This window comes from Elgaria multicarinata, chromosome 2 (genome assembly GCF_023053635.1).
Source record: "Elgaria multicarinata webbii isolate HBS135686 ecotype San Diego chromosome 2, rElgMul1.1.pri, whole genome shotgun sequence".
Taxonomy (NCBI): Eukaryota; Metazoa; Chordata; class Lepidosauria; order Squamata; family Anguidae; genus Elgaria; species Elgaria multicarinata.
In genome coordinates, this window is record NC_086172.1 from 60,017,945 (window position 1) to 60,162,123 (window position 144,179).

Here is a 144,179-nt window from a genome sequence, read left to right on the forward strand (position 1 = left end):
GTGAAATAACGTAAACACAGGTACCTTTCCACAACAGTGGTCAGAACAGACACATCCATTCTAAACAAAGACAAAGTTATATCGGCGGATCTGTTTAATACAAGATTTAAGGCACACTCTTACACACGCTTAGGCAGAAAAAGGCCTACAACTTCCAGCATTCATGGGAGTTGTAGGCCTTTTCTCTGTCTAAACATGCAAAGGATTGTGCCCTTAGAAATACTATCTCTAGGTAAGCAGGCTTAATCTTAAATTCTGTTGCTAGCACAATGCAGTCAAACTTTTTCTAGGTCCTCTAGAGGCTTTCCCATAGTAAAAGAGACTGAATCCTAGAATTGCAAGGTCTCAAAACAAACCAGTTTTCATTAAATGCAGTCAGTTGTAACACTGATTGAAGTGAGAGAGCCAAGCATTGGAAGGTCTTCTTCCTCTATGCAATGGATATCATATGGTGACACAAATGGAAGGGCTCTGATTTTTAGCAACATGCACACTTGACAGATGTGAAAATGTAGGAAAGGCTCTTGAGTAAGAAAGCTGATTTAACAATCTAATCAGGCTTCTACAACTTTCTGTTTGGCTGGCAAAAATGTCAAGCCTCTGGTATATTCATTCTGATGTTTCATTTTTCAAGCAGGGCATGTCTAACTGGTTTAAATATTTTTAATTTATTTTTATTTAAATATATTTATATTCTTCCTTTCTTCCTTTGTGGAACTTAAGTCCAACACATCTGGAGGACACTAGGTTGATGAAGCTGTTTTAAGCTGCTCAGATTCAGATCTGTTTAGCTTCAGCAAGATGTGTTAAAGTAATTTTCCCCACAAGACAAAGCTATTGTCTTACCTTTTTCCTGAGCACATCAGTTGGTTAAAATGTTCCCAAAAAATATTTGTTGAAATCTGATGGTGTCCATCTATCATCCACTCTGCCTCCGTTAGCTCTGTTGCGCTTTCAGGAGAGACCACTTGCACAAGTGGGCTTCCCCGCTTATAAAAATAAAAAATAATCATGTAAATGCTAGTTTCTGGATTGGGACAGGTCTGTATTTCCACTCACTTTGGGTTGGTTTTAGAAATGTAAAAGCCCCATTGCGTGAGCATATGGGCACAATAGGATACTACCCTAGATTTTTCCTGCAGCCCAATTTTCACCCCCCAAAAATTGCCCTGGAGGTTGAGATTTGGTGGTGTGCAGAGAGGAAGAAAAGGAGAGGAAATCCATTGTGCAAGGGAAATTCTGTTCTCACAATGTTGGATGTTACTGCAAATAAGTATTTCACTTCTGTGAAGCAAAACAAAAAGCTTAGGCATCTTTAAAACATTCTAAATGTTACCAAAAGTTGAACAAATACATTAAAGAAATCAAATAAAATCATAGAGGAATATAACCTATGACAATATTTTGATAAAATATTGCCCAAGAAATCACATTTTTAATCGCTAATCTCTAACAAGTTTATCAGCAGAGATGGTAGTTACCCACTGTTGCAGCAAGAGTGATAATGGGTTATTTCCCACTGTGACTGTTTGAAACCACCAGCAGCTATGTCTGGAGTTCCAAAGGGGCTCTGTGCATAAGGGTAGGGAGGTGGGTTATCCCCCCCCCCACTTCTATTTCAATTCACAGGCATTCAATAAGCTACGTTTCCTTTTATCTTCAGTTATAAGAACATAAGAAGAGCCACACTGGATCAGACCAAAGGTTCATCTAGTCCAGCAATCTGTTCACATAGGGGCTCTTCACATGAGCGAAATAAGGCATGTTCATGACTGGCTGCTCACACAAGTTTGTTGGTTCTTTTGACATCGTCGTCGTCAACCTTCTGCACGTTCCCCTGGTTATTCAATTCTAAAAATACCCAGATTTCCCAAATTTTCTGAAATATCCCGGGATTTCCTACTGTGTACAGCCAAAGCTGCACTACTAAGCACCCACTAGAGGGCGCTGTCCCAGTTAAGGCTATGAGCACCAACAGGAGGGGAAGTTTTCAATTGTAGACTATGTAGTAGCTCCTCTCCACCTGTGTTATGCAGCCCATTACAATTGAACAAGAGAAGCAGGAAGCAAAGCCCCAGTAAGGCAACGCGATTTCCCCTTAATCTAAAGAAGCCCACAGTGGCCAACCAGCTGCCCACTGGAAGCCCACAAGCAGAGCAGGAGTGCAATAGCACCCACCCATGATCCCAAGTCCCTTGCCTTTACAATGCATATTCACAAAAAGAATGGTAAAATGACAGCATTTTGCCAACAACATATATATGGGCCACCAGAATAGAGCCTCCTACATCCACTAGAGTAAAAAAATATGCAATATGTCCCTGTACCAGAGGACTGGAAGATGGCCAATGTAACACCAATTTTGAAAAAGGGATCCCAACTTCAAATATAACCTAATGGGATCTGAGCTGGCAGTGACCGAACAAGAAAGAGTTCTTGGAATTGTGGTGGACAGTTCGATGAAAATGTCCACCCAGTGTGTGGCCGCTGTAAAGAAGGAAAACTCCATGTTAGGCATTATAAGAAAAGGAATTGAGAATAAAATGGCCAGCATCATACTGCCTTTAAACAAATCTATGGTGCAACCACACTTAGAATATTGTGTACAGTTCTGGTCACCACACCTAAAAAAGGATATAGAGCTGTAAAAAGTGCAGAAAAGGGCAACTAAAATGATTAAGGCTCTGGAGCATCTCCCCTCTGAGGGAAGGTTACATCAATTGGGATTGTTTAGCCTGGAAAAAAAGGAGGCTAAAGGGAGACATGATAGAGGTGTACAAAATTATGCATGGTATGGAGAATGTGGATAGGGAGACATTTTTCTCCCTATCTCAAAATACTAGAACCCGGGGTTATCCCATGAAACTGGTGGGAGATCCAGGACAAATAAAAAGGAACTACTTCTTCACACAGCACATCATTAAATTATGGAACTCACTACCACAAGATGTAGTGATGGCCACCAATCTGGATGGCTTTGAAAGGGGGTTGGATAAATTCCTGGAGGCGTAGGCTATCAATGGCTACTAGCCCTGATGGTGTGCTTTCTCCAGTATTCGAGGCAGTAAGCCTGTGTGCCACCAGTTGCTGGGGAACATGGGTAGGAGGGTGTTGTTGCACCATGTCCTGCTTTGTTGATCCCTGGTCGACAGCTGACTGGCCACTGTGTGAACAGAGTGCTGGACTAGATGGACCCTTGGTCTGATCCAGCATCAGGGCACTTCTTATATTCTTAAATCTGTTCTTACTAGATTTCGGATCTTTCATAAGGAATGTTAAGAATCCTAGGCCTGAAAAAAATACTGCTTTCCCAAGAAGCAATACCCAGCTGTTCTGTACAATGAACTGACGAGGTAGATATTAGATCATTAAAACTAGATTTTTTTATTTGTTTTTATCACAGCCACATCTAAGAAGGGACAGATTGAGATGCTAGTCTGACAGAGAGGAACGACTCTACTCCCATCACCCCACATTAGTAGCAATAGTAGATACCTCTCCTTCTGCATGTCTGTGTCACAATCAGTCTACCTCCTGTCCAGAATGTAATCTGATCTGGTGGTGTTGGTAGTGATGAACCCTGCAGCTGTATTGCCTACTTTTCAAGATCTCCAGTGAAGAGGAGTTCCAGTTCAGATTAAATAATGGGCACTGGACTTGAACCAGCTGGCATGTACCAGCATTACCCAGCCATCTGTATGTCTAGTCAACTCCTTGGTCCAAAGCATATTGCTCTGTGTATTCTCTTCCCTTCCTCTGCAGTAATATCTCCACACACACACCCAAAAAAATCCTTTCATTAAAGAAAATAAATTGTCTTAGAAGTTAGCAGTTTAGAAATGTGATTTTTATTTGACAACTGGTCATAAACCTGAGCATTTTCTACTCGTTTTTTTTGCTGGGGTCGAAAACAGTTTCCCTGCATTAACTTCCTTTCAGTTATCCCTTTCTGCCAAGATGATAAACCACTAAAATTCTAGTTCACATTTGTGTCATGTGTCCTAGATTTAGCTGTATATAAGCTAGGATTTATTGCTAAAATTTATGAGTTCAATATTGGGTGCTTTTGTAATTTAGTCGTAAGCTGTTATTTTTGGACATGTATTTTTACCCAACTCTATAGCCAGTTTAAAATACAGCTAAAAGTTATTTATTGTAGAGTATGTGGAAATTATAAATGTATATATACTTTAAAATGTATGTGTACAAGTACAGAATATACGTGTACACATATTTCTATGTAAATAAAGAAAGTTTGTTAAATCTGTCATTTGTTTAGGCCAGATTTCCTTTCGAAAGTATTTTTTCTCAGTGTAACAGTATGAATAGGTTTACATTAAATATCGGGCTTTATTATGACATTTTATCAGTATTTAGGCTAGTGTGCTAACCCATAAAGATTTTTGGCTGCAGGCCTGTACTCAACTGGAAATAAATTCCATTGAACTTAATAGGATTACACTAGTCCATTTCATTGTATTCATGTCTACTCTGAAGTAAGCCCTATTAAATTTGAAGTGACTTGCTTCCAGCTAAGTGAGTACTGGATTGCAGCCTTACAACACAACACTTTGCATAATTATTCAGAAATAAGCACCATTCATTTCAGTGAGACTTACTCTCGGGTAAGTGGTTATAGGATTGCGGCCTGTCATGTTTTTTCTGCTATTAAACAATAAATTGCTTTTTCTCCAAGACACTTACTTCTCCACATGGAAGTGGAAAAGTATAATAATTCCCAACTTGGAGCAGAAGTTTCTATGGATACAAGAAAGGAACGTATTTACACAGCAACATCTTCAATATTACCACATTCCTGCACAGAAAGCATTCCAATGTAAGGACTTGTGGGACACACAGAGAAAATACAATGTACAGCAATTCCTATTTGCAGGTTTTCGCTTCATTAAGTGTGCATAATCAGGATCGCAGCTTCCAGCACATTCATGGCCTGTGTGTAGACATACTTTATAATCTGTGCATGTAGCTTACTTTCAAGAATGGGGATTCACTCCATTAAATGTTTGTGTATGCATATTGTATACTAATTATACATGGTCTTATTTGTTCAAAGAATCCAGAAGCCCTATCCTTCTGGGGTGGGGGAAAGTGTTAGGTATGTTGATAATGGCCCAGTTTGCATATCACAACAACTCAGGGTTGTCTCCCCCAACAATCCAGAGTTCCTGGTTTGCACACAATACTAAAGAATCCAGGATGGAGCATTCCTCAGAGTGGGAGTGGTCAGGTAGTGGGAGCCACCATGCTCATCCTTGTTCAATTCACAATTACCCTGTTTTAAACGTGCAAACTGGGTTTCTCTGGATATGAGATGTTTTAATTTGGGGTGGGGGGTGGGGAATCTATTATCGGCAACATACTTTGTCTGCAACATTCCCAGTTCTCTACCAAGTAATGAATACTACTATTTTATATTTAGGAGCCACAGGGAACTACAGGGGGAAATTTGCAAAGAATACATCCCCTCCATTCTGCCAGCAGGACTATCTTGTGAGCAGAGTTTTAGGCCAGCTCTACACCAAGCAGGATATAGCACTATGAAAGAGGTATGAAAACAATATATAAGAGGCAGGAACCACACTACTGCTTTATACACTGACAACTGTTGGGGGCCATTGACACATACCATAAACCACTTTCATAGTGCTATATCCTGCTTGGTATAGATTTGACCTTAGTCCTGGGATCTTTGGACCCAAGTCTCTGTGAAGAGAGGAAGGGGAGCACCCTAATTCCTGACAGTGTAGGCAAAGACAAAAGGTTGATCAGATTAAACAACCCAGCAAGGTAAGCTGCCACCACCTCTTACATTCAATTCAGCCTTAGCCAGGGGACTCTGAGACCGTTCAGGACACCTCTAAGGCTTATGAAACAAGGGCCCAAGCTGGCATCCTTTATTTCAAAGCCACAGGCCTGAAACTTTAAACAGTAGCAATAACCAAGAGGAAAGCTCTGGACTTCATACCAAGGCAGCATACATTTAGTTATGATAGGTGGTATGTTTAATGTTTAAAAACAGAAAATATGTTGTGAAAAAGAAAAGGAATATATATAGGAATATCATTTTTTCATCATGTGTACCGTTCACTAAAAAAAAGGTGGGGGGAGTTAAACATAGATTTCAAGAAAAGCAGAACAAATATTTGTGTATTTATCCACTCGCAAGTTGTGTTCTATATAATACTTGTTCAAAAGTTGATAGTGTTATTAGGTCTTCAATCCATTGCATTATGGGAGGTGAGCATTTGGCCTTCCAACATGTTAATATAAGTCTTTTGGCTGTCACAAGGGCTCTGAAGATCCATCTGCACTGACCATATGTTAACTTCCAAGAAGCTGGTAGGTAATTTAGGAGGACATGCACATTGTTCCATATTATAGATTGTTTCAGCATGAGGTTTATATACAGCTAGGATGGGTAGAGAAAATCACCATAGAAATACTCTGTGGAAACCCAATGCTGATTTTGTACTAGCTTTTGAGAGTAATTGAGGGATAAAATAAAAGGAGGGATGTACAAACCATTTCTTTCACCATCATAAAGTTAATTTAAAACAGGCAATGTACATTACTATGTAGAGGGAAGCTCATCCCTTGGCTGATCCTTCCATCTTAGATTCTCTATCAAAGGACAAGTATATACTCTCCAATACACCCCAACAGGGCTGAATTGGTTACTTTCAGGCATGTGGAATATTCCCAGTTCAAAATAAATTGCTAGATGACCATTTATAAAAGAGGCATTGTTTTATGCTCCCTTCTGGAAGTTCCAGAATGAGCCTTATGAGATCAGGCTATTATGCAGGAAAAGAAAGCAGAAATGGAACCTTTTGTAATCTATCTATCAGTTGAGCATATGAGAAAAAAGCACATAGGCAGCCAATACCAGTACAAAAGCAACAAATGAGCAGTCCATTATTCTAGAAGCTACTTTGTGGAACCAGGAACACTTAGCAACTTTTTTTCTGCATGCATTCATACAACAAAAATGCTTTCTTTAGCCACCACATTTTATTTGTGTGTGTGTGTTTAAAATATTTTAGACCAGATTTTAGGGTTCCATCTATAAATATATAGTTACAACTTTAACTAACCATCATAAAACAATGGAAAACAATATTAAAGTCACATAAAAGACAAAAATAATAATCAATGGGTTAGATCCCATCTTAATCATACCAACCCAATAAAATCAATGGGCCTTAAGTTAGCAGCAAATAGTGTCAGTGTGAACGTTTGCAATGACGGAGCAATGGCCATATGAAATTCCACCGGAATGGAGTTCCGTAAATAGGAAGCCACGGCCAAAAGCACCCTTTCCTTCATGCCCACTAACCTAACTGCACTTGTGGACTCATGGGTAGAGTCTCTGAAGATTATCTTAAAGCATGAGTATATTGATTCAGGTATAAGAGGTTGATATGTGTTGTAGGTGTAACCTGGTTCAAAACTGTTTAGGGCTAACAAAACACACAGAGAGAAAACAACTTTGAACTGGGCCCAGAAACCAGTGCATATTCTGATTGACTTACCTCCACCAACATCAGGGTGGCTGCATTCCGCACCAGTTGGGAGTTTCTGAATCTTTTTCAAGGGCAGCCCCACACAGAGCACATTACAGAGCACATTAAATACTACAAGCAGTATTTCCAGTGGCTCAGAATATGCATTGGCTATCAAAGCCCATTAGATCAGGACCTCTAAGTGCCACAATATAAAAAGATTTAGAGATGGAGGGTCATTTTGCATGTTGAAACAGCTTGCTTTCACAAGCATGAGAAGGATTAGACTAGCACGGTGCCTTCCAGATCTTTTGACTTCAACAGCCATCTGTCCTAGCCAGCATGGCCAATGGTCAGAAAACTTGGAAGAAGTAGTCCAAAACATTATTTCTTTGTTTATTTATTGCATTTTTATACCGCCCAATAGCCGAAGCTCTCTGGGTAGTTCACAAAAATAAAACATATAGAGGACACCAAGTTAGAGAAGACTGGGTGAAGTATTAACATGTGTATTTGAACAATTATACTAATCAGTTTCGAAATACAATACACATTGTATTCCAGTATTTCTGGAATCACTTCAGACATGAGATGTGGACTATCTATCCAAGCTGCTTTTTTTTTCTTCGTTCCACATTCGTGAAAGTAAACATAAGACATAAATAGATCTTACGCCATTACTATGTCTTGGAGAAGTCCAACAATTCCAACTAAAATACACAGAGCTTGGAAAGGAAATAATAAGTTCTGCATGCATCACCCCGCATCACCAAGTGAGCGGTTCCTTTGCTTTCTGCATCGCCATGCCAGTCATCACAGGAGAGGCAGAAGCCTTCCGGGACGGCTGTGCTAGCCACAGTAATTACTGCGCTGCCACAGTAATTAGAACCTGAGTGGTGTAATGGCGCTTCAACAAGGTAGGAGAAACGGATGCTTTGTTTGCAAGCGGGGATTTAAAAAGCTCTACTGTAAGCATGCTCTGCTAAAAAGAGCAAAAATCACTCCAAAAAAACTAATGCGAAACATGAAATGGCAGCCACAGCAAGTGTAGCAAACAGCAGTCCAGAGCAGCCATAGAGCCTGCTGGCTAGAGTAGCCCTGCCAAGTTAGGCAACTCTGTACTGGAAGCTCTATGACTTAACCCCTTAACCATGGTCCCTTAACCACAGACATGTGTCAGACAACACTTTTAGCCACGGTTAGTGCTGCTAACCACGCTGCAGAATGTGGTTAACGGAGCAGATGGTTAGGGAAAATGTGTGTCAGATGACACCATAAACCATGGTTAAGCATTCTGTTAAGCATTTTGTGGTTAAGCAGCATGGTTTAGTGTGTCATCTCAACGGGGCCACTATTTCATAGTCTAGTGTGAAAGCTCACTAGAGGCCAGACGCCTAGCTGCTGCTGCTGCTGCTGCTGTTGTTACTATTATAAAGAACCATCAATAAGAATGACATTAAAAGGACAGATCCCTACTCCCATCCTACAATCTAAAATTTGACCCAGGGGAAATAGGAATGTATTTTGTCCCCTCTGGCCCCTAAGAATAATGTTCCAAGGGCAATTTATCCTATCATCCCATGCAAGTGAAGCAGCTGCTAATTAACTCCTGTAGGGGGAAAGGAACGGGCAGAGTAATCCTAAAATGTGTTTGGTTAGTTGTAAGCCCCATTGAGTTAAATTCCGTCTAAGTCTATTTAAGACTGCAGGTAGAGTACAAAGGGACATCAGTAGGGCTCACCTGCTGATAATCCTGGTTTGTTGGAGCCAGGTTTAGAGATTTGTTGCAGGTTGTATTTGGAGCAGGTCCTCTTCAGTTGAGATACATATTGAAAAAAGCATTCCTAGAGCTAGATTGGAACCAGGCCATTGCAGGGTTTGATATACTATGACTGAGTGCATTCAGAAAAAATGAAATACATAAGAGCCATGCTGAATCTATCCAGACTAGTATGATATTTAGTCGGACTCTTTCAAAGGCTGAGGAACAACATGCGGTGTTAACACCAAATTCTAGTCCTTGACAGCTTCTAGATCAGGAATGAACCTCAGGTCCAAGAGCCGAATCAAAATATCCTAGGGGCCGAATCCAGCCTATGGCATCCCCTACATGGTCCCACCTCTTTCGCCTGCATCCATCCCTTTCCCCTACCCACCAATCATTTGGTGGTTACTGGCTTTTGTGCACAATTCCCCCATTTTAAAAGGTTGAATTGCCTTTTAGTTACTGGCAGTAAGAGCTATAAACTACAGTATGCTGGTGTTTTGTGTGTGTGTGTGTTTGCGTTGCTCCATTGCTTATGCCGACCCATTGCCTTTGGTCCCACCTACCACTGGAATGCAGGCCTGAGAGCTTCCCTGAAACTGAATTCATTTCCTCTGTTCTAAATGTTTAAAATATTAGAAAATATTACAAAAATATCTAACAAAATACCAATTAATTTTCCCGTTGTCTAATCTGTTTCAAGTGTGCATGTGTGTGTATGTGCTTAACTTGCCTGTACTGTTGGCCATTACTGCTTGATAAGAGTTTTCCACTTTTAGAGGCACTGTAATCTCTCAAAGATGGTTGATGCCGAATACAAAACATGGACTAGATGAACCTTGGAGGCTGTCTTCATGGTGGTGAGTTGGCACCGCATTTCCCGAAAACCCTGCGCTTTCACTCCTGCGGGATTGCGCCAGATAAACCCCACGCCAAGGAGCAAGTGTGGGGTTTACGGTAGTCATCCACCCCCCTCCCCCCTCAGAAAAGAGACAAGAAAAAAACGTAAGGTGAGGTGGTGGCAGCAGCTTGGGGGAAGAAAATAATTTGAGGAGGAGGCAGCTCGGGAGAAGAAAATAATTTATTTTCCTAGACTCTTCTCCCCATAGCAAGGCAGCGTGAGGCATTCTGGCAGCCTTTCCACTCACCAGCCTTGGTGGAGAGTGTCCAATCAGGGGTTGTCATCTGTTGGGAACATCCCCAGAGCAGCTATGGAGTGGCACCTGAGGAAGGAGAGACCAGCGGAAGAGCTGGCTGCCCTCGCTCTGGCTGGAAAAGACGGGCATCTTTGGCTCTTTGCCCTGGGGTGGCTTTGAATCTGCAGCTGCATCAACCGATGCCACACAGATTTGGAGCCACCCTGGGGCAAAGGCAACATCAAGACAGCCGCTTGGTCTGAATCAGCAAGGGAGTTCTATTCATAAATGAATTGTTTGGCCCTCCGAAATCTTTCAAACTCCCTTATGAATACCTTTCCTTTTATGTCAGTAGTCTTTCGTAGGGCAAAACATTTGCCGGATTGCTGTCCTGAACTTGGTTAACAGCACCAGCACTTTCAATTTAATTTACAACAGTGTACTCAGTTCTAGTTTCATAGTTTGTCCTTGCAGCTTTTGCTCACACTTTGATAACCTTTGATGCAATTCCAATTTATACTTCTGTAATATTCTCTTGCTTCGTTCCTCGCAGCGAAACCGTGCTCCATCTTTCATCAGAACTAAAGGCAATTAAGCTTTGGTTACCTTATCTTAGCAATTCCATATAAGCTGGTGATCTCCCTGAAAGGTGATATGTCGTAATTGGTTTCAAATTGGAAATTGAGTATTTAGAACGTGAGGGGCTATTTGTACTTCCTCTAGGGATTTATTTATTTATTTAAGGTAAAAGGTGGCAGTGGGGAAAGAGGCATGTAACGAAACAATGGGTAGTCTGTCACGCTGAGCGGTATATCACTCATTTAGGGAACACTCAATGGAGGGCACTGTATGTTCTAGCACACAACTTAAGGTCCTTGGAGGATCATCTGCTGCGACTGCCTAATGTGAAGTTGGCAGTCACACGCCAGAGGACCTTTTCCTTTGCCGTCCCTCAGCTGTGGAATGACCTGCTGGCTGAAATGCGCCTGCTGCCGTTTTTGAATGTTTTTAAACAGGCATTAAATCGTCTATTATTCCGGAAGGCTTTCCCTTTTTAGAATCTTATTGCTGATCGTTATAGATTGGTTTTTATGCTGGTTTTATTGATTGCTTTATCTTTTTATTTTTTAAAAAAATGATGCTACCAACGGTATTTCATTGATTGTTTTTATCTTGTTTAAACTGATTTAACTTTGTATGCCACCCAGGCTGTTTTGTAGGTTGGTGGGGTATAAATTGAATAAATAATAAATCTTCATCATCGAGATTTTGTTATATGAAGCACTTTTCAAAGATTGCAATCTATAGAAGCTGTTTGCACAACCAGCACTTTCTTCATCGTTTTCACTGCTAAGTATACAAATGCCAAAGCAATGATATCCCTGGTTCATCCCTACCTAGAATTGCATAGATATGTTAGACTACAACTCCCAGCATTCCCCAGTCCAGCTGCTCCTCCCTCCCTCTCTTCTGCCCTGCTGGCATGAATCCAGCAGGGCTTTGGATAAGATGGTTCCTCCACCTTTGTGTCCCCCCACCCCACCCGGTCCCACAAGGAGAATTGTTCTGTAAAACACACTTGCAACAATGCTTGATATTTAAAACAACGCTCATCATAACATGTTGCTATATTTGATTAACATTTCTAGTTTAAGGAACAGCCCAGCATCCCAGGTCCCATTCCCCATCGCATTAAGTTTCTTATTTTAAACACCCAATTCCATTTACATTTCCTGATTTGGATTTGCATAGTTATCATTTACGAAGGCACTATCTTTAATTATATAACACATACACTCTCCACTGCATTATTAACAAAAGTGGCTTAATTAAATGGCTTTTCGAATATTATTCAGTCATTAATTCCACATGCTCTTGCCCCTGGATGTTCAGATCTCATCCTTGTAGTTTGGGGGAAGCTTTATACGTTAGGGATGGCCGGATTCCAAAGTTAGAGCATTGAAAGTGAAGAGTGAAAATGCCATTATGAGCACTGAAATTGCCCTCGAAACAGCTGGCCCTCAAGTTTCTTTTTACTTTTCATCATTACCCTTCAATTGATTTACCTTAATTTTTAGGATCATTAAATCTTTTGGAGAGGGCCTCAGAGGTTTGTCTTCCATGAGGCAAGAAGAATCCCAAACTGATCATTAAACTTACTCACCCCTTCCATGTTGAGAATTTAACAACTGTTGGAAATATTCTGTAGTGTCATTAAAAAAAAAAGATTCTGCCTATCTTTCTGAAACTAGTGTATCATACCTTCTCTTATATAAATCTCATAGTTTACATTTTGAAGATGAACCTATAAACTATTTACACATAAAAATGAATGGGATAAAAGAGTGTTTACAAACATTCACATATTCAAGTTCACATATTCGAAGCTCTGTAGGTGAAGCATTCAATAAATATATTCAAATAAATTTAAATGTAAAAAAATATCTGCTGGCCACATTTTGTTTCCAACTCCAGCCAATCAGACTATTGCTGATTTTGCTTCAGAGCAAATTGGCCTCATTTTTTTCCCAAGGAAAAAGGCTTAGCTAGGCCAGAAGTAAACCAATTAGCTGTAGACTAATAACTTATCAGGATTTACTACCCGAGTTGGTCAATTTATTGGTCTGAATCCAATGGTGGCTTTGCACTGTGTCTCTTTCCTTCTCTCGGTGAATAGAATGAGCTCCCATGACAGCTTCACTAAAAAAAAATTGATTTTATACAAGAATCTAGTGATCTGTGGCAGGCAAAACGGTTCTGATGTACACCTGAAATTAATACGAACCCAAGAGTTCTTCCATCCATTTCAACGGAGGATTCAGCTCAAAGTGTATATCCGTTTCCCACTGAAATGAATAGGTCTGGTTGCATGTGCAGAAGCTATGCATTCATCAGAGCGTTCACAGGACTCTAGATGGGGAGCATTACAGAGAGGGAAGCAGAGAGAAACAAACACAGGCACTAGTCCTTAGTTACCAAGTTCTTATAACAATCAGCTAGAATGGGAGAGGAGGCAAACTTCTGGGATCTCTCAGCAAAGCTGCTGGAGTGAGCTTCCCTAACCTTCTTGTCTCTGTTACATCCTGACATAATGGTGGCGACTGCCAGGTGACAGAGGAGCCTGGCTTCTCAACACTGCTGTTGGTGGCCCTGCTTCGCTTCTCTGACTTCAGCCGGGGAAAATGGCTACTGCCAGGTGACCGTATGAATGATTTAGTATGAATTGGATAGGAATCCAGCCACCTTGGGCAGGGTGGGCAGAAGCAATTTCAAAGAGCCATTTTTTCATAATGGGATTTCATGTGGCAAATGTTTGGGAACAAATGTCCTACTTGTTTATCACTATTATGTCTGCAATCTGCTTCTCCTTCACCAGCTATTTAAAATTGGGGTCTCTCCAGGAATACCTATCACAATCTATCAGGAATCATGTGCTGACTGAATTTGATGATATCGCTATACTATGTAGAAAAAGAAAATCACTGAAGGGAACATAAGCTTTTGGTCCATGCTGACATTTTTAGAAAATAGAGCCTCTTCCTTGCTTTTAGCTCAGCCCTAGTTTCTTCCCAGAAGAAAAATACCTTGTATTTTTGTACCACACAACTAATTACAATATGTGCTTCTTACTCCAAGCCTTGATGTCTACATAAAACATCAGGCCATGATGAAGATAATTGAAAGTATGACTTCCATCAATATTTAATTAGCATTTGGCGCTAACTCATTTTTTTCGGTACAAATTTGACATCTTGCTGCTTTACACATATTTCATTCCACGCAGCTCTTTTTATTGGTGGGACCGACGCAAATTGAGACATGCGTGCACCTTCCCCGAGGCTTAGAGGACACAGTATATGAACTATGGGAAAGATGATTGACATTTTAATCTACTGCAGAATATGAAAGCATAAAGTACAAAAAGCTAGGAAAACGCATTCGGCCTCACAACAGAAGAAATATACCTCACTAAACAAATATTCCCCAAACACATTTGTATCTTTGCGATTATCATGCTTGATTAGCTATTGAAACTTCTGATTATTTATACATCTTGAGATAGCTCAGGAAATTGTGAGATAAATACAGCTGATAGACTTTGCAATCAATAAAAAATAAATATTTCTGGTCATCGACAATTTTGAAGATGGCTGACAGAACGACACCAGAAAAGATGCAACACACAATGAGAAATATTTTTTTATTTAAATACAGTTCATGGAAGAGATGAGGGAGGGGAAAGAAATGAGAAGTTTATTACATACATATATTCTCATGCATACACACATACACACACAACCAAATTGTATGTCAAGACATATTTGTATAAATTGGAAACCTGGGCCTTTCTGAAGAACATTCAGTTTTTAGATCTGGGTATGAACCCACTTCTGATTGTTTCACATTAGCCCACTTTATTCGTAGGTGTATAAATGTGAAGAAGATGGGAGTCTATGGGCATCTTTACATTAAGGAGAAATTGCATTGCCAGAGTGTTTGTGCTTGCTTTTTGTGATTCTTACGGGCTTAATTACATGGATGGAGAGGGGTCACCATGTGGTTTGAATTAGGGTTGTGCTCTGCTCCATTACGGATCCCTGAATCGGTCCATGCGGTGGTGGACAGCGGAGCCAGGTAAGGGGGGCTTATTCGGCCCCCATTTTGTTCCCCCTTCCCCACTTACCTGCCTCCACTGTCTGCCGTGGAGGCAGGTAAGTGGGGGAGGGGGGACAAAATGGCATCCGAATATCGATCTGGACCTCCAGATCTTGCTCCGGATCGGATCGGGAGAGGTCCGGATCAACCCAAACCAGTTCGGGTTCAATCCGGAAGGGTCTGGATCGGGATCTGAAGCAGTTCGGGGAGGTCATGCACAGCCCTAGTTTGAGTTGAATACCTCCCCTCCATGTTCAGTTCTATTGAGACAATGCCATCTAGAAGATCCCACTTTTTTTCAGAAGTTAACACTTTAAAAGTTTTTCTTTTCATGATGGAATTTCCAATGGATGCCGCAGAAGATGTCCTGGTCATTAACAACATTATTTAAAAGACCCACAAACTTTTGTGAGTGTCCAATCACAAGCATGCAATAAATCATGTGTTTAGAGGAACCTTATGGAGCTCTTGTGAATCTTAAGGCAACATATAAACAGAAAGTTATTATGAGGAAAATGTTCCAAAACTAATCTAGATCATGGACTACAACTGTTACTGTACGATAGTTTTGTACGTTATACTTCCAATATTTTATTTTATTTTTTGTGAGCCACTCAAACAACATATGTTATTAGGTGAAATATAGAAATATAATAAAGAATGAAGGAAGATGCAATCCTATGCATTTTTAGACCAAAAAAGTCCTACAGTTTCCAGCAGCTGGGAGTTGCAGGACTTTTTTCTGTCTAAACATGCATAGGATTGCACCCTAAGTAAAATAAACAAACAAACAAACAAGTAAGTAAGTAAAATACTTATTCTGGTTAAAATTTACCAGATTTGTTCTACTCCTTAACAAACTTTGTTCTTCTCCTTTAACTTCTCTTTCTGCTTAAAGAAGGAGATAAAACAAGGATACATTTAGTTCCTTTTCCATTTATAAATATTATTTTGTGCTTAAAGGTGCTCATTTTCATGCACCTGTAGTCGTCGGAAAATCTCTTTTCTCTTATAAGCACATAATGGCCCTGTTCAGAAGACATGTTAAACCACAGAGGTTAAGGTTTTTTTGTTAACAAAAACTGTTGTGGTTTAAGGTGTCTTCTGAACAGGGCCAATGTGGTGCTCGGTTCGTTTTGTTCAATATAGCTGACAAAACTATCATCTCAGTTAGGAGATTATAGTAAAGAACATTTTCTTTCCATTAATTACATGAAAACTAAAGTGATAATCTTTAGTCAAAGCCCTAGCAGTACAAATGGAAAATTGGTTCTCACAGAATTGAACAGGTCAAGTCTTTTAGATATCTAGGAATCTTGTTTTCCAATTCTGGTAAGCTAGAGGAAACATCTGGACCATGTTAAATTATCCATTGTCCACCAACATTTTAGAGAACAAATCTAAGAAAAGAGGTATCCCGAGTTAAAAGAAAGAAAGAAAGATCTAGAATCTAAACTTCATACACAGATCCTTTTTGAGCCCAGGCTTGGAGATGTAAAGGAAATGTACAGGGATTGAAAGATAAGGAAGAGCCTGCTCACAACTTCACAATCTTAAAAAAATGATACAAAAGGAAAAAGGAACAGTGAGGGAAGAGGCCCAAGTTCAGTTTAAAGATAAAGAACCATAAGAGAGGAGAGCAAGGGGGCCTTGAAGTTGCCTACCAACCGTTAGTATGTGGACAGTACCTGGTCACGGCCTACCCACGATGGTGAGATGTATCATATTTCTATTTCAATTGTAGTAATTATTTCTAAATTTGTTCCTATACATATAAACAAGGATATGCACATTTTATGCAAAACAGTGTCATCTCCTGTCCTTTCTTTTTTTTAGCAATGCATCAACAAACACCCTAATTAGACCTTATTTCTAATAGCTATCCAGTTTTCTCAGCATTTAGTTCACCAGTTTTTTTTACCAAGCATCTGTAAAATAAGTAGGAACCAGTACATAACTCATATACTAGGAACAGAAATTGACACAAATTAAGTCTGGGATGCAAAATTGTGTGTATGCGCGTCTGCATGCCGCCTCTTACAGCCGCACCCCACCACCAGTCAGGGTGGGCCCAAGACATTTTGCCGCCTAAAGCAAAGAACAAGATGGCAACCCCACCCGTTCTGTGTTCAAAAGCTGACTGGATTGGCAGTTGAGTCTATCCTCAATACTGATGATGGGAGCCCATCCTTCAATGCAGATGAAGGCAGCAGGATAACTTAGGGGGTGCAGAGCCAGCTGTATGTTCTTGCTACTTCTTAACATCTGCCGTCTGAGGCAACTGCTTCACTCTGCCTAAAGAGAGGGCCGGCCCTCCACCGGTGGTTGCATTTTGATGATCCTGTTGTTTGAAAGCTATGGGTCTCATAGGCCCATAGAAAGTTAGTCACCTTACATCCCACTGAAATCAATGGGAGATTTTGTCCCATTATTTTCAATAGGACTTCAGCACGACTAACTCTTGGCACCAGAGCTATCAGGCAAAACGGACTTTCATATTGGTCTTTTCTCCCTGTTAACCCTTCCCTTGCATTTCTCCACTAATTTTTAGTCTGGTCACAGATTATACTACACCTTATTTTACACTCGCAGCAAAATTCAGGGGTGGTGGAGAGATTTTATTTATTTATGGGGGAAGCGTGATTTTTAAAAAAAGAATTACTGTGCAAAAGTGATTTCATGCTCTATTTACAGTTCACAAGTGTTCAGTGGAGTGTTCCATTTGCATTCTCTGCAACACACATCACAAATAAATTTGATTATTGCGCTGTTTAGAAGCATGAAGTCAGGTAGCATTAGCAAAATTGCTCACATTGGCTCTCATAATTGCTCCCTTTGTAAGGTAATGGCAAAGTCTGTCCATATAAAGCTGATAGTGCTCCTATTGTTGGCATAGGTTCCTGACTCAGAGGCCAGGTCAGGCAGATGGAAGTTATTGCTTTCCCGGCTCACTCACCAGCCAAATCCTCTCCCCACCACTCCAATTTTCAAGTAAAATATAAAATGCAACAATCTTTTAAAATCAAATAGGATGTTGTAAAGCACTACAAGAATATAAAGAAGCTCTCTCCAAAATCTTTCTGGAATAAGCTTTTTTAAAAACAACTTCAGTCCAACATCTGGCATGTTGGACTGCCAGATGTTGCACTCTTCAAATACTTAAAAGGTTGTCACACAGAGGAGGGCCAGGATCTCTTCTCGATTCTCCCAGAGTGCAGGACACGGAATAACGGGCTCAAGTTAAAGGAAGCCAGATTCCGGCTGGACATCAGGAAAAACTTCCTGACTGTTAGAGCAGTGCGACAGTGGAATCAGCTACCTAGGAAGGTTGTGGGCTCTCCCACACTAGAGGCCTTCAAGAGGCAGCTGGACAACCATCTGTCAGGGATGCTTTAGGGTGGATTCCTGCATTGAGCAGGGGGTTGGACTCGATGGCCTTGTAGGCCCCTTCCAACTCTGCTATTCTATGATTCTATGATTCTATGGAAAGCAGCATCTATCCATTTCTTCAAAGCAGGACCCAAAGGAATCACTGTGGGGTTCTCCAGACATACTGCCCAATCAGATATCTGTGGAAAGAAGGGACTCTCCCAAAATCTATTTCAAGGGCCTGAAGACGAAGGAGCTAGAAGGTCATGCAACCTGCCTCTCTCAGATTCCCTCCCCCCCATCCCTACTTTTCGGGAAGCACAACAGGCTTCAGAGGAAACCAGGCCAGCCCAAGACATCTTGCTGCCTACAATGCAACGCAAGTGGCCTCCTGTCCCACTCCAAAGTGCACAGTACCTAAGCCAAGATATTTTGGTACATGTGGCAGAAAATCCCATAAGCACTTGTCAGCACCATCCCTGGCAGTAAAATACAATGAGCCTGTTCAGACAACATGCTAAGCCATGGTTAGGCCACTAATCCTTTTGTAGCAAATGGTTAGTGAGCATGTTTAAACCATGGTTATGTAGCCACCATGGTTTGGAATAGTTCACATGACATGCTAAGTCATGGTTCACACAACATACTAAGCCATAATGTTTAGCTCAAAGTGTTTAACCACCATGGTTTAGCATGTTGTATGAACAGGGTCAACAACAATGTAAACAACAAACAAATTACACAGGGCATGGTTGAGTCCAAACATTTGTTTCTCCAGGGGCTCAAAGAGTGACACCACACAAGAATAAAGAAAATTGAGCTATGTTAGGGGAATTCACCATAGGAACAAGCCCTCATTTACCTACATAGAGAAATGGGCTCATGTTTGAATCGATTCAGTCCTAAGTAAGCTGCTAACCAAGGGGGTATGCTCTTAGTTGGGTTGTATTTCAAAATTTAGTGGGCTTATCAATAATGAACATCAGAGAAATGTGCATTGAAACCTTTTTTTAATCTCCTAAGAAAAAAATTGACTTGCCCTGACAACAAATCTACATGGTTTAGACATGCTAGAGCTTGAATATGCAAATTTAAAAGAATGTATTAATTATCATTAGATGTTCCTTCACAAAAGACTAGAACTAATTGGAGAAATAATTTGGGAAAATTGAGCTACATGACAGAAAACATTATGATTCATCAAGTTTCAATTCTCTAATTCTGTCAGCTTGTCAAAAGTAGGACTCTGCTATTAATGCCTAAAAGGCTGGAAAGAATTTCATCTTCCCCTTCCTTTGCCCCTCATCCATGTAGTACAATTTAAATCCTATTAAATATTTACTTTCAAATTAGATCTGGCAGGATATGTCCCCCACCTCCTTAGTTGAGGGTTGTTATTGCAACGAAGTTTTAAAAAATCTCTGTATAAGTTTCCTAAAAATATAAACTGGATGCATCTCTTGATTGGCAACTTGGGGAAAATAAATGAATAATCACTGGAAATCCAGAAGATGGCATCACACCAGTATACATTTTCTAAGAGGTTCATTGGATGAGTGTTTTATTGCACGCTCGCTACTAACTTACGGATGTGCGTGCGTCCTTTAGACAACGTTATCTGCTTCCTGCGCACCTCCTGCTCCTTCCACTTGTTTTTCCGTAGAAAATCCGACCCCTTTCAATCCATTTTAAAGAAAACACAATGAAATATGATTAGATCTCCTGCCATGTGCAGGAAAAGCAGTGAGGAAGTAATGAGGGACAAAAGCAGGGGCGGAGAAGTGATGACAAGGAAACAGAATCCCCCCCCCCATGTGATGAAAGTCTAAAGATCACTTCAGGGCCTCACCACAAGACGACTTCATGGAAGGGAAGTTTCCTGTCCTCTCATTTGCAGCTTCTTGCATGCCCCACCTGGTGGATCACAGGACTGTCCTGAATAATGTGGGATGACTCAGTGCTGGGAAAGGGAAAAATACCCCACCCTCTATCTCACATTTGCTCAGGTGGGCCCCCAGTCCTCCAGGGGACTACAGGAGTGAGGGGGGGGCAACAACAACAGGAAAATTTCTTGGTGTGTGATGTGAACTGTGAAGTGGATGTAGGGTGTGGGGAATATGGCCCTAAAAGTTTCCTGGACCGACCAGGATCTTTTGATACCATTAACTATGGTAATCTTCTGGACCGCCTGGTATGTTGGGCCTTGGGGGACACTGCAGTGTTGCAGTCCTATTGGGTTTGGTCCAGAAGGCTGTGCTGGGGGACTACAGTTCGGTACCATGGTCTTTGGCCTATGCTGTTCCAGAAAGTCCTATTTTGTTCCCCTATTTTGTTTGATATCAGTAAGAAGCAACTAGAAGAGATCATCCAGAGCTTTGGAGTGAGGTGTCAACAGTATGTAGATGACACCCAGCTCTACTGCACTTGTCACCTAACAGCAAGGAAGCGTCCATTTACCCCTGAACTTTTCTAACACGTGATGATAGACTGGGTGAGGGTAGGGATGTTGGAGAAATCCACGGAGGATTCAAGTGAGTTCAGCTTTCTATCCAACCTGCGTATTCTGCAACAGACTGGGTTTTTCCAAGTCACTCAGATTCCACAGACCCCCCAGACCAGTTTTTCACCCGGGGGGTGGGTGGAGGCGGTCATACTATTATGCATTTGCAGAAACGCATGCTAACATTAATGCGAATAAGCTAGAAAAACATTCTGGTAAAGCAATAACAATGATTCGGTCAATGAGTGGCAGCCAAAATTAAAGACATCTGACAATCCACGCAACAAAGAAGGAACTTTTTTTTTTTTTACTGCACCCTAAGATGAATTAAATCCAGGTAAGATGGAGATGCTGCTAGTAAGCTGAAAGTCAGGCTTGGTGATTGGGATTCAACTTTTTCTTGAAGGGGTTCTACTTTCCCAGGAAGACCAGGCTTGGGGCTTGGCAGTGCTCCTTAATCACGCACTGTCTCTGGATTTCCAGGTGGCAGAAGTGGCAAGAAGTGTATTTGTAGAGTTACATGCACTGTGCTAGCTGTAACTTTTCCTCCATCAGTCTGATGTGGCAATTGGTTTCCACATCCAGGTCATATCCTAGTTAGACTACTGCAATACACTCTATATAGTGCAATCTTTGAAGAGTAGCCAGCGGCTTCAAAGGGGTGCAAAATATGGCAGTGAGGCTGCTAACTGGTGCATGCTATCAAGATGGTATTTCTCCAGTGCTGATCTGCACTGGTTACCAACCGTAAGCCTATGCGGCAGGGTCTTGCTATTTACTGTTTTACTCTGTACAGTACCATGTACATTGATGGTGCTATATAAATAAATAAATAATAATAATAATAATAATTTTCTAGACTCAATCGAAAATGTTGGTTTTAACTTCTTCAGCCTAAACAGCTTACAGCCTGGCTATCTAAGGGAGCGCCTGACTTGCTGCAAACCTGTTTGGTTATTATGATCTGCAAGGGAGGCCCTCTTGAGAACACCGTTGCTCATGAAGGCCCACCTGACAGGCAGACGTGAGAGGGCTTTTCTTGCGTTGCTCCCAAATTGTGAAATGCACTCCCCAGTTGGTCCCTTTTTTACTTTTAAATAAAGTGGCCTTTTAAACATCCTTTAAAACTGGTTTTAGTGGTTTCATTGTTTTTAATGTTTTAATGATGGCATTTCTGCTGGCTTTAATTTTGTTATTCTTTTGAACTATTGTACACTGCTGCGGGTGTTTTGACAGAAAGGTGGTATTAAGATAATATAGATAGATGGTTGGATAGATAGCGAGCAATCTTATGGTCCCTGGGCTAGCATCCCAGAGACTATAGGATGGCTTGTAAAATCCCTCCCGAGGTCAGAGACAGAGCTCCAACCTCAGAAGGGGAAGCCGGAGATCCGACTTCCCTCCCCCGCCCCCTCACAGCCGGTGTGGAAGGAACTGCACCAGCTGTCCTCTGAGGTTGGAAAATTGACAGAGAGGGGGAAAGGGGGGCATTCCAGTGGGCAGGGAGGGAGAGGAGACTAGGGAAGCTAGGATATGATTTATCCTGAGACTCCTCCAGCCTCGTTCCCTTGCCCTCTGAAGAGCTCTCGTTAGACGGGCTGAAAAGCCCATCTAGCTAAATTAAAGGAGGCCAGAGGATGGGGATGCAAGGATTGCTTCCACTGCTCTTCCTGTCCTGCCAGCTTCAGCCCACCAGAGCATAGGAAGCATCTCTGCCAGTGGACATGTCAGAATCCAAGGCCAACCTTTTGGAAAGATCTACTAGCCCCATGCATCAACATCGTGCCATGTTCAGTTGAAATGCATCTGAAACTGGTCACCCCCTAAACCGTCATAAACAGCTTCTGCTTTCTTTCTAGAAACAAAGCTAGCTTGGAAAAATAAGTAAAGCAACATGAAGCTCTGGTTTATAAAGAATGGCTATCTAAAATGGGGGATAACCTAACAAGCTGGCATGTTAGGTTCCAAAGGCTAAAATGCAGGAGACCCTCTCCTCTGGAGAAGCAGAGGTTCCTCAACACTACACATGCATTTCCTGGTACCAATGAGTGAAAACTGACGTTTTCCTAAGGCCCTTTGTTTGCAAATGCATTCTTCACCCTCACTGCCCCACTTCTCTGTTTGTCATCTCTACCTTATGTGGTTTATCTTAAGTCAAATGTTTTGTGAATCAGTTTTTGTTTTTTGTATTTACTTTGTTGTTCCTATTTGTTGTTTTTCTGCTGAAAATTTCAATAAAGATAACCTTAATAAAATTACAACTGGACAAGTTTCCGTGGAGGTGGTTCTACTGACTATAAGTAGGACTTCTCTGTATGGGACGAAGTGTGAATAATACATCCAGATCCAGAGGCGATTTCTCTTTAAGAATAGGGGAGCTTTGCCCCGTCACCATTTCTTTCCCTATAAAGCAGGTCATTCACTTACTGTACAGGCTCTTCTTGACCGCCATTATTGTGGCTGGCAGTGGCCACTGGGCTGGGGCAAACGTGGCTGGCTTTTGTTTCATCTTCTCTTCTTCTGGGCCGGCTAAAGTATTCTAAGACACAAATGAATTTCTCTACAAAGGCAGCAGGCCAGCAGGTCCTTCCTCTCAAATACTCTGCCAGAGTTCCCCCAGAGCCAATCAGGACCCAGGTATTTGTTTGTGAACAGAGCAGCCCTTCAGGATGCCCACAATCAGTGCATTTGGGTAGGGTCTTCTTTATTGATCTTTCTGCGCCCGCAGGGCTCTAGAGAAACACTGGAGGAAAGGGAGCAAGAGCCAGATGGTAGACTGCCTTCTTTGTGAGTTTAAATCGTATGTGGGTGTGCAGGACCCTGGCAACCCGTTGCTATTTCTCTATTTTGTGTAGGTTTTAACCTGGCATTGTAGGAGTATGGGAGTGGGCAGACTGTCCCAGACTCTTCTGACTCCTTGTCCCTCTCCTCCAATCTTTTTCTAATCTGCTTCCACTATTCGGTCTCTTGGCAGGCGTTGATTTGTTTCATTTTCCATTTTCAGTGCAATGGTTACAGCTGCTCTGGATTTAAAAGATTGCTTTTATGTGTTGCTGTGCAGCTCTCCCCCAATTCCAACCCTCTGTATTGCAGGCATGATCTCAAAGTCAATTTGCCTCAATTTTCTTTCCAATGGGTTGCTACTTTGGCTCTGCCTTCTGCAACCCCTCCAGCTGCAACTGCCACTGACCAGATCTAGTTAATGTGTTATAGGCTGCTGGTGAGGGAATCTCATGTTTTAATGCCCCCTTCCCTCGCCTCAGAATACATGCTGTGGAAAGCTAGTCCCAAATTCTAGTCCCAATTCCTCCGGTTGTGACATGCTGGTTTCCTATAAAGTCCGAAGAGCATTCAGCACCAACCTTTGATGCAATAAGGTGAAAGCAATAGAAAACTTACACGAATGTTTAAATCACTATTCCCTCTAGTGCGTAACAAAAATGGTTTGTAAAAATTGAGCAAATGCATTTAAATTTATAGTAGTTTTTAAATATTAGTATTATTTTTACACACACACACAGACTCAAGACCTGAAAGAAAACAGCCTCATACTCAATAACTGAAACATTTTAAATATTTTCCAGAACAGTTTAGCATTTTAAATAGATTTCCATTCATATTAATGCTTGATCTGGGAGATAACATCTCCTTGAATATAAATGAAATTATGGAATATGTATGTGCTGCAAATGCACAGAAAAAAACAAACTGAAGTTACTCAAGTAGACAATCACATGGACTCTTACTTCCTGCATATGTTATGGGACTTCAATTTGCTCATATTATTCAGTGTTTTCCAAGTCTTCTTTTCCACTGTTTCTTTCTCAATGTCTTGAGATTAAAAGTCACATGTTCTCAAACTTTGGTCCATGAGTTCCACTCAGGTTGACAACCACCATCAATTCAAATACAAACCAGAATGAGTGCTGAACCTGACCCAAGGGTAAAAATGACAAACATTTAACACCTGACATCACAAAACTTTACTCACAAAAGTCACATCTTTTACAATGGATAGGCACAACTACATCTATTAAAATATATGCTTTGATTTGTATAACACCAGGGCACAGTCCTATGCATGTTTAGATTTTTTTAAAAAGTCTTACAACCCTCCTGGCCAATATGGCTGGTTTGGGAATGCTGGGAGTTGTAGGGCTTTTTTCTGTCTAAACATGCATGGAATCGAAGCATAGGTGGCCCACAGGTCCCCAACCATTTTGGGCCAGTGAATATATTTTAAATTATCCCACATGGGATGAACAAATCTCCAATATGGAAACAATTTTTAAGAGCTGAAAGAGATGTTGCTATTTATGCTTTTCAAGCTACAATTTCAAAATTCCTTTGCCAACGCTTAGTGAGAAACTATCTTCCACTCCAGGCTGAATGTTGCTGAAAGAATTGTGTTACAATGCTGGTTGGAATTCAAATTCACAAGCATCAGCTCCAAATCCATGGAATTTTACGTATGTCTATTCAGAAGTAAGACCCTTGGAGTTCCAAAGGGCTCTGTTTGAAAAAAGTGCATAAAACACTTATTTACTGAAAATATGTATAAATGCTGTAGATTAACTGACTTGTCAAGATTTTCTCTCTGCCCACCTCAAATCCAACAAGTATAGAATAAATAAAAACAGAAAAGTGAACAAAAATAACTTTATAATTTCCAAATCCCTGGCAAAATATGTACGTCTTAACATGTATGTGCAAAAATGTCAGGAAAGAAGGTAAAACAAGATTCAGTAGAGATCTTGTTCTGTTGCCATAACAGAGGAAGCGCTTTTACAGATCAGTAGTAGTAACCTGAAATGGGTCCAGAATGGTAACCAATGCAGTTGTTTCAAAACACATTATGTTCTTACCTGCACATATCCATCAATAGACTTGCAGTAGTATTCTGTAGCAATTGAAGTTCCTGAGCCATCTTCAAGGGTATGCCGTATAGGACACATTATACTAGCCTAACTGGGAAATCACCACGGCATGAATTAATAAGTAGCTCAGGGACTAAAGAGACATTACTTTTAATGTGTGTCTAGCTGGCCACACCCCACTTCATTTTTACTTTACAGTTCATGCAAGGCCCCCAGTCTAGATCTCAAAAGCTTCCTTTTTCCCCAACTAGAATTCTGACTAAGACTCTTGTGCCTACTCTACAGTAAAAAGAAAAGTGTAGTTGCTAGATACACATTTAAAGTAATGTCTGTTTTGGCCCAAATTCCCTATTCTCAAAGAAGAGTAACATGTTAACAAGGCCATCCAGTTTATCCCAGGTGGCTACCAAGCTAGATAAGTTGTGGCTTGGACTTTTCAAGTACCTTCTCTATATCCTTGGATAAAATTAACTGTAACACGTCTAAAAAAAATGTGACAAGCAAAAGCCAATTTGGTTTGCTTCAAAATATTTTTCTTTGCTTTTAATGGGATTCTTCATGCTACAAAGAAATAATAAAGAGTTGATTTTGTGATGATATCCCATTTTCTCTTCAAACTCTGCATAAATGTAACATATTGGGGAAAAGATGAGCTTGGGTACCAGATGTCTACCAAGTGATCACATCCAACTACATGCAGTTTTCTATTAGTCCATGAATAAATAAAATAGCAAAACACACAATGAAAAATGTTATAATCATGTTTGCTTGAAGTGGCTATATCTCAAGGGAAATTACTCTGCAGCAAAAACTACAAGATCAGTGTCCAAAAAACAAGGTGCACAAAAGAGTTCTGAATAAGTAACAACTTTATTGTAACTTGATGTCCTGAAATGCAAAAATATTTTCAGCAACAAGGTACAAAAAGTATTTCACTGTTAACATCAGGCGGATATAAAAGGCTGGATGGTTTGATGCAAGTGTTTTTAACATGACAGGTAATGTGAATAACTTCCAACTAAGACCAGGTTGAAGTTCTTCCAATGCTTGGATTCTAAAACAGGACTCAAAAATAAACCTTCATTCTGACATATCAAAAATCCAGGATTAACTAGATTACAGAGTATGATTAACGCAAACCACAGCAAACACTGACAAAAATAATGTGTGTCCATTTCAGAGAAAGTCCATTTGCTGCAAGCAGAAAGCAAGTAAATCAATGCAGTTGTGTTGTATAACAAAACAACTAATAGTTCATAGGAAGTGTAAGGAAAATGCGATCAACCCAGCCAACAAAAATTAAACTTGGGCTAAACATACATTATTTTAACTCATACCTTATAACCTAAAACAAAGCATCTGCAAATGGTCACCCTAGCATTTTCTATAGGAACTTTACTAAGCACAATTAGTCTTGAGCTTAAGGAACTTCCCCCTTGATAAGGGGACAATCATGCAGACTGCACCTTGAATCACTCGTTGAAGCCAGAAGCCACCAAGAACTCATTGCCATTCCACACTTATAGAAACATAAAGAACACAAAACCTGAAGTCTGCTTCATGTTAATAACTTAAATTTTAGGGCTCACAGGAATGCTTGCAATGGTTTTGGAGAAAAAATATTCCTCTGAAAAATATTTTGCCTCTCTAGCTTCTGAAAAAGAAAAAAGTTGACAAACATATACCACTCTACTCTGCACTCATGACTTCCTTATGTATCAGTCCCTCTATCTAGTTTCCTTAGGAATTTTCAGTTTTTTCCCATTCTATTATCTTGCATTTCAAAAAGGCACTATGCATTCATACTCCAGCATGCAGTAAATGGACTGTCAAAATTTGGGTGGGTTACTGAAGTGTCCTTCAATGAAAAACACAATCACATAAGTTATTTAAGTGGAACATCTGTCAACTTTAACAGCAAACTGAGTCCTATTTTTTGGAAGATAAATCTTGGTTAAAAACCACATATTTCATTACACCACACATGCAGGTTGCTCCCTTAGGAGGAAAGTTTGATAGTGATGGTTGATGGGTATTGAAGGGACAGAGTTGGCAAGCCAAGTATGGCACTTTGATAATTGTGCTGAAAATCCTGTTCAGTGGGCTGTTGCCTACGCCCACAAAATTTATAGTTTTCAGCACCAAAATACATCTGTAAATAGTTTTTCTCCTGCACTACTTTTAATTTTACAATATATTTTATGGAAATGTGGAAAATAGAAGCAAGTTGAAGTGACTTAGTGGAAGTTGTTCATGCCAGCTCTTTTGGAAGTGTGAGAACACCATGTGGTTCAACTAAGGAAACAAGTGGATTAGTGCACCCACTGAATATAACATTTGTTTTACTCTTTTGGGGTCTTTTTAAAATATCCAACAGGTAAAATAATATAGTAGATCCAACTGTCATGACTGGCTGTTAATGCAATGTATGGTATACATCTTGTTCATTTTGGCAAGTGGACTTTTTATAGAGAAGTAGATATTCGTACAGCACAGTGTTTGATATTTTTGGTAAAAAATGTGCTATTAAGCTTTTTTAAAAACCTTTACACAAAATGCTTAAGATGTTCCATCTGATTGCTGTATCTAGTAATATCAGAACAAGCTGAAATGGACAATTACAGTATTAAATATTCAAGTTACTTTGTAGATTATAGCTGCAACTTTCAAGATGCGAGGTTGCTCATTATGATTATTTGTTACACTGCAGCAGAAGTTTCTCTATCATGGAAGGACACACATTCTTATACTTTATGTGATAACACCTGCAAGACCTTAAATTAAAGAGAAACTTCCAATACATGTTAAAAGCTATAATGTATCTCTGGACAGAATGCCTCTGTCACACTTCGGTTCACTGAATAATATTTAGGCCTACTGAAACCACCAGGAGTGCAACTAAAATGGCTCTTTTAAGTATACCTCAAGGATGCCAATACAAATTCTGTAAAGACCACACCCCAAAGAATGAGTTCAGCCACAATGTGGACATCTTTCAAGTTTTTGCACTGTGTTGACTTGTGAGTATTTCTCTTGCTCCTAATTGCTCTTTAAGCAGTTTTTAGTCAAAATAATACTTCAGAATAAATATGCTCCAGATCTTTGAATATCTCAGAGCTTCCTTGCTAAAAACAGAAAAGATACATCTTTTGAGAGGTAAAGATACCTTTATGAACTTTTATGTGAAACCAATGGGACAACTGAAATATTTAGTTCTAAAATTCAGAGCAATTCCCTTTCCTTGTGACTAAATGAATTTTTCTCACGCAACAGATATAGCACATCACCATTTTTAAAATAAAATTCAAACGTAATAAGTCAAGAAACGTTTACAATGTGCACTGCTGCAGACAAATCCTCCCAATTGTAAACAACGCTAGCAAACACACTGGAAGTGGTGGCATTAAAGCTAAGGTTCATATAATAAAAGAACTGGCCCATTACAAGCAGTTTACAGGTTGTTATATCCTTTTCACATTATGCAGAATTTCAATACCATCCACAATGCTAGTACAATAACAAATGCTAAAAACAGCAAGTCAGTGCTTACAAATACTGACATTTCAGACTTCTATTCTTCCTGCTAAGTGTGTGTCTGTGCAACTTCCACTAGTGTGAACAGGCTTGTGCGTACACACACTAAGGGAACATAGTTAAGCCTGTTCAAAGTGTGAAAATAGAATGGATTCTAACATGAACACTTGAGATATTCACTTTGAATCAACATCTCCAAAGTCATGCTTTCCTTGTTTGCAGTAACAAAACTAAATCCCATGTGGCTGTGGGCATCTTAATGTATTTCAAAAGTTAGGCCACAATTACTGTACCATATTTATCAAAACCAAAATATATATGTACCACACAACATACAAAAGTTACACATTAAAAGTGCATACTGAGAATCCATAATTTGGCCCATTTCTGAAATTTACATTTGGTCATTCTTATGCGTCCTTGATCTTCCATGTATACCACTTGAGAAATAACCATTTCTTCCCCAACACATATCGCTTAATTCTCTCTCCATACGAACTTTCACTCTGGTTCAATACAATGTAAAATAGCAATGCATCATAAAGCAACACAGGCCAAAAGGGTTGCTGTGTGTTTCTTTTCATGCTTGATGGACACACTCTCACAGTAAGCATTTACAAATTCTACTAAAATACATTTCTGGGCCAAGACATTGCATATTCCCTCGCTCACCTGAACCAATGAAAAATAAATTATATTCAGAGTAGTATATTGCCACAGCATGTCTGACTTCACCCTCTGAAGGTAGGCAGATGCACTCTTAATACAGTACTTGGACTGGAGTGCTTGTTGGCCTCTCAATTCAATTAAGGAGAGGCTACTTGAAACCTTCCAGTTACCACAAGACCAAATGATAATCTTCATTTTGGGATTTTTTTTAAAAAAAGGACAGGAAAAGAGGAAGATCCCTTTCAAGAAGCGTCTTCATTTTATCAGCATTACTGCATTATGGAGCTAGTGCAATCCTACATAGCCGAGTCAAAAAGACGAGGCACCATTTTAAAAACAAAAACAAGAAAATCACGAATGAACTAGAGTAGTTGACGTTAAGGCCTTTCAGTGAACTGGAGAGTTATCAGTCTAATTTAAAGCTGATTATTACATCATATATTATCCATTCTTAAAAGCTTTCAGGTTCTGTTCTGTGGACAGGGGTAGCAAATTCTGGCGGATGGTTTGTAAAAACCCCTCTGAACATGAATGAGGAGTCACTAATTCTCTATAGTTCATGGAAGGTTTCATGACTGTTTTAGCCGTTTGCGTGGAATGCCAAACTGGGGACACTGCGCTGATGCTAGTGCACGAAAGGCCTCAGCTACTAAGTGGGGATGGGAGTGGATCATCGACTTCCAGCCTGCTGTTTCCATTATGTCGGTTGCTTGGCTGTGAATAAAATAAATTTACAAGAATCAGTTTCGAGTTCAGGAGCCTAATAATACAACCGTATGTATGTCCACTCAGAAGACAAGGCCTTTTCAGTTCAGTGGGGTATACTCCAGGTGAAGATGAAGAGATAGGCCGAAACTGTTTGCGACTGTGCATGCTTACCTGGGAGTAAGTGTCGATGAACATAAGGAAATGTGCTTAGATTTGTACCTTAAAGGAACCATTTTCCAACTGTTTCACAAAAGGAATGCTTTGCTGCAAAGGACAATCTAACTGACACAGTTCTTTGAATAGTCAATTTTAAGTCAGTGACCACCAAAGCAGAATTTAGGAACAAACTGCTAAATGTTTATATCCAACCACCTGCCTTGATGTGACAGGATTAAGTGAAATCATGACTACAAAAGCTGCCTTTCAGATCTTGGAGAGCTGGGAATCTTGTTTAAGGTTTCCACAAATATTTCTTACTGTTCTGAATGAACATTAGAGAAATAACCTATATGATTATAAGGCACTACGTTTGTCATGTGGAAATTACGGAAGAGATTCCTGATAATTTCAATGCACTATCCATAAGGCAATAATTGTCTCAGTTTATTCTCAATTTGGTCTCTGGGGGTCTACAAAAATGGATAGATAGGGAGAAATCAGTAACAGTAACAACATGTTAGTCAACGGTGGTTTTAGAACTCTACAGTGAAGTTTTGACATCACTGTTGAAAAACATGTTGTCTGCTGGGAAAACTCCACACAACGATGGAAGTTTTTTTTGGAAAACACTCCACACAGAATATCCACATTGTGCAGAGGAGAGTTCCTGAACAACCGCTGTGTTGCGTGTTGTGTGGCGGGCTCCGTGGAGTTATCCGTTGATTTTTCCCACTGGCTACAGAGTTCCCTGGCAAGAGCAATAAAAGGAGCGAGTGCCACTCTAGGAGAGCCGCTGGGATTGTTTTTTGCAGCAATGGCTGATGAAATACCATTGGGAGGACCAAGGGAGGAGAGAAGGAAGAGGAACTGTCAATCAAATATTGTGATGGATTGTACTCAATTCCACGGTAGCCAACAGTCACACAACGGTGGAGTTAGAACATGTTGTGTGGGAGTACCTCCTAAAAACTCAGCCATTGAGTGGAGTTTTCACACTGTGTTGACTAATATGTTGTCCAAACGGAGCCATTGTCTTCACTTCCCTTGCAGCAGAAAAATGGGAGATAAATCTTTATGGATATGGACACTTATGTGCTAGACTGTTTTAATCATTGGTATTTTGTACTGTTTATTCTGTGTGTGTTTTATAACTCAAAGCCAAGACAACAAACACCTTATTATAGACAGCTTTGATGTGAGACCAGTGTACGTACTTGCTGTTCCAGTTTTTCCCATCTTTACAACCAAGTTGCCTAAGAACACTGCACCTGTAGCATGAGAAAGTATCCAGATATTAAGTTTTGGGAGATTTCATTTTAAAGGATAAGGCATTGTAAAAGAAAAAGGAAAAAACTAAATCCATTACACACCTGTTAATGAAGTCTATTGCTTGTGCTTTCAACTGTTCTGCACTGTGCAAATCTGCGAGAATCAGGATATCTGCAACATTTTCTACTGAGAGGTTACTACACAGAGCTTCTTCGCACATGATCTTCAGCCGTTCCAGTGCATACTAACAAGAGGAAAGAAATGCTCATTCTTCCCATTCTCCCCTACTGCAGTCTGAAAAATAGACATCTCTAATATATATACACCTGCCGAGAACTATGAAGATGATAGTTCTCCAGAAAGAACTGTCAACTACTTTAAAGAAATGGACTATACAAAATACACACACACGTTCAATGAATGTACAAGAATGGATTGGGACAAGTCCAGTTGGTCCTGTCTTTCAGTGGTCACGTATCTGGTGAGACCCTATGTGCTTAAGGCTATTTTGCCCATTATTAGTTATAAATGTATGCAGCTCTTGTGCTAAGCTTTAAACAACAACTGTTAAGGATTCACTAAAAACATTCGAACCTCATCTCTGTACCCAGCCACTGTTCTAAGTCTTATAACAGGGTAACCAGTAATAGGTTTAAGTGTAAATATACTTCTAATCAATTCACAGGGGTTGTATCCAATACTGGCAGTCCGCCAACACTTACCACGTGCGCTAGCAGGAACAACTGCTGACACAAAGGGAAGCTAGCACTTCACAGCACAAACAGGAAACTAGCTGAAACTCCTGCTTCTGGAACTGCACAAGTCAGCGGAACTTCCTTCTGTGATCTCTGCTGACTTGTTCCATTCCTGAGGCAGGGTTTGGGGCTAGTTTCTAGCTGTGCTAGACAGTGTTACTTTCCCATTGTGCTAGCGGTCATTCCCACTAGCACAGCAGCTGCGGGTCAGCACAGGGAGGTGGCTGTTCATAAAATTCTCCACAAAGACATCCAGAACACTTGAAAGCAGCCATTTGGCTCACTACATGAGCAATTTCTGTAGAATTCCTAAATTCATGTTCTGCAACACGTTTCTAGTGCTTCTAATGATGTTGTAAAAACACCAAAATAAGCACTTTTAAAGGTTTTGTTTACATGATCTGTAAGGTCCTTGTATGGCAATTACTTACTTTGTCTGCTGCTGCCAACAAGCTGTCAGCCATTTTGTCAAGGTTTGGCGCTTTCCCTGTATAAATGAATCTCATCATCTCTTTAAAAACGTCAGGGTCTACATCATTTATGTCTACACGATTCTGTTACACACAATAGAAAAATCTTGTCATGATGCTGGATTAAAATATTAAGATTCACTTGCACTGCATAATTGCTAACATTTCTTAACTTTTTAAACACCAAGATATATTTGGCTCCATTATAGATACTAAAGATCCTTAACTAAATCTAAGGTTGGTACATTCAAAACCTATTTAAATGTTAAGGAATGTGAGCCCCAACTCTAACTCCGTGATACCTAACTGGTTTGTTTCCTATCTCCCCACACATATTTCAGACAGGTTTCTAGAGCATGCTGAACAATAAAAACTGCATTTACTGGGATGCATGCATTTAAGGCTGCAGTCTAGGCACACGTACTTGGGAGTAATTCCCAGTGAATACAATGGGACTCAATTCTGAGTAAACATGCTTAGGGTTGTACTGTAACAGTGATATGTTCAGACCTTCCAAATGTAAAGATTAGACATATTGCTCTTAATTCCATGTACTCAGTAAGAGAGTTCCCTCCTTCATTTCCACTTCAGAGGGCAGCATTTGTCTGAATGCAATACCAGCTATATTTAAATGCTTCTAGAAAGCTTTTCAAGACTAAATCCTAACAAGAGAAACTATATTCTCTGTCTCTCGATTTGTATGGCATCATAGAGTGATATTTTCCCCATAATAATAAATCTTTGCTATGGGCCAGGAGAAGCAGCCATGATATCCCTATAGAGCTGCTTTTTGACTCAATTGAAGAAGCTCCCCTGCTGCTCCTCAAATGCCATAGCCTTTTTGCAGCTGCTTCTTCATACAGCTGTTCATGGCCTCATCATTTCCAAATGGATTACTGTAATATGCTCTACATGTTACTGCCCTTGAAGACAGTTTGGAAACTTCATTTGGTCCAGACCACAGCTGCCAGATTGGAGCACATAATTACAATATTGTATCTTCTAAACTGGTTTCAAATTTGTTTTAGGCTCAAGCAGCAGTGCTGAGTTTAATCTTTAAAGTCCTAAAGAGCCTCGGACCAGAATATTGCTTCCACTCACATAAATCTGTCCAACCCTTGAGAATGTCCAATAACGATTTTCTCTGTATTCCTCTACCATTTTATGTACAACAGACACATATGATACAGTGTCTTCTTTGTGGTGGTATCAAGGCACTAGTTTTGTTTTGTCTTTAAATCACTCTATGAATGTTGAATTTTGACTGCTGCCTGTTTTCTGCATTGATATTGTCCATTTAATTATAGTTAGTGTTGTTGTGATTTTGGTACTTTGTCAGCTATGTTGAGTATCTTTTAGAACGAAATATTGGAAATAAACAAACAACCTAGAAGAGGTAGTGACTCAATTCCTAAAACAGAAAGTTGGAAACAAGATGCAGACTCACACAATCCTTCCTCTCTCTTGTGTATGGCTTCTCTATAAATTACCAGTTTAATACGATGCATAATTTGACATGACTACCAGACACTCAAGTTGGTTTCTAGTTCTGGTTTAGAGTTAACTATTTGCTGATCTAGACATCACAGCAAACAATGGATAGCACGAAACAGAGAAGCAACATATGAAGGTGAAGAGGGAGGATCCACTCTAAACCATAGGTTGGAGGATCATCTGAACTAGCCAGTGACACATAAACATCTTGCACTATGGCTGTCACTAAAGTGTACTATGATTATCATCCAATTAAAGGAAGCTTAGTCAATTCTACTTATTATATTACTAATATTTTTAATCAGATCTTCAACCATTGCTTTCAAGCAGCTTATGAATAAAAACACATAATACAATCAAAATTAAACACTTATGGATCCACAGTAGGCAGTTAAAATTCCGCTAAAAGAAAAACCATCAAGGGCTCTAAAAGGCCTGGCCTGGCTGGGGAATACTGGGAGTTGTAGAACTTTTTTTCTGTCTAAACATGGATAGGGTTGTAGCTTTAATTGGTTAAATCTGCATACCTTTGCATATGAATAAGAATAGTTTTGAAGAATAAGTCATACTATCCCAATTTTTATGGATGCACAGACAGTGCAGCAGGTGCCATCTTAGAACAGCTGTTCCCTCTTGTGAGGGAGAGAGCATAATGAAATGTATGCTACAGCAGCCATATTGTGACCCATACTAGTCCTGTTGCAAATGCAGGCCCTCCTGGGAGAGCATGAAGACAAAATTCAGTTTTAATATTTTTAATAAGGCACCCACTAGCTACACTTATATTATAAATAATTAATTTTAAAAAATCCATCTGCTGTTGAATTAAAATTTGGGGCACTTTTTTTTAGGTAATCATAAGATTTGAGATCAGTTAACGTAACCAATTAATTGACTAGCTGTTGCAGTCCTAATCTACAGAAGGACTTCCGTAAACAACTCATTAATTGATTTCAAGTCAGATGACAACAAAATGGACTCACCTTTTTGCTTTCCTCCATTTCATGTTCAAACATTGCATTAAAAACCGGTGAGCGAGCTGTAGCAAAGGGACATAAGCATTAATACCATACCAAGACTGTAATAAATTAAAGAAATTATAAAACAGAAGTAAAAGGTACCTGCTAGAATTGACTTATGAGCTTTGAACTCTTGTCCTCCTACATAAAAACTGCAATCTGTAAATCTTGCAGTTTCCCAGAGATTTCCTAGATCTTCTGCTAGTCGGCATTCAGGTACCTTTAATGTGTTTGTACTGGACTGCCCCGATATATTCACTGAGTCTTGGACCACACTCACCTAGCAGAAACAGCAAGATAATGTGCTAATAATCAAATGTTATAGTTTGAATACCATCTAGGACAATAATACATAGAATAGAGTGTATTTGTCAGTTGTCAAGCAATGAAGCACAGGTGAAGGTCATCTCACAAGCGCCCATTTGACTGACACAAGCCAAACAGTTTCTAGTACAATGAACATAAAGCAGGAGATGAAACTCAGAGATGGGACTTTTCTTTGAAATCCACCCATGATGAAACACAAAAGCAACATACATGACAACCACTTTTGCGGCTTGAGTGGTTCTCACCCTAGTCAGCAAATTAAAAAATGCAGAAGACTGTTAGTTAAATGGTACATTAGAAACTAGGTTGGTAGAAGTCTAGAACTGATGCTGTTGTAGGTAACCAAAGTGTTCTGCTAGCTATCATCTTGTAGTATCATAGGCAGGTGAACCAGAGTTTTTTTTTAACGAAGTTCAAAAGGAAGTGGTTTTGGAAATGACAAAGCACAAAAGAAGAGGCAGTTTCAAAGTTATTTCATCAGATGTATTCAAAGGGCCTCTCTCTTCTGGAGTCCACATTGGAAGGGATGGGACTGCTCAGTGGTAGAGCGCATGCTTGAAAAGACCAGGTAGCATATGTGGAAGAGTTCTGCCTGAGAACCTGCTGAGCCGCTGCCAATCAGATCAGACTTGACCGAGCCAGATGGACAAAGGATTTTTGCTTTGACAACAGAAGAATAGTTTTACGCAGGGAAAATAGTAAATAACACTCTATGTTCTATGATGATGCTCTTGACCACCAAGTGTAATCAACTTCCCCAAATCCATGGCTAACCAGTGCTCTAAGCCAAGAGGCAAAGGTAGTGCTTCATACTTGGTCTGCAGCTTTTGAACACAGTATTTTGAGATAGTACATCATAACTGAGCAACTCCAAAGAGAAATGTCAAAACAAAGGCCAAGGATTAATTTTCCAGAGTCAAGCCATCTAATGTTGCATATGTTTCAATGCAAAATATGCAACATAAAGCATATGTTTCAATGAAACATATGCTTTAGGGTGGATTCCTGCATTGCGCAGGGGGTTGGACTCGATGGCCTTGTAGGACCCTTCCAACTCTGCTATTCTATGATTCTATGATCTTTTACAAACACCCCTCACCCCAATCCTCATTAACTATTCCCTTATAATACTAGTCTATAGCACAAGCTATTTGAATCAGGAATATTTTATAGAGTAAGAATCCTTTCAGACCTAGACATGTGTTACATCCACTTACCAACTGGATAATTGTATTCATAACAAATTCATCACACAGCTAATTTAGCCTGTCTATCTAACTAAAATAAGATGCAGTATATTTGCACCATTTAGTCTCAGGGGCCACATTTCAATTATTCTTCCTACACAGCATAATGACACATAATTAAGTTGTAATCTTGCCAAGAAATTTTTGTACACATTTCTTGTAAATACAAAGATCAAAGCAAACTTATTAGCAGTTAGAGCATCTATCATCCTCCTAAGCCACTAATCAGTCCATGGCAGCAGTGATAACCTGCCAATGTATATTTAACACTCACTGTACTGGGATCACAACCTTCTTCACTAGATTCCATTTTTTAAGTATCATAAGTAGTCTTACTGGATTTTACTAAGACAGTTTAGGGTACTAGCATAATTTATAGCGATTTACATATATTCTTCCCTTAGGCTAAAGATCTATTCCTCCACAGAATCTATATTCATTGGCTTTTTCAATTAATCTAAGTAACCTGCACGTGCTCAAACACTCATGAGTAGTAAGGGTTGCTACCATTTTATTAACAGGCTTAAGTCTGAAGCATGCCATAATGATTTACTTCTAAACATCTAATACCATCAAGGGATAGTTGCCATAGAAACCTTATCAATATATGGAAAGTTACAATGGCTTTCAAGAAAATAATTATGTCCACATTACTGAAAGTTGACTAACTCTCTAGCATGTCAAATTCAGCACTATTTTTGGTAACAGCACCGAGACTGCCCTTGCCGCAGTCTGTGACGATCTTTTAGCGATGGACAAAGGTCATCTGTCCATCCTGCTGTTATTGGACCTTTCAGCGGCCTTCAACACAGTGGATCATGAATTGTTGATTAGACGGTTGAAGGCCCAGGTGGGACTGCAGGGCCTGGCTCTTGCCTGGTTCCAGTCCTACTTGGATGGAAGGGCTCAGGTGGTTACCATGGGCACCTGTACATCTACCCCCACAGCTCTCCCCTGTGGACTTCCACAGGGTTCCATCCTCTCACCTTTCATGTTCAATGTATATGTGAGGCCGCTGGCAGAGTTAGAGCCCATGGGCTGAGGTACCATATGTATGCTGATGGTACCCAGCTTTACATCTCGGTGGGGTCTGACCTCGGAGAGGCAGTTGCTACTCTGTCTTGGTGCCTGGCTGAGATCTGTAACTGGATGTCTAGGAGTAAACTAAAGCTTAACCCGGAGAAGACTGAGCTGATGGTGACTGGCCGAGGTCAGTGGCTGGCAGATTTGAAGCAGGAGCTCGTAGATCTGCCTTTTTCAGGAATCTGACCAAGGATTGTGACTGAGGCGCAGGACCTGGGTGTTATTCTTGACCAGTCTCTAACTATGTCATCACAGGTGGGGGCCGTGGTTCAGAGCTGCTTTTATCAACTCCATGTGCTCTGCCAAGTTCGCCCCTTTCTGTCAGAGGCTGATCTTACCACCGCAGTCCAGGCCCTGGTTCTTTCCAGGCTGGACTATTGCAACCTGTTGTATACAGGGCTTCCCTTGAAGCAAATCCAACGCCTACAGGCTGTACAAAATGCAGCAGCCAGGTTGGTCAAGGGGCTCCCAAAGTGGTCTTCTATTACTTTGGTGCTTCAAGAGCTCCATTGGCTGCCGGTGGCTGCTAGGGTGCGCTACAAGGTCTTGTTGACCATGTATAAAGCCCTGCATTGCTTGGGTCCTGGATACCTGAGCACTCACCTTTCTCCTATGCCTCACCATTGGCAGACTCGCTCTCAGGAGCAGGGTGCCCTGATGGTCCCCCGTAACAAATTGGAATGTGCAGGGGCCAGGGCTTCTTCAGTGGCTGGCCCCCGGTTATGGAATAATGTGCCACTGGAGATTAGCCAGGCTCCCACTCTCAATTGCTTCAAACACCTTTGTAAGGCGTTTTTATTTTCACAAGAGTTTGGGGAGGGGAGTGGTTTAAATTGGGCTAAGGGCTTTTAATGGTTTGAGGGTGAGGGTTTTAATGGAATTGTCTTAATGTGGGTTGAGGGTTTTAATGGAGTTGTTTTATATGTTATTGTAAAGCGCCTCGATGCCAGAAATGGTGAGGCGGCGCTATAAAAATGCTTTAAATAATAATAAAATAATAATAAAAAGTAACCAGGGTCATAAAAAATCAATACTTCCATTGACACTGGTGAGCCTAGCAAACAAAGCAGAATTTGAATAGGTCCCACTTTATATCTCCCTTCCTACCTGGCTTCCTTGTAAGCAAGTTGGCCAGGAAAAGCAGGTGGCCAGTGCCTCAGTGATCATCATAGAGTACTAACCTAAGAAATGGCACAATTACCTTGTCTTAAACCATTTTACATCAAACGCTCTGATCTGCTATTTTATTCCTGCTCTTTCCAAACAGAGGTGCATTTGAAACAGAAAGAAATAACCAAAAGCTGCCAGTAAATGGATGTACATGGCAGAGCTATGTGCTTCAATGGGGCAGGGGCAGCTCTGCTAATGTGAACTCCAAATCAAAAGCTAGACTTATATACAACTAGTGCTCAGACTGGATATGAATAATCTAAACCTGTACATATCACATGGGTGACAAATCATATGCTTTGTAGGCATTAAATCACACATTCAGACCCTGGTATGTCCAGCTGAGAGATCTCAAAACTTCGAATAGTGAACGCCACTCAAAATAGACAGTATTGGCCCACACAGGCTGATGGTCTGAATCAATCTATGACAGCTACTAATCTCACTACATAATTGTCTCAAACCATGTGTGATAGAAATCCAAAGTTACAATTCAAGCACATGGCTCTCTGGAGATGCAATCAGGATGCCCCACATTCCAACACCCCATTCTGGTTGAATAACCCTGAAATAGCTCAGGGAGCATAATTATTAAATCCAACCAAGCTTTAAAGCCACCTTAATGGACTTCATTTAGACATGCCCTGCTGTAGATCCCAATGCTGGTGAAGAAATGGACCAAAAGAATCATACAAGCATTCTATGGCAGCCCTGGAGGGCCAAATGCATCCATTATGAGCCAACACAATGAAAGCTCTTGTCATTTATAGAACTTTCAAAGAAAACATTACTTTGTTCCAACCCTTACCTCATCCCTGTAAGACTACTGAAGTTTTTATCCCAGGACCATTTCCCAATTTGCCTCTCACTTCATGTTAAGCAGCAATAACTGATCTATTTATAGAAAATGGATCTTGTATCAACTTAAGAAAACCATTAAACCTTTGATCAGGGTGTTTCTTTAACACAAAGGGGATAAACATAACATTTAAAGCATTCCTCATTCCTCATTCATAGCCATGGAAACCAATATTCTATTTTTAAAAGCACTGATTGATTACTTACCTCACAAAATAATGTAAGCTTATCATCTGGTAAAAGACCATTAGCTTCATCAAGTAAAAAGTCTCTTCGAATGAATTTTTTAAAACCCCAGTCTTTGCCTTGAACAAATCGATATGCTCTTTGGCTTTCTAGTAGCAAATAAATAAAATAGAATATATTCAATTAAAACAGATTCAAAGTTTTAAAATAGTTGGATATGAGAAATGAAACACAAGAGTCAAATCAAACCTAGTTTTAAGTCAATACATTACTATTAATAATGTATGTCTACAAATATTGTTTGCTTTAAAGGACTATTTAAGATAATACTTTTTCCAGTTATTATGGAGCAAACACAACTTAGCAGAAGTTGCTCAGTGAAGGAAAAATGTATTAGTAACTTGATACAACTACAATAGCACCAGAGAAAATAGAGGTGGCCCGAAGGCAAACTATTAGTTGGTTGGATCCAATGGTGTCATTCCACCACTGGCAGAACCGATTTTCCCCGTCCCACCCCTACAATCCCTGCATACACACCCAAATTTGCTCCTGAGAATTAGTGGAGCTTCCAGAGCAGATTTGGGGGTGCAGGGCATTGCAGAGGAGAGGAAAGGAAACGTACGTCTTATTTCACCAGCAACCTCTGCTTGCACAATCTTAGACCTAAGCCAATATTTTTAAATTAAGCTAGAAAAAAAGTTTGTACATTATCTTCACATTCAGGATCCTAAACACTATACCGTGTAACTTTCTGATGGGTTTTCAAGAGCTCTCTTCTAATCGCAGATCTTGTTGCCACTGAAAATAGCTGCTTCAGAAATTCAACAAACTAATTTGGTCTTAGTGGAAGGTTTCCACTCACTGATTCACCCCACCCCATCTTCTGCAGCTCTCCATGTTATTTCCCATTCTGTTCTGGAGAGTCCCCCAACCCCCAGAAACAGCTTTGGGGGTAGGGTGGTGGGCAACAGGTGGTATATGTGTGGAAGGGTGGGGAATCAGTGAAAATTGGGTGACCCAACTCATGGAAGTGTCTTCTCTTAAGGCAAAGCCTTCATTGGTTTCAACCCCATGGATTCATTTTGGTAATTAGCTGCCGAGGTTACATTTTGGGTACTAAATGCTTCATAATTCTCATCCCAATAATTACAGAAGAAGCTTTTTCATAACTGAATGATACAGAAACTGATCTAAGCAACAGTTGATTTCCTGAGCCGACCCCAAAGAATGGAGGCCAAGGCTAGCTCTCGCTCATTTATAAGGCTATCTCAACGGTCACCTGACAGCAGCCCTTCTGTCAGGCTACAACAGAGAGAGAGAGAGGCAGACGGGAAGCAGGGTCACTCCATCAGCTCTGCTTAGAAACAACCTGGCTACTCCTCTCCCTGAACTGTTTCCAATCTGGCTGATCATAATAAGAGCTACATTTACTTGAAGAATTTATACCGGAGTTTGATTTTTTCCTCTTCCTTCCTCATACCTTCTTTTCTTTTTGTGTCATGTCATTTAAACTGCCCAGAGAGCTTCAGCTATGGGGTGGTATATTATTATTATTATTATTATTATTATTATTATTATTATTATTATTATTATTATTTAGCTTATTAAGTCGGAGGGCAGGAACCATCTTGTTTTTATTAATTGTATGTAAACTGCCATGGGAGCCTTTTGGGATAAAAATGCTTTACAAAAATAATAATGTGACTTCATAAATTATTTAGATAAGTGGGATTCTAGAAATCAAACACATTTCTATGTGCCTTTTCAGAACAGGATATGTAGAACAGTTTTTTAAACAAAACTTTATTCTCATTGTTGACCAATATTCTTATAATTTGCAAAACAGTGAATGGGCGCTCTTTGTCAAATATTTCACCTGGCGATATCTGAGTATTTGTCATGCTGCCCTGATTCACATCTAAATTAACTGAAATGCCTCTACTACCCAACTACATCATTATCCGTGTAAACCTAGACTCAACTATTATGACATAACTAAAATTGTGCAAAGAAAATGTATAATGTATGAAATGCTAAGAATAAAATTTGAATATAACCTTTCTTGAAAGGTCTGATTTAGCATATATGACATGGGATGCTTCTAGAGATGTAAAACAGGGAGAAAATTTGATTATGATATTATATATATTTATATCTACCGATCTATCTTTGGCAAATAGAAAGGCCCAAGTATTTATTCGTATAATGGCAGATTAGCTATCAATGTTGAAGCATTTTTAAATACACTTACCCATTGCTTTAGTTTCTTCTCTTTTTGCATTTAAAAGAGAAAATTTAAATTTTGCTCTCACTTCACTTTTTGGACAACTAACTAGAAGTAAATACAATGAAAGGTAATCTTTGCTTTCATCATCTAACCCTTTAGGGTTTACTCTCAGGCACCTGAAATGAAGAATATAAGAAGCAAGTCTTAGAAACACTGATTAGACATCAATGGTCTATAAAGTCCTTCTTGCTTTATAAGATTCAGAAGGTAATTCCGCATGGGTACACAAAAAGGTAGAAACAGTGGCTCCTCTCCCACTTTGGATCTCCATTTGATAAAGGTCAGATGAGAGAATACTTTTCTTCTTAAACAGTAACTACCATTTGTTATATTTGCATCTCGCCAAAAAAGTTCAGGATAGTACACTTGTCATCTTATTTTATTGTCTGTATTATATTCCTCCACTCAAGCTTTGAGAAGGAATCCCACCATCAAAACAACAACGAAAAGCAGCTTACAATTAAGACAAGATTAAGTACAATTCCACAAAATTACAAAAACAGAATTGCACCAACACATTCAAAGAGAATACTAGCAAAACCTATTAAGATATAAAGAAGTGAAACAGTTACAATTGTAGCAGTATACTAAAGTCAACCTGCAGCCCCCAAAGCTTTCTGAAAGAAAAGCCGAGGGTTTGCACATCATGGTAAGCCACATTGGGTTGTTATTGTGGGTAGTTGCAGGGTGGCACAGCATGCCGTGTGAACCGGCAGCGTTTTTTCTGCTGTGGGTTGTGGTTTTTTGTTTGGGTTTTTTTTTTGCAATCAAGACATCTTGGAAACCCTTGGCTTGTGGTAGGTGTTCAATATGTTCTCAGCGTGGCTTGTTGTGATGTCCAAACCCAGCAGGGCAATTTTATCGTGGGTTGACGGGAACAACTAGAGAGCTGCCTAGCAAGAGCGGCAAAACCCCCGCAGCTCCTCATGATCTTACTAGTGTCGCTGCCATCCTCCCTGCTCTTTTCTCAGCATCCTCTGCCTCAGGGTGGATCTTTATTTTTATTTCCATAGAAATCTTGATGAAAGAACCCAAGATAGTGTTCACAGTTTTAAAATTTGTTTTATTTTTAGTCCAGCGCAAGTTTGCAGAACTGAATATCCAGTGTTAGTTTTGTGCATTTTTCCCTAAGTTGTACTGCTCTGCCTTGAAATTTGCACTATTTCCCCCTCCGCTTAACAGCTCCGCCATGAAATGTGTGCTTTTTAAGCAATCTGCCATACTTGTCTCCTTTTAAATTTGCGTGTTCACCAATCCACCTCACTTGTCTGCCTTAAAATTTGCTTATCTTTACCAACCCAGTCCCCAAACTGCCTTGCAATTTGCATATATTTAGCAATCCAGCTCACTGCTCCATAACCCCCATATACATCTGACAGCTAGCAACAGAGACCACTGGAGGGAAGCGACAAGTATGAAGTGTGTCGGTGGATGGGAAGGAGCCAAAACTGGCTGGTGACTGTGGGAGAGAAAGAGTTTAGGGGTCGGTGTTATTACTTCAGTAAAACCTGAAGCAGTCTTTTTTTCTTCTTTTTTTAAAAGGTGCTCACTAGCAAAAGAAACACTGAAGTGGAGGATGAAATTGACAAGGACATTGGCAAGAGGGGGAATATCAGTATGCATGGTTAAATAACAGTCTTGCAGTAGACCACCCCCCTAAAAAAAAAAATTGTGAGCGCGTTCCTGTATTTATAAGGGCTCAGAAAATTATTTCTTTTTTGAGGTCTGATGCAGGAGAGGGGGAGAGTTTCACTTGGGAAGCACCAAAGTGGAGGATAAAATTGAGAAGGACATTGATTGACAAGAGGGGGGATATGGCTATGCTGGGCTCAATAGTGGACAGGCGGTCCTGTGCACTTGCACAAATTATATTTTAAACATTAAGCTATTCAGCTCTCTGAATTGTAGCCAATAATACCTGGCAGTTTTTCATAGCTAAAACAGTAAAAATTGTTTTAATACTGGAGCAGAAATATAATACCATAAACTTGACTTGATTTATGATATATTCATAGAATCTCAAGATTGTATACTTAAAGCAAAAATGAAATGACTAATACCATCTTACCATTTCATTTTGTCATTCGGCCCTGATGAAAAGGTAGAACTCTTTAAAACTTCACCCATTTCTTCTCGGCAGAAACTGAAGTTATTAATGGTCCACATATAAGAAAACTTTACAACTTTAACCTGAATAAGAGATGCAGATAATCACATAAACTTGCCAGGTTCATTTTTCTCCAACTTATTTTTTTTTAAAGAGCAGTTTTTGAAGAAGCAGGCTCAGCTGCACAGTTCAAACTGCTTAAGAAAAAGCAATTTTCTTGTAGAATTAAGGAATCACTTTAAATTATTTTGTAGGAAGTGTTTTAAAATCAATGTTTAACAATGAGATTGCATTAGTTCAGTCTTCCCAAACCTGGGTAACCAAAGATACTTTGGATTACAATTTCCATTGTCCCTGCCCATTGGCCATGTTGGACAGGGTCTGATGGGAGCTGTAGTCCAAAATACCTGGAGGGAGACAGGTTGGAAAAGGCTGAATTAGATACTGGTTTGCTTTGTGACATTGAGCAAGTTACTTAATTCCTTAGAGGGCCTTTCTCTGCATTAGGGACTGCATTGCTGGTGATTGTGACAGACCACAGGGATACTCCAAAATCTACTGTTACTGTTCCAGGTTTAACAAATGAGGACTATAACAAAGAAAGAAGGAAAACCTGAAAACAATTTACTAACAGTTTTACATTGAAAAGACTAAAGTGATTGTTCACAACGTATGAAGAGAATTTGTTGAAGGAATGAAGTGTGTATTTAAATTTGTGCTTATATATTTAGGCTTACATGACTTATTATACTACAGAACATACCTTTTGTGAATTTTATATTTTGGTACATTATTGCCAGAACTATAAGATTGTCACTGCACTTGTCCAAACATACAGATGTACCTGAGTTGTGCAACATGGATTCCTGAAGTTTCACTGAAATGGCTAAATAACCGGTCACAATATGTCTTTTCAGGCCCAGTTTAAATACTTGTAGACTATAGGTGCTTCATTTCAGTTCTTATACCTCCCCAAAGGGCACAATCCTATTGATATCACCCTTAATGAATGGAAGTCCCTGAACTCAGAGGCTTCCAATCATCCAACGCAGGGCGGGAGGAGCAGCGAAGGCGATCTGCACCTCCCCATCCTCCTGCCCTGAATTTTTCGCTAGGCAGGCTTTTTTTGCCAGTCTAACTGGAGAGTTTCAAAGGGGGAGGGAACGAGGCTCAGGATAGCTTATATCCCTGCCTCTTTAGTCTCCTCCTCTCCCCTCCCACCAAAACGCCCCCTTTCCCCCCTCTCTGAAGTCAGTTTCCCAAGCTCAGAAGGCAGCTGGTGCAGCTCTTCCTGCAGCAGCTGCAAGGGGGCAGTGCACTGGGGAGGGGGGTCAGATCCTTGACTCCCCCCTCTGTATCCAACCTTAGAAGGGAGAATCCGAACAATCTTAAGGCCCTGTAGATTATGTCTAGTAGCCATAGGATTGCTCCATTAGTCATTTTAATGTAAATCTGGGACTATATTTTGAACTTTATTTTGGTACACTGTGTACTTCTTCTAATTTGTCAACATTACTTCAATTTTTGTCTTCTGGTTCTTCTTTCTTGGAACCAGAATGGCTGGTCCTTTCTTTGGATGGCCCTTCCAGACTTGGTACCACCAAATTTCTTATGAGGTATATCTATAATATTTCTACTTCTTAAAACTAATGTGAAAGCATTAATTATTGCAGTAACAGTAAACAGAACCCAGACACTTATATCAGATATGTGGTTCACCTGTGTGTAACACCAGCTTTCAGCTATAGGCCCACTGGACATCTCTCCAGGTGGTGGAGGAGTGGAGACTCTTGACATCCCCACTTTATTGCAGAATTTTACAGTATAAAGGCAGCAATTCAACCGTCAGTATTCTTCCTACACACAATAAGATGAAAGCAAGCAAAACATTAGTATTATTTGAAAATACTTATTATTTAAGTACTAATCAGTGAAACTGTACTATACTTGAGGTCACCTGAAGACAAGTCAGTGGTAAACTGAAGAGAGTCATTTTTTATCTTTAATTAGACAATGGGACCAAACTTTCTGGGGCCTGTGGGTACATCTGGAATTTTGAGAAAGAATTGTGGGCACTGTCACAAAGTAGATGCCATGGGGGTGCTCATTCACAAAATGGCTGCTGGTGGTGGGCATGGCCAGTCACAAACCAGCCATTTCACAAAAGGCAAACTGGTAAGGCTGAGAGACAAATAACATGCCCAAGAACCTAAGTAGAGGGGGAGGGATCTGAGTCCCAAAACAGAAAACCACCACTTTGAACCCATAGCTTTCTATTCTAAGAGAGCACAGAGACCCTTTTCATGGAAGAGAAGTCAATTATTTTTCCCAAGTCACGTCTACATAAATTACTCTAAAATAAATGTATTCTCCTAACTACATTTCCCCAATAGAAATATCATGTTCATGTAAAATTTCCCAAACTCATTAGTCAAGATGCTTGACCATGCTCAACCAACTACTTGTATACTTGACTTTTGCCCCTCTTGGCTTATTACATCCGGTAAGGAGGGGATGTCTGGCTGGGTCCGAGACATTGTAAATTCCACTCTGATAGAATGTGTGGTAATCAGGCCGCTCCTCTTTAAAAGAGACAGCAAACAGGCTGCTCCAGATGAAACCTAACCTGGCCCCAGAAGACAAAAACAACTATAGGCTGGTTGCTAATATCCTCTTCCTAGGCAAGGTATTTGAGCAAGAGACTGTTCAGCTCCAGGGTCTCTTGGATGAAATTGATTTTCAAGATCCATTTCAATCCAGTTTCAGGCCAAGTTTGGAATGGAAATTGCCTTGGTTGCCTTGTGGGACTACCTGTGCTATGAGAAGAACAGTGGGAGTATGACTGTGTTGGTTCTCTTGGACTTCTTAGCAGCTTTCAATCCCATCAACCATGATATCCTTCTCAGTTGGGATGTAGGAATTAGGAGGTACTGTATTGCATTGATTCTAGTCCCACTTGGATGACTAATTTCAGAAGGTTGTGCTAGGGGATTACTGCTGCCAATTGTGCTGTGGGGTTCCACAGGTCTATTTTATCCCACATTCTTTTAACATCTATATCAGGGGTGTACAACCATTTTGGCCCTGAGGGCCACATAAGGTGTCTGCACATACCCCTACACACAGATGCATACCTCACTCAAATACACACATCCTGCAACAGATCTTATCTTGCAGCAACAGCATCTGTTCGAACTGACTGCAACTAGGTGAAGCCCCCTCCTCTCCCCGTTAACTGCTCATTAATCAATCAATCAATAAATTGCTCAAGAAACAGGCTCTATGAAGCCTTATTCCTAGAGCATCTACAGAGTGTCCTAGCAGGAATCTGGCAGGAATCTATAAGCACCACTTCCTGGAATATTCCAGGAATACCCTAGGAACAAGGCTTCTATGGTAGGAATCATAGAACCTGTTTCTAAAGTGCACCCCCTTTCTTGGCAACAGCAGATGCTGTGGGGGGGTGGGGTGCGGACCACCAGGAAAGCTTGGGATGCTACCTGCGGCCTGAATGTTTTGCACCCGATCTACACGAAACCACTGGAAGAAGTGCCACCAATATGCGGATTACACTAGCTATACCTTTTCAGGCCGCTGATATTCTGAATCGGTGCTTGGGCAAGGTGACTGGGTGAGAGGCAATAAACCGAGATGAAATCCAGAATAAGATAGAGATACTTGATATGGGGTGGTTCAACTCTCCACTTAAGTGCCATTCAACCTATTCTGAAGTGGGTTGCACTTCCCCTAAAGGAGGTTTGTAGTTTGGGAGTACTCTTAGAGCCACCATTGTCACCTGAGACTCAGGTAGTTTCATTGGCTCAGAATGCCTTTCATCAGCTTAGGCTAATATACCAACTGTAAGCCTACCTGGACAGAAATAGCTTGCAACAGTTATTCATGTTCTGGTAACCTACCATTTGGATTTTGCAATCTGTTATATGTTGGGCTGCCTTTGAAAACAGTCTAGAAAGTTCTTTAGTCCAAAAAAGGCCAGCTGGACTGCTAACCAGGATTGGCCGATGTGACCATATTAAAATGGCTCTGGGACTTCTTAGAATTACATTTCTCAACAGCCCTTGCTGTGAACAGTTCTGTGAGGGCTGGAGAGCACTAGTAGCCTGTGTCTCTGAGAAGATGATGATCCTTTTTGACAGTTTGCAACAAACTGAACTCTAGGACTGTTGGGGAAAAGACCTGGAACAGGAAGGCCTAACGTACTGTTAAAATCTATGGTAGGCCTAAGGTTTAACTGGCAAACGGTTACACTGTGAGTATACCACCCTCTAACCTTCCCTGTATTACCTACCCCATAATATCACCTGTTGTTTCTATGTCACAGTGATTGCTGGAACCCACTAGGATTAGTACAGAGTTTACAGTCAAGTGTATTCAGCAGTTGCCTTCAGTCCGATTCATAAATCAGGCATGCTACTGATTTATAAATTCATTACAATATTATGCCAGTACTTCATTATCTGCACTGGCTGCCAGTCAGCTTCCAGGCCCAATTCAAAGTGCTGGTTTTAACAGTTAAAGCACAAACAGCTTGGGCTAGATTACTTGAAGGAGCATCTCTTCCCATATTTACCTCCTTGAATACGAAGTTCATCATCTGAGAGATGCTCCTTCAGGCAACCTAGTCTCAAGTTGTTTAGGGCTATAAAGGTTAAAACCAACACTTTGAATGTGTGGCACACCTAAAAGGAATGGATCCACAGGGAAACAGTTTATCACATCAACCGTAAACCTGCCATAGGCTTTAACTGTACATTAGGCCTTCCTGTTCCAGCACTTTCCCCCAATAGTTCCAGAATTCAGTTTATTCCAAACTGCCAAATAGAAGGAGGATCATCATCATCATCATCATCATCGCCGCCACCACCTCCTGCTCCTCAGAGATACAGCCTTGTGTAAACAGAAGGATTCCTTTCATCCTCAGAAAGCTTCTGATCCATAGAAGGATCCTACTGGTAGAAAGGGGCATTTTTTCCCAATTGCCCCTCCCAGTATAGATTTTGGAAAGGCACAAAGGATGGAAGGGGGAGTTAGCAAAAGCCATTTCTCCCCACCCCTTCTGCTGGCAGGTATGTCTCCAAGTGGAGCTTCATTAGGGGATGTTCCTGCCAGCAAAAGTGAAGACTGGATTCAAGACCCAGCTTCTGCTACCATATTAGAATATACACAGCCATGTGTGGTGGTTTTCCATTGTACTATTCAATAAAATATTCAGATACAGCATGTAGACACACAAAAATAACATTTTTGTCTGGTGTTAACAGTATTTGTCATGCCACTTTTTTAAAGTTGCTCATGCTGGCTTATTAACCAGACAATTAGCACAATGCTTAATCATTGACTACCACAAATCTGCATTAAAATGGCAAATACAAAAACAATGAAGTACAAAGACAGCTTTGGCTATCGGGCGGTAAAGAAATGTAATAATTGAAAAGAATATGGATTAAATGGAGAAAGCAAGTGATTAACAACTAAACTCACCCATATTGACAATTTCTCTAAACTAGAAAACTGTTTATTCAATTCATTCTACAATTCCCATCTTAATACATATTTTCTTATATTCCAGCTTTCCAGATTATTTAAACTCTTGAACAACCAAGAAAATAGGAAAATGTCTAAGCTATTATACTTTGCTGTGGGCAGGGACAGGTGACAGAGAGGCTCATGGATCCAGTAGATCCATGTCTCTCCTTCTATCTTCCCCCTCCCACTGTCCTGTCCCATTTCCTCCCTCCATATCAGCGACTTCAGAAGAGGAGCTGCTGCTGAGTTTTCCATAGCAGTTGGGAAGGAAGGAGAGCAGAGATCCCCCATTCAGATTCCCCTACCCCCCAAATCAACCATGAGTAAGGAATGACAAGCACACTATAAATGCCTCATATAGGAAAAGCCCTAGTCAAGGTTAGAACACATACATCTCATTGATTTCTATGAAACATTTAAATACATGCGTAGATGTCTTCTATTAATATAAATAGGTTTTTACAAGCGTTTAACTCTGGATGAATTGTGCCCAATGTCTATTTTGACAGAATTACCCAGAAGTTTAAGAAAGCAAAACTTTAAATGGTAGTTCGGACAATACTTGACTGAACATATGAAATCACTATTGAACTTCCATTGGTAGATTGTAGCCTATGCTTGCAGCAGCTATCAAAACATAGTTCTGTATGTGCAATCAACGGCCTTCCAAAAACACAGTCTCAGTATGGGTTACAAATTCTTCAGGAGACTGGCAGCTTCGGTTTATGGAAAATAACTCAAAACCTCAAGGAGGTGAATTAGCCTCAGGTGATGTTTTACTTTTATTCTTAAAAATTGTGCTAGCATTATTAATACTTAGTAGTCCCCCTTTGCTATGTATTGTAAAAGATTGATGTCTCCCCACTCAAGATCAAAGCCAGCATGTACCAGGAGCTCAGAAAAGTACAAGCTAAGAGTGAAATTAAGATGAATAGCTGTCAAAGTACTGCACAATTGTCAGCTACTGTCAAGCAGATTTCTTTCATGGTTCACAGGATAGCACAGTGAGGCTTTTAAAGAGGGATCTGTTCTGAGGAGGTATGCAACAGCTGCTTTTCAGATGTTTGCAGTGAACTACTTCAATGCACCTAGTGTCCTGGGAAGAGGAAGAAGCTTGTGAAGTTTGATCAAATGGACACCTGTAGAAGAGCACATGTTTAAACGTCTCCATAAAATTGCTCTAATAATGAATGCTGTCCTCCTTGAAAATAAATCCTACTAAGATCTTTAGCACAATATTTATCTGCAATACTCCAGTTCCAGGTAACTCAAGCCTACTAGGATCAATCTGAGGATTCCAGGAGAAACAAAAGCAGTGACAAAATCCTGAAACAGGTTTATAATCCAAATGTCAACATAAGACAAATCTAAATTTTGCCTATATATTTCTGCATCCTGGGAGACAAATCAACTTGTCCTAGCAACTATATATATATAAAAAACAAGAGGACTGTAGCAGAAGTTCAAGTATGAATGGCAAAAATTAGGAGAAATCACTGGTTATAGAGCCATTTTGTGTATCCATTCAGCTAAACCACACAACTGAGATCTTGGACTGAAATAAGACTAATATGTGGAGTACTGAAAAGAGAAGAGAAGCATTAGTGGAGGCTAAAGGTATTTTCTGATTATGTCATTTTACTTATTACCTTTTGCATATAATTGTGCCTTCCAAGTTCTGTGAAAGATAAAATGTGAAGCTATCTACTTTAATTTACTCTAAGGGAACTGTTTGTGATATGGGTTCCTTGAAGGGCTTGTGAAATATAGATATTTGTAAGGGGATAATGTGATCAGTTTGTGCAATTTAAATACTTGCACAGGGATAGTGTAATGAGGTGTTGCTGCTTTAACACATCTAGAAATAACACACTTAAGTTCACCATGTTAAAATTTTATAATACAATATACTTATCTGAATTGGAGAACAGATTGAGAAAAAAGAGATAATTAAATTAGTGATGACTAATACTGTCAATTAGTGAAGTGTGATTATATGGGAAGTATAACTATTGGAGCTAAATGTAGGAAGCAAATCATTCTAGGTTGAGCTGATTAGTCTGGAGATAGTTATCACCACAGGGAAAATATATCCCATACAATTGTCTGGATTCTGGTACATATAGGCAAGTATAAAACACAACAGACTTCACTGGACACATCTGTCCAATTGACCCCGGAGAAAGGAGGCAAGATAGTAAAACAGTAGATGTAACATTACCTTCAATTTATTTGGCAAAGAATTAAAATACTCAGGAGAGGATGAATCAAAGACTGCAAGATAGAGAAGTTGGAAAACAGAAGAAGTTTGAGAAGATATTAAAGGAAGGATAGAAACCTGGATGTGAAAATTACATCATTAATTACATGTTATAACATTTATCATCCCACCTTTCCTCTAGTGAACTCAGGGTGACTCATAGAAACCCTGTTGAAGTAGATAAGAATGAAAAAGATTCACTGGCCCAAGGTCATCCAGGGAGCTTCATGGCTGAGTGGAAATCTGAAACCTGGTCTTCCCAGTCTTAGTCTAATGCTCTAGATTACTACACTGTAAGTTTCATGCTCTTGTTGAGAATAAAGTTGATTGGCTATAGCAAAAAATTAAAGAAAAGGGATTAAGAGAAATATGCACCATGTGTGCAAGAAGTTTCATTATGTGCTAATGATATAGCATTAATATTGATGGAGCCATAAAGATCTAATAATACTGTTGAGAAATTTGCAAATGTTACAGGATAATCTCACCAAATTGGAATTGATAACAATTTGTCAAGAGATTTATTGGGTTTGGACAACATGTTAAATGGTCAACATTGGGTTAAATAGTCAACAGTGGGTTATTGTGTCATCTGTCAGGACTTTTTGGTTATTTAGCCGAAATAACCAACGCAACGCTGAGCAGAGTTGATTATTTGAACATTATCATGTTGTGTGTCAGGCACCATTGACTATTTCGTCACACACAGTTGGTCATTTTCAGTGACCAGAGAGTCCCATGGCAAAAACGACAAAAGAGGCAGCTGTCTCCAGCCGGCAGAAGTTGCAATTTATTTATTTATTGCATTTTTATACCGCCCAATAGCTGAAGCTCTCTGATGAGATACCAGCAGGAGGACTGGGGTGGGGGGAGGGGGTGGGGGATGTATCAATCAAACATGCTGTTAACTAATAGTCAACTCGACACCGGCCTTAATCTAGGGTGACCGTATGGAAAGGAGGACAGGGCTCCTGTACCTTTAAAAGTGGTATTGAAAAGGGACTTTCAGCAGGTGTCATTTGTAGGCATGCAGCACCTGGTGACATCCCCTCTTCATCACAACAGTTAAAGCTGCAGGAGCCCTGCCCTCTTGACTAGATACAATAGAGGGCAGGTTTAATTGCTGTGAAGAGGGGATGTCACCAGGTACTGCATGCCTACAAATGACACCTGCTGAAATTCCCTTTTCAATACCACTATTAAAGATGCAGGAACCCTGTCCTCCTTTCCATATGGTCACCCTACTTAATCCACACCATAGTTGATTATAATCATGTCGTGTGGGGAGTACCCCCTCAACGGAGTTGACTATTAACCCACCATTGACTATTGTGATGTCCGAATGCAGCCATTGTAACATCCAAAGAAAATAGTCAGAAATTAAATACCTGGGATAGCATACCACCAAACTGTCCATCCTGCAGAATTGACATTGCTGGTGGATGGATCGGAAGGGGGATGTCTCAAATGGCATTGGCTGTCATTCTTGGGTAGTTGGCTGTCTGAACAATTTGATCTGTACTACGTTTTCAATCATAAAAGTCTGCCAAATAATTAGTGTGAACCTCAAGCACTGAGCAAAGTTGAAATTTAACCTGGATGGGTAGTGTGATATTAGTAGGAATTAATGTTCTTTCCAGGACACTTTTTTATTGAACACAGTTCCACTTGTGCTTAAAAGGTTTATTTGAAGACATGGCAATATCTCTGTACTAACTTTATATGGGAAGGAAAAAGCCCAGAGAATGCTCTCACACCTGGGAACACCCCGCGAATATGAAGAGAAGCAGATTTTCCAAAACGTTCACCTGGAAGTAGATCTTCAACATAAGGAGAAGTAGATTTTCCAAAAAATTTAATATATCAATAAATCTTGTCGATTTGCTAGTATTAAACAGTGGACAGATCCTATAAGACTGGAACAAGAAGGTAAATAAATATCCTTTTTGTGTGGTTCCACACTAAGGACGACTTGAGTAGATCTTTAAATGACCCTTCTGTTCAAGCAATTTATCCAACACGAACCAATTATAGGGAAAACCAAGTCTGGATATATTTCCATACACTGTCTGCAATTATGAGAAGATTCACAGCAAAGAAATTCTTGGTAATGTATCCGCTTCCAAAAAAAGCAACAACTAAGACTTCAAGAGCAATACTCAAAACTTCTTGCATATTTTAAGCATTTTGTTGCACAATGTTTGGTCAAGGTATGCTCATGCAGTCATAATATCACACTAAATAAATTTAAAAGATTTTTCCACACTGAAAAAGCTTGCATAATCACTTTACTTACAGATGTCTAGCCACAATGCACACTGGGCAACAACTTAAATAATTTCAAGCTTTTCCTCTCCACTTCTACTCCCCCACCCCCACCCCCAATTTATTCAGTTTTGTCTTGGAAGCAGAAGTGCTTTGCTTTCCTAAGGGTTTTGTTTTGTTTTGGGGTGATGATGTACAACTGTTCTTATTTTTGGTGTTGCTCTCTGGCCAGGCTTGTTAATCTGCACCTATTGCCACTTTCCCATATTTAATCTTCTTTAACAGATTTAAAGATGCCCTAACACTGAACTGAGATGCACCCAATAATCCAGATGCTTAACAGAGCACTAGAACTGAAGTGATCTAAAATACTCTAAACTTTCAGTTTTGTTCTAAAATTAGGGCAATAGAGCATAAACAAGTTTTCTATAATATTTATTTAGTTACTTATGATGCTGCAGTCAAAGACAGAATTCTCAGATAAATCTAAAAGCAATTATACAGCAATTCAAATGATAATGTAACTAAGGCAGAAGTCGCCGGTTCTGTCCAAGGCAGGTTGGATAAAAATCATTTAAAAAATCATAAACAAATTTAAAAAATGTTTTTTTTAAAAAAATTAAATTGGATTTTTTTGATTTAAATTGGATTTTTTCAATAAAATGCTTTTTGAGGAAAAATCTATCTAAAGAGTTTTCTATTTAAGATACATTATAGTCCAAAGGTTATTCATCATGAAATAAGGATTAGTTTTTAATTATGTAGCATGAGGCTGTTTAAACTTGAATTCCATTAATGAATTCCATTAATCCATTCACAATTGCAATGCTCTTCCAGAGATTTCTGTAGGATTATTTTTCTCCTTCCAATAAAGTACCGCAGAAAAGTTGTCCAAATATTAACCTATTAAACTGGAGATAGTTCACCTTGCAATAATGTCATAATTATCTATCTATGATGTTTCTAATAGTATAACCAAATCAGTATTTTTTTGATATAACCTTAAAACTAATCTGCAAAGTTGCTATTCTAAAAATGAAACCTTTATCTGGTTGTAAATGTTAAGATTATACCAGCAAGAATGAGTCTTTGGCAACTGAGTTGTGTAAATTACAGTGAGGAAGAGTGCACTTTTTTTAAAGGGGGGGGGAGAGTCACATGATTAAATCGAGTCTTTCTGAGTAGTGATTTAAATCGTGATTTAAATCAAATTGATTTAAATCAAATCCACCCTGGTCAAAGGAAAGTCCCAACTCTGACTGTAGTGAAGCTGTTCTTTCTTTTCTTCAAAAAAGACGAGCACATTTCTTCTGAAACAGGTTTCAAGGCTAGTTCACAAATAACTGACCTTAAACTCATTAGGATATGCTTGATTTTAATTGACAACTGCTCACCAGATTCAGTTGAGAAACAGAAGGTTATTCAACACTACACATGCTTGGGACTATTATGTTAAGTCTGTATCCATCTGTGGTTGCAACAGAACAAAGCAGTTTATTTAAAATGCCTTGATTTAAATTCAACGATTTGGAGCGCAATCCTAAAGGTTTGCTGCTAGATGGACAGGGAGTTTTGCGATCAGAGCCCTCTATGTATCCTGTGTCCTGCTGGCAGGAGCCAACGTCGGGTGGGAGGCGGAGAGCTTGTCTATCTAAACTACCTTGTTCTGTTGTGGGCAGGACAGGTGGAGAGGCTTTAGGATCCTGGCCTCTATTCCTCCTTCCCCTGCCGATTCTCCCATCTCCTTTTAGCTTTCTCAAAATTCTTCTGAAAACTTCGCATCTGCTGAGGCGCTTTCTGCAGCAGCTGCGAGGGGATTGGAGATTATGTGATCTCTGATTCCTCCTCCCGAGGTCACAGCAGTGTCTAGGGCCTCTGAAGGAGGGATAAGCTATATCCTGTGGTCCCTCAGATGCTCTCCTGGGAACCATAGGATTGCTTTTCACAAGCATAATTTAATTCAGCAAGAATGTTTCCTGAACAATGGTGAACATTACACTACTAAAGCATGTTAATTAACTGAATAGAGTTATATTTATATTTATTCTTACAACCAAGTCTAGCATTTATTCCTTATGACCAGCAATTATGACTGAGAGCTTTTCTCCAAAACATATTTATTGTGCACTCATCACTCCCTATTCATGGTTGTTTCTGGATTATTTAGACAATGATGTGACCCTTCAGAGTTGCGCGTGTGAGCTGACTGGCTGAGAGAGTGAGAAGAAGGGGATGAAGTGTGTGGGTGCTATCTTGTAGGCAAGATGGGAGTGGGTTTAGATCAGAGTTAGGATTTCAGGAATGAGAGTGAGAGAGCTCTGTGGTGATTGCACAAGGATTGTTTGAGAGATTGATCTTGGAGCACTGTGGATGAAAGAATCTATATCGATAGAGCCATTTAACTTACTTGTTTATTATTCAACAACTTATTATTTTAATTAATAACACTTTGTTTACAAAAATCCTATGCCTCCTGCTTGTGGCTGTGTAAGGGGGAGGTAACAAAGGGAGAATATAAGGTTATAGAGTAAAGTCTGTGTGTCCTCGCAGAGAGAGGACTGAGTAAAGGGTTGGGCATAAGCCTTAAAGGTCCTGGTGGCAGCAAAAACCAGTGTATGAGAGAATGTGGTTCCTGATTGTGGGTGGAAAAGACCTTAGAGGAAGGAAATTATTCACTAGGAGATGGTGGGAACACAACAGATACCACCCATTTTTTTATTTTGTAAAATCCTAATGTGTTTGTTTGTTTTAAATCATCACTTTGTATCTATCTTGCAATGAAGGATTATTGTGCCGTTTCCATGTCTACTTTCCAAATAGTTTGATGAGCACAATGTGTTTGTCATTGCACTTGTTGCATTCCGTCCTAGGCACCTGCGCTGGCCTAGAACTTCTTAAGCTAAGCACAGTGAAAGTGGTTCAACAGGTTTAATACAAGTAAGGGAGCTAGAATTCTGCTGTGATATTCTTAATTCTGAACAACATAAATTCCAAATGTTTCCAATTTATAATTTGAATTGTATTATTGCATAATACAGAATTGTGTTCAGTTGTGGCCAGGAGGTAGCACAGAGACATTTTCACAACTATTATTATGAGTGTGTGTTGAGTGTGTGTGTGTACGTAAGACCTGTATCCAATAAGCCTAGTGTGCTCTGAATTCTACATTTAACTAAAGGAGAAGAGCTTATGCCTCTATATTAAGATGAGAACATAATTTAATACAGGGGGCAAGAACAAAGGTCCCTTTACCGCTGTCACATTACAAAAAAAACACAAGAGTATAGCTGACAAAGTAACCCTTTAAAGAAGCCCACAAGTTTATCATGACATTGCATCCTAAATATTGATCATTCATCTCAACCTGCACTCTTTTATGTGTATACCTGAGAAATATGATAGAGCAGCTAATTATTAGAAGCACAGATCAAACAGGTTAACTGAAGTTTATACATGCAAACTGTAGGCATGTTTATTTTAAATAAAAGAGTGTACAGGGCAATCCTCTGAACCTTGTTTATCTCCTATTTTAGTAAATCAATCTTTGAAATGCAGATAAAAAGATAAGGCCAAGAGTGCAGGCCAGATTTATGCATTATACCGTTATCTCTATGAAGCCTAAAGCAAAATTTCAGACACTGAACTCCAATTTAAGGTCCCTATGAACTGCCTATCAAACTAAAATGTGTAGGGTTGGATCCAGAGAAATATGTTGCCAAAGATCCTGGTGGAAGGTGAGTTTTCTGCAACCTCCCCTTCCACTCCACTCTGCAGCAGTCCACCCATCTAGCAAAGTCCTCCAACCTTCAAGAAAGGCGCTTTAGGGCTAACTAGAATGAAGAGGGTTCATGAAAATCACTTTCCACCAATCCGCTTCTCCATGAGTTTCTCTGGATTCTACCCATAGTCTGTTGTTGTTGTTGTTTTTAACAATGAGTAAAAAGTATGTTTATCACATATAGATCTACACTCTTAAGTTTGGTGCATTTGTTTTAGCAGAGAAAGCAACAGGCTACATTGTATGGTTGCCAAGCTTGGGTCCACAAATGTTGGACTAGTACTCTCCTGACCCCCTGACCACTGGTCCTGCTGACAGGGGTTGATGGGAGTTGTAGTGCAACACCAGGGCCTCAAGGTTTGGAACCACCATCCTAAAGGGATAATTTTCAAAATCTGAACATATGTAAGCAAGCTGTCAAAGCATGGCTTTATGAGCACTTTTTAAATTATACTTCCTTGGGATCTTTTGTTAGCTACACCTTGTGCTGAAGTAGCACACAACAAATTGAAGTTCAGAGGTAATCCCTTTCTGAAACCATTTTTTTCAGTAAGCAAAGTTTATTGCCAATCACCATTATACTAGTTTCTGTAGTTGTAGTTTCTGAATACTAAAACCTAACAGCATTGGAACTAGTCTTCCACATTTTCAATTGCCATGGCGAAGGTGTGACTACTTTTGCTAAGTGTGATGAGCCCCAGCTCTCTTCTCAACTTTGGAGCTACAGAGGTGATTGGGGATTAGCCTAACAGTTGCACAGTACATCCCTGCCCCTTTCCCAGCTCCAAGGCTGGAGGAAGGCTGGGGGCTGTTGGGCCACTCCCCTGCAGGGGTGGTAAGAGCATCTTGGCCCCACAGGGCTAAACCAGTAAGCTGCCACATAATGCAAAATAGAATGTTATCTAAGCAGAAAATAATTCTTTTACCAACAATTCCGAATCCACAAGACAAGGTAATTCAGGCTGGTGTAGCAGCTCAGAGGACCCAATGTTGCAGTATGCTACCTTAACGAAACAGTAAATCACAAAGTCTGGATTCATATGCAATGCCAATCCAGGGTATTTTTAAACCCTGGGTTGTCATGAACAAACCAGCACGGTAGACATGATGGTTTGAGTGCTCCCTGCTAGCAGGAGCAGCTAAACATCCCTGGGTGGTTTAGCATTACATGCAGAGTTTCAGGTTTGGATGCTATGCTAAACAACCCAGGGGGATTGAGCATCCCTAACTACTCCCACTGGTAGGAGGAGCCAAACAGGAACACTTGAGCCACATTGACTAGCACCCGTTCAGGACAACTCAGGGTTTTTAAAAAATCTGGGCTGTCATTGTGTGAACTGGGTCAAAGTGGCCTCTTGGTATCCCTTCCCATAGAATCAGGTACAAGAGTAACAGTGACCGGACAGCAGAAAAGCTTGTGGCAACAACAAAGAACTACTCAATTGTCTCTTGCTCAACCATGGTTTCAGAAGTAACTAAAAAGTACTATTCCACTTACCAACCTCCTCAATTATATATGCTTAAATTTTAAAACTTACTCAGGTCCTTCCACACTGAAGTCAGTACCCTTCTTGGGATGGAGCCTTTTGCTGAACTAGCTTTTGCAGTTCTTTCTTACAGGGGGCAGGAAGAAATCTAATCTAGAACTTGGTCTACCTGGCAGACATGAAGTACTACTATGCAGAAGACTTTTTCAAATCACAAAGGAGGGCTCCCATAAGAAAAAAACGGCATGCATTTCCATTTGTTCACTGACACCTAAATTTAATGAACCCTACATTCTGTGCCATACTTGTGGCAATACTACTCCCATCACCGAAAAATTAAACCTTAATAATTAAATAATTAAGTATTTTGTAACTCTACAGAAGGAAGTACACCATCGCTGAGGCTATCAGACACTACAAAGAAATCTTAGTATTGTGCATACGAAGTAGATTGCACTTTGGCAGTGTGTACTTTATTTTCTTATCTGTGCACTATTGATGCAAAAATAGAAAAGTGGGGATAAGAGTGGATTGTTGCACCTTTAGACTGCTTCCTCTTTTACAGGAATGCTGCCCTTTAGTGCTCCCTCTGAGAGAAATGGGATACAATTCATTTGATACTCTTCCCTTAAATGAACATACAACAGGCAGATGTATGCCAAACACATCTTCCTGTTCCTTCTTCAAGGCGTTAAAGCCACATTTCAGTTTGCATTTAGTACAAAGATAGTACACCACCAGAGAGCCTACCAGGTTCATTTCTTTCAGGTTGTGACATGTTGTTAAAACTTCAGGAAAAGTTTTAGCTGCAGATACTTGTTGGTGTTGTTCTTTATTACAAAACTTTTTAGTTTTCAATTTTGGCAATATTGTTAGTATGCATTATTAATTGATTTTTGGATTGTATTATAGTCTTGCAGTTAATCTATAAATTAATATGGGATTCCGACAGGAATAATAACCAACTTAAAGGAAGAGGTGAGAGTTGGCAATTCCTTTAAAGCCACAGAGCCTTCTGCATATGCACTAAGAATTAGCATTCTTAAAATTCAGAAATTTTGAGGGGGGTATAATTTTCTTCAAAAACATCAACCACTTTGCCTTTAAGTTGGAAGTACAAGTACTTTCCCTTGATTTTGGAGTACAAGGCAATGGAATTTAACATATTTGTGGTGTATAAAAAGTATTAATAAGAATTTAATTAATGCCACTGAGAAATCAAAGCTCGCCTGCCAAAGAGGAGGAGATACATAATTTGTAGTAAACTGAGTGATTCACTGGTTACAGAGCAACTGCAGCAGTATAAATGGCAACAGCACCACACCAGCGATTCATTTCCTGTGTAAGAGAAGAAGGTCAAAGCAGATTAATTTGGGCCAAGTAAGACTCGCATACTTGCTCTAAAAAAGTTGCACTGAAGTTGCATTTAAATAACACAACTTACTTCCTGGTAAAAGTGTTTAAGACTGTGAGTGTCTGGCAGTCATTGCAAAGCCCATCACATGACTACTTAAAACTGCTGAGCAATATGTAGTCCAAGGATTACAGACTTAATCTCTGGTTCAATACATTACCAATCCATGCCCATATTAGTAGCTATTTATATTTTCATTTCTCATAGTTACACAGCAGTCACAATGACTGATTTCAAAGCAATGAAAAAGGAAAAGATTCCAAAATGTTGTTCTTACATATTTTACCACTCAGAAACCTAACCCATGAATTTTGAGCAGTGTACATTTGCACTACCAGGTACACCAATGTACAACACTCTAAATCATTAAACATAAAATCTACATACAAAAGTTGGGCATGCTGCCATACAGGATCTCTCAAATACTATGATATACAATCCAAGTCTCAATACTTTAAAGAGAATTTAAACTATTTGAGTTTGTACCAATTAGAATGGAACGTTATTGCAATTATATACTTAAACATCGTTACATAAATACTTAAACGTTGGTAAACCTTGCATATCTAGTTTAATAGCAATTTTTCTTTGTTCAAATTATCTTTAAAATGAATGCATTTCGATTACTTGACACAGTGGATTTTTCTACTTCCGTTAGTACCACCACTGTGACAAGGGACTGAAGATATGTATACCCCAGCCTTATGAACATAAAACTGGATCAAGTTTGACCTCGAGTTTCAAACCCCAGTTTAGAACATTTAGCTCTACATTGCAGGGATGAGTAACTCGTGGCCCTTCAGATGCTTTGGCCCATGACTCCCATCATCCTTCACTATTAGCTGTGCTGGCTAGGGCTGAAGGGAATTGTAGGCCAAAAACATCTGGAGGACCACAAGACCACTGCTGCATGGAATCTGACCAAACTCATTTAAATCCACACATTTCAACTTAACTGGTTTATGCATTGTTTTAAGTCTGTGGTAGGATTACAAGTCAAATTTTACTGACAGAACAGACTACTTGAAACACTATTTTCAATATTTCATTTGATCATAAATTTAGGAGCAACAAAAAACAAAGTAGGCCTTATATCAGAGAAGCTATCCTGATCAAAGCTTAAAGGGTTTGCTAGCTAAAAGACCCCTGTAAGAATTTAAGTATTCGTAATAAACAAAAAATAAGAAAATGCAGGGAAAGCCAGGGATTCCAAGGTGGAAATACATATTCCAAATACATTCCAAAATATACTTTCATAAACTTAAGTAACTTCACCTCCATCAGCATATATAGAGCTATGGAAAGCATAGGTGGATGGGTAAAGAGATTTAATTCCAGGGTGCCCTAAATTGAATTAAACTGAATTAAATTAATTAATGTTAAATAATCTTAAACCCAGGCAGGAATATATATGGAGAGAGAGAGGGAAAGAGAGATATTCATATTGACTCCAAATGTATATATGTGATGTATTATTTGATCTATGTAACCAGAACTATAAAAATAAATAAAAATTAAAAAATAAATTCATTTCCACCCTTAAAATTTTAAATGCAACAAAACATACTATTGAGTTATCACACCTGTAGATTTTAATAGTATTCCAATTGAAAGTAGTTTCTAACTATAATTTTACATGTCTTTGGGTATTCTTTCATCAGATGCACTTTATTTCCCCCCTAAATCACATATTTCAGTTCAATTACTTTTAGCTAAAGGAAAAAAGCAAGATATTTATGTAATAAACACAATTTATTTCTTAAAAGTTTTGTTTAATAAATAAGTCAATCATACTAAATCAGATAATAATGAATAGAGAATTAGAACATTTTCCAGATAAACATTTTCCATCATTTAAAGAAGCACAATCAAAGATGACATTATGACCTGAACTACCACAACCAATTTTTCATACTAAGTACTTCAACCAACTGAGCCCTAGAATTAAGAAATTAAGATTGGGTTTTTAAATTAAGACATATACAGATAGTTTTTTGTAAACCGCTCAGAGAGCTTCGGCTATGGGGCGGTATATAAAAGTAATAAATAAACTGACTGTCAGTAATTACAAAACACAGAAACAGAAGGCAGGAATGGAAAGATACAAGTCTTTCTATAGTAATTCTGGAAAAGACATGCTACAGTTAAGTATTTCTACATATTCAAAGGACAACATGCTCAACAAACTAATTAGGGTCTAATTATGTTAATAGCATAATTAGCAACCGTGCTGTGGGTTTTTAAAAGGGGTCACAATTGTCTCAGGAACTCAGCAGGCAGGAAGGCAAGCAATGGTAGTCAGTCTTGGACTTAATACTTATAGAGGCCTCAGTTGAGATGGCAATGTGAATTATTTCAGTTGTGAAACACACGTTCTTCTCTGCACTGACCTCCACCCGCCCATTCCATGCTTTACAACTGCTTCTACATTCTTGGTATGTTACAGCAAAAAAACTGTTTGCAACCCAATTTCTGATCATGTGCACTTTTGCATTGTAAAGTCCACCATGATGACTGCAGGAATAAAACAGGGTTTGCTTCTGCTGCCCTGATGCTTACCACATTTACTTGGGAGTAAGTACTATTTTGTTGTTTATAAAAAAAAAGGGTAATATACTTGTGAAGTAAAAATAATAAAATGAGGATCTGTAAATAAGCACATGTCCAGCTGGCCAGCCCCTGACAATAAAACTTTAAAAAACAAACAGAAAACCCAACACTAACAAGTAAGGATAGTGCAGTGAGTAAAGGAAGGCTCAGCTGATTTCGTCCTACATATTTCAGCCCGGTCCTATTTGCATGCCACTCTCTGGAGGGTCATTTGAGTGCACCATGGCCTATGAGTCCCTGGATTTCCAGTCTAAGTCCTGCCCTAGGATGATATCCATTTAGTCTTAGCTGTTTTTTTCTAATCCAAATTGCCAATATCGTGATTTTCCCGATATTGCAGCTGTGGATATTAAGCTTAAAACCTCCCTTCCCCAATTTTTCATTTTTGAAAACCCTCTACATGATTGCTAATCATGTCATAAACACAACATGTTGTTAGGACCTTACTCATCAGGTACAAAACACCCGAAATGGAAGATAATTACTTTTCCCAGGAAGCTATCATTCCCACACAGGATGTAGAGAGGCCTTCCAATTGTTTATCTTCCTTCTTAATGACAACTTACCATTCCATTGACGAGTACCTCGTAAGCCAGGCCCTTGCTCGTAGTACTTTGGGAAAGAAGATTTCCCTAACGCCTCCAATGAAAAAAAGCTTACATCGCTCACACATTTTCAGGGAATTCTGTGCTCAGAACAACTGAGTAATTGTACTCAATTATGGTAAGAAAACTTTATTAGCCAACTATTCTAGAAGATTATCTCCTTATGAACACATTGGACAAAACAGAACTAATTAAGCATATTCACCTGAAATACAAGTGAAGGCTCAGTGCCAGCAGAAGGACAGTGGGAAATTAACACCAGAGATCAATGTGAATTGCAATCCATAACTAGTAAATATTTTAAATAAAGAGCAAACAGAAACCCTCGAGCAGAAACACTTTGATAAGCCCAAGAACACCTTGCCAATACTGCGTTAAGAATGGATAGCAGCAACATATACATATACATATGGAAATTCTGGAACAAACAGATTGGTTTTTTAATGAAAGAGTCACTTACTGTGCAGTGTTGACCCCTCCTTTCCTTCTGTCCTGACCTCTATTGGTGCTACTAGTGGCTGGAGCAGGGCTGGCTGGGTACTTCCTGCTTGCCCTGTCTCCTCCTTCCTTCCGTGACTTAGGGCACAATCTTATGCATGTTTAGATAGGGGGGAAAGGCCTACAATTCCCAGCTTTCCTCAGCCAGCCATAGTTGGGGCCCACTGGGAGTTGTAGGGCTTTTTTCTGTCTAAACATGTATAGGATTGAGCCATAAGGCACTCTCTCTCTCAACTGAATTCAATAATCTAAGGCAACAGGCAGAGCATCCTGGGCCTCTTTGCTGGATTTCCAGATCTGGTCCTGATCACAATCAGGGCTCAGATTTTTTTTGTGTGTGAATAGGTCTGGCACAGGCAATGGGCAACTCTGTTTTTGTTTTGTTTTTTAAGTTCTTCCTGCTGTGTAGTGGGCTTTGAAACAAACCAGATTTAAGCAGCAGCAGTCACAAAGTGGCTGTTCAGTTCAGACAACATGGTTCTCAATGGTGGTTTTAGAACTCAAGAGTTGAGTTTTTAAACCACCGTTGAGGAACGTGTTGTCTGGTGGGAAAACTCCATGCAATGGTGGAGGTTTTTTTGGAAAGCACTCTACACAGAATATCCACACTGTGCAGATGAGAGTTCCTGCACAACCACTGTTTGTTGTGTGGCAGGCTCTGTGGAGTTTTCCATTGCATTGAGTTGACTTTTCCCACTGCCTCCCTGGCAAGAGCGGCGAAAGGAGCGAGTGCTGCTCTAGGAGAGCCACCAGGAATTTTTTTTCAGCAATGGCTGATGGGATACCATTGGGAGGACCGAGGAAGGAGAGAGGGTGAAGGAACTGTCAATCAAACATCGCGGTGGATTTTACTCAACTGCATGGTAGCCCACTGTCACACAATGGTGCAGTTAGAACACTCAACCATTGAGTGGAGTTTTCACACTGTCTCTGAACTGAGCCAATATGTTGCTTCTTTTGTGTGTGCGCGTGTATGTAGAAATTGATGAGGTTGGGCTTCGGAGCCCCTAATTTTTTTAAAATTGCATATTTTAAAGTCTTTAAAAAAGCTTTACATTTCATGGGGCATGTAAGTATGGGATTTCCCAGGAGTTCCACATCCATTTCTATTTTTTCCTATATTTTTCCATTTATTTTCAAGTGATTTCCACCCCCACCTGTCACTCTTTTCTATTTATCACTCTGCTTTACATTCATATCTTGAAATTACTTGCTTCAATTTTCCTTTCATAATGCAATGGTTTGCTAATGGAGTTCGGAGCATTAAAAAATCAATTCAAATGAATGCTTTTCTGTTGGTGAATAGGTCAGATACCTCAACCCTCTATTTTACACTCATGATTTTGAAGTGACTTGTCTCTTGAAGTTATTATGTCTTTTGTGACCCTGGGTTCTATCTACTTTTGACTCCATCTGTAGTTCGCTGCCCTGCCCTTGTGTTCACTAGCCCCAATGGACACCAGCCACCACTGGGAACAAAGAGATGTACTGCAGGGCTCCCCAACCTTTTTGAACCCATGTTCAAATTTGATAAATTGCTCTGGGCACCATCACAAAATGGCTCCCACGGTGAATATGGCTAGTTACACAATGGCTAGTCAAAAGTGAGCTAAAGAGATGGTGGTGGGGGAGAGAAACAGCAATGCCAGAGGCTAGCAGCAAGAGAGAAATAACAAGGCAAAGGGATAGAAGGGGAAGAAAGAGAAAGGCTAGAGGCTAGAAAGGGAGAGAAAAAAAGATTGACCTTATATTTTCTAAGGTTTTTAATTTAAGGGGGCAGGGAGGGGAGGACTTCAAGGGTGTCAATGGAAGTCCTGGAGGGCACCATGGCATCAGCACTGAGGACCCCTGTTCTATCATAATATGGTGTGGCATAAACCTTCATGGGCTATTTATATAATCTATAACCCTGCTCTTTAGCCATTAGAAATCTTTTAGCAATTAGGGCCTACTTCTGGGAGTGATACAGCGTGTATGTGATGTCATGAAGCGAGGACAACATTATAGTATTATTATTATTATACCATTGAGCCATTCTGTGGGAGGAACTTCTTAATAAAAATACACTCACACCTACATCTGAGTAGTTGGTAAAGAAGCTCTGTTTTTGTTTAAGAAGCAGGCTTTGTTCAAGATATGCACTTCATTTTGTGCCCTTTCACCAGGGGTGGAGGAAAGACTATATGCATACTCCAAAAGAGGTCATGTGCATAGGCAGGTCCATAGTTCGGGAACATGCCTTGGGGTGGGAACGGAGTGTTAACATTCTGTGTTTTTAAAAGGGAAATCAGAATGCTTAAGATGTGAGCAGGCCTTTTGAGTGAACCAGAAAAAAAGAGTTTCATTTTTGCTACAGAAGCCTGTAGGAGTGGTTGGGCATGCATAATCTCTCTCTGAGGAATAGAGACCAATCTTGGGCGTAGATGAATGAATAAATAGGTTCAATTTCTACTTATACTTGTGCGTCGCCTCCCCCATTGCCCCCTCCAACCCTAAGTTTCCTTACTGGGGTTTTCCCAGTAACTTGTAATAATGAGTAGTTGAGTTTTTGGAAGATGTCTGGGCCAGATCTACACTAAGCAGGATATAACACTTTGAAAACGTTTGAAGACTCTATAGGGAGCGTGTCCTGGGTCTCAACAGTTGTCACAACTGTTATAAACCGTTTTAAAGCATTAGCGTAGATCCTGCCCTGCTGCATGTTTCCTCTGCTCACATATTTACTCCTTCTTTTTCACGCAGTCACCACTGTGCTGCTACAAAATCATGACCAACTGGGCTTGTACACCATCTGTCTCTCAGTTGTATGAAAGAAAGATTTTTGCTGCCCAGCAAGAAAGAAACAAGCTACCTCTTGGGTTTGCTGACCTGCCCCAAAGCGAGTGTGGGTGTGCAAGTGAGCAAAAGCAGCTGCTCCTGCCAGTTCTGCTGCTTGCTCACCTGTGCACTTCCTCTGGGTGGCATTGCAATGAATTCCGGGCGCAGTGGCAAGCTCAGATACTGTGCCACTCTGCAGTTAAGCAGAAGGAGCAGTTTCCACTCACTTACTTAGGCAGGCCTGCTGGGCCCAAAGAACAAGTGAGCAGATAGCGCTGCTGCTGCTATCATTCCTTCTAACACTCCCAGGAAGGATCAACATGGCAATAGTGATGGCATGAGGAGAATATGCGCACATGTGTCTTCATAAAGGAATGAAAGCAAAATAATACTAAAGGAACATAACGATTAGGACTTGACTATAACAAAACTCTGTGGATGTTGCCCATGAAATGCCCACAAATATATCCAGACCATATTTCTCTGCGGCTACAACCCTTTGTACACTTGACGGAGAATAAGTCTCACTGAAATTAGTTACTAACTTCTGAATAAATATGCAGAAGACCACCACCCTTGAAGAATAAAACACCTTGTCAGAGGGACAAAGTAGAGGGAGGAGAATGGTGAGAATTCATCCAATGGGTTACGTTCTAGCGACACTTCAGGTATTGTTTGCTGTTGTTTTTAAGCAAGCTAAATATTTTTTTTAAGAAAGGCATCTCCACAATATCCCATTCTAATACACAATACAAAACCCCAGAAAACAGACAAGACAGAGAATGGTGGAAATAAGAAGGCATTGCACATTTTCCTACAACAGACATCAAGAAAAGTAAATACAAAAACATCTCAGACTGACCTGTCCCGTGGGCTTCTGGGATCCAAGGAAGGTTGGCAAAGGCTGGGTCGAAGGGCTTCTCCTGTAAAGGACTCTCTCATTCATTTCTTGGCAACTATCCTCCCCCCCCCCCCAAAATACCTTTCCTTATTTTGGCCACCCTCGGCCTTCGGATTTATGGGGAGAAGAGAGAACCTACAATGAATGGAAGGCAAGGACTAAAAGTGTCTGCGGAAACGGGTGTGTGTGTGTTTTCTCTCCCTCCATACCCCTCAGAGAGATGGATCAACTTAATGGATTGATGAGGGGCAATAACAACAACAATAACAACAAGAAGAAGCATCACCTACCGGAGTTCGGCACTGGCTGGGGGTCTCGGCAGGTCTCATACTGATGTTGCTGGAAGGGGGGTTCGGGTGGAGGGGGAAGCCGCTACTTTGTGGCCCCCAGTGATGGCGTGAGGGCAAGAGAGGGAGGCGGCGGCGGTGGAGGAGGAGGAGGGGGCTGTGGCGGAAAAGGGGCGTCCGGGCAGAGCTGTTGCATTTCTCCGTCCACAGCCTTCTCAGCCACCACCCCTCAGGTGGGGAAGCGAAAGCGAGAATTCCACTTGGCCCACCTTTGCGCGGGCCCCTCCCGGCTCCCGTACGCAGGAACGCAAAGGAAGCGGGGGGAGGGGGAGCCCCTCACAGAGGGTGGAAGAGGCAGCGGCGGCCGCAGCAGCTGCTGTTGTTTCTTGTTGCTATTACTGCTGTTACCACCGCTTCCTCACTTCCGGGAGCGACGCGGCGCTACTCCGCACGGCCCCCAGTGATGGCGTGAAGGGAAGAGGGGGAGGAGGAGGCGGCTGCAGCGGAAGCGTAGCGTCCGGCCAGAGCTGTGGGCGGCGGAGGAGGCGCGTTTCAAAAGCCTCGCAGTCAGAAGCCTCCACAGCTGCCCGTCAGGTGTGGAAGCGAAAGTAAGAAATCCCTTCGGCCCGCCGTCACGAAGTATGACAGGGCCCCCCTCCGAGATCCAGCACATGGGACACGACCCTGGCAGAGGAGGCGGCGGCAGCTTGTTGCAATCCTCACCGCTTCCTTACTTCCGGGGAGTGACGCAGCCGTTTGTGCGTGAGGTCATGAAGCAGCGAGGACAAAATATAATAATAATAATAACAACAACAACAACAACAACAACAACAGTAATAACAACAACTTTGAAAAGTTGGGCCATTCTGCGGGAGAGACTATTGAAACACACAACCTATATCTGGGTATTTGGTAAAAGAGCTCTGTTTTTGTTTAAGAAGCAGGCCCTGTTCAAAACGAAGTGCTTCATTTCATGCCCTTTTACCAGGGGAAGGGAAAATAAGAAAGCTCATGGGCATAGGCAGGGCCAGTTCTATATTATAGGAAAGTTGTCTTGGGCTGGAGAGGGCGTTTTTGTTTTTTTTAAGAGGCAAGTCAGAAAACCCAGGACCAGCAGGCCATCTGAGTGAACCAGAAGAAGGAGTTTCATTTTGCAACAGTAACCTGTAGGAGTGGATTGGCCTACATAACCCCTTCAAGGGCTAGAGAAATCAAGCCTTGGTTGCTCTGTGAGTAGCCCTTCCCTTCCGTCAGCACTGTGCTGCTACCAGACCATGAGCAAGTGGGTAGAGGTGGCCGATTGGACACCATCTCTTTGGGCGGCATGAAAAGAGGATTAGGCTCAGTGCCAAGCAAGCAAGAAAACTGCTTCCTCTGCTTGCTCACCTGCCTGCAGAGAGAGTGCAGGTGTGCAAATGAGCAGAGGCAGCTGCTCCTGCAAACCTCCTTTACTGGCTCTCCTGTGTGCTTCTTCTGGGTGGCATTGCAATGGAGCTGGAAGCAGCAGCTAGCTAAATCCTCTTTATTGTGCTACCTAGTCAGCTTCTGCTCACTCACTTGGGGAGGTTTGGTGAGCCCAAAGAGGCATGACATGAGTGGTTAGACTTTCCAGAGGGAGACAGTACACTAGTAATAATAAGAGGTACTCCTTAAAAGTACTGCCTACTCAATTCTTTCCACCACGCTGCTGAGAGATCCAAGGTGGGCAGGCAAAAGGAGGCTGTGGCCGTTTCTTTTGCCTGCTTTCTCAGGACAGTTCTTTCTGCCGCACTGCTCACAGACAAGAGGTGGAGTGGCTGAGGTTTTATGACAACTACTGGATGAGACATCAGATAGTCCCAGTCTTGTATGCACCCACAGGTCTTTTCACAGGTCAAAGGGATATTAGAAGAGGAATGCACCATGGGCTGAATTTGTTTATCAGAATAACATTTCTTATTAAATAACAATCTTAGAATCCCATGATTTTATAGGTTACCTGAGATCCGTAAAGTTACTTATATTTTCCTAAGATCGTAATCCCACCCCCACCCTACTGGAATCTATTGTTTCTAATAATGGTTCCTTTCTAGAACCCCAGTCACAATTTGAGAGTTATTATTTTTTAATTACTTCTTCCTTCCATTAAAATTATGTGCAAGATTCCATGCTTTTTAAAAACAAAAAAACACAACCATAGCAATACAACTAGAAGTTGTCTTAGTTAATATTCATGTTAAATCATTGTAGACCAGTATATTGCAGGAATGGGCATTAGAGATCATTTGTTATGTCTTGCAAAAATGTGCAATATGAAGTCCACCAACACATTTTTAGTACCTCCCTCAGCTATAGCTTTACAAAAAAAAAGTATTTTTCATTTAATAAGACTTGTTATTGGCAGACTATGGGACTAGCTATAGGGTGTTCCATGTTTCCTAAAATTGCTAATTTATACATGTAAAATTTTGAACAGCCATTCATTTTTTCTAAAATTCTATTTGGGTCATATTTGATTTTATGACTGTGGTATATTAATGATATCTTTTTGATTTGGAAGGGTATGGTCGCACCATAGATTAGTATAAGGGCAGTATGACATTGGAAGTTTTATTCTCAATTCCTTTCTTATTTTGCCTAAAATTGAGTTTGCGTGTTTTGTTTTACACCAGCTGGACACTGGGTTGACATAAATCTATCTCAAAGGAATCCACAGAAAGATAAACAGTCTGAATACCCCATAGTCTTTGCAGAGAGTTACATACCTTACTTCATTCCATGATATGCTTAAACATAATTTTTGTAATAGGTATACAGAAGCATATTTGTGTGACCTTGGGTAACATAGACAGCTGCTGAAACATCGGACTGAAGGAAGGGCAGCTAATTGCAGGCAGAACCACTCATACAGTTTACTATAGGCAGAGGAACTTCAAGTCACTTACAAACCATGAATGTGAAGCAAAGGGTTGGGATTCTATATGCTTTAAGGTGGATTCCTGCATTGAGCAGGGGGTTGGACTCGGTGGCCTTATAGGCCCCTTCCAACTCTACTATTCTATGATTCTATGAGGCTGGTATAACCCAAGCAGCAAAACAAATGCAGTTCTTTGAGCATTCATTTTTTCTGATTCAGTCCTGAGCATCAATCCGTTGCATAGGAAACGGTCAACTAAGGCAACTGGTGGGCCACTCATTCCCCATCCCCACAATAAAGCTTTCCTTTGAACCTACGTTTTTCTGCTCATCAGCAGAAGAAAGCAAGAACTTCCAAGATCATGCATGCAAACCAGACAGGTGTTCTGAGCCATGAAACATCACAAAAACAGAACCTATATTTTTATGCTCCTGCCTCCCATTTTCTGCTCCAGCAACAACTCAGTGCATAGGAAAAGGCAAACTGAGGCAACTGATTTCATGTTCATGAGTGCAAACCACACTGAAAAACAGGAAAAAAAAGCATGGGGGGAAAGCAAGGAAACCTGCACCCATTCCATGGTTTCTTGGTCCTCGTCATTCCCACTCTCCACACAAACCCCTCAATTCCTGCACACACACGAGAAGCAATGCACTTTCTGGTGGCTACTGCTTTCCTCTGGTCCCTGTCAAAGGCCCACTGTACACAGCAAAGGAAGAAAAGGAAAACACCACCACCAAGGAGATCCATTGTCTGGGAGCCCTGTGGTACCTATGAGAACCAAATGTGGAAACCCGGCATAGCCGTCCTGCTGGATGCTCTGCCTGCTGCCTTTGAAATTCATGAGAACTGATAGAGCCTCATAAGGAGGAGAGACAAAGAGCAAGCTGGAAGCACCAGTCTGCCCTGCCCTGCCCCAGTTCAGGCACTGGCAGCACTAACGGAGATGGGGGAAGGAGAAAGAATGAGCTCCAGTGGCAGGCTGCCAGCCCCTATCCTTATTAAGAAATCACCGCTGAAAGATCTTACTTATTTATTGCATTTCTATACTGCCCAATAGCCGGAGCTCTCTGGGCGGTTCACAAAAATTAAAACCATTCAAAGTATAAAACAACAGTATAAAACCATAATATAAAATACAATATAAAAGCTCAACCAGATAAAAACAGCAGCAATGCAAAATTACAGATTTAAAACACCAAGTTAAAATTTATTTATAGACTGTTAAAATGCTGGGAGAATAAAAAGGTCTTCACCTGGCGTCTAAAAGCATACAATGTAGGTGCCAAGCAAACCCCCTTAGGGAGCTCATTGCTCAGCCAGGGTGCCACAGTAGAGAAGGCCCTCCTCCTGGTAGCCACTTGCCTCACTTCCTTTGGCAGGGGCTCATGGAGAAGGACCCCTGAGGATGACCTTAGGGTCCGGGCAGGTACATATGGGAGGAGGCGTTCCTTCAGATAACCTGGCCCCAAGCCGTTTAGGGCTTTAAATGTTAATACCAGCACTTTGAATCGGGCCCGGACCTGGACTGGCAGCCAATGAAGCTGGAAAAGGACTGGTGTGATGTGGTCTCGTTGGCCAGTCCCTGTTAGTAACCGTGCTGCCCTGTTTTGTACCAGTTGAAGTTTCCAGACCGTTTTCAAAGGCAGCCCCACGTATAACACATTGCAGTAATCCAAACGAGAGGTTATCAGAGCATGGATAACTGTAGCTAGGCTATCTCCGTCCAGATAAGGGCGCAGCTGGTATATCAGCCTAAGCTGATAAAAGGTGCTCTTTGCCACTGAGTTCACCTGTGCCTCAAGTGACAGTTCTGGATCCAAGAGCACCCCCAGACTATGGACCCGATCCTTTAGGAAGAGTGCAACCCCGTCCAGGACAGGGCAAACATCACCTCGCTGGACAGATGAACCACCCGCTAACACTACCTCCGTCTTGTCTGGATTGAATCTCAGTTTGTTAGCCCTCATCCAGTCCATTACCGTGCCCAGGCACTGGTTCAGAACAGCCACTGCCTCACCTGGGTTTGATGAAAAGGAAAGGTATACCAGAAATGGATAGCAACAGTCTGCGCAATCAGGGCCTTAGACAGAATGCAAAGCTCCATGAGTTTCTTCTAATAAAAGTCACTACCTTCAATCTTCACCACTCCCATCATTTCTAGCATCGTAGATTTTTAGTTAATTTGTGCTTTAGCCACCATTCCGTATACCCTGCAATTGCCAATATATATATTAGGTCCAAATTGGAACTTACAGATGTGTGTCTTACTATTCCAGTGGCAGTATTGTAATAAAAAGCAGCCTCTGGTTGTTGCATCCTTGAGCAAGAAGTGGTGGGGATGACGGCGATTAATTCCGCCCCCCTCTATCAGCCCTTTCTTTCTGCTCAGAATTCCTCTTTGGGCCACCAGCTGCAGTGGAAATGATATGTATTCCTGTATCTTTCCTATGGGGTTTTGGGGTGTGTGATTTGAACAGGAAAATGGCTGGTGAGAAAGGGGATCTCAGTTTCTGGAGATTCATTTCATTACAACACTTTAAAAAAAAACCTTTTGAGGGGTTGCTACATGCATCTTTGTGTTATTTTCAATCTGATGTTTAAATTCCTATTTAGAAAGTGGAATGAGGTGAGCAGCAAAAAATGAACATTGCAAAACCTCCAAGGATGTGGTAGTGAGAGATTCTGCTGGTTTTCAGTCATTGCATCCATCATGTCAACTCCCTTATTTTTAAGATGTAAAATAAACTTTTCCCCCTGAACAAATAAGTTTTTATATTTGTCATAACTATCTTAGAAATGGGAGCTTTACTGGAGCAAATATGTTAACAAAGACAGTGAAAATCAAAACTAGACCTTCCCAGTTCCCCCACCTTTCATCTCCAGAAAAAAGGCACTTAATAGAAACATCTAAAATGTTATTTTGTTGGCAAGACCATCTAAATATGTTTCTTGAAGATATCCTTCCACAGTTGTGGATGAGTCTGCTACTTTTCTAATTGGATGCAGCATCTGAAAAGGCAGGGGAAGTGCCAAAAAATTAAAAATCCTCATCATGTTCTCTCCTTTGTGGTCATTCAAAATGATATGATATAGGATTTGAAAGCTTCCAAGCTTTATACAAGCTTTGTCAGCAAGTGCAAAGAATTTAACATGCTTGTGTGGATTAATTATGTGTATGCGCCCCCCTCCTCCCCTGTATTTTTGTAAGTTCAAGGGTATTGGTTTGCAAGAGACATAAGCACTGGATAGTGGTGCTGAATGCTATGTGAAGAGAGGATCCAGAGAACAAGCCAGCTGTGAAAGTACATAGTTTACATAATGGTAACATAAATGTGTATAGAAGAAGAAAAACCCCAACATTTAATAAGTTCTGTTAGGGATCCTAATTGTGTAAAAGCTGGGAAACAACAGAACTGCAGTGCATCTTAGGGCTGGTCTGAACGTGCAACACAATGAGGTGGGAGTACTCTGAGGTGATAAAAAGTACTGCACCAAGTCAGACTGAGATGACAGGATATATTTCTGAATGCTCCCTCCTGTGAACAGCTCTTTGCAAGTAGAAAACTAGAATAGGGAAAGGAAGAGGCTAGAACCTTTCATCATTAAGTGCTAAAACTTTTTCTTTACTTGCAGAGAGATATTATTTAGAATCATAGAATTCAAAATTAGTATCCCACAGCTGCAGTGTGAACGGTACCCACTTATCACCTCATTTCTGCTGCATGTGTGACACCGGGCCTTTGGAGATGGATGGATTGAACTGCCACAGAAACTTCCAGAAAAGAAGGCAATTTTCACAGGCTTGGTACCTGTATGCATCATTCTTGGGCAAATGCCATGTTCCTGTGACCCTGACAGGGTGAAATGCTACTGCCACCACTGCTCTTCGTCTTGATGGCAGTAGCGGTAGCAGAGCTGCTCTTCATTGCTTGGCTTCTTGATGTCTTTTGCCTGCCTCTGATTTGTGGGCAGGCAGGGAGGCTGACTCCTTGTTGAGCCAATCTTCCGGAATCTTTATGAGCTCAGTGATCTCTGCCCCCCCACCCCGCCCCATAGATTTCCTCTTGGGGGAGTCAGTAACTGCAATCCAGGAACCACATGGGAACCCTGATTTTAGGGCATTCAGGTTGAACTGGAGTGAGAACAAAGGAGAGATCTCACTTCCAGTGGGTTGCCTTTTGGGCCCCAACCCCGTTAAAGCTCTGATTGGTTCAGCAGTCCACTCACCAGCATGTTCTCCCTTCACTGCCATACTGCACGCCTCCACAAATCACAGCTCCCCATTAAGAGGGGAACTTGGCTTGCTTTTGGAGAACTAGCTCAAACATTATTTCTTCCCTTGCAGGCTGTTCTTGCTGCTGTTTTATGAAATTTGATTCTTGGGGTGCATCTAATGGTGGCTTGACACTAGTGGAAAATACTTATGCTTACCAAAGTCAGGACACCCCATTTTTGCCAGTCCCCGCTACCCACTGCAGCTCCCTGAAAAGCTCCTATTGAGGGTTGGAAGACCCTTTACAACAGTTGGGATATGATGCAGCTGCAGAGGCCTGTAGTAGATGGCGGGATTGGTGAACATCACGTGCCCATCCTTGCACAGCTGGAAGCATTTTCCACTACTACAAAACCGCCACTGGATACAACCCCTTGATTGCGGCTGAACTGATCTTTGCCCCTTCATTTCATTTTTCAAAGTATTGTTTGTTTTGTTCGGCTTTGAAGTGTTATTTTAAACTTCTGGACTTCTGTTGGCTGTCTTCTGTATTATCACAGAGTTGGAAGGGACTAGATTATCTTCCTGATCAAAGCAGGCTGTGCAATGCAGTATGCAGCTACAACATCCCTGACAGGTGGCTGTCCAGCCTCTGCTTAAATTTCTCCAGTGAAGGAGAACCCACCACGCACTGAAGCGGCTGTTTCACTGCTAAGCAGCCTTCACTATTAGGAAGTTTCTCCTAATGTTTAGCCAAAATCTTCTTCCCTGCAACTTCCACCCATTGATTTTAGGCCTGCCCTCCCACCTTCTTAGACATGCTGCACACAAACACAGGTCTTTTAAAATGTTGTTGGTATGGGGGTTTAGATGAATTCTTTAAACTGATTAGATTAATTCCAAGTTAGTGGCCATCATCAGTGACTTGCTACTTATTGATTTTTATTGGGGCATTTCTAGAAGACTTTATATTAAGAGATTATTTAGTTGGTAGGCCTATACTTGCTTACAGATAGCCTTCAGCCTAAGGCCTTCTTCACACAAGGCTTTTATCATGCAGTCATGGTCAATCACTCACAGAAGTTTGCAGGTTCTTTTCATGATGTTGTCAATGTCCAGTGCCCCTTCAGTTGTTTTTAAGCTTTATTCTCCCTTTGTTTAAATCACCAAAAGTAAAGCAAGAAATATAAACCACCATCAAAGGGGTGGTATATTTCCAGAATCATGCAATATCACAATGCTATCTACTGGCAATATCACAATGCTATCTACTGGCTATATCACAATGCTATCTACTGGCTATATAAATTACAGACATATAGAATTTGCCCAAAAACGAAACAGCCAAAACAAAAGGGTTTTGTGGGGGGAGCACTTGTAGTGTGCCAATCATAATCCCGCAAAGATGGCAAAAGAAGCAGCCCTGCTTAGGATGTGGGTTTTTTTGCTTCATGTAGAGAAGCAATAGCAGAGCATGTAACAGAGATTCAGACACAGGAACCACACCCTGCAGAAAACCCAGATGTAAACTCTGTCCCCATATCTACTCTGGCAAAGCTATTACAGGATCTGATGTTATCCGTAACATCTGCAGTTCATACATCCGCTCATTTTCTAAGATGATATATGCCATCAATGTCCTATTGCATTCTACAGACGGACTAGTCTTTACACAAAATGAATAATGGATAGAATTGTGACATCAGAAATGGCAATATTCAAAATCAGTGGGAGAACATTTCAACTGCCCAGGGCACTCACTGATATTAAGGTCGGCGTTCTGCAGTAAAGGAATTTAAAGGCTTTTGCATTGTGAAACAGCTGTGCTACATTTCACTGAGAGGTTCAACTCTTTCTCCTGTGGCTTAAATAGGAACAAGAGATTTAAAAATAATAATAATAACAACACTACGACCCTGTTCAGATGATACACTAAGCATTTTAAGCATTTTGAGCTAAACATTCTGGCTTAGCGTGTCATGTGAACCATGACTTGTGTGAACCATTCCTAACCATAGTGGCTACATAACCACAGTTTAAAAATGCTCACTAACCATTCTCTGCAAATGTGTTAGTGGCCTAACCATGGCTTAGTGTGTTGTCTGAACAGGCCGTACTTGTTTAATCAGCTCACCGATGCAAGGATGCCTGTCTGTGCTATCTTCAAACAACTGTTTTGTGAATGGCCACTTTTAATAAGCTAACTATCATTGTCCTTTCTGTCTTTCATTTCCCTCTGGTCTCATTGCTTGCAATCCCCCCTGCCCCCACACACTAGTTGTGCATGTTACTATATATACTTGTAACTCAGTATAAAACTTCATGTATCTGATGATGTAGACTGCAGACCCTGAAAGCGTATGGAATAATACATTTGTTAATCTTTAAGGTGACACATAACCCTTTGTTTTGTTTTTTGGATTTCCTCTGTTCACCTAGAACTACATTAGAAGAACTACAATATTGCATGCAATCCACTCAAGGTTTAGTACTTGTAAGTCTCACATATTTAATAGAAAGACGTGGAAATCAATATGACTTAACTTTGTCAGAATCACATCCTTTGATTGCTTTCTTATTTCTTCTGGAAGGACCAAAGTGGGTAGGGTGGGGAAGCTGCATGGTTGGTTGGTGGGGGCTTGAGGGTTTATTGAGAAATGGTGGTGTAGCTAATTTTGATACACACAAAGACTTTGCTTTTCTCTCGTCTTTAAATATCCTGACATTATAGTTCAAGTAGATGTAGTACATAGAGCTCTTAGACGCATTTTTATGTTGGGGGCGGGCGGTAAAGGCACTCCAATATTAAATTAAATATTAAATTCAAAAGGGAACCCAACTGCACTAAAAAGACAGAGTTCATGAATATTATGCAGTGGTTGAATTGAAGTTTGTTCAGAATTGGTAGAGATAATTCATAGGCAAAAAGATTTACACTATTTAGTAAGTATCCAAATGACTTCAGTTAAGGTCCTTGTGGTTGTGGCTCAAGTCACAGTATGAGTCAAGAGGGAAGGGGGAAATCCCCCTTGCACTTTGTTATGTCTGCACTAAAACTCTCAAGTTTCCATTGTTCTGCTTTGGCTTGTCTGTCAGTTTCCTCTAGAAATGCACTTCCTCTCCACAGGTGTTTCCTCCTCATGGGACTATAAGCTATTTTAGGGCCTCTACTGCATAAACACCTGTACACCTCCATACTCTACCCCCCATAACAAAAAGTGGAGGAAGAAAACACCAGATGTGTGAGATTTGGAGGAAGTAAGGTCTGTGCAACATTAGGGGAAATTGACAGAGAAAAGGGGTGTCTGGAATAGGTGAATAATTGTGTGTTTGTGTGTCTGGGGGGGAGCTCCACAGTGGCAAGTAAAAGCTAGGAAGATGTAAGATATATGGTGGGTGAAATCCAAAGTCATGGAAGTGGATGTCTGCTTTCACAACAGGACTTTACCCTCCCAACACACACACACACACACACACACACACACACACACACACACACACACATCTGGGGTGGGTGGGTTCACCCACTGAACAGAGGAGTAAAGGACAATCACACCCCTTCCCATTCCATGGATGGAAGCTGTTCCATTAGTGGGAGGGTGACACACACACACCAGATGCTGCACAAATAATGAATTGTGATAGTGCTTGTGTTCTTTCCATTAGTTTGTGCTAGTAATTCCCCATATGTCTACTCAGAAGTAAGTGTTCAATGGGACTTACTCATAAGTAAGTGTGACATTTTATCTCCTTTCCCGCTTCCCACCCTCTGGTTCAGCTGGTTTTTGCTTGTCTACAGAGCTGCAGATTTGCTTTCCAGAGAACCATTGCCTGAAGGACCAATGCTGTGTGCCCCAAAGGGAGATTCTGTCAATAAACAGGGAAAGAAGCACTGATCCTTAAGGAGGTGGTTTGAATAGTTTTATTTTATCTGTATAAGTAAAACCCCTTGAAAGTTGTAAAAAGGACCATATTCATCTCAGTGGTGATCTTGTTTGGACTAAGGCCCCATATTCTCAGTCAATGCAGTGCAGGTGTTGGTGCAAAAATGTGCAATCCTAAGCAAATTTACTATGAAGTAAGGCCGATTGAACTCAGGTCTTGATTCTAAGTGAACGTGCATAGATTAGACTGCACAACTGGAGAGGATCAAATCTCTTCAGACAACACAGAAGTCATCTAAAAGCACCCTAATTGAGTTCTCTCCCACACAGGGTGTTGGGGCAATTGGAACCTTACCTTATTGATTGATGTAATGGTTTTATCTTTATCTATATAGATTTATATCCCACTCTATCCCACTCTATCTCTATTAGAATGTAAGCCTATGCGGCAGGGTCTTGCTATTTACTGTTTTACTCTGTACAGCACCATGTACATTGATGGTGCTATATAAATAAATAATAATAATAATAATAATAATAATAATAATAATAATAATAATAATAATGGAAGAATTTCTCACTTACAGCACATGAGTACCCCGCCCCCTTCTTTGCACACATGCCAGGTAGGGAGGGAGGCACACTCTTGAAACATCTCTGCTGTTTAAAAGAGCCCCAGGAAACAGCAGGATCTTCCCCCTTGTTGCATCTCTGCTCCATGCAGTGCAGCCCAGGCAGCCCATATTATTTGCACCAAAGAACCAGAAAGCACAACAGCCATGGGTAGACTATGTGATTTCTCTTAATGTAGAGATGTTCTTATGCAGAAATAAATTCTACCTAAATCACTGTGATGTATCTCTTCAAATCTATTGGAAACAAAGGTGCCAACTCTTCAGACTGCGTATGCTTCAGATTATATATTCATTAAACAAAAAACCTACAGTTTACAAAACAACGTTAAGGCTCTACAGTTTTCAACCAAGCACCAAAAAGCAGGGAAATTGGGAGTTAAGGCTCACAAGCCTTAACGCCACATCCTCCCTAAGGAGGCAGAAAGTGCCGGTGAAATTCTCATTCTCCCAAAGCAGATAAACCATGAGGACACGATGGAGAATAGGATATGCAGAGGTGACTGTGGAGTTGTGGAAAACTGATGACAAACATCAGTGTTGGACTACAACTCCCATCATTGCAAGTCAGTGCACACAGGCTTACTGCCTCAAATACTGGAGATAGCACACAACCATCAGGGCTAGTAGCCATTGATAGACTTTGCCTCCAGGAATTTATCCAACCCCCTTTCAAAACCATCCACATTGGCAGCCATCACTACATCATGTGGTAGTGAATCTATGCACTGTGTGAAGTAATACTTCCTTTTATTTGTCCTGAATCTCCCACCAATCAGCTTCATGGGATGACCCTAGGTCAACTTCTATTCCGGAGCCAAAAGAGATTTCATTTCAGAGAAGGAGCAAAATGTCTCCCTATCCACATTCTCCATGCCATGCATAATTTTGTAAGCCTCCTTTTTTACAAGCTAAACAATCCCAGCATTTTGTACAACTTTCCTTCATGTGAAGTGCTCTTCCTGAGTCTGCCATATGAACTAGTATGGATTGGCCTAGTTTTCTTTTGGCAAGGAACACATGCAATAAATTAGCATATTTGAATTTTGGAAAAAACAGACAGACAAATCTTGCCAAATTGTGTGTGTTCAGTGTTTTTTTAAAAGAAATACATGGTGTAAACCTGAAAGGAATGAAAGGAGCTTCACAGGATAAGTGCCCATGCAAATCCTCATTAATAACTGCTGACATCCTGTTTGCATTGTGAAATCCCACGTCCAACTCAGCACAAATTCAATTGTATAGGCATATTTTTTAGAAATGGCATACCTTCCTCTTTCAGATTCCAACTATTTCAGTTTTCATTTATAGTCAGTGCTATTTTCTGTGAGACTTTTTAAAAATAATCATAATTTGAAACTATTCAAAGCTCAAGGGGAGGAAAAAGTAATTTAAATTATTTCATTCAATATATGGCTGATTAGTTTAATTTCCATGACATGATAAAGTTGGTATGAGCTGGAAACTGAAAAGGAAAGTTTTATGCAATACCTGTGACATAAAAATGGCAATCTAAGACTTTCTTACAATTTTACTGAGCTCCAGAGGAGCTGTCTGCATATGGGATTTGAAATCTAGAAACTAGAGCATATTTCTGTGATGCAAGTGTTAAAGAAAATATAAATCCACTTTCATTAACCATCAGTTAAATCCAGAGATAGAAATTTTTAGAATAGTGCCCTAGAACAATAATGGGAAGCAAGGCATTGCATGGATTCAAAAACAGAATGAGTTGTATCAAGTCATACTCTTAACTCCCATTTACTCCAATGGGTCTACTCTAAGTAGGACTACCATTGGATACAACCCTATGAAATGCATTTTATAATTTCTATTCTGGAGCCAAAAGGGTTTTCATTTCACCCTATTGTCTTCTGTAAAATATATTCACAAATGTTATTTAATTAAAACATTTTTATACTGTTTCTCATTATGTTTAGAATCTTAAGGCAGTGTACAATTAATTAAATTACATCATAAAATACAACAATAACCAGCTAAAATCCTTAATTCTTTAAAAAAAACAACATGCAAGTTAAACTGCCTGGGTGGTTAAAAACGTTTTAGCTTGATACTTGAAGATTGCAACATAAAAGGAGACAAGCCTCTATAGGGAGGGTATTCGATTGTTGGTGCACCACTACAAATAAAATGGTTACCATACACCTGATAGAGGCACCTGAAGAAGGGTCTCAGCAGGAGATTCCATTGAATGGGCAGGCTGGTATGGGAAGAGGCACACCTTCAAATATTTGGGTCCAGAGCCATTTAGGTAAGAACCAGCACCTGAATTGGGTCCAGAAGCAAATAGGCAGCCAGTGAAGTGCTTTTAAAAGTGGTGTAATATGCATAAACTCTGGTGTAATCTAAGGTTAAAATGCAGGAGGTCTGTTTTTTTGTTTGGTGAGAGGAGGACGGCGTTAATTGTTATCTAAGATTGTAATTGGATGAAGATTTCATTCTTGAGGTTGTTTTAGTTATTTTTCTTATTTTGCTTTCAAGTGTGTTACCAAGCCTGAACACTCCTAATGCTAATTACCAAGGCGTGTGTGTGTGTGTGTGTATATATATATATATATATATATATATATATAAATGAAAAAGACCGTTCGTTACTGTCGTTATATCTCCGAAAGTTCTTCACCGATTGCTTTGAAATTTTGACACAGCATTGCGTTCGAATACGCGAGCGTTGTTATGTAACTATGTTCTCTATGGGGTCAAAGGTTTGTCTTAAAATCGAAGAAATAGGCCTCAAAACCAGTCCTGCTGATCATTGTGACATCACCAACCAGTAGCCCAATCCGCTGTCTCTGCCTCATCTCCTATTTGCATGTACTCTTGCAATTGGCTGAGTGAATATAGATGTCACACCTGTGACAGTTACACGTTCTGAAGAAAGGTAACTGCCAGGAGTTTCCAGTAACCTCCTCACCATAAAAACATGCTTTTATATCTCCGAAAGTTCTTCACCGATTGCTTTGAAATTTTGACACAGCATTGCATTCGAATACGCGAGCGTTGTTATGTAACTATGTTCTCTATGGGGTCAAAAGTTTGTCTTAAAATTGAAGAAATAGGCCTCCTCAAAACCAGTCCTGCTGATCATTGTGACATCGCCAACCAGTAGGCCAATCCACTGCCTCTGCCTCCTCTCCTATTTGCATATTCTCTCACAATTGGCTGAGTGAATATAGATGTCACACCTGTGACAGTTACACGTTCAGAAGAAAGGTAACTGCCAGGAGTTTCCAGTAACCTCCTCACCGTAAAAACATGCTTTTATATCTCCGAAAGTTCTTCACCGATTGCTTTGAAATTTTGACACAGCGTTGCGTTCGAATACGCAAGCGTTGTTATGTAACTATGTTCTCTATGGGGTCAAAGGTTTGTCTTAAAATCGAAGAAATAGGCCTCCTCAAAACCAGTCCTGCTGATCATTGTGACATCACCAACCAGTAGGCCACTCCACTGCCTCTGCCTCCTCTCCTATTTGCATGTTCTCTCCTATTTGCTCTTATAGGTCATTGTGACATCGCCGACCAGTAGACCAATCCACTGCCTCTGCCTTCTCTCCTATTTGCATGTTCTCTCCTATTTGCTCTTATAAGTCATTGTGACATCGCCAACCAGTAGGCCAATCCACTGCCTCTGCCTTCTCTCCTATTTGCATGTTCTCTCCTATTTGCTCTTATAAGTCATTGTGATATCGCCAACCAGTAGGCCAATCCACTGCCTCTGCCTTCTCTCCTATTTGCATATTCTCTCACAATTGGCTGAGTGAATATAGATGTCACACCTGTGACAGTTACACGTTCTGAAGAAAGGTAACTGCCAGGAGTTTCCACTAACCTCCTCACCGTAAAAACATCCTTTTTTAAAAAACCAAACAATCTGCTTTACTTCATCCAAATAATGCCTCGCAGAAGATCACACTTAGGTTGTCGTACTCGCAGAGCGGAAGCACTGCGACGAGAAATTGCAAATCAGACTGAGGAAGAACGGGCATCAGCAAACGAGAAAAAAAGAAAAAGAATGCCTCAAATACGTGCCAAGGAACCAGCCAAGCAACGTTCAGCCAGACTTGAGGATGCACGGTTGCGAGCACAGCAATCGCATTCTACCGCTTCAGATCTGTTTTGTTCTCAACAGAATGAACGCGACAGGCTGAGAGTGGCTGAAAGATGTCAATGAGAAACAGCACATCAGTGTCAAACACGACTCCGTGGTAAACAATCACACGATTACAATCGCCTTGCATTCCGGTACAACCCAGCTGATGATTATAGTTTGAGGCGGCATGTTCTCATCGGCATTATGACTGAAGTGTGTCCTCATTGCAAGGCTCTTAAATTTAATGGAGAAACAAAAGGAATGTGTTGCACTGCTGGAAAAATTAAACTGCCTCAACTTGGAGAACCACCAGAGCCATTACAAACTTTGCTTGCTGGATATACCGCAGAATCAAAGCATTTCCTATCTAACATCAGGAAATACAACTCATGCTTCCAAATGATGTCGTTCAGCGCAGAAATCATCACAGCTCCATTTATGCCAACTTTCAAAGTCAAAGGACAAATTTATCATAAAGCCGGCTCCTTCCTTCCGTTTCAAGATAGTCAACATAAATTCCTACAAATGTATTTCATTGGTGATGGCAATGATGAATTGAATGCACGCTGCGGAATTTATACCAGCATAAAAAGGTCCATCGTTTCAAAACTGCAACAGCTACTTCACGAAAAAAACAATTTAGTACATTTGTTCAAAACAGCAATTGACATGATGCCATCTGATACACACAAGATTGTTATTCATGCTGACAAAACGCCTGCTGGAGAACATGTGCGAAGATTCAATGCTCCAACTATAGACGAAGTGGCAGTTGTTATAGTCGGAGATCAATCTTGACAGGACCTTTCAAAGGTGAAGATGTCCTCATTCCTCGCATTCCTATGATTCCAACAGATATGCCATTTCAATTTAAGAGATTGCAATTCCCAATTCGATTGGCGTTTGCAATCACCATCAACAAAGCTCAGGGCCAATCTTTAGAATTGTGCGGTTTAGATCTAGACACAGATTGCTTCTCACATGGACAATTATATGTTGCGTGTTCTAGAGTGGGCAAACCAGACAATCTCTATATCTACACAGACAATGGAACAACTAAAAATATTGTATATCCACAAGCATTGTGAAATTAAATATATTAGAAACATCCGCTTTGTCTTTTTTTTCTTTTCAATTTAACCAGACTGAGCCACAGCAACGCATGGCAGGGTACAGCTAGTGTATGTATATATATATATATATATATATATATACACACACACCAAGCTTTCAATCTTGCAATGCTCCAGTAATGTCAGCTACATTTTTATTGCAGACATAAATAATGAGAATCCAATATTTCTAAAGGATCCATGAAGACAGATGATGTGGATGAAGGGGAAGACCCTATAATACACCACCATAATGTCTTGAATACAAATCTGGAATTTCATTCTTCATTTTTGGTATCCATGGGAAAATAAATTATCTACATTTCCTTCAGTGATAAACTATTAAATTTGTCTTGATTGGGTTATTGCCAAAATTTCCCATTAAAAAAGAATTCACATGCCACCCCCACTATCAGTTTTATGTCTGATTGTATTTTGTTTACTGTACATGTATGTCTGAAAGGGAGGACAGAGAGAAAGCGTTTAGGGGGATTTCGGAGGGATCCTGAAAAAGGTTTTTTTGATGTGTGAGAAAGACAAGGGAGGTGTGTGTGTGTGTGAGAGAGAGAGGGAGAGGGAGAGAGAGAGAACACTTTTGGGTGGTGAGAGAGAGAAAGGGTTTATGGGAGATGATCTGGAGTAAGAGAGAAAAAAAGATGAGGGGGATGAGTTGGCTGGCAGGGAGAGGAGAGAGAAAAAGAATTTGCTTTCTGTGAAATACGTTTCTCTTGGCAGTGAAAACTCTGAGCTCAAAGGAGTTGTTTAAGGTGTTGGGGCTCAGATGAGGACTCCACACACACACACACACACACACACACACACACACACACACACACACACACCTTGCTTCGGAGTTAAGATCCCGGCGGCTCTCTGAGTTTACTATATCTATGGCAGCAAACTACGGCGGTCGTAAAGGGCTTGGCGGTGGCAGGAGGTGAGCAGGGAGGGCGAGGAGGTGGAGGGAGAGGGAAGTGAGTCCAATGGATTCATATCTGGCATTGTGCTGACTTTCCTGGGTGGTGGGGGAGGGCCCAGCACTGCTCCAAATTGACCCGAGGTGCCCCAAGGCTTTGGATTCAGCTGAGGCAGTGCACAGCCCTAGCTTCTGGGCTCCAACAGTTGTCAGTGCACTACAATACCATTATAAAGCAGTAGTGTAGATCCTGCCTTAGTTGAGCCTGTATAAACAATACATCCTTTTCCTAGTCGAGCCTATATAAAAATAAGGCATTGACTGTATGAATGACTAATAATTTGAGCATTTTCCACAGTGTGCTATACATGACAATAGATTTTCTATGTAATCAATTCTTGCTTTTATCGTCAGCAAAATGAGCATTCAGGATCAGTTATAGGAACCTGAAAATGGCAGCTAGCCTAAGCCACCCAAACTGCTCAGAGTGCCAGGCTTACAAACATTTTTATTAAGGGGGATCCAGGACAGGCATCAGCAGTGTGGGCCCCCAGCAACTGCACATTAATGGAAGGTGCTGATGGCATCCCTATCTTTATCAGTTCCTCAGTAATGATCCTTTTACAAACACTTCAGTTACAATACATTTTTGAGAATATCTTCAAAATATCTTAGATGAATGGAACTAAGAACCATTGATATGAAAGAAAATGTTGCTTAATTTAATCAAAACTGTGCTTGAGAGAAAACTATTCAGAGTTGAGATTTATTTCTCATCCAGGTAATGATTAAAAGAACAAACACCTCTACCCTGGAAAGAAAATTATGATAATTAGTTTAAAGCTTTTATAAGTATCTCAGTAGTAGCAGGGGGCACTTCGCTGAATTTCATATTTATCTATCTTTTTTATTCCTTCAGCATGGTTCCACATTAATTGCTCTGAGATGTATAAATGTGTTGTCAGAGGCCATTGATAGAAGGGAGGGGGCAGAACTCTTGAATTCAAAGGGGCTCTGAGGTAAAATATGGCTGGCTATTATTTAGATAGTTTATTTTATAGGCAGCAAGTGTTGTCTGTCAGTTTTCATTAAAAGCTTTGAAACCATTCAACCAAGTTCTATGAGCAAAGTGCTATTTGAAAGCATATGGCTGCATATAGGCAATAGTTACATGGTTTAATTTACCCAACAATGCACAGCTACCTTCAGAGACTCCCCACTCCCCTTTAGCAATCAGCTGCCTGGCCCTTCTGTGACATCAGAGCCAATAGCAGCTTGAGAAGCAGTCCCATTTTTTTGTCCAACCTGAGATCCCTTGTGCCATAACTGAACATAAGGAACGCCATGCTGGAGCAGACTATTCACTCAGTGGTCAACCAGATACCCATGAGAAACCCACAAGCAAGAGGTAAAGGTAACAGAACTCTTCGGCTAGTGTTTCCCACCTGTCTCTGATACTGGAGTAGCATGTAGCCATCATGACTAGTAGCCATTGCTAGTCTTATCCACCATGAATTTGTCCACTCCCTTTTTAAAGTCATCCAAATTGGTGACCGCCACTACATTCTGTGGCAGCAAATGTCATAGTTTAAGTATGCACAGTGTGAAAAAGTACTTCCTATTATCTGTCATGAACATCCCACCATTCAGAATCAGGTTGCAGTAGCTAGTTCTCGCAATGCTTCCCTCTAACATGAAAAGTCTTCATTGGGATGGTCACTGATTCCTGTGAAGCAAGTGAACTTATGTGATGCAGAAATTATGCATTGGTGGCAGATTTGGCTAGTCATTTTATACGACTAGCCAGATGGCAGATCTACTTAGTCATGTAATGATATGGTAATTGCAGTTATTTTGGGAGAAACTTGTTGTATGAATCTACCCTAGGAGTCTATGTGCCTCCTTAAAAGAAAGATTATGTAGACTAGCATTGTGACCGTTAGCTGAACTGCTTACAAAAGCACTCAAGTTGTGCATGACATCACTGGGCTGTTATCGCATAGCTTGCAGCCATGTGATGGAAAATGCTATTGTAATTGTAGCTTGAGAAATATTAAAACTATGCATAGTAAATGGTCAAATTTTTATAAGAGAGGTATAAAGAAAAAACTACTGTAATGGTGTCTTCTGTTTGGAAAAAATGCACACTGGGATCTTTCAGGGTCAAAATGGCAAGACAAATTGTACATAAGATTTTCTGTATTTTGTAGAAAAAGAATGGATTCCAGAATCTTAAAGAAAAGCTTTCAGCTGAATCGTTTTCTCTGAGAATGTATAACGTTGCTAATAGACTCTTTCTCCGTCTAGCATTGAAAAGGCATTACTCATGCATAAAGCAGTGTGTATTGTCCAACTACCTAAGCATGCCACTAAACCTGAATTATTAAGACGTGGTGCTCTCCAGATGTTAAAGACTATAACACCCATAATCCCTGTGGCCATTGGCCATGCTGGCTGGGCTGAAGGGATTTGTAGTTCAAAATATTTGAAGGACACCAGGTTGCCTACCCAAGTACAAGAATATGCTGTGTCAGTGATACTCACTCACTTTCAAGCAGGAGCTGTGTAGGATCCAGGCACCACCACCGAGGCTACTTGAAGGCCATTCCCAGTCCATGTGGGGCTGAGACTCACCTGGAGGCCTTTTCAGCCCTCTCCCTCCTGTCCCTTTCCATGTCATCCAAGTAAGCCCTTATCAGTCAATCAGTCACAAGACAGGTAAATTCCAACAGGCTCACTTGCTCCTTGGATCAGGATGTATTCCCCCCCATCACTGAGAGAGTGCTCTGCTCTACTTAGTGCTTCAAAATCTCCCAGCACAGGTCCATGTTGTGCGCTCTCTCTCCTACATAAGAACATAAGAAGAGCCTTGCTGGATCAGACCAAGGGTCCATCTAGTCCATTTTGTTCACACAGTGGCCAACCAGCTGCTGAAGAGGAACCCACAAGCAGGACACAGATGAAACAGCACCCTACCACCCATGTTCTCCAGCAACTGGTATATCTAGGCTCACTGCCTCAGATACTGGAGGTAGCACATAGCCATCAGCACTAGTAGCCATTGATAGCTTTTCACTCCAGAAATTTATCTAACCCCCTTTTAAAACATCCAAACTGGTGACCATCACTACATCTTGTCATAGCAAATTCCATAGTTTAACTATGCACTGTGTGAAGAAGTATCTGTCCTATATCTCCCACTAATCAGCTTCATAGGATGACCCCAGCTTCCTGTATTATGGAAGAGATAGAAAAAAGTCTTCCTATCCACATTTTTCACACCATGCATAATTTGTATGCCTTTATCCTGTCTCCTCTTAGCCTCCCTTTTTGCCAAGCTAAATAGCCCCAGCTGTTGTAACCTTCCCTCAAGCCCCTTGATCATTTTAGTTGTCCTTTTATGCACTTTTTCCATCTTTACAATATCTGGGTGTTTTTTTAGATTTGGAAATTGAATGCATCCACATTCAATTTCCCCTCCATAGTGTACCACTAGAGCTAACCAATCACATTGCTCTTTGCCTCTTAGGCTCCTCCCCCACCATAGCTAATTGGCCGATTGTTCCTACGTTTGACTCTTCCCTGACTACCTTACAGGTGACAAGCAGCAGGTCTCCTGACTCCCCAGCCCCGAAGTCTTCTTGGTAGCCCAGATTTCAGCAGCCATCCCACCACTAAAGCAAACCACAAGGAAAAGAGAGGCCCTGCTGGGAATGAGCAGCTATTGGGGAGGGAGGGAGAGAGAGAGAGAGAGAGAGAGAGAGAGAGAGAGAGAATGAGATTGAGGTGGAAAGCCACACTTGTGAGGACTGGGAGCCACCAGTGGTCCTCAAACCTTGCAGTGAATAGCACTTTCCTATGTTTTCAAAGTGGGATATTCATGTGTGGACATGTGGAGCAAACAATCTGGATTCTCTTTCCCCCTATTCCTTAACATGTAGGAACTTGAGTTAATAAGTAGCGAGGGAAATGCACTCGGCATATGCTCAGGCACATTTTAATCTACTTTTAGTTCAAATATTCCATTATTGAGCCTTATTGTTATTTTGGCCCTACAGTCATCAGCTGCCGTCAATTTCTGCAAGACGGACCAGAAAGAGATGCCCATAGATACCTCCCTTGCACACACGGTTGAAATTTGCTTGAGAAGTGGTAGTGGGAGACGAGGGTGGAGTCTCATGAATGGGGTAGGGAAAACTGTTTGTTTTGTATATGTACATACGGCAAACACGGGTAATGATTATGTTGGTATTAGTGTGGTTTTATCTCATTCATGCATACACAGAAGCACCAGGGGAGGTTTCGGCTCCTATAAAATAGCTCAGAAGAATTGAAGTTGCTTCTTTTAAATGCCTTTAAAAAAAGAAAAGAACTTCTTGTTCTTTGTAATATATTGGCACTGTTACACTTAATAGTCTGTTTGAATTTCCATTAAACCCTCTACTATCAGAGGTTTATAACTCAGGCATAAAATTTCACTCAGGGCTGAAACTTGTTATCCAAGGCCTCAGCCCAGAAGCAGGGATTTTTTAAAAACAAATTGTTTCATTAAACAATTTGCCTTTAACTGGAAGCCTTTCATTTTCAATTAATTTCAGGCTGTGTGATGTGTGTTCCCTCAGTCTGGCAGCATGACAACCTTCAACTGGGAAGTGAGTGGAACAGAATATATGCGATGTGGGGCGGGCAGGGGAAGAAGGCCGTGGAAGGTGGCAGCTAAGGGGGGAACTGTGGCCTTATGTGGGACCATGTGCTGGAAACCTTTTGAAAGAGAACCCTGTTGGATTGTCCTAAAACCCACAGGGACTATCTAGCAAGTTTAAGCATTAATTTCAACAGGAGAGATTTCAACATACTTAAGGTGTGATCTTATGCATGTTTCAACAGAAAAAAGTCCTACAACTCACAGCATTCCCAGCCAGACATACAGGACTTTTTTTCGTGTCGAAACATGCATAGGATTGCATCCTTAATTGCTCACTGTAGTCCATGGGACAAGTACTTTACTTTGGCAGGATTATGTTCCAGGAAGACATGTTCTGGAAGTATTGTCCCTTCTCCAGAAATTGGAGGACAGGTGCAGACGCTGCATGTGGAAGAAAAGAGAGCCAGTTTTCTCTGGAGCAATGGTTAGACTGTTGGACTATGACTGGTGAGGCCCAGGTTCAAATCCTGAATCAGCCATGAACATTAGTGTAGTGGTAACATTTGAAGTACAGATACTCATCATTACAATTCCCATAGCCACACCCCCAGGGAGAGTCCCAAAATGTAGGCAACGGTGCTGATCCATATCAACAAACCAGCTCTAGCATCTCCATCAAGAGGAGATCTTTTATAAAGCTAATGGATCGTAGTTGCCGATTCAAGACCAAGCAATCTCAACATACATTAACGATATATTGTTGCTGCATTTATTACACACACACACACAATGCCACCACCACTGTGAGGATTATAGCTAAGCTCAAAGGGAACAGGAATCCTGAGGGGGTAGCAGATAGCATTGTTGTCCCTGCTATTCAGAAAGTGATGTTGCTATGACCCTTGGCACACCTTGGTTTTGCTACGCCACTGGCCATGAAGCTCACAGGGTAAGAGTTGGCCAGTCACCATCTCTCAGCTGAATGAATCTTCCAAGATGAAATGGGGGAGGGAACTATGTACACTGCCCCCAAGCTGCTTGGAGGAAGGGTGGAATAAAAGTGGAATAAATAAATACACTGGGTTCAGGTGGGCAAAGGTACATAGTATAGTCGAACCAATCCAGCCCTTGCAAGGAGTGCAGACATGTGCTAAATTATAACAAAAGCCCTAGTTAGAGTAGACCCACTGAAATCAGTGACAAGTTAGTCATGCTATGTCAAGTCTGACTCATTTCAATGGGTCTACTCTAAATAGGACATTCATTGAATTTTACACATAGACCCCATTGCACAGGAATCTTCTGTCCACATTGGCACTTACTCACATGCATACCATTTACACCATCTCACCCACATCCTTGGGAACACTGCAGGACCTCACCACATGTTGTTTATCCTGAACCCCATTGCCGTCTCTCTGCAGTAGACATGTCTGGTTTGGGAGTCTGTCATTCAGATCATAAGGCATTTGATTCCCAAACTCAAGTTCAAAAAAATAAATAAAACCAACCCAGAACGCTTAATATTGTGTAACAAAAAGAAGAGCACCATGAGCTGTTGGTGTATCCATTAGAAAATGAGAGGGGATGTTATCTTTCTTTAATAAATGATCCCTTTTTTCTTTTCTTTCAAGCAGCTGGAGGTGATGGGATTTATTGTGTCATTGGCTATAGTGGCATCAGTTTCTCAATTCACCACAGTAAATAGAATTTTTGATTACATCGCTGCAGGAATTATTTCTTGTCACTGCACCTAAGTAGCAATATGTATAGTTGGAGGCAGACACATAGGGGGTTCATTCTCTCTCTCTCTTAAGAGAGTGTGAGAGACTCTCTGTTGGACTAGGATATCCTGCTTCTATGGGAAACATTTTCACTAAGCACTTCTGAAAAATGCATTTCTGCTGGTAGGTGTTCATAAATTATATACAGACAACAATATTAAAATGATTAAATATAGCCATATGGGCAAACATCATTTTTGGAGCATCTAACAGCAATGTCTAGATGCTTTCATTTGTTTTACCAGAACATTGTTATCTGCCTGAAACATCCTGTTTCTTGGTTTCCTAGATGTAAGAAAGGTTTCCATCCAGCTGTTTGTGGAAGGCACAATGAAAGATAGGAAGTAACTAACATATAAAATGGACATTATATTTGACATAATATCAACAGTAGATAGATAAAAGTGAAGACAACCTATGAATGTGAAGAGTAGGGGAAACTCCATTTCATGCCACTATCAATAGAAATCTGAAACATTGGAACTTGCCTTATATGAGGTCAAATTATTAGCCAAGTGCAGTGTTCTCTACTCTGACTGGAAGCATTTCTCCAGAGTTTCAGGCAGCCTCTCTCATTACTTACTGCCTGGTTGTTTTTAACTGAAAATGCCAGGGATTGAACCTGGGACCTTCTGCATTTAAAACATGTGTTTTGCTACTTAGCCACAGTCCCTCTCCATATGTAAATCCAGAAGTTTGTGGAAGAGTAGAAAGAAATTGAACATATAGGTCAGACAACACACTACACCATGGCTGGGCCACTAACCCTTTTGCAGCAAATGGTTAGTGAGTGTGTTTAAGCTGTGGGTATGTAGCCACCATGGTTAGGAATGGTTCACATAACGTACTAAGTCATGGTTGACATGACACACTAAGCTATAATGTTTAGCTCAAAATGCTTAATTGCCGTGGCTTAGCATGTCGTCTGAACAGAGTCATGTACAGGTTTTCCATTGCCTCATGAATGCTTTGCAGTTTGAATGCAGAGAGTAATGGGCTGTTCAGGGCTTTTCTACACAAGGGTATTTATTGTGTGCTCATCATTCCTTATTCATGGTTGTTTACAAGTTCTTTAGGCAATGTTTCGCTTCAGCATCTGCCCAGCATTTCTGGTGAGTTGCTTTAGAGTAGGGGAAATGCTGAGTTTAATTGTAAAAGCAAAAGGAAGTGTAATTTTCTTTAGTATATTTCTGCTGTTCTGCTATATCACAATGCCACCAGGAGGTTATGTAGTAAAAAAGCAGGGGGGAAAAACATTCCTCTTGTAGTTTTCAGAAACTGTGATGAAACTGATTCAGCAGATGAGCAGCAAACACAGCAGTCTATTTTCAGTCCATGTCATTTTCTCATGTCTTTATTCCATAAATCCATCTCATCTCCCCATTAATCCGGATTTTTTTTTTTAAACAAACAAACAAACCTGAATGTAAACGTATATTCAAATATGTATCTCTCCCCACCCCCCACAATTGTATCTAACATTGCTTGGAGCGATCCTCTTTGGAGGGCAATGGGTGCAAGGCGGGTGAGCATCCAAGGGAGAGAAGTCTCAGGATGCTCTAGAAGGGTTCAGTATCCAAAAGCACGACGCGTTTCAGACTCTTGTTTTTAGGCCTTCTTCAAGGGGCTGTAAAAGTACATATTAAAACAGGAATGAGACAACACAGAATTTAAAGACATTTACAATTATAAGAGCACACTGCCAGCACAGCCTTTGCATACATGTAAACAATATCATAATTTCAGTAAAACACATAAAAAGTATTTTCAGGCACATTGTAGATGAGACCTGTGCATAAAACAATATATTATGTACTTGTTATAACACCTGCAGAAATTACTAACAACAAGTCTTGTGATGGCGACTAGGTGGGATGTACTGAAGGGAAGGTGTTTTAGATACAATTAGGCAAGTTTTTTCTTTGAGTTTCTTACAGGTGTTATTACAGGGCAATTTCATCAAGGTCTTCTCATATCTGGACAGAGCTGCACACATCGGGGAATGTCTCAAAAACCACAGGGTAATTTGGAGGGCGACCTAGAGCCAAGCCTTTCACAGGTGCTGCCTGCTTCCAAGGTCTGTGAGGCAGATCAGAGGCATCCTTGGCTTTGAAGCGAGACGGTATCCAACAGCATCAAGGCACCGAGAGCTTCCTTTCTGATTCAGAGCCGGAAGCCGAGCTATTGCCTAGTCCAAGGGAGCGTGGGCATTTAAAGGTGCAGGCTGGGTTGGCTGCCAAGTGAAGAAAAAGGAAACAGACTCCTCCTCAATGAGTTACTCATACATAAGATCTTCCTCATGAGTAGACCTTCTCTGAGATGACTCTGTTAGCCAGCAGCTGTACATGAGCACGGCTCTGAAAGCCAAGGATTTAGAAGCCTTTAGTTCCTGGCAGGCAGTTGCTGGAACAATATCTGTGCTCCTAGGTTTGCATTCCCTAGTTGTTTGTTCTGCACCCTGCTTTTCCATCAAGAAAATGGAGCTCCAGGTGGCTCCCTTGCTCTCTGTGGGAGCCTGTGTGTTCTCAGACTGCCTTTGGACCTTGCTCTTGGTACTGTCCTTTGCTAGTTTCTAGCCCCTCTGTCTTGATACTGCAGGATATACGCATCCTCACATACATATTCTGCATGTATGTATTCTCACAACTCGCATTTCAAAATCTATTTTATGCATGCTGATACTTGTGTTGAGATGAGAACTGTGTTGTAGTACTTAGAGAAGTGTAAAATAGAAAGGACAGCAATGTTCCAACCTATACACTCATTCTTCAAGCATCCCTACTACTATCCATCATGTCCATATGTGATGGATAGTAGTAGGAAATATTTGTTCCAATCCAGCAACTGTACACAGTATTATACCTGCAAATCTGTCCAATTTTTACTGCTTACAGCAGAGAAAGGGTGGATGTGGAGAGTTGTCTTCTGTGTCTAGCTGACTCAGATGATGATGCAGGAGCCATGGTCCTGGTATGTACATGAGGGCCTTCCTATATAATCATTACCTTGGACAGCATAAATAAACATGTGTGTTCAAACCCTCCATAGATGAGATGTGTGTGTCCTCTCAAGTCACACTCATGCTCTGCCTTGTGGAGTGGAGGTACCTGAGGACTGGGCTCATTGAGTTTAATTCAAACTGGGAAGAAACCAGGAAAATTAAACAGGACTAAGCTGAATGTAAAAAATACCTGTCCACACTGTATTGATTTAAATAACTGAGTTTATACTCAGTACTGGATGGGTTTTGTGGGATAGAATTTGGATTCCTCTGATGTCAAATTGAGGTTTCTGGGCAAAATGTTGCAAATGGCTCTGACTGCAGGGACACGTATGCTTTTATCATCCTTACTCTACTTCTGGTTGATACTTTTTTGTGGGGGGTATGCTAGCAGTGCAATCCTCTGCATACTTACTTGGAAGTAACTCCCTTCCCTACTGTGTTCAATGGAGTCAACTCCCAAGTAAATGTATTTTGAATTGCACATATTTTTCTCCTCTCCTGTTCTTCATAAAGATGGAGCAAATGGAAAATACCAGCAACATAAAGGTTAATAGAAACACTGACAGCCCCTTAATTGTAGCAGAGTAAACACCTCTCTGCAATTATAGCTAATGCTTATCTTTGTTTTTCATGCAATGATCAACCAATGAGGCATGCCTCCAGCATGAGATGAACAGTGGGCATCTGGATCTGTTTGTATAGTTATCACACTAATGCAGAAATGATGCCCAGCTCATTTCCTGAGCACACTCAATTCTGTCTCCATGTAACTCACCTGGAAAATGCAGAAAACTAGACTCCCAACAAAACCTGCCCAGGCCTTGTACAGCAGCATTCTTGTTTTATTCTGACCTGCTGCATTGCATCAGGGTGTAATCCTATATGCATGCTTAGACAGAAAAGAAACTCCTACAACTCCCAGCATTCCCCCAACCAGTCATGTTTTTCTCTATGAGCATGACTGTTTTTCTGTCTTAACATACGTAGGATTGCACCCATGGAGAAAGTGTTGAGTGGCCAGTCATTTGACTCCCCTTTAACCTGCAACTTTTTCTTTGATTGCATTCTTGTCGTTTTAATCAATGGAACCAAATGCCATGCCGTCCTATCAAATAGAACTTCTTTAGGATTGCCACGTTGTAATTCAGGGGAATATTCATATATTTTAAAATCCTCTGCAGCAGGAGCAGCAGGGGACATGATGGTTGCAGCTTCTCCTTCTTGCTCCCTCACCAGACCTGCCATCTGCCCCCATCCTCTGCCTGATTTCAGTCATTTTCTCACTGAAACAGGTGGGATGGGGAGTGACGGGCCCCAGAAGAAGTCATGCCTGCCTTGCACTGGCCTGGGGCAATTCAAAGGTAGATGAGCATTCTCTGGAGCCAGATCTACACTTTGTGTTAAATCATTACAATCCCGTCAGGATAACGCCATGTTTGTTGTGATATTTTGGATAACGTGGTTCATGGTTCACTTTTCATTTTGCTTCTTTTAAAAATCGATTTTAAAGTGTTTTATTCTGTTTTTATTTTATTTTATCTTGCACATCACTCTGAAATTTTGAATGGGGAGTGGTATTTAAATATTGTAAATAAATAAATAAAGTAGAATAAAAAGCAGAAAATAACACTATGAAAGCAGTATATGGAATGTGCCCCAGCAGTTATCAATGGACTTCAATGCCGCTATAAAGCATTGCAGATCTAGCCTAGTTGGCAACCTGGCAGCCCTAGGGACACTTCATTGATTTCCCTTGTTTTCATTCCTTCCATCTCTGATTAGACTTACAGGATGACAGAGAGTCATGCATTACAGATATGGAATGGTATTGTGGGTGGCCCTTACTTCAGAGGTCACTTACACTTTCAACATCTATACTTGCACTCCTGGCCAGTGTGCCAGCACCAATGGACGGTGTCTCTTAACTTGTGCATCACTTGCCATGCCATCGTATAAGTGCCAGTGGCATCACCAGACTCTGTGACGTCTATTATCAAACCTCTCCTTTGCTGCCACCACCCTACTTTATTTTCTAAAAGAATGAGGGAATAAGAACCCTTTTGTGTGTGAGGGTGCGTGTGTATTGTCCACCTGAAGTAATGCATATGACTGAGCAGACGTGGTTGTTAAACAAAATAAGAATAAAGTTTATTCATATAGAAAAAAGATTTTAAAAGACACTTTAAGATTATTCTACTTTATCCACATACATCTACCTCCCAGGGAATACAAACCACCTCCAAATCTTATAACCCCACTTTCTTAATACTGTCCTGAAATGAACCTCTGCTACTCCTTAACTGTCTCTCTCACTCCTCCCCTCTCTATTCAAAGCAACCAACCAATCAGATGACACCATTCACACTGCTCACCCTTCTAACTCCCTGCTCCCACTTACTTACCATTTTGTGAAAATAAAAGAATTGGCCACAGCAAATCCAAATCTGAACCAGTCACTTAAATATACACATATACACAATAACATAAATTATTTTGTCACAGTGGAACCAGAAAGAAACAGCAGACAGGCACCTCCCCATCCTGCCTGGGTCCAGCTCCAGCTGATAGCCTCCTCTCTCCTGCTACCAACTGTTGCTGCTGAGGCCATCAGAGGGAAAGGAGGTGGCAGCTAGGCACCTCTCCACCATGCCTGGATCTGTATGAGGCTATTAGAGGAAGAGGAAGCAGCTGCTGAACTTTGCAACTAAGAACCTAGTGCCTAAATTTACTTACCCCCCCTCCTCCCTCCCAATCCCCTTTCATTCTAAGCTCCATCACACCTTGGAAGAAATGCTGGCTACCATCGCTTCTCCATGGACACTCAGTTACTTCCTGTTTTCAAACAGGAAGTAAACAAGGTGCACGAGGGCCGTTGTGAACACACTGCTTCTCCCGCACGCAGCAGGAGAGAGCAGCAACTTCAGTTAAAAAAAATATTTTGTAGTTTTTCTGGTTTTTCTTATGGCGCAAGGAAGGCTAGAAGGGGCGGAAGGCGCGCGAGAGGCAGATGACCTCATGTGAGATACCTCCGAGGAATCCATGAGTGCCCAGTAATGAGTGTGCAATAAAACACTTGTCAGATGGAGCTTTCTGTGTCATGTTTTTTTAGACTGTAAAGCTGTGGGCAGGGACTGTCTTAAGAAATATTTTTGTAAGCCGCCTTGAGAGGCTTTTTTGGCTAAGGGGCGGGATAAAAGTGCTAAAATAAACAAACAAACCTCTCCTATCTGGACCACACCTCAGCCACAGATTGGAGCCTTCAACTGGAAGCTGGCTGATGCCTTCCATGCTTGTCACATCTTGCAGTCTTAACAGGTCACTTCTTCACTTTGCTCCAGTACATTTGTTCAGCTCAATTTGCATGTTTGCAATCAATGGCCTTAGTGTGTGTATGTGTGTTTAGTTATTTATTTGTGGCATTTATATACTGCTGAATATAATAAAATCTCTCAGTGGTACACATATATCTATATACACATACACCATTGATGTTTCTAGAATTATTCTGAATGAGATGACAATAATTCCAGAAAAAAATTGTCAACATGGCAGCATAAATGTTTTTCTGGTGTATGGTTTCACTGAACAGGGATAATATATGCTGGTTACACAGCTCAACAAAAACAAAAGTCAATCATGTATTTAAAGTTTCAGAAATAGTAAACAAATCATGCACTGTTAAAGCAAACACTACCTACACTTACAATCTCAACATGATTGTTCTTCTTTTAAGCTTTTTTCAAATATTGATGTTTTTAGTCATTGATAAAATCAGTTGAAATCAATTTATCCTCCATATTTGTCATCTAGGAACAGTCCACATGTGATGGATGTCTGTTCCAATGCACAGCGATCCTCCTTTGCATTTGGGCCCCTTAGAACTTCAGTCTGAAACAGATCAAAACCCTATTCAGGGTTCCTATATCAGATGAAAGGGTGCTTTATCCCTGCCCCTTCCTCATGCGTTTTCATTGTCCTGTACTCATGGACGGTGACATTCTCAAGAGGACAACGTCCCCTGCATCTGTGGGGATCCTGATTTTTCAGCATTCTCAATTCTTTTAATGTATCTGTGGCTGCAGTGTGCTACAGTTCCTTGGTTTGCCCGCCCACCCCCCATCTCTTCCATCTCCTCCTGTTAGGAAGTGTGCCTGAGATGGAAGGAGGTTGAGGAGGTGGGATGCATTTCCCCCCCCCTGTAGCCCCCTGTAAAAACCCAGGCAAGTGTACCTTCTCTTCCTACCTCTTTCTTCTCCAGCCTGCCGCTACCCCTTGTGCGCAGGGAGTTCCCTGGTTGCTGTTGATGTCTCCTCCTCTTTCTGCTTCTGCTGCTGAAAGAAAAAATGCTCCCCCTCAATTATAACTGTCTTTTGTCTCAGGCAAATGGTTATGAAACAGGTGAAGAAACCAGTGATGCAGCACGCCAAGAAGCCTGGAAGCTGGGTACAGTTTTGATCTTGCAGAGTGTTTATAGATACAAGTTGCCAGGTGAAGACGTGCAAACCTATGTTCCACAGTCTGCTTTCCAGACTTCAGTAACAGCTCCCAGTTTTGGGGACCCTTGGGCATTCCCCTAATAGCCCTCCTCCTCCTCATCATCATCATTGCTATTACTGCTGCCCATCTGCTTGCCCTGTCTTTCTGGGCCCAGGATGTGCCACTATCCAGAGTGAGAGGTCAAAGTGAGTGAAGTACTGCCTCTTCCCCTTGTGCCTGTCATTGTTCACATACCTGGAGGGTGAAGTGGGAGCAACAGCAAGGGCCACCCCCACCCTAGAAGAACTGGCACATGCAAACCAAGAATTTGCTCAGGTTGTATATTTTCTTCTCGAATACCCTCTACAACGTGGTCATGGTAGCTCTTGAAGTATCCCATGTGGCATTAACACTAATGTAAACTACATTGCGCTAGCATAAATGACCTTTAGCGGAACTCCAATAGTGCTTACTGGCAAGGCAGGGCCTTCTGGAAAATCCATAGTGCCAGCAAGCAGAATTGGCATTGAACTAGAGATAGTTTTTGTTAGTGTAACATAATTGACATTACTCATAGTGTTGCATTGGATAGCTAGGTTTGTGGGCCTTCCGCTGGTCTTGAGGCCCAAGCAAATGCTCAACTTTGCCACCCAATGGAGCTGGAGCTGTATATAGAGGAAGTTAGAATGCAAGGGTACCAAAATAATTGGCATCTATTTTGAATAAACAAGCATTATTCATACTTCCACAAATCTCTGAATAATTTACTTCCTTTGTGCTTTTTAGTTATTAATGGCTTGTGCTGCAGGATGCTTCTAACAGATTTTAGCTAATAAGGGAGCTGTAATTGATATGAAGTATCTTCACAGCCTTAAGCCGCTCAGGAATAGCAATAAAGGAATGGGGGTAGCTGTTGCAATTAAAAATGAGGGTACTTTTTTTTTAATGCCAATCTTCTCAGCAGATACTCAGTGCAAACACTTACAAGGGAACTATCTCATCACTAAAAGAACGAAATACCTATTTTAATAAGACAGTAAATAACACAGGATCCCATACAAAGCAGGAGAGCAGACCTAGTGGTGTTTGGAAAGGAATGCTCAAGTAAAGCTTCACACATTAGCCCTAATAATGAGCTTTGCAGATTTGTGATGGATATATGCATTCCCTGATTCAGCAGAAACTCAGTACAATGGGATACAATTATGCATATTTCTGACATATGGCCTTGCTAATGATGCTGTCATGGCTCAGGACCAAGAGACTTTAGAGATTGAGGTCTCCGGTGACAGTGAATCTCAGCAAGCATCAGAAATGGTCCTCAGTGCTCTTGAACTGTGCCCCCTGCCTAGGATGCTGCGTCTGTTCATGGGGTGTGCTACTGCCTTTTGGTTCCGAGAGCAAACCTCAGACTCCTCCAGTGAACAGGGTGATCCTGAGCAGCATTCCTCAGCCTGCTCCTCACCCCAAGAGAAGTCACTTTTAACTGCTAGATACAGCACTTGAGCGGGTTGAGCTTTCACAAAGATCCACCTGGCTTGGCTATAAAACTCTTATCAATTACTCCAGCACAGTGCTGGGGTAACTTGGCAGGATTGTGCTCCATGGTGCTGAAGCCAAACCTGGTTGGAACTTGCAGTGCTGGCCATGGTCCTGAATCTGTTACCACTGGCTGACTCATGTTATGGCTGAACCATCATCTAGAGAAGATTATGGGATCTCTGATGGAGCAGGACAAATACCGGCAGCCACTGAAGCTCCCAAAATACTATAAACCTCTTAAAGCTTTTGCCGTTTTCCTTATAGCCAGCAATAGTCTTACACATAGGTTCATTTTTAATGATCTCAGACTGGGCTCATCTCGATTGTTTATGAACTAAATGGACTCAGGATGCAACATCACATGATTATAAAAGCAAGTGCCCTTTAATCTTTAACTTTTGCCTACATTTGATATAGGCTATTCAGCACAAATTTTACTTCATTCTCACTGGTTTCTCAAAAAACCTTCTGATATAGCTTTAAAAGAAAAGATACATACTAGAATTCTGATGGTTCACATTTCAGTATGATATGGAAATATCCTGCTATTAAATCCTTTTGGAAAGATGTCATTTATCGATAAAGCAGGACCTTTTATTAATGACTTGGTTCTGGGATACACACCTATAATCCAGAAGGACCTTTAATAATAATATTCTAGATTGCCAAAGCATTACTTATAGTATATCATATTATTTTACAGTTCTAGAACTCTTATCTGTGGCTGTAATTGAAAACTGAAGACCTCTTAGTCATATCTATTAAAGAAGAAATTAGATATTACAGGAAGGAGAAATCGGTGAAATTCAATGAAATTTGATGGCCTTTTCTAGAACTGAAACTTAATGTAATTCACTTTTAATCTTCTTATGGAATCTTACTCATGCATAAAAAGGCTGTGCACAAATAAAATCCCATCTTTTATTATCTGTCTTTTCTTTTCTTCCCCTCTAACATTTTGTTATGTTAAAACTTTTCATCCTTTCCATTAGAATGGGTTACTGGATAAAGAAATTAAGGGAGGAAAGTCTCAGATATCAATCCAGATTTCAAAATGGGCATCTTTTCTTGATTCTAGGGGTGCTTCCAGAAGGAGAGCTTCTGGGGGCAGCAATCAAAAGTTGTCCTGCAGTTATTCTGTCTTTCTCTACTTAACAGACTTTTTGTCATAAGAAAAAAGATGGAAGAGGCAGTGGGAGAATACAGAAGGGTTACAAGGGGAAGATGGCACTGTCTGGACCCCCGCAAAATTCTGTGCATGAGCCAAGAGACCAAATGCACAAGAAAAGCCTGGATCCAGTAGTGCAGAATCAGGTAGTGCATACAAAGTCTGGAAGCACCTGTTAAATTCAATGAAACATCAATAGCAAAAAAAAGTCATATGTTGTTCAGAACTAGGGTGCTCTTAATCTTTGTGTAATGCCAAAAAGTCACTCTATGTCTTCACTATTGAGGACCTATCAAATAGCCCACTAAAGCTACTCATGACTAAAGGGCAAACTAGAGCCAGATCTACACCAAGCAGGATATAACATTTTGAAACCGGTTTGAAAATAGTATATATAACGTGTCCAGGGTCTGAGAAGTTATCTAAAACATTATAAAGCAGTAGTGAAGATCCTGCCCAGATGTGATGTTAATGGCATGAAAACAATTAGCATGCACTTTTTGTTATGTAAATAGCAGCCATGCAGAACTAAGAGAAGACTTGGCATGGTTCTAAAAAAAGACCAAACCCCCCCTCTCCCCCCACCCCCGGAAGCTGCTATGTGCATTTCAAGGGAAGCTCAAATTAATGCCAATGACTGCTTCCCTTGAAATGCAAACAGCAGCTTCAGAGAGATCATTTCTGTCATGCCCGGCAGGGAGACAAAGAGTTAAACTCCTTCTCCCCAATCCCCAGGGTCCTAAGGCCACTCTGGTATCCCCAGGGCTGTTATTTATGTAACACAAATCATTCATGCAATGAACGTTACAAAGTCCCACTGACCCCAGCAGATCTAATTCCTCAATAAACATGCTTTAGGTTGTGTTGAGTGGTCCACTTGCCTTATTTTGAAAGATGCAGCTATATTTTTGAGAGTTTTTTTTTCCAAGAGACTATAATATGGAGGAAGGAGGTGCACTCTCCAGAGTCACCTGTGAAGTTCTAAACCTTTCTAACCGTGCATATTTTTGTTTAAAGCCCTTATTGCCAGTAGCTAAGCTTTAGAAGAAAGAATGCAGTCTTTCAGAAGGGGGGGGGATGGCAGAAAAGCCAGTAAGCCACCAGATGTTTAGGGGTGTGGCCAGAAATGGGCATGGCCATCTGGCAGACCTGGAGAGTTGAATTTGGCCACCAGTTGTGATGTTTTCTGTTCCCCTGATGTATACCATGACATATACTTAATTGATATTTCTCCCTGTAGGGGAAAATATGGAGATCACAAAAATAAGGAGCTCACCTAGGATGAAGTCATTTGGAACAGACAAATGTCTGACAGGAAAAGGGTGCTTCCCCCACAAGCTGGTCCACCCCCATTCCAGCCTCCTGCAGAATTTGTCTTTTTCTTTAAAGACATATAACTATGACAACATAAACACTTTCAGGGGGCAAACAAATCACATACAACAAGCACTTTGGCCCTGGAAAAAGCCCCTGTGCCTTGGCCACAGTTATACATGCCCTAATAACATTTAGATTGGATTACTGTACTGTGCTCTCCTTGTTCAAGTTAAACTGTTCAAAAACTACAAGGAAGTTTAGAATGATTATTTAACTGCAGCTAGCCTGGCAAGACTCCCAAATTGATAGGTATTTCCCCTCCCCTCCCCCCGGCATTGTTTAACCCATGCATAATCCCTGGCATTGCTTCAAGCGGAGTACCATCTTTGGTGCGTCATCTCTGATGTTGCCCATCTGTTACAGCCTGTTGTCCATTTTGTAAAATCTTCCATTTGGGATTCAGACTCATCCTGTGTAGCCAATGCATAGTTCTACAGCCAAAGTATGGAATTATACTGGGAAAAATAGGACTAAAGCAGGGAAATGCTGTTGACTGCCAATCACAACTGATTCAATAAAATACAATGCACCTGCATTTAACTCCACAGCATCCCCAAAATCTTATTGTCACATGTGTGCTAAAAATCCAGGCTACAGAAGTAGCCCTTTTCACTGTGGATTCAGTTCTACAGGAGCTCTGAGCTTGCTAAGGAGGAGCATAATATCCTTAGTATTGTATGAGCTTCCTCATGATCTTGGTCCACATGTGGTCAATGGTGCCCAATGAACTAAATGCAATGGAATGGAACACTTGGGAGTCATAAATGAGCGGTTGCCCCAGTATTCATCAGGCCACAGCACGGCTCCTTTTCACCTGGGTTGCATCAGAGAATTGTACCGCCAATTCCGTAATTGTTTTCTGAAGTAGGAGGCAGATCTGGCAAGCAGAGGTTATTATTATCTGGGTTAGTGTCACTGCTGGGGTGTAAACATGTGCATGTATTTGATTAGGTTAACTTCCAGCTTGTATTTTACTTTAATACAAAGTCGTTACATTTTGTCACCAAGGATCTCACCCCACCCACAAGACATTTACCGTAATCAGCGCAGGAGGAAGTGTGTGATGTTGAGCGAGCAAAATGGAGTGTGTTGGCCCGGTTTACAAGCCTTGTGCAATGTTAATTCAGATCAGTTGGAAACATTTTAAAAGGCAATGGGAGTTGAAAATCAGGTCAGTAAGAAATATGAGTAATATGATTAGATAAATTGCTAATACTTGTGGACAAAGCTGGAATAGTCCATTGCTAGTTATTATGGATTAATAACTAGATTATGAGATATTTTAAAAGAAAGGGGCAAAAATAACAACAACCATGGATTGAAAGATAAATTTAGGGTGACCATATGAAAAGGAGGAGAGGGCTCCTGTATCTTTAACAGGTGCATAGAAAAGGGCATTTCAGCAGGTGTCATTTGTATGCATGCAGCGCTGGGTGAAATTCCCTCTTCATCACAACAGTTAAAGCTGCAGGAGCCCGGCCCTCTTTTGTAGAGAGGCCTGTTAAAGAAGAGGGCAGAACTCCTGCAGCTTTAATTGTTGTGATGAAGAGGAACTTTACTAGGTGCTGCATGCATACAAATGACACCTCCCGAAATTCCCTTTTCTATGCAACTGTTAAAGATACAAGAGCCCTGTTCTCTTTTCCATATAGTTACCCTAGATTGCTTGAGAATGGAATTTGGAAGGCAGCAAATGACAAAATATGTGATACATGCCCAGCCATGTCAGCAGGACTTCGTCTTTGTCCAAGTGTTACTTTTATTCCTTCTTTTCTCACCAGCTGATGAGTCCACCTATACCATATTATTTCATTATAGGAAACCAATTGTAACATGTCACTTGAAAGCTACAACTGAAAGCCTTCCTTTTCCAGAACTCTCCAAACTGCAGAAGTAAATCAGGAACTTTTATTGTGCAATTGTCTTGCCTTATTCACAGAATTTTACAGGGGGTCCAGATTTCATCATCTTCCACTTGTAACCCTCCTGTATTTCCCCCACTAGACCTCCCATCTTTTTTTTATTATTATTACAACAGAAAATCTGTTATTGGGGAAAAGACAGAAAAGCTGCACACTGTCTTTTGATGGATAGTGCTAGGAGGTCTCTATCTGGAAGTATGGAAGGTAGCCCTTTGTTAGTGATAACATTACCAGGCAAGCTGAAGAACATTCAGAGTAAATACTGACAGTGATACGTTGCCTTCACATCTGCTTTTCAAATGCCTCTAAGTCCGCCTTCCCCAACTTGGTGCTTCGACTACAACTCCCAGGATTCCTAACCATTGACCATGCTGATTGGAACTGATGGGAGTTGAACTCCAAAACATCTGGAGGGCATTAGGTTGTGTAAGGCTACATTGGCAATTCTTCTGTAGAAAAATACTTTTAGACTGTTTTCATTCAAATCACCGGGAGGCAGTATGGTGTAGCCGTTAGAACGTTGGACGAGGCAGGCAAGACAAAGTTCTCATTCTTGCTCAACCATGAAGCTCTACAGGTGTGTTGGGACCAGTCATTACCTCTCAGCCTTTTCTATCTCACAGGGTTGTTGTGAGGATAAAATGGGAGTGAAGTCATGTGGAGAAAGGGCTAAACAAAAGTGTAATAAATGAATGAATAATGGTCTTCTTCTTTGTTCATCCTCTTCAGCTGAGAACATTTTTTGTTTTGTTTTTTTAAAAAAGGATCTAACCTCCTCCTCCAATGTAATTATCCCTTCTGTGTCCCACAATGCAGTTAAGCTGCTGTCAACCAAGGCCAGACAAGTTCTCATGCACCTCTTGCTGTGAAGGTACATGAAAAAGTTATAGGGGCAGAATCCCCCTTTCCCCCTTGTGAAGTTCATACTCCTTTGTCCAGCTTTGCAGCCACATGTCTGGAGTAATGTAGTGTCATGTATGGGAGGTGTATGCTGCAAGGGTGCTGACATCATAGCAATGTCATTGGTTGCATCTATCTCCACTGATTGGAGGGGGTTTGTTGCCGGCTCAAGCTAGGGTGACCACACAAAAAGGAGGTCACTCTTCTAGAATGACCAGATACAAAAGAGGGCAGGGCTCCTGCAGCTTTAACTGTTGTGATGAAGAGGGAATTTCACCAGGTGCTGCATGCGTACAAATGAGACCTGCTGAAATTCCTTTTTCTGTGCAACTGTTAACGATACAGGAGCCCTGTCCTCCTTTGCATAGGGTCATCCTAACTCAAGCCCTGATTAGCTGCTGTGGAGTTACACCAGGATCCGTGTCTGTCTTTTTCCTGTCATTTCCAACCAATTCTCTATTGTTTTCCCTTTGGAATTCATACCTTCCCCTGCTGGCCTGAGAGAAGTAAGACATGGCCAATCACCTGCTGACATAGTGGTGGCATGGTGGTGGTTTATCTGTGACCCGGGTTAGTATTGCCCTGTTATTGGGGGATTCAAATATATAATGGAAATAAGTTCTCAGATAAATCCAGGACTTGAGCCAAGATATTATGAAGAGAAAAAATTCAAGCTGAATTTCAGTTTAAACGTAGCACACAGCATCATCTTTGAAAATGCAAGCATACTAGGGTGTGTGCGTGGGGAGAAACAAATCATGAATGACTTTAATTGGGCAGGAAATCCAGTCATAACTGATTCCACTGCTCTTTTTATTAATGTTTAAATATCTGAATCTAGCATTCCAGGTCCTCAAGTTCAAAGCAAAAAACACTTATGCAAAAATAATTACCTATTTAATCTAATACCATTTGTTGGACTGTGAGGAAGATGAACTGCGTGGAAGATCCTTACCAATTTTGCTAACACCCTTGTAGCATTGCTAAGTTGAGCTTTCTGCACATGTATCCTATTCCGGGGCAGAGGGTTGGAAAATGCGCAGATATCCTGCTTTCAGGCATGGTCTCCCCTCTAACGAACCATAAGCACTTCCTCCCTTGGCTGCCAGCATGGATGCCTTGTTTCTGCAGTCACCCTGGGGTCTAGGAGAGTCAGATATGTACCTCATTGACATGTAGAGCCCTTTCATGTGCCAGCTGAACATGTGGATAATGGGGAGGACATGGCTGCTGTACACATGGCTGGCAGAGGGGGGAAATGGCCATGTGGCCCTGCAATCCTTTTCACACATTCTTTCAATACATGGGTGGGGGTGGTCATCTGAGCCGCCCTACACTAGTACAACAATGCAGTGACACAGAGCAGTACTAAACAGAGCTGTGCACAAGTGGCCTCTCAAAAATTCTCCACTCTGTTTGTGGGTAGAGAAATTGGGGGGGGGGGTCAATTTCACCGACTTTCTCTACGAGGAGGAGAAATTCTCTAACAATTTCTCACAGGTAGAATTACCATTAGAAAAGGTTGTAGAACAGTTTCTTTTTCCTAAGGATTTTTGTTTTTCGTTTTGCACTGCTGTGTTGGCAGCCTGGCCCCTATTATGCATCATGCACAATGCCCCACATACCTAGCATCACTGCAGCACACTGAGGGGAGTGAATGCAGCCACCACAAAAACAAAACAACAACAACAAAACAATAGTGAAGAAAATGTGGAGAAAGTTCTGAAACATGTCCTTTTATTTCTAAGAGGAAGAAAAGAAAAATGTCAGGAATTTCCTGAAAGTTTGCCTGCCCCATGAAAGGGGCTTCCATTTTTCTGCCTCATTCTCAGGGAAGTTTTGAATTTATTCTGAATGTGTGTTGGCAGTGTTTTTGACCTTAACTAATCACTGTGAGGTGGTTGAGAGTACTAGCTATATTTTTCCTTTCTATTACACATCTCACCATTGTTCTACAGTCTTCCAGTCTGCCTGCACTTCCTGATTTGAAAAGGCCCTTTTGTTGTTGTTTATTACTTCAGTCGCTTCCGACTCTTCTTGACTTCATGGACCAGCCCACGCCAGAGCTTTCTGTCGGCTGTCGCCACCCCTAGCTCCCCCAATAAATTTATGATGTCTTCCCCTGGGGAGGAAGTGCACAAAGCCAAGGAGGCTACAGGCTGTCAGAGAGACGTCTGTATGATGAAGGACAGGACACTCACACACACTCCTCAGTCATCTCATAAGTAAGGTGAGCACAAGAGAACCGTGAACCAAACGTTTGAGAATTTCTCCAGAATTTCTTCTCTTTTGAATTTCTTTTTGAAAGCAATTTATTTTCTATCAAATTGAATGAGAATGGTTGAAATTTTCATAGGAGACATTTTCGGTACAGCACTAGTAATAAATCTTGCAGGCCAAAAGCCATTTGGTGCAAGGCCAGTAACAAGGAGGCCAGCCAGGCCTGTTTGCAACCACGGAGAAAGTTCTTTCCTGCATCCCCACCAACCACACATCAGATGTTAATTAGGGTGACCATATTTTGGAAACCAAAAAGGAGGACAACATGGTCACCCCCAAGGGGGCGTGTCCAGTACCAAGGGGGTGTGCCCACCCGAACATAGCCTTGGTCACATGTCTGATTTTACAGCACACATTTAAGACAAATCTGTTCTACATAACATCTTAATGTTAAAATCACTGAAGTAAAGAACAAGTGAGAGATTCAATGTATCTGAAATTAACTTCACTCACTCCTACTTTTGTAGGTTTTGCTGTATTTTGAAGCTTTTGCTATACTCTGTGTGTTACATTCTCCCCTTCCCTCAAATATCTTTTCTGACTGTATCTTCACTCATTGCAAGCTGCTGTTGTTGTTAACAGCGTTTGCTACTGGCCCCAGATCTGTTTCAAATTTGGTATGGCTAAAGCTCTACCTAAAAGCTATCATGGTGCCAACTTTCAGCTCTTTATCTTTAAAAATGACAGTTTTAAAAATAATAATTTTAAAACCTCATTTTTTAAAAAAAATCCTAAAAAATCAATGGGTGAACGGATCTGTTTCAAATTTGGTGTGGCTAAAGCTCTACCTAAGTCCTATCATGGTACAAAGTTTCATCTCTTTAACTTTAAAAATGACTATTTTAAAAATAATAATTTTAAAACCTCAATTTTAAAAAAATTCCTAAAAAATCAATGGATGAACGGATCTGTTTCAAATTTGGTGTGGTTAAAGCTCTACCTAAATCCTTTCATGGTGCAAAGTTTCATCTATTTAGCTTTAAAAATGACAATTTTAAAAATAATAATTTTAAAACCTCAATTTTTAAAAAATTCCTAAAAAATCAATGGATGAACGGATCTGTTTCAAATTTGGTATGACTAAAGCCCCTCCTAAGAGCTACCATTGTGCCAAGTTTCATGTCTTTATCTTAAAAATGACAGAGTTATAAGCATTTTTGTTAATTCCCATTACAGCTGCTCTTTGAAAAAAAATCTGGATTTCCCCTCCCCCTCCCGGATTTGCCATCAAAAACCCGGGCAAATCCGGGCAAATCCGGTCATATGGTCACCCTAATGTTAGTAGGACACAGAGGAGAGCCTCTCCTACAGAGCTTAATGGGGGCGGGCATTCATATTGGGGAAGACAGACTTTCAAGTATCCTATCTTTAACCTGTGTTTGTATATATATCATTCAATGCCTTGCAGCTGAACTGTGAACTGACTCCATTGAAAAATATTGCCCTTAGAAGTGATGTTAGATTATTGGAAAGCTATCTCTATTGTTTGAGCCAGGACGGTGTTTTACAGATCGTCATGTCACCTGATATTGTAGTCATTGACTGAAGAACACATATGTATGAACCTATCCTCTCTTTATTTTCACCCTGGCAAAGTTGAGACTCAAGATTTAAAAATGTACAGTTGTACAGCTTTGACACCAGCATTTTATTTTCATGGAGCATAAAATTGAATACTGGGGGGCACCTACCATTGCAGTTTCAAGGATTTTAAAAGCTTTAGGGCTTTTCTACACAAGGCATTTGTTGTGTGCTCGTCATTCTCTACTGACAGTTGTTTATGGGTTCTTTAGAAAATGAGGTGACCCTCTAGTTTTGCTTCTGTATTTAACCAGTATTTATTTATTTATTACATTTATATACCACCCCACAGCCGAAGCTCTCTGGGCAGTTTACAACAATTAAAAATGGTAAACATTAAAAGTATACAAAATTTAAAAACCATCAAAAACATAAAAAACAGTATAAAAACAGCAGCATCCATTTAAAAACAATTCTGGGGTCCATTAAAAACAAACTTAACGTGGAGATCATTCCACAGTCGGGGGGGGGGGAAACCACTGAAAAGGCCCTCTTCCTTGTTGGAGAGGTTTGTGTGTTTTTATAAGCAAGGAAAATGGGGTATTATTTCTCATTGGCGAAAGGAAGTGCGATTTCCTCTTGAATATTTGCACTATTCCATACACCACAGTGCCATCTAGAGGTTATGTAGCAGAAAAGCAGGAAAAGAAATGCTACTCCTGTAGTGTTCAGATCTCAATTCTGTGACAAAATTGGATGTAGATACAGCGGAATATCAGCTGATTAACAGCCTTGTGTAGAAAAGCTCTCAGTATAAGTGAATCGTTCCTTTGCAAATAGCAGCACTGCCACTGCCAGGACTGGTGTATACGGAGTCGAAAGATATTTCATAATGAGCAGGCTAAGGGCACAATCTTGTGCATATTTAGACATTATCTAACCTAACATTCTAGCAGTGGTTCTTCAGGATTCCCGACAGAAATCCTTCACATTCCTACCATGAGATGCCAGGCATGAACGTGGTACCCTTTGGTATGCTAATGATGTGTTCTACTGCTGAGCCATAGTCCTTTTGCCCAAATTGTGCATCAGGTCTCTGAAATAATTTCCAAAAGCCATTATTATGTTGAACACAGGTCCTGGGGAGTGGGGTGTATAAAGACAAAAAGAAATAATTGAGATACTCGTTTTGATGCTAGTTGGAGCAGGACAAATGTAAAGAGCAATGGAAATGGGAAGTTAACTTTTTGTAGATGTGTTTTCAGGCAGTATCTCTGCAATTGTGATGGCCTTGACATTAACGCATGCTGGATTAGTGTTTGCTGCAAAGAGCCAATAGTGTGTGAAATTACTTTAACTTTCTCATAGGTGCAGATAACAGTGTTTTTCTTCTTCTCTGACTGAAGGCTAGAGGGGGTGCAGACTCCAGCAGAGCAGATACAAATAACATTGGATGTCTTGTCAGGTTTACAAATGGTTAAGAATCAGGGATTCATAAGGGGTGCATCATGGCATCAGTGGGATTGCTGGAAAGCCATGGGTTTCATTTCTGATTGCTGCAAGTTCAGATACTTCTAGCAGCAGATGAATGGAAGTAACCTGAGCCTCTAACTGGAGAAAAATAGCTTTATGGCAGCTGTTAATCCAGCAAAGGTCTGGGGGAAGAGTGAAAACTCGTTGTCTCCGATTCACCAGTTGAAGCTGAGTGTGCCTTATCAGTAGCCACAGCTGGGTCTCACAACTAGAAACCCTCCTTATGAGTACAACCTGGCTAGAAGGGTCTCCTGGCAGCAAGGTGGGAGGTCCGACAAGGCCTCTGAGCATCCCACCTGACCTGTCAATGCTGGTGCTCTAGTGAGCTATGGATAGCAAGTCTGGGACCACAGCTGGGCTTGGGAAAGGGCTGAAAGGCTTTGGGGGACACCCACTGAAGGACGAGAACATTAAGTGCAACTAACATAGTCTGGGTTCAGGCCTGACAGGGATTTTGATGACTGGCATTGAATTGTTGGCATGGCTTTTATATATGTATTTTAAAATATCAAGTATTGTAACCTTTGGGGATATGATGGGGTAGATAAATGCAAATATATTAGTTCATGGTGAATTCAGTGTTGGGCTTTATGGGAAGGACGGCCAGAAATAATTGACACAAGCTGCTTTAGCCTTCTGAAACCTAGTGCCCTCCAGATGTATTGGACTTCAGTTCACATCATTCCAGCTAGCCTAGCCATGCTGGTTGGGAATGTGAGAGTTGCAGTCCAACACATCTGGAGAGCACCAGATTGAGGAAAGCTGAGCTACCCATTTACCTCATAATTGGGGTTACTGTAACTTGTTTTTATGCATAGTGGCACCTGAAACATTAACATTCAGATTTTCCTTATCTTGTAATACATTTGGATCCTGAAGCCTCCAGGGTAAGCACAGAACTGAAATACTGTAAAATCATCATGCTTTCACCTTTGATGTAAATACCTGCTATTGATGAGAGGAGGTGACAGGAATCAGAAAAGCCAAGACCAATCAACAGTGTTCAAGTCATGGTTTAGAAAATTCCTTAACTAATCGGTCTTGAGAGAGTTTATGCAATTTTAAAAAAGTGATTTTTTTATTTTTAAAAGACTTTTGTGGGAGTCGGGGGGAGATAAGTTAACTTGAAAGACACTGTAGCAAAAAAGATTAGCTAAAATCCAACGTACATATATGGCTGCTTCATGGAAGCCACTTCTAATTGCTTCACTTTGTAAATAAATTATTCCAAAGGGCAATGAGACGGAATGCAATATTCCCTGCTACTGCACTTGCCTCATCAGCTTTCTGTATATTTGTATTCTAAAATAATAAAGACAAAATCCTTGCTCCCCTAATAATGGCCTTTGCTATCCCTTTGCTCCCCAGACTAATTCTTCTGGAATTGCCCCTGACTTTGTAGCTGTTGCCATACTTTTGTGGGCAATGGTTCACCACTCAGATCATGCAATCCTCTCCATGCTGCAGCAAAATGTTGGAAAAGAGGGAGTGTAGATTCTCCCAATCTGTCTGCTGGTTCCATGCATGGCATGCTACATTGTGGCAAGCACAAAGTGGAACAATTTTAAATGCCCTCCATATGGCATCTGTAAGAATGTGAGAATTTTGATAGCTTTCTTGGGCCTACAAAATAATAAACACTGAGTAAATCAAACATGCCACAGTTTAAAGAAACCCACTTGCCTGCACCTGCTGTGCTAAACAACCCAGGAATGCTCTGTCCCTGGGTTGTTTAGCATAATGTGCAAACCCAGAATTGTGGGCTGTTGGGGGAGAAACAACCCAGACCTGCAAACCATGGCTTGTTTAACCATAAGAAGATCCATGTTGGATCAGACCAAGAGTCCATCTAGTCCAGCATTCTTTTCACATAGTGGCCAAACAGCTGTTGACCAGGAACCCACAAGCAGGACATGAGTGCAACAGCACTCAGCAACAAGTGTACTTAGGCTTACTGCCTTTGCTGCTGCACTTAGCTATCAGGATTAGTAGCCATTGATAGCTCCTCCAGGAATTTATCTGATCCCCTTGAAAAGCCACCAAACTGGAGGCCAACCCTACACGTTGTGGTAGAGAATTCCATAGTTTAATTATGTGCTGTGTAAAGTACTTCCTTTTATCTGTCCTGAATCTCCCACCAATGGGATGACTCCAAGTTCTAGTATTTTGAGCAAAGGAAAAATGTGTCTCTCTATCCACAGTCTTCACACCACCATAACCCCAATATCTGTTTCTTGGTTGGTCACTGCTACCTCAGATCCGATCAGGTTATACTTGAAGTTGGGATTTTCCCCCGCAATGAATATCACTATACCATGGACGTTAGTTTATTCCAACATGGCCCAATGACTTTCTTACCCCAGTTATCAGGAGATGGAAAGATGTTTACCTGTCTATTTTTATGTTTCAAAACTTTTTTCCCCTTAAGCTTGCTGAAGTTGTTTTGCTAACTGTCAGTGCAATCCTATATATGTCTACTGAGAAAGCTACATTGAATTTAATAGGGATTACTCCCTGGTAAGTGTGTATAGGATTGAAACCTTAATTTTAGTGAGCTGTGTTCTGCATCTAGACTAATCAATTTGTATACCAATTAGCATAGCTCCTCTTAAAATCTTCCTGAAATGTTGTAAAGAAAACACAACTTTAATGGGTTGGAAGGCATCTGTTTGGACATGTATCATATTTTCCTTCCCTCCTTCTTTCTTTCTTTCTCTTGAAAAACATACACTTAAAGTATTTTTAAACATAAGCTAGTCTATTTAAAATATATCACTTTCATAGCATTTACTAAGTTAATTCTTGTGGCAATGAGACAAAAATCTAATATGGTTTTTAAAAAATATCTCTTACTACAAGTCATGAACCAATATAAAATTTTACTCTCTTCATATTCGTTAGTGACATCTTTTAACTTTCTGGTTTTAATAAGCTGCAAAAATTCCATTTAATGTAGGTTACTCTATCAAGAGATTTAATTGAATGCCAAAAAGGAATTTACCACAAATTGTGGTGGTTGGTTGTTTTAAGAGAAAGGATAAGACACATGAATTATGTGTAGACATTAAAAACTAGCCACAACTTAGTAATGTTTAAGCCACTTCATGATTTAATTATTCAAAATGCAATAACTTGAATCAGCGGCAGTGACTGAGCACTACATGGGGCAGAGCAGGCTTCCTCTGAACAGGATTGGTATAGTGTAATGTTGTTCTCTTCTATCTTTTACCACTATGGCCCAAGCAAAAAATAAAGATTGATTGATCTGTCTTCTTACTCTAGCATTTCTGAATTGTCCACTCTCATAGGCTAAAGTCTGAAAGAATTCTTCCTTTGCAATTGGCAGCACTGCCACAGCCAGGACTTGTATAATCAGAGACCAAGATGTTTCATAATGAGAAGGCAAAGGCGCAACCCTGGCATGTGTGCAAAGGATGGGAGGGGACGTCTGTTGTACTGTTTCATCGCAGCCCCCGGGAAAGCCACGAATTTTTCTGCATAGAAATTAAAGATAAAGAGATGAAACTTGGCACCACGGTAGCTGAAAGTAGGGATATAGCTATGCTAAGGTTGAAACAGATCTGTTCATACCTTGAGTTTTAGGAATTTTTTTTAAAGTTCAAGGAACGAATGAATCTGATGGCTATAAAGGACTGTTTATTCCAACTTTAAAAGTCATTTGTCTTCAGTGGGCCTTACTCTCAAGTAAGTGTGCTGAGTTTCTTATGTTTACTCAGAGTAAGTCCTGGCTTTCCTGGGGCTGCCAGGAAACAGTACAGCAGACATCCCCCTCCATCCTTTGTACACATGCCAGGGAAGGAGGGAGCCTCACTGAAATCAATGGGCCTTACTTCTGTGTAATAGACATAAAAAATGACAAGAGAGGCACTGGAGGTTGGTAACATCATGAAAAGGAGCTACAAATTTCTGTGAGTGAACAATCATGAGTGCATGATAAAAATGCCCCCTTTCATTTCTGTTTTCTTAAAGTAGCAGCTCAATGAGTAATACCATAGCATAGCATAGACAAAATTGCTTCTACTGTATCCCAACTGTAGTTCTGTGAATAGGATGACTGGAAGGAGAATAATAAATCCTATAGGAAGCTACTGTATATCTTTTAACTATAAGGTCTCTAGATGCAACTTGGGCTGCAATCCTATACTCATTTACCCAGGAGCAAGCCCAATTGGGCTCAATGAGATAGATATCTGAGTAGAATGAATAGCATTTTATTGTACATGTATTCATCCTATTTCATTATGAAAAAGTACACATTTCCTCTGAATGTTCCTTTTCTATTATCTATTTTAGTGATGAAAGAATAACTCTGGATCCCACACTTGTACCTAAATCAGGTTTCCCATTTATGGAGAAGATTAGCACTATTTATTGGGGAATAAAAACTCTGCAGTATCAGGAGTTGACAGATTACCTAAGCATCTCATTATGCCTGAGTTCATTTCAATGGCTAATATAAAAAGAAGAAGAATCCTCACTTGATTACACTTCCAAGAAAAAAATATATTTCAGTTTTAAATCAGTTCAAATGACTGTATGATTCTGGAAACTTTAATAGCATCTTATCATAGGCATAGCATGAGTAAGATAGTGAAAGACAAAGAATTGTTGAAGCTTCAAGAAATGAATACCGATTTCAGTTGCTTTTCAGATTTATTTGCACCCCAGAGTTCTTAACATATATATAGAGAGAATATCCTAACATAAATGTTTCCTGCAAGGATCTTAGCATGTCCAAAATCCATGTTTCAATTGCTCTTGTGCACAAAACACAGCAGAACCAATTGCATATTCATGTCTCTTATAGGCTTGCAATCTCTATTAGAACAAATGAGGGAGGAGAGGAGGTAAGGAGAGTGTATTCTGGGAATTCTGCATTGACTCAGGAAACAGAAGCTTTGAACACATTGCCAAATGAAAGCAGTAAGGACTGTATGCAAAAAAAAGTTTGTTTTTTTAGATTTTTTAAAAATGTCATTTACACACTGTCCAGGAGCTAAAGCTCTCTGGGTGCTTTGCAAAACCACAAAAGCCACAAAATACAACAACATAATAAAACATAATATGAAAAGCTTTAAAAGCTGAAAAACTATAGAAGAAATCTATACCAGAGCAAATAGAATAGCAGGTTTATCATAAGGGTTAGGGGAAAGCCTTCCTGACATTCTCATTCACTACCTCGTTTCATTCATGATTTGCAATTCTTCTGACTAACATTCCAGTTGTGCCATAACAGAGTGTCATGGACTTGAATTGTTTCTCCTGTTAGTTACCATGTGTAGGTTTAAAGGTGGAATTATGTCCTTTCATTCTCTTAGATGTAAACTGCCCTGATTGTCAGGACCAGTCCAAGGCAGGTTGCTGCCTGAAGTGGAAATGACACGCCTCTCCCCCGTCCCCTTCCTCAGTCACATGATACCCTCCCTCCCCCCTCCTGCATGCAATGGGTGTGCCTGCCGCCAGACAGTTTACTTTCCATAGCATTCATTCAGCATGGCTCCTGAAGGCAGAACTTATAGAGGAAGTTGACCGAGCATGCTGGTGGGGGTGGCTGCAGCTGCTGCTGTGACCGCTGCCATAGAAAGAAGCTGTGGGCCCTCCTGGGCAGGGACAAGGTGAGCAATGGAATTTGCTGGTCTTTCCTGCTCTGCCGCCTAATGTGGGCGCTTCTTCCTCCTTCAGTGGGGGCTGGCTGTGGTGATTGCCAAGACTATAGGCCCTATAGGTGAGGATGGCAACCTCCAGCCCAGGGTCCAAATCCAGCCCATGGAGGTTGACTATCCTTTCCAGGATTCATTGATGGAATGGTGCCAAGCCCATTGATGGAGTGGAGCCTAGCAGTCGTGGAATAAGAGGAGAGGTCCTATTATGTATCAGTAACTGGTTAAAGCAGAGAGTAGGAATAAATGGTTAATTCTCCCAGTGGAAAGAAGTAAATAGTAGAGTCCTACAGGGATCAGTGTTGGGACCAATTCTTATGAACCTGTACATTAGAGATCTGGAATTAGGATTGAGCAGTGAAGTGGCCAAGTTTGCCAATGATACCAAATTATTTAAGTTGTTAAAACACAAAGGGATTGTGAAGAGCTCCAATGGGATCTCTCCAAACTGGGAGAGTGGGCATCCAAATGGCAGATGTGGTTCAATGTAAGCAAGTGTAAGGTGATGCATATTGGGGCAAAAAACACAACTTCAAGTATAACCTGATGGGATCTGAGCTGGTGGTGACTGAACAAGAAAGAGATCTTGGGGTTGTGGTGGACAGCTCGATGAAAATATCAACACAGAGTGCAGCAGCTGTAAAGAAGGAAAACTCCATGTTAGACATTATAAGAAAAGGAATTGAGAATAAAACTTCCAGTATCATACTGCCTTTATACAAATCTATGGTGCGACCACACTTAGAATAGTGTTTACAGTTCTGGTCACCACACCTAAAAAAAAGATATTATAGAGTTGGAAAAAGTGCAGAGAAGGGCAACTAAAAGGATTAAGGGTCTGGAGTGAGGGAAGGTTACAACAGCTATCAGTTGCTACTAGCTGTGATGGTTATGTGCTACCTCCACTATCTGAGGCAGTAAGCCTGTATGCACCAGTTGCTGAGGAACATGGGTGGGAGCGTGCTGTTGCACCATGTCCTGCTTTCTTGGTCCCTGGTTGACTGCTGTTTGGCCACTGTGTGAACAGAGTGCTGGACTAGATAGAGCCTTGGTCTGATCCAGCTTGACATTTCTTACGTTCTATAGGGTAAGCCACCCTTCCACAACCTGACACCTTACAGTTGTATGGGATTGCAATTCCCCTAACTCCCAGCCTGCATAGCCAACACCAATGGAGAAGACTGGGGTAAACCGCTGAAAGGTATCACTGGCTGGCAAGTGGCATATATGATATAAGCAGGGTAGGTGAATGAATGAGATGCATTGGTAGAAGAAAAGTCTGATAGCTTTGTACAGTTACAAAACATAGGGGGCAACGAATATAAACAAACAAGAGAAGGCTTTACCAGAAAAGGCTGCAAGTTTTTTGACAAAAATACCCCCCTCCCCAAATCTATTTAATCTGTTTGCTAGAACTGTACAAAACTGAGAGCAATCTGGTGTTTTAGCCTATCTTCAGGCTGAAAGAACAGAGTGTAACTGCCAGCCCTCGGTGAAGCAAATAATCCACCGCCAGGGGGAATTGCATCTGCAATGCCCAAAGGCTGATCTTTAATTAGGGGTGCTCTATTTTGATTAGAAAGAAGGGCGGAGGAATCCCAAAACCAAGGGAATGTATGGTATTGGTATAGCATTTGAGCTTTGCTGAGAAAGACATTCAGATTGCTGCCGTTAACTGAGAACAATGTATATTTGTGTTGACTAACCAGTAATTACTAGTTACATAGTCATGTATTTAATTCCATCTTGTTTAATACATATGAGTCTATCTGTCCATACACTATTCTCAGCACAAATGGTTTTGATGCTAAGAGCTGTTTCATGCCAGTCCTATTCCCATGTACATTTTTAGAGCAGATTAGAAAGGGTCTCTCCACTTTCACAGCTCCACTCTCCAGCTGTGAAGGTGTGGGGTGGTGGTGATGGCCTTTTCTATACATTTGGGGGCGGCCTGGAGATAGGCATAGGCATTCAGGAGCAGTTTTGGGGTGGAAGATTTTCATTTTTATCGGCCAGTGAGTCATTAGCAGAGGCGTCTCCCTATTTTCTTTACCATTATTTCCTTTGCAATTATGGGAAAGCAGCAGCAGTGATCTTCCTCTGCTTTGGGGGCATTCTTGTCCCACAATGCATCTGTGGAAGGATGCTACATTAGGATCACTAGAATTGCTTTCCCATGAGAGCAAAAGATGTTTTAAAAGAAAAAAAGAGAGTAGGCTCTGTTACTGATTCACCGACTACTATAAATATAAGTGCCTTGACTTCAAAAGCCTTAAGAATTTCCTCAGCTCACTGGGTTTTTCTTTCTCCCTTTCCTGCTCCCTCACTCCTAAAAGACGTTTTTACTCAGTCAGGGCTTTGACATGCAAGCTAATTTATTGATAAGTGGTTTTTAATTGGTTGGGTGCTGCCTATTTCTTTTATTGTTATGTATTTAGATGTGCTTTAATGGACCTGCTTTTATGCTATGTTTTAAGATTTTGTTTTTAATTTGTGGTCATTTTTTGTCAGAATGCTGGGATATAAATTAAATATAAAAGTGTCAAAAGCATTCCTTTGAGAACATTTGGCACAGCCATAGTAAATTTTCTCTTTAGCATATGAGAGTCTAGAAAAGCAACTCCTTCCTTTCAGTGGACTTTGAAACAATGTTCCTTTCATGCATGTATCCTGGTATTCTGGGCAGAGAAGGACGGATATGTAAGTTTCAGCCACTTTTTTTTTTCTTTTTCAAAACAACCTCAGACTCTTGATAAGTTTTTATTTTTTAAAAAATGGACCAGACAAAATTTTCACTCCTCTACAGTGGGCAAATTCAGCTATTCAGATACAGCTACTCACGAGGTTGCCACCCTTTCTTTTCCTAAACTTGTCCAGACACAAGGTAAGGGCAGTAGCAAGAAGCTCTCTCCTCCTCTCTCCCTCCCTCCTATAGCCAAGATACTGACGTTGCTATGCTACGTGCCTTGGCAGAATAACAAGACAGAATAAAACCAAGGGCAAAACATTGAAGGTTCAGGTATAAAATCAGACATCCAGCTATGTGATCTGGTGAAGAGGTGAGAGTGCCATGAAATTGAGGTCTAGCTGAACTACACGTGAGTAGAAGGGTGGAGGGTGGCAAGCTGTCTACTACATGGACTTCTTGCTTGCTTTGTATAGTGCAAGGGTGGGCAACGTTGGGCCTTCCATAGGTTTCTGGCCTACAACCCTAACCAGAATAGCCAACCGTGAGGATAATGTAGGCCAAAATGTTTGGAGGGCCACAAATTGCTCATTCCTGCTATAAAGCTAGGAACTCCCCCACCCGATGCACCCACCACAATTGTCTTGTCATTGGGTTTTTCAACTCACCTGTTATGACTTTTCTTTCTTCTCTGATGACTGGGTGAAGCTGAAGGTGTCCTACCAATGGTAGGAAACGCAATTTCCCCTCTGTCTGGTGATCTTCTAGATCTTAGATGTCTTTTGCATGTGAAACAAACACAACAACTACCCCTTTCTTGGGACTGGAACTTGTTATTAAAGCAATGCACAGTGACTGAGGTTGGGGCAGGGTGGGTGTGTGGGAATTGAGTTTTGTTGTTGTTCTTAAGTAGATATGAGATGTTTTCATGGTTTGTTTTGTTTTATTTTGTTTTTAACGAAGAATATTATCATAATTTTCTCTGTTTGTGTGTGTATAGGTTGAAAGAGAGATAAATATTGTAATTTATCAGTGTGAGTGTCTATCGTTAAATAACTTGACTTTGAAAACCTGCCCTTTTCCAGATTTTCTTTTAAGAAGCGGTGGGCATTGGTTCATTGATCTGTATCTACAAGATGTTTTGACAGGTGAAAGAGATTAATGACTTAGGCACAGATCAGAGTGGCTTTTTAAAACCTGTGTATAAATGACTACACATGTAATATTTATAAGATGAGCACACTGGCCTTTAGATTGATAAACCATTCATAAGATTCTAGTCTACTGCAGCACGATCTGAAGCAATGTGAACAAGTGCTAGGAAGATTAGCAGAGAACCAACCATCTACTCAGATCACAGCATAGATTTGAGGATGGGGTAGGTTTGCAGAAGCAGGATATCTGGAAAGAATAGCTTGTAACCAAGTCAACAAGCCAGGATGGTTTTCTTTTCTTGTAATAATTATGTAACAAGTGTCCATAGGTTCATGCAAATTTCTGATTGTGCCTTCTCCCTGACGAGGCCCACCTGGAGCCGACATTATTATCTTTTCAGTGCCAAGTCAAGACTTTTCTCTTCTCCCAGGCATTTAGCAATATGAAATGAGCCTGGGTCTATTTTTTAGGCTCATAGTTTTTTAAGTTGTTATAAATGTGGTTTTAAATGTGGTTTTTAATTTTTGTAGATTGTTTTAAAGTTGTCTTAATATTATGTAAACCACCCAGAGAGCTTTGGCTACGGGGCAGTATACACATGCAAATAATAATAATAATAATAATAATAATAATAATAATAATAATAATAATAATAATAATAATACACTAGCTTAATATTTATTTATTAATTCATTCAAAGATTTTTTAACCTACCCTTCATTCTAGGATATGTGTACATGTGTATTATACAAGCGGCATTAAAACACACAACATGCCACAATATAATACAAAAAGGTCATAAATACAGGAATTGAAGGTACAGCAGAGAGCAAATTGAAATAAAATGACCAGAATTATGACACACAGAGCTATAGAACTGGGGGCTGCCTGTACACGGGGAAAGCCCCACAGTGGCTGTGGATCTGTATCATGTCGGTTAGGTAACACCGGTGTGACTTCGCGGTGGCTGCAGGGCTTCCCCACGATGCTGCATTTCAAAACAGAGTGCTGTCAACACAGTGCTTTCAGTGTGTAACGTCGTTCCATGGCCAATCTGGGGTAAACTGAGGGGCAGAGCCTGGTGGCAAGTGACCAGCGATTGGTCGCTTTTCACCAGGAAGAGGATGGGGGGTGGCTCCGAGACCTGGATGGCTGCCCAGAAACCCTATGCTCCCTCCTTGGAGGGAGAGGGAAAGTGCGGGGTTGAAGCAGGAGGCGGCACTAACTGGGCACCGTGAAGACAGCTCTCTGGAGAGGAAACAAGTGCTCTTATTAGTATACTGAAAATCACAATTCTAATGTGTAGTTGCCCTTTCATTTATTTATTTATTTATTACATTTATATACCGTCCCACAGCCGAAGTTCTCTGGGCAGTTCACAAAAGCTAAAAACAGTAAACATTAAAAGTTTACAAAATTTAAAAACCATCAGACATAAAAACAACAGTATAAAAACTATGTTTGAACTACGTTTAACCAAGATATTCTGAATTATATTGTGAACCGCCCAGAGAGCTTTGTGAACCGCCCAGAGAGCTTCGGCTATTGGGCGGTATAAAAATGTAATAAATAAATAAAATAAATAAATAAATAAAAAATTAGTGTCAAGGAACAGGCAAACCCGGGCATGATCCTGGATTTTTTTTTTTTTTAACTAGATGAAAGAACCAAATGAAATGTAGCTATAGAAATAACCAGAAACCTTACCCCCAAATAAATTGGAATATAAGTGGAGAGCTTGATTGTAAATGCTTGCTATAGCAAATGAAATTATTAAACCTTTCTGTTGGATTTTTAAATTTTAAATCGGGAATTTCAAATGGTTAGATGTCATTTGCTGTGCCTGGGGCAGCTAATGATGTAATGGGAGTGAGAAAGCTCACGTGATGATATATGGAGAGTTTAACTAGACGTAACAGGAGATAGGAGAGAAACTAGGGGCAGAGCTGCCATTTTCAGCAGTAGACCTGTGTCTGCTATAATGCCTAGTTCCTCCCCCTTGCTAAGCTCTTGACAAACTGGCACTCTGATCCAAGCCATACCAATGGTTCAGTCTCAGTTAAAACTAGGGAGAAGTGAGAAATTTATTTGGTTCTCCAAATTTACTCTTCCTGAACTTAAACAGAAGCTGTAAGACATTGAAATCCATACATTTCCAAAGTTGTGATGCAGTTCACACACACACAAACACACACACTTGAAACAGTTCACACACAAAAATGTGTTTTTTAAAAAAATATATGCACAAAAATGTGTATATTTTTAAAATGTGCATAGAATGCTTTATTCAATGGAAAATTGATTGTTCGTTTAAAAAAGCAAATGGAAAATATGAAGATTTGAAAAAAATGTTCTCAAAATGTGTATTTTAAAAATGCACATTAAAATGTGTAAAAACCTCCATGCGGACTAAATCCCCCCCCTTTACAATCTGATGTGGACCCAAGACAGAATAAATAGCATTGGAAAAATGAGAACCTGGATGAAATTAAGTTTGACAGATTTACTCATCCTGAATAATAATGTCTTCTCCAAAGCATTCATACAAAACATACTAAAATGGCTTGATAAAAACTGCTTAACTGATCAATCCGAAGAAGTGACTGGTAAATCATCATCCAACAACTCAAAGGGAGATGGGAAAGGAGTTGTTTTTAAAAGTATTACTAGACTTTGTGGTTTCATATTTTACAGTAGTGTCTATCAGGGGGGAAAATGTTTGGGAGAAAATAGAAAGTATACAGTTTATTTGCCAGTAAAGCATCAATTTGGGTCTCAAGACAGAGTCACATTTTCAGATTGATCAGTTAAGCAGTTTTTATCAATCAATTTTAGTATGTTTTGTGTGAATTCTTGGACAAGGCTATTTTTTCTTATCAGGGATCAGGAAATCTATCAAGCTGAATTTCACCCAGGTTATCATTTTTCCAATACTGTTTGTTCTGTCTTGATTCCACCACAGATTGTGGGGGGAAATATTTCTTTTAGTGTGCACAAAAGGTTTTGCAAATTTTCATGTGCATTTTTTTAAAAGTATGTATTTTGGAGTGCTTTCTCCCCACAAAAATATATTCTTTGTGTCCTTTGTTTAAATGAACAGGCAATTTTCCCATTAAATAAAGCATTTTTTGTGTACATTTTTAAAATATACACATTTTGTGCTCCCCTCGCCCTTTAAATAAACACATTTAGTAGTGATTGGTGAAGACTTGGCATTCTGCATCTTAGCATGATGATGAATGATGACTTTCCACTTAACAGGTCCGATTTCATTTAAAGCTTATTTCATGAATATTTGGGGATTACTTTTAAAGAAGCTTATTTTTTTAATCTGGTTTGTATAATAAGTGCCTTGTATGCATCTAAATATCAAAGTCGTTATTTTTAGTACCAAGTGATCATGATGTATTTCATGTCATGAGAAGTGAAATGAACATATGTATGTATGTAGGTAGGTAGGTAGCTACATTTCTTTGCTTGATGGCTGATTTAATATAATGTTAAACAAACGCCAAAGTTAAATTTTCTTTCACACATGACTCATGGAGGAAGACATTAAATTGCTCACTGGTCCAATTTTAAATTTAAATATAAATTAGTTTAATTTTCTTTGCAATCAGGTAAATTAATGAGAGAGGATAAAAACAATATGCGGTAATTGCATTTTTGAAATTATTCCTTCTGTCCTTCAAGACTGTTCTCTTCATTTAAGACATTGAAATTTGGTGTCTAAATATAAAGTGCGGTAACATCTGGTTCTAATTGCTGGTTTAAATAATATAGACAGACCTTAGAGCACTTCATCCTTTTGAAAGGAGGCTTTTAGTGGGAGGTTCTGTGTCAAAGGTTGTGGAAATCTCATGCCACTAAAAATAGCTAACATTTCTAGTGCATTTTATGCCTGAATGGTCTTTATACGTGTGTGTGTGTGTGTGTGTGTGTTTATGTAAAAGGATTTCACTGAATAAGACATAGTTGCTTTTTTGGTATAGATGTGGGGGTGCAAAAATACAGAACCTTTGAAACTATTGGATTTAAATGGGATTTTATTTAGTAGTGATATAGCAGATATATTTCCATTTGTGCACAGAAAGGGTTGAATCCGATGTATACATCCACCAATGAAATGGCATCCATCAGCAATATGGATTCCCCCTGCAGTTCCCTGTATGCCCCCTATATATTCTGGAGGAGTGGGGGACACCTCTGGAGCAGATTGGGGAACATGGGGGGACTGCAAGGGAAGGAAAGGAGGGGAAGTTGTTCCATTTCATAGGCAGAATATACCCTCAAAAATGTACAAAGGGCATGTATTTTTGAAGTTTGGTTTACTGTTTAGTGCACTACAATAAATGATTATCTGCTAGGCAAGGTATGATTTGAAAATTATTGGTCCAACATATTAATAGTTAGACATCTTACATATATGTATAAGGAGAAAAAACAGGATTAAGATTGTCCTTTTACTTGTACTTCAATTACATGTGAACTACAAGTAGGGTTTTTCAGTACTGTCAAATGAAGAAATGATTAAAGGGATTCTTCATAAAGCATGTCATAGTTGGTTATTCTAGTACAAAAATGTCAGAATATGTTACTCTAGTACAGGAACTACAGCAAAAGCAGTAAATCATACCTATAATGTCCCTTCCTCCCACTAGCATTTATATGAACCACCCAGAGAGCTTTAGCTATTGGGCGGTATAAAAATGTAATAAATAAATAAATATGTAATATATCATTTATTACATGTAAATTAAACAGAGAGTATGTGAAAGGGGGTAGCTGATGGAAAGCAAGGAAACTGAGGAAGCTGATGAAATTCTCCTCATCCAAATTTCTCCCAGGGTATCTGACTTCTAAAGTACCGGGACCTTCTTTCTTTCCTGAAATAAAGGCCATTGCTAGACCGGGGTTTAGCCCGGTGTGAGGCCCGGGCTCATCCCTGTGCATCCAGATGACGCACAGGGGATCCCGGGCCCAGGCAGGGCTCAAACCACCCTGGCCCCAGGCTAACCAGCATTGCTTGTAGCCTGTTCTGCCACTTTTCCTGGCTACCGCATTGACTCGTGGAGAGATGGGGGGGAATCGGATATCACGGGCGAGGGATGGGGGGAATCGGAGATCGCGGGCGGGGGATGGGGGAATCGGAGATTGCGGGTGGGGGGATCGCGGCCAGGGGGGGAAATCAGGGGCAGAGCAGGTGGGGAACCCTTTTTTTTAAAAAAAAAATCCTACCTTTCTTGTTGGTGCGCTTCTGCGCACATGGCCCCTTTAAAAGATTGAAGAAAATGGCCAACGCGACGGGGCTTTCCTTTACCCCGTCGCATCGACGTGTGGATAGGAGCGACAGCCTGCGCTACTTCTAGCGCCGGCTGGCTCCTCTACACGCCTGGATTTTAAGGTAGATCTAGCAAGGCCCAAAATCTATCCATAAGGGATCCTCCATAGTTCCATTTTTTAATTTAATCATTTTTACAGAGTGTTGTATGTGCACATGTTGTCACGTCCTTCACTTTCTTCACTTCATTTGGGTGTTGTTCCCACTTCAGTGTTACAGATGTGCAAATGTGAAGTAACAAAGCAGTGAAAAATCAGCACTTGAGATGATAAATATGGTTCAGTTAAGATTCTTTCTGTGTGGTGTTTTACCAATTTAAAATAGCACATGAGTATCAGCTAAACACTGTACAGAAATCATCTAGATACAGCCTAGCCAATCGTATAAACACCTCTTCTTTTTGCAGTGCACACTGGTAGCATAGAAGGGGGAAAGATGCAAATGAACAGAAGGAACTGCAGCAAAGTGTATATGCTCCGATTTAAAATTAATTTTAGAAATTTGCCTAGTTAAACTGGAAATCAGGAGGAACGACAGACATGAGGGCAGTATGAACCTACAGAACAATAAAGAGCAAAATAGGAGAAATCTACATAGCCCTAAAGGAAATATAACTTCCTTACTCCCTGTTGCGTAGGGTGACCAGATGCCCCGGAAAACCCTGGAGACCTTTGGAAAAATGGGGATCTCCAGGGCAACCGGGAGATTGTCTTAATTGTGTGCTGTGAAATCAGATATGTGACCAACGGCATATTTGGGTGGGCACACACCCTTGGGAGCTGGGCATGTTGGTGGGTACACCCCTTTGGGGGCTGGACATGTTGATGGGCACACCCCCTCCAGGGCGGCCATATTGTCCTCCTTTTTGGTTTCCAAAACATGGTCACCCCACTGTTGTGACCTTGAAGCTCTGGGAACTTCAGAGTGTTTGTAAAGGAGGGGGCCAGACTTAGATGCTGTTGTGCCATTTCACCCTGTTGGCACATGGGCATAGCTTACAGGTCAGAGGAACTGTCTGTCAAGTGGCTTTGAATAGGCTTTAAATACTGGTGCAAAGCTGGAAAAAGCTTTGCTAGGTTTCATCTCTTGACGCAACACCTGACCTCCCTCCTGCTTATGATTCCATCTCTGATTGGGACTTTGAAAGCACATGGACGCTTTGCTATTTGGACTTTGGATACTTAAGAACTGTGCCATGAAAAGTACTGAGGCTTTTCATAGACTATAAATAAATAAATAAATTCCAGTACTAAATATTTTTAACATGGACATGTTACCTTGTTGTTTGTTTGTTTGCTTTTTTAATATCGTAGTAGAATAGGAATTGACTCACTAGATTCTAAGCGCTTAATTGGCTGGTGCAGCAAGTCTTAGGACCGGAACAGAAATTTACTTTCAAACATAATCCTCATTCTTGATTTTAATTACTTTTAGTTTCTGGATGAATGAGTTTAAAGCCCAAATATAACATTTCATTTACCTGCTGTTCCAAAGATGCTTCTAAAACTTAATACCACGTATCTTAGTCACATGACAATATCAGCCAATCAGCAATACATTTTCTTTTCTTTCTTTTCTTCTTTTTACACCAAAGTTTATTTTGAAATAAAGTTGAATATAAAGGAACAAAAGGAAGAAAGCTTCATTACAATACAAGATCTAGTATCTAGAAAGATAAAAGGCTATTTTCATTAGGAGCTAGTGATTTACTGGTGTGTGTTTTTAAGGGATAGCTCTAAAAGCATGTCATTCCTAATGGATTAAACCCACCTCTTTATTGTTTTACGCTTACTTTTACATTTACAGCATTACTCAGTACTACTTTTATGTCCCATTAATGACCTAGCCATCATTCATCCTGAATGCATGAACTTACTTTTCTATTTTATTTGTTTAAGTGTTTCATTTGGGCATTTAGTCTGGGGTTTTTGTTTCAGTTTTACATCTTGTTTGGCAACTGTCAGAAAAACGTCACCTTTGGCAACTCTCACAAAACGGAGTGGAGAGATTCTGAATCCTGGTTCAGTTAAGAGAAATCCTCAGATGCTTCATTTGCTGAGAAGGCCGAGTTTGTGATCCTGTTTGTTAGCTTATTTGAAGTGTACAGAAGGCCTTTCCAGAGATAATAAAAAGAGTGGGATTATACATCCCTTCTTGCTGATCTTGTGGGTATGATGGGCCAAGAGTTCATTTAGCATCTAAAAAAAGATAAAAAGGCTATTTTAATTAGAAGCTGAAGCTGTTTTGAATTTGCTGTTTTGTTTTAAAGAATTGGCTTTAAAAGCATGCCATTTCTAACGGATCAAGTCCACCTATTTATTGTTTTGTGCCTACGTTCGCATAACTCCATACCATTAATTATCTAGCCATCATTCATGCTGAATGCATTAACTTCCTTTCGTATTTTATTTTTAATGCCTTATGTGCTACTCCAACACTGTAGGATTTCAATAATTGGATTTTCCCTCTCCCTTTCTATATTATCCTGGGGAATACAGCTTATTTGTGTTGCTCTGTTGGATGCAGGATGGGTCTCTCTGTTATGACTGCTGCAAACCTATGTGCAGGGTGACAAATGGCAATACATATTTCATGATAGTAACTTTAGTCACTCAGGCTATTGTAATGATTTTGGCTTTGAATGGTCTGATGAATGTGATAATTTCAGTGCTGCAACATAAACAAATCATTGAACGCTCAAAAGTAGCAAGTGTGGGAGAAGACAACCTTGTATTTTACTGGATAATAAGGGCACACAAAGGTTGTTTCCAAAGTTGTTAATGTAAGCTTCTATTTCAATTTCTGTGATTGTTGGTTTGTGCAATTGAGCAGGGAATGAGTGAAATTTTAGCTGTGCTTTCTTGGTTATTATTTTGTTCATGTGCAGGGCATTCCTAGATGGTTGGTGTGGCCTCTTCCCCCACCCCCCTAACTAGTGAGGCACAGTCAGATCTTACCTGCCCCTGATTTTCATACTAATTTGCTATGAGGTGAAAACAGGAAAGGAAAGAATTCCTAATTATTTAGAACCTTTATTCACTTTTTGTTCACTTTAGTCTCAATTTACTCCTTCATTGTGAGATAAATTGTGGAGTGCAGCAGATGAAAGGAACAAGCCAGATACGCTGACTTAAATGGGTTATTCAATTGTCCACAATGTTATTATTTGTCTGAATAGGATTGGTGCAGGCATAGCATGGATCATGCCATCAGGCAGCCTGACCGCTCTCTGATTCACCTCCCTGGCCCACCTGGTGGTGGATGGTGGAGTCAGGGGTCTACCATGGTGCAGACCACTTTTGTGAAACCCTTTGCCTCCTCCCTGGATGTGGCAAGCCCATGTGCTGGCCTGGTCTTGTTGCCACATCCGCAAGATCCCTTAAGGGGATCCCCACTGCAGGGAGCAGGGAACCCAATCCCACTCCCCCTACCAAATGGATCCAGCTCAATGCCTATCATGCCCACAAAATTGCGACTTAAATAAGAAAAACAATACAACCAAGACTGATCACCTATGTACAGATCAAGGTGGAAGGTGAAAACCTTGTCCCCTGATTGCCAATTGAGCCTTTGGAGAACCTGAGTGAAAACCACAACTCTCACCCTGACCCTTCCCTTTCTGGCTTCCTTCCTTCAAGCCAGTCAGCTTTTTGATTGGCTAGGTGTTTGAGCTTTTTGCCACACTCATGCCCACAAAGACGGCTCCCCAGTAAGTAGGGAACTTGGTTTAAATGACTGAAGCAAATTGAGGGATGCCACTAAGAAAAGAATTACAAAGGTGTGACTAAAATAGGGATCCTATACTAGTTATTCACAGTATTATTTCTAGAACTATAGCCAGTGTCATTCATTCATATATATAATTTATTGCATTTGTATACTGCCCCATAGCTGAAGCTCTCTGGGTGGTTTACATAATATCTAGACACTTAATAACAATATACAAAAATTAAAAACCACAAAAACATACAATATACACATACATTTAAAACCACTACATCAACTTTCAAACTATGAGCCTAAAAAAACAGACCCAGGCTCATTTCATATTGCTAAATGCCTGGGAGAAGGAAAGTCTTGACCAGGTGCCGAAAAGATAACAATGTCGACGTCAGGCAGGCCTCATCAGGAAGATTGTTCCACAATTGGATGGTCACCACAGAGAAGGCCCTCTCTCTTGTTGCCGTCCTCCAAGCTTTCCTTGGAGTAGGCACCTGGAGGAGGACCTTAGATGTTGAATGTAGTGTTCAGTAGGTTCATGTCGGGAGAGGCATTCCATCAGGTATTGTGGTCCCAAGCTGTGTAAGGCTTGGGACCAGCACCTTAACTCAGGCTTAGAAACATAAAGGCAGCCAATGCAAGCGGGCCAGAGTGAGTTTTATACGCTCAAACCTTATATTTAGCTCTCACCTGCTCGAACATGCAAGATTAATGTTATTATGCTATAGTTCTGTCAACATGATAACATTTAACCTCATTTTGAACATGCAATTATTGCTAATAAAGCAGAAATTGCATCAATTTTGAATAAGGGACTCATTCAAGGTATTAAGTTGCATTATGTGTCCCTTATTTCCCACTGAACACAACAAGGACACAAGCAAGAATTTCCCGAAGTTAAAAACTTATTCTATGTGTGAAGAGAAATTAGGTTCTCACTGTTGAGAGATGAGATGAGAGAAATTGCAGTCTGAATCTCATTATTTACAGTCTCTTCATTTGCATTTGCATTTATTTATTTATTTGCATGGTTTAACTGTGCATTAAAGCACCCTCTTGGAAGCTTCATGTTACCTTGAAATCTGATTTCAATATGGGTCAAGTCTGACATCAAGTGGTAATTGGTAAGATGTATTGTATTCCCAGAAGAATTTCAATGGTCTATTAGTTTTATATCCTTAGAAAATCGTGGTGTGTGTGTGTGTGTGTGTGTGTGTGTGTGTGTGTGTGTGTGAGAGAGAGAGAGAGAGAGAGAGAGAGAGAGAGAGAGAGAGAGAGAGAGAGAGAGAGAGAGAGAGTCCACTGCTACTTGGTTCTAATGCAGACTGGCTATCTTCAGTATTGGTTCATATTATTTAGAATGCAATAAATATCCTACTAAGTTGATTATTTTCTGTCTCTGATCATGAAAGTTTCTAATGTGTGTAAGACACATTGTCTTACTCAAACATAATGCAGCTCACCTTCTGCAGTATCTCATGGGCCTTCTAGAGTATTGGAGTTTCAGTAGATTGGCAAAAAGTGTGTGCTCCTTCACATCTATAATGCCTGAAAGGGACTATATTATTTCATCATCATCATCATCATCATCATCATCATCATCATCATCATCATCGCCCAGCAATGAAGTACAGAGTTATTCTGCCTATATTGTTCATGGGTCTATGGTGAGGAACAATGGGTACTTACTGATTTGAACCAGAGATTTTCAGTGCTCTTAGATACTCCACTACAATAAATAGTAGTAATAGTATTGCTAGTTATAAGAAGCTAGATTAGTAGTAATTGCAAGGCCCACCATTAGGCAATTACCCTGTTCAGACAACACACCATGGTGGTGAAGCATTTTGAGCTAAATATGATGTCATGTGAATCATTCCTAACCATGGTGGCTACATAACTATGGTTTAAACATGTTCACTAACCATTTGCTGCAAAATGATTAGTGACCTAACCAGGGCCGGCCTTCTGTGAAGCTACCTCATGTGGGTGCATCAGGTGGCAAAATTTTGGTAGAGCAGCAGGGCGTGGCATCAGCGGCACCTGCAGGTGTACTCACTACTTCTTGGTCCCACTGACCACCTGCAAGTAGCCAGCGAGACTAAGAAGTGACCACTCCCACAGGCCTCCTGGGTGGCTCCTACCCACATGGACTGCCCACTTGAGCATCTGGCAGGCCACACCTACTGGTTGCACCCATTGCCCCTTGGTCCCACCGGACACATGTACATGGCCAGTGGAATCAAGAAGCAGTGAGCAAGGTCAGTGGCCATAACCAGCCTGCTGCCCAAGCAAGCAGCACGCCAGGAGGCTCCCAAGCAAGTGGCCATCTCTTGGTCCCACTGCACACTCACCCACCTACTTCCCACCCAGACTGCCCACCTGGGCAGCTGGCGCACGTACCTTCTGGGAGAGGCAGGTAAGCTAGCAGCTTGCTGGCTTCCCCACCTCTCCCAGAAATCTCAAGTCTCATGAGACTTATGGAATGAGGTTCAGACACCTCATCCCAAAAGTCTCATGAGACTTGAGACCTCCAGGAGAGGTAGGGCACGCATACTCATGCCAAAGAGAAAAATGCTAGCTGGCAGCAGTGGCGGCACAGGGGGTATATGCGCAGGGCAGACAGGCGAAAGGGGTGGCAGCAGTGTGCATGCCAGTTCTGGGCCTAAACATGGCTTAGTGTGTTGTCTGAATAGGCCCAATATTAGACTGCTGCCTTAGGCTGATTTTGGGTGTTATGAAGAGCCACAAATAGTTATTTAAGTTAATGTCATATCATTAGTGCCAGGGAGGGGAGAAGTGCTTGTGGGATTTTCTGACTGGCCTGGTGTGCACCTTGACTTGGGAGTGGGGAAGGGTCATTTGCTGCTCCATCTCAGGTAAAAAAAAATGTCTTGGACTGGCCCTGTACAAATACAGATGTTGGTTTCTAATATTTTATTGTAAGCAAGCCTGATAATTTTCTTGATATTTAATTATTACATCTAAATAAATAAATTAATAAAAAGTAGCTATGATTGATCACTGACAACCTTCGAAAGTATTTAAATTCACCCAGAGTTATTGCAGAATGTTCCCAATTTGCTTTTATTTTCATTATTATACTATGAGTTTTGAGGAAAGGTAATTTTCTGCTTGTTAAAAATGCACAGACTATGTGTCGAAGATATCCAGCTCTATGCTTCTAATGAAAAATTGCTTCGGCTACAATTAGTTCTTGTTGATGCTTGGTCAGGAATGCTGTTTCAAGGCATTGTCTGTCCACTTAATGGAAATTAGGGAGAGTTATGGCTCCAATTGTCTTTATTCATTATACCATGCTTCTGCAGATATCTATGCTCTCTCTCTCTCTCTCTCTCTCTCTCTCTCTCTCTCTCTCTCTCTCTCTCTCTCTCTCTCTCTCTCTCACACACACACACACACACACACACACACACACACATCAAAGCAGCATACTTACTTTCATTTCCTAATTAGCAATACAAAACTTGAATTTTTTTTGAAAAAGGTGTAAAGTAATCTAGAGTGCAGTGATATTCAAAGGTATCTTGATGGCCAAATAACGTAGCTATCTTGATGGCCAAATAACGTAAAAATTTTGGTCTAACTCAAGCATCCAACATTTTTGCTTGTTTTGCATGTGTTGAACATTAAGCTGGAGCTAGAAAATTTGGTGTACAATACATGTTCTGGACATAATTCATCTTAATAGGAGCATAATGAATGGGATACTCCCCTAAACGTAATTAGTTTGATGTAGCTGTTATTAAAATCATTTACTGAACATTTTACACAGAAATTCTTGGAGCGTTAATATGAAATATAGTAATGTTTCTGTTGGGGGAAGTCTAATACATGTGACAAAGCTTTCACCCTCAGAATGCTCCTTCTTTGATCCCCTCCACAGTATTTTTTCCCCTGGTGCTTTCTTCTGAGGTAACTGAAAGCTCAGTATGACTGGGGAAATTGTGAAAAGGAGGGTTTCATTAGAAAGAAGACTGGGGAGGATCATCATAAGGATGTAAAGGGTTGTGGGAAATATGTGGTATTACAGAACTTCATCAGATTCTCCTTATTCTGAAACAAAGTGTCCATAGCTATGTATCCTACAAGTACTTCAGTACTGGGGAGATGAGGAGGGTAATCTAATCCAGAAGTAATCAATCAACACAAACCTCATTGGGTTAGGAATTACACAGTGCACATTTTGACAGTAAACAAAGGAGAGTTGAAGCATATTAAGTCCAAACATATATGTGTTATATTTGTTCAATGGGATATACAACCTAGTCACTGTGCATAGAAATTGCAGCATTGTAGCACAATCCTAAGCACCACACAGAAGTTGGCCTCACTGAGTTCTGTGGGAGTTACTCTCTCATAAGTATGCAAAGTACCATTACCATTGATTATCAATAATTACCAGTGGAAATGTTTCGGCAGCGATCATCATGCCATCTATTTTCTTATCAACTTACCTGTGCTGATGAATGAAATTGGTGAAGAGGTGACAGCTAAACAAGTCAAGTCCTACGGGACTAAAGTTTTTCCATTTTACCATTCTCCCAATCATGGGGGGAAATGAACATTTTCTTGAGTGAAAAAAGTGTGTGTGTGTGTGTGTGTGTGTTTTAGTAACATTTTGCTTGTGCCCTAGGGACAGAATAATATGGTTGCTCAAAAGATTTTACTTGCCTTTATGTGTATTTTATCAGATGTTAAAGGAATACTTTAAAAAGTATTATCCAAGCCATTACACTATACTCTAATTTTTCCTACATTTTTCTACGTGAGATGCACTTCTCTAACCACAGAGATCTATGGCTATTTTTTTAAATATCCATTAGACACTGAGTAGAAGAGCTTTGGTGACAAGTCCTGCGTAATACTAAGGAGCTGTTGAAGGTTGTTGCAGACTGAGGCTATGATTGCATTTCTATAAAACAGGAAAATTTCCTGAGAGATGGGCATCTGTTCTTGACAGCTTGAAAAAAATGCCTTAAAGGAGGGAAAATGTTAAAGTCTGGAAGATTCTGTATCATTGATGCCTCTGGATAATGAATCTACAGCTCTCCTAGCTAAACATTGGTGAACCAGACAGATTGAAATGTGTTTGAGTCTTTCCATGTAACAGCAAACTCAGATTGTTGAGTGCTTATCAGGGTGGAAACAAAACAAGACCACCCCCAAAACAAGGAAGTGGTTTGTACTTATTTGGGCAAATATTTAAGTGTGCAAAAAATATGTGTCTATTTAAAAACATTTTTAATGCCTAACAAGCACCTACAAGTTCCTAGGCTGTGTGTAATGTTGAGGTGCATTAAGAAAAAGGAAAGAAAAAGGTGAGGGAGAGAATTGTCTTGATCATGTCATGAATAACTTGTTTTTTTGGAGAAACTCACTAGGACAGGTTTTTGTGGGACTTTAAAAAGTCTTGTAAAATATTATTTTTCTGTCCTGTAATAGTTTTATTTTTGGATCTCTCTTGCTGACTGTTTCTTTTATTTTGGGGTGTGTTCTTACTGGGTTTTATAATGATATATAATATAATTTGCATGATTTGTGGACACCTTTTGTAACTGGGAAGGTGGACTAAAATATAATTAAATATATAATTTAAATATAAATGACATGTATCATTGAACTGTCAGTGAATACAGTTTGTCAGTCCTGATGCTAGATGCAGGTGTGTTCTATAATTTGTTGAGTGCTCGTAGCTTTTGAACTAGATATTTCCTTATATTTTATAAGGAAATATATTAGTCACGCTGATACAGAGGGGAAGATATTTACCAAAATGGCTTGTTTCACTTGCGTGGGGCTTGAAAATACACACCACAGCATGGCCACCCCAAAGACAGTGGATTTGTTTTCCAAGGATCATCTGACATCACCTCCCTCTCCATACATGGACACATAATGCCCAGTTTTTACTTATTCCTTGGGTAAGACTTTGATGTTTCCCATCAAAATACAGCTGTCATTGTGGGGATGTTTTCCTAGCATTCAATGAGCAGTATATTGAAAATTGGGGAGGGGGTGTTAGTCTTTAAAATCAATTGGTCTTGAAATTGCTGTATGGAATGTCAGTGTGTGAGGATTACTAGTTCCTGAAAACATCACTTAGGGAGAAATCCTATGAGACTTCAGTAGAAGGCTGCTGATAGGCTGTTGTTGGATGTGGTGGGCCACCTGTTCCTCCCTGACAATGAGGTCCACCTTCAGAGGTCCTCTTTGGATGGCAGAAAGGTCCACTGCCATTACAACAGAAGTGAAAAGATGCCTGTCAAGAGCAGCTTGCAGGGGAGGCCTTGAGTCTGCTTGGATCCAAAGCCACGCCATTCCCCTGATAGCCCCAGAAAAAGTATGCCAGCTCACATACTTATTATCCATCCCAGTGAAACCAGTCTGAGCTCACAGGGATAAACTGATTACTTTCCAAGGAATTCACTTGGGACAAGTTTGCCCATCACTAATCAAAACCAGAGACGTCCTTTGAAAACATCTAGAAACCTGGAATTTGATATACGCATAACATTAAATGCATCTTTGCATTTATAAGCTTTTTTTAAAAAAAAAATTCAAAAACCATTAGTGGTATTTTGAGGAATATTGCTCCTCTGAAGCTAGTATTTGCATTAGGAGGAAATTCCCCATTGGCTCCACTATTTCTAGAAAACACCCATATTACTAGAAAGCTCTGTTTTATTACTGTTTTATTGTGTTTTTTCCATAAGTTTGATTGCATTTTGTTATGAATTTACTTTGAGAACAACAGTTTTTGTTTGTTTTTCTTTTCTTTTAAAGGTAAAAAGCAGTACATAAATTTTCTGAACCGAAATAAATATTTACCAGTGAACTAAATTTCTAAACATGCTTTTTTTTAATGGGAAACTGCTATGGATTAAGACAAGAACACATATGTACAGAAGCAATTTTTTTTTACTCATGTGCTTATCTGTGGGCCTTAGAGTGCAATCCTATAGACTGCACTCCTGATAGATGAAGGACTCCCAGATCAGAGTCCTCTGTCTATCCAAAGCCCTGCTAGAACGAGCTAAGCAAGGCAGGAAGAATGAGAAAGGCAATTTTGCCTCCCATTCCTCCTAAAATAAAGCAATTTAAGCTAGAGAGGCATTCCCAAGCTTTTCTGAGGTTGCTACTATAGCCTCAAGAGTAGGAACCTGCCATATCCTGTGGTCTCTGGGATGTTCATTCAGGCACCACAGGATTGCTCTGCCTACCATTTTTTGTAATGTAACACTGAGCCTGTTCAGACAACATGCTAACCCATGGTGGTTAAGCATTTTGAACCAAACATTATGGCTTAGGGTATCATGTGAACCGTGACTTAGCATGTCGTATGAAACATACCTAACCATGGTAGCTACATAACCATAGTTTAAATGCACTCACTAACCTTTTGCTGCAAAAGGGTTAGTGGGCTCCATGGCTTAGTCTGTTATTTGAACAGGCCCACTGTTTCCTAGATACAGCAAGCAGTTTAAGAAGTTAGCAAGTAATATTATTTCAGCCTGTATTTTCATAGACCTCACCAAATTATACATACCAGCATTAATTACGTTGGTTTCCATGTTACTAGAAATGTCATACAATATTGTGCCATCTATTCATTATGGGAATTCTAAAGTTTAATCTAAGCATAACAAGTAATGAACAGCTGTGTATTATAATAGGTTTTTATTTTTTAAAGAAAAGTAAATTCAGCATGGAAGCTGGAGACTGTATTAAATATAAGTGAAGAAAATTGAACTAATTCAGTTGGTTGGGACTGTAATAGCTATTCCTCAATTAAATGCTTTCTCCCATTGTATTATATTAGTGTTAATAATTATTTGAAACATTATATTTGCCAAGAGAGCAGCAGGAAATACATTTCTGAAGGATCATAACGTATCAGTTGGCAGAGGAAACACATTTTTGAAAGTGCATACATTTCAAAACATATTTCTCCTTTTTATTGGGATATTTTTAAAACTGGTATAGTATTTTCAAAACCTGTAATATATGTTGCATCTTTGGCTATATGAGAAATTCTTTGCAACAGACAAATCCTGACAAGTCACGTAGGCAGAATATTGTTAGGGAGGAGAGAGGTGCTACAAAGCTGGTAGAATTCAGGTTATGGAAAAGGCTGCTGCTGTTGCCAGAGTCCTGGTGGAGTAGATCCCTGGATCGTCCAGGGGTCAAACCTCTTCATATAGGTGACACACAGGGGATCCAGTGCTCAGGCAGGGGCGAACCCTGGATGATCCCAGGGTAAACCTTAGGTCTAGCTGTGGCCTAAGTTTGGATGACACGATAACCCAAGATGGGTTAAATAAGCCATTGTGGATTATTTTATTTATTTATTTTATTTATTACGTTTTTATACTGCCCAATAATGGAAGCTCTCTGGGCAGTTTACAAAAAGTAAAATTACAACAATACTTAACAATATACTAATCAACAATATCACAATAATATTCAAAAATATACTAAATACAAGTTTACAGCCAAACACAACAGATAAGAAAAAATAACTTGGTTGGAACAATGTTTCTCCCCCTGAAGCAGCACCTCCCACGCTTCACCTCCAGCCTTGGATCAGTGGTCTAATTCAGTATCAAGCAGCTTCCTATGTTCCCAGAGAGGCAGAAATGGGGAGGGCACAAAAGACAAAAAATGTATTGAGGGGTTTAGTGAGCTTTGTCCCACATGATTGAATTCTGAAATAGAAAAAATGGCATATTTCGCATTAATGATCCCATCCGATGGATTTGACTTTCAAGTAAGCATGCACCTGAAAAGTGCTTTTCCTTCATAGGGACAGAACCTTGGGGGATATGGGCCTAAGTTACATTTAAAACCCAATGTGGTTTTAGTGCCCATATACTTATTGGATGATCTTTCTCCATACCAGTACACTGAGGCTTGATGGACTGCACCAACACTTTGAACTGAACTTGGAGAGCCAGTGTAGAAGACCTATAGACAACAAGGCCCATTGCTCTGCTACTCTAAGCAAAGAGAGTCCTAGAAGCATTATTGTAACAAGGCATGTTATTGGTGACGACTAGACTGTGGAGTTCCCTGTGGACTCTTGATAGTCTGTTAAATTACTTCAGTTCTTCATCATTTCTTTTGCAGTCCTCACTCCCCGACGGCCTACTCTCTCTCTCTCTCTCTCTCTCTCTCTCTCTCCAGTTATGAATTTGCTCTTGTCAGCAGCAGCACAGGCTATACTATATGCCTTGTCTTTTTATTTTTTATCACGTACTTTATATCATTTTCACGTTGCTCAGTAATTCTCTAAATGCAATCTTTTTTTCTTTTAGTGTGAAGAACCAGAGTCCTCCCCTCCCCCCACTTTAATTTCCCTTTAGGGAAGAGTATTTGAACTTGTATGCAGCTATAGATATCATACAGTTGCTAAAGAGCAGTAGAAGCAATAGTAATAATAATACACAAATCTTTCAACATTTCTTTAAGATTTTACCATGTAGTTCTACAAATCTAAATCAAAAGGTTTGTTACATTTAATCCTAGTGATTACCTTTAAAGCCCTATATGGCTTCTTTCCAGGATATCTAAAGGACTGCTTCACCCTGTATTTGCCTGCCAACTTCCGGAAACTTGGTGGATTCTTCATGACTGGCCAACGGTGGAGGATGCATGATTGTTTGGGACAAGAGAAACATAAGAACATATGGAGAGCCATGCTGATCAGACCAAGGGTCCATCTAGTCCAGCATTCTGTTCACACAGTAACCAACTAGCTGTCAACCAGGAACCCACAAGCAGGACACAGGTGCAGCAGTATCCTCCTGCCCATATTCCCCAGCAACTGGTGCATATAGGCTTACTGCCTCTCTACTTCCCAGAGGCCCCATCCAGATTTTAAGAAGGATATCCCTATGGCATTCACCTTCTCTTACTACTTTCCATGGATTGATGAAAACAAAACTTTATTTTCTGACAAACTTTTGTCTTGCTGGATCAGAATGTTTGATGTGGTGGACCTTTGTTTAGGAATTTTATCTGTCAAGCATGTATTCATTTTTATAGTGTTCTAAATTTTTGTTTTATTGTGTGATTATGATACCTTAATTTGGTTACAGTTTTCATTATTTGCTTATGGTATTTTGATTGTTAGAAGCTGCTCTGAGCTTTGTGTCTGCATTGGAAGGTTGGGATAGAACTCTTCAGCTCTTGGGTAGTTTAGAAATGTAATAAATAAATGAATAAAATATGTAAAATAGAGTGCTTCAAAATTTCTGCTATCCCTCAAACAGGTTGTGCATCCCTGTTCCAGGACATAGCTGTGTGGACATTCATTTCTGACAGTATGACTCTGGAACTTCATGTCCAGCAGAGAGATCAATCACTCTTCAGGCTGCCTGCTAGCAGTACTGAATTTCACCCACTTGTAGATAGCATTGAGGTGAGGCTGTAAGTCTCTGGAAGTTGTATTGGTTGTCAGATGGAATTTGCTGTATCTATAATATCAAAAGGTAATAGGCTATTTTTAATAGGTTACAAACACTGTAGCCTATTAAAAAATACTTGACAGCGATCTGAAACTTCAGCAAATAAAAAATGGCGGATGAGAGGCCATCCACAATGAAAACTTGCCAAACTAATAAAGTTGAGGTGAAGAAACAAAGATTTGCTATGTGCAAGGGAGGCCTCAAACCTCAATGTTTTCTGATAGAAGGCAGAATCAAACCACGGTTGCTTTTTACTTCCTTTATTTGTTAACTATGTATTGAATTCTGAGTAAATAACAATCTGAACTTCCTCCTGGTAGATCCAGGTACCATTGATTTGTTCAGTTTTTGAACAGAATAGAATAGAGTCTCTTTTAATGGACAGACATTTTCAGGCTTGCGAAAATGCATCCTACTCACTCCACACCATACTTTGGCTATACTTTTATTTTAATATAGTACTGACTTTGGTATTTTACATTTTTTCTAATAACTTTGACAAATAAAACTAAATTAAACATTAATCTGCAGGGCATGGTCCAGACAATGTTAAGTTTGTAATTCCAGTTTGAGGCCGCAAGATATTAAGTGTGCAGATGATTGCTGAAGCCCCGTTGATTGCAAAGGAAATTAGGTGTCCTTCACTTTTTCAGTATTGTGTCCATAAAGCCCAGTCAAGCAATGAACATTGGAAATTCCATTGGGGAGAAATGCTACATCGCGATGCACATTTGCCATTTGTGGGGAGCTGACATTTCCCTTTTGTTGTTTCTCTGTTATATTTGCAAATTCAAAAGTAAAACGTATCAATAAAAAAAAAATCCTCAAGTGCTTTTGCAATTTTCTAACCTGCACTCATGATCTGGAAAATACTAGTAGATATAGTTAACACTTAAGAAAAAATATATTTACAGAACAATCCTAGGATGGTGGTGAGAAGTCTCCATAATGGATGACAGCTCCAAACCCCTGCTGGTGATAGCCAGGGCGGAAGCTGGTGTTGGAGCCTTTTCTATTTTGCTTTTCTTCAATTCCATCTTTTTTAGTCCTCTCAGTGACCACAGTGAAGTGAACAAACACAACAGGGACTGCAAGTCTGGAATAATTTGGGAGCCTGTTTGGAGGTGTATTGGAGGCTTAGAGTCCTGTGTATCCATGACCCCCATGTCACATCCTGAAATGGCAGGGCAGTGGGAAGGTTTTCCACTGTGTTGTTGTTGTTGTTGTTATTGTTGTTGTTGTTGTTATTTTCATTTCTATACTACCCAATATCCAAAGCTCTCTGGGCAGTTTACAACAATTCATAAGACAATAAAATACAGCATAAATGCCTGGCAGTAGAGGGCATTCTTAACCTGGCCCCCAAAAGATGACAGTGTTGGTGCCAGAGGCGCCTCATTCCACAGTCGGTGGTGGGGCACCAGCAAGAAGGCCCTCTCTCTTGTCACCATCCTCCGAGCCTCCCCTGTAGCACCAGAGTGGAAACTATTTATAGCGGATGGGTTCTCCTCCTGGCATGCCACCCCCTCTGCTGGTGGAGTGGTG

The 144,179-nt window shown here is 40.5% G+C and overlaps 1 protein-coding gene across 2 annotated transcripts; it reads right to left on the minus strand.

Moving 5' to 3' along the window:
- Nucleotides 1-26,677: 26,677 nt before the first annotated feature.
- On the minus strand, nt 26,678-70,033 carry SPOPL (speckle type BTB/POZ protein like). Of its 2 annotated transcripts, none has more exons than XM_063116587.1 (11): nt 69,644-70,033; nt 46,891-47,028; nt 45,133-45,254; nt 43,029-43,180; nt 40,796-40,923; nt 36,006-36,183; nt 35,868-35,923; nt 33,352-33,474; nt 32,267-32,409; nt 32,111-32,164; nt 26,678-30,743 (listed from the first exon to the last, which is right to left on the minus strand). In XM_063116587.1, the coding sequence occupies exons 2-11, from the start codon at nt 46,966-46,968 to the stop codon at nt 30,599-30,601; spliced, it is 1,179 nt and encodes a 392-aa protein (XP_062972657.1). In that variant the 5' UTR covers nt 46,969-47,028; nt 69,644-70,033; the 3' UTR covers nt 26,678-30,598. The 2 variants fall into 2 exon arrangements, with proteins under 2 accessions (XP_062972657.1, XP_062972658.1); XM_063116588.1 differs by lacking the exon at nt 69,644-70,033 and adding an exon at nt 45,493-45,578 and having other exon boundaries at nt 46,891-46,934.
- Between the last annotated feature and the right edge of the window lie 74,146 nt (nt 70,034-144,179).

Coding starts and splice junctions, on each gene's coding strand:
- SPOPL (XM_063116587.1), bottom strand. CDS start 46,968: ATGTCAAGAGTCTCCACTCCTCCACCACCTGGAGAGATGTCCAGTGGG. Junction 43,181..45,132: donor CCGAATGACAAAATGAAATG/GTAAGATGGTAT, acceptor TCTTCATTTCAG/GTGCCTGAGAGTAAACCCTA. Junction 40,924..43,028: donor AGAAGAAACTAAAGCAATGG/GTAAGTGTATTT, acceptor ATTTGCTACTAG/AAAGCCAAAGAGCATATCGA.